Below are 144179 nucleotides of genomic sequence, written 5' to 3' on the forward strand. Positions count from 1 at the left end.
CCCCTCATGTGACACTACTGTATAGGGCCTGGCTGAGACCACATCTGGAGTACTGTGTACAGTTTTAGTCTCCTTATTTGGAAAAGGATATGATTGCGTTACAAGCAGTGTTGAGAAGGTTCACTGGACTCATTCCTGGGATAAAAGGCTTATCTTGAAGAAAGGTTGAACAGGATAGGCTTATACCCATTGGAGTTTAGGAGAATGGGAGGTGATCTTATTGAAATGTATAAGGCCCAGAGGTGGCTTGATAAGGTGAATACCAGGAGGACTTTTTCACTTGTGGGAGAAACGAGAACAAGAGGACACAATTTAAGAACAAGAAGTCTCCCTTTTAGGACTGAAATGAAGAGAAATATTTTTTCTCGGAGGGTTTTTATCTGTGAAATTCTCTTATACAGAAAGCAGTGGAGGCTGGGTCATTGAATTTATAGCTAGATAGGTTTTTGATAGACAAAGGAGTCAAGGGTTATGGGCAGCAGACAGGAAAGTGGGGTTGGGACCACAACCAAATCAGCCATAATCTTATTGAATGGAGGAGAATGGCCTCCTCCCGCTCCTAAGTCCTATGTTCATAAGAGACAAGGTACTAGCATCATGGATAGAAGATTGGCTGTCTGGCAGGAGGCAGAGAGTGGGGATAAGGCGGTCCTTCTCAGGATGGCGGCCAGTGACTAGTGGAGTTCTGCAGGGGTCAGTGTTGGGACCACAACTTTTCACTTTATACATTAATTATCTAGATGAAGGAACTGAGGGCATCCTGGCTAAGTTTGCAGATGATACAAAGATAGGTGGAGGGACAGGTAGTATTGAGGAGGCAGGGAGGCTGCAGAAGGATTTGGACAGATTAGGAGAATGGGCAAAGAAGTGGCAGATGGAATACAACGTGGGGAAGAGGCTGTGCACTTTGGTAGGAACAATAGAGGCATAGACTATTTTCTAAATGGGGAGAGAATTCAGAAATATGGAGTACAAAGGGACTTGGGAGTCCTAGTCTAGGATTCTCTTAAGGTTAACTTGCAGGTTGAGTCGGTAGTTAAGAAGGCAAATGCAATGTTGGCATTTATTTCGAGAGGACTTGAATATAAAAGCAGGGATGTGCTGCTGAGGCTTTATAAGGCTCTGGTCAGACCACATTTAGAATATTGTGAGCAATTTTGGGCCCCGTATCTCAGGTTCTGGCCCTGGAGAGGGTCCAGAGGAGGTTCACGAGAACGATCCCAGGAATGAAAGGCTTAACATATGAGGAATGTTTGAGGACTCTGGGTCTATACTCGATGGAGTTTAGAAGGATGAGGGGGATCTGATTGAAACTTACAGAACACTGGAAGGCCTGGATAGAGTGGACGTGGGGAACATGTTTCCGTTAGTAGGAGAGACTAGGACCCGAGGGCACAGCCTCAGAGTAAAGGGAAGACCTTTTAGAACAGAGATGAGGAGAAACTTCTTTAGCCAGAGAGTGGTGAATCTATGGAATTCATTGCCACAGAAGGCTGTGGAGGCCAGGTCACTGAGTGTATTTAAGACCGAGATAGATAGGTTTTTGAACGGTAATGGGGATCAAAGGTTATGGGGAGAAGGCGGGAGAATGGGGTTGAGAAACTTATCAGCCATGATTGAATGGCGGAGCAGACTCGATGGGCCAAATGGCCTAATTTCTGCTCCTATGTCTTATGGTCTTATGGTCTAAGCTGTAAGGAGGACACGAAGAAGCTGCAAAGATTAAGTGAGTGGGCAACAAAGTGGCAGATGGAGTGTAATGAGGGGAAGTGTGAGGTTGTTCACTTTGGTTGTAAGAACAGAAAAATAGAATACTTTTTTAAAAAGTGTTTAGATTGTAAATGTTGATGTTCAGAGGGACTTGGGTATACTCATACAAGGAACACAGAAAGTTAGCATGCAGGTAAAACAGTGGGGTAGTGGTAATGTCACTAGAGCAGTAATCCAGAGGCTCGCATTAATGCCACCATGGCAGTGGGTGAAATTTAAAATTCAATTAATAAACCTGGAATATAAAGCTAGTCATGGTAATGGTGACCATGACGATTATCATCGCTAGTTGTAAGAACCCATCTGGTTCACTAATATCCTTGAGGGAAGGAAATTTGCCATCCTTATCTGTTCTGGCCTACAAGTGACTCCCAGACCCATGGCAATGTAGTTTGCTCTTAGCTGCTCTCTGAAATAGTCCAGCAAGCCACTCAGTTCAAGGGCAATTAGGGACGGGCAGCAAATGCTAGCTTTGCCAGTGATGTCCACATCCCATGAATAAAAAGAAGAAAAAAGAGTTCAGCAAGCTATTAGGAAGGCAAATAGCATATTGGCCTTTATTGCAAGTGGATTGGAGTACAAAAATCAGGAAGCCTTGCTATAATTATACTGGGTTTTGGTGAGACCATTTCTGGAGTATTATGTACTGTTTTGATCTCCAGAATTAAGGAAGGATATACTTGCATTGGAGACGGTACCCTGAAGGCTCATTAGTTTGAGAGGTCCTATGATGAGAGGCTGAGCAAATTTGGCCTATATTGTTTGAGTTTAGAAGAATGATCTAATTGAAATGGACAATATTCTGAAGCAACTTGTCAGGGTAGACACTGAGAGGTTCTTTCCCCTAACCGAGGAACCTAGAATATTGGGGCACTGTCGCAGGATAAGAGGCCAATCATTTAGGACTGAAATGAGGAGAAATTTATTCACTCAAAGGGGTAAATTCTGTATCACAGAGGGTTGTAGATGCTGCGTCATTGAATATATTTAAGGCTGAGATAGACAGAATTTTTGTCCTCCAGACAATCAAGGGATATGGGGAGCAGGCAGAGAAGTGATGTTGAGGCAGAAGAGCAGCCACAATTGCATTGAATGGCAGAACAGACTTGAGGAACGATATGGCCTACTCCTGCTCCCATTTCTTTTGTTCTTAGATAAAATTCTTCATCCCTGGAACCATGCTGGTAAAACTCATCTGCACCCTCTTAAGGACTCTCACATCCTTCCTTAAAAGTGGTGACCAGAAATACTGAAAAGTGAATTGTGGATATATTGTTGCTCTCTCTCTTTCATTCTCTCTTCATTCTGCAAAGTTTTCCAAGTTGAGTTACCAATCTCAGCTAGGAAGTCAGTAAGTGAAGAAAGGCTAATGGAGAGAGGGATGGTTAAAAGGAGAGTCTGAGCCAGTTCTTGGTATACTGAATAATTTGAAGCATCAGAAATGGTGACCAGAAACTGCCAATCTGCTCATTTATTTTTTACATGGAAGTGTGTCACGGGGACCTTAATGAGGAGAAAAAAAACTGAAACAAGGAATGATAATTCTAATAATTATCATTCTAATCATTAAAAAATTTTAATTGTTCCAAATGAAATTCAGAAGCTAATGTAATACCAGAGCTTTAAGGTTGGAGAACAGGTTAATCGTACTGTAATAATGCTAAAATATAGGTTATATTTTTTAAGCATCTGGGTGGAAGACTTCCACTGCTATACTAAGTGGAAACAACATCACCTCCAAGTTCCACTGACTTGGAGCTATATCGTTGTTCCTTCACTGTTGCTGGGTCAACATCCTGGAAGGCAGCTCACCACTACCTTCTTAAGAGCAATTAGGGATGGGTAATAAATGATGGCTTTGCCAGCGATGCTCACATCCCATGGACAAATAAAAAAATTAAGTTATATGGAAACAACTAGAACTTCTTGTTTAAAACACAAACATATGTTTTATAAAAAAATAATTATCTAGCAATGATGTTTTGATCATTATTTTCACGCAGTGAAACCGGGAGTTTTTTTAAAAATGGTATTTGCACTGTGAAATTAGGTTTGTTACACAGTGCAATGCAAACCAAACCACACTCTGACATGATTGAATATTAAGGATCCATAATTACAGTAGGATGCCCCACTTAACAAAAACATTTTGAGAGTTGTGAAGGGGCCTAAAGTTCTTGCACTATTTCAGAGGTTACTTGTCTGATTTTGCATGGTGCCTGGCATTAGTGTACAATAATTTAAGGTTTTGGATTTTCCAGAGCTGATATTCCTGGCAGTCGCAACTTGAGACACAAACAAATCAGAAACTTTGCACTTCAGATTCAGTTTTGGCTGATTATTCTTCTCTGAGTTTCTCCAGAGACAGATTTTCAAATACTTATCTCGATGACATGGCAATAATAATAAGTAAGTGGCTTTGGGTGACTAAGGCTCACTTTTCCCAGGATCTCAGATTGACACCATAATAATGTCCTGAGGTTGGCACTGTTACTGTGGATGTGAGTGAAAACTGTCTCTGGTATTTCATGTCAAACAATGAGAATATAGCATTTAATTCCTCTTGGATTTAATGATCTTAAACTTGGTCACAAATAAGTAAAATCCTGCTTTTCAGTATAAGTTTTAATGTTTCTTCATTTGTCCAATTTTATTTTAAAGTTAGACTCATATGGGTCCTTGTACAGTATGTGTTATGTTTCCTTTACAAACAGCAGTACTTTGACTGATCAGACCAGATTAAATGTAACTGATTATGTACAAAATATCACTGAAGCAATAAAGTTATTGAATCATCTTTCATGTGTCTTTTTAAACTTTTATTTCTTTATTTCATTGCAATTGGTAATGCAGTTTCCTCCTGATTTTTGTAGATTTCCAAGATCCCCTTGCATGAAACAACAATAACAATTACTCCCTTTTACATAGCATCATTCACGTAGTAAAATATCCCAACATCCCAGGAGAATAATCAGACAAAAAATTGACATGAGCCAAAGGAGGCAAACGTTTGGTCAAAGACGTAATTTTTAAGGAGTGCCTTAAAGGGGGAGAAAGAGGCACGGAGGTTTAGGGACAGAATTCAGAGTTTAAGTCATAGAAAGCTGAAAGCATGACTGCCAGTGTTGGAAAGAAGGAAACTAGGGATGCATGAGCCCAGAACTGAAGGAATGCAAAGTTTACGGAGGGTTGTAGAACTAGGGATAGTTACAGAGATTAGGAGGGGTGAGAACATGGGGAGCTTTGACCACTAGGATGAGAATGTTAAAATTGAGGCATTGCTAATGGGTGAATGGGACTTCATATGAGTTAAGATACAAGCAGCGGTGATTTGGATGAGCTCATGTTTTTGGAGGTTGAGAGTCTGGCAGGAGAGCATCAGCATAGTCTAGTTTTGAAGTAATTGGCATGGCTGAGGGGTTCAGCAGCTGGTGCTCTGAGGCAGGGTGATATCACAAAAAGCCAATGGATCAAATGTGTTACTTTTTTAGTAGAATTTCTGCAGTATGGCTCTATTATTTTTAACCTTGTTCAAAGTTTATGTTTGCATTATTCCCAGTTTTGGAGACAGACAAACCAAATTTCCCTAGAATATTGTTTAATTTGTTCAGTTTTCCATTTGATGTTCATCTTTGCATAAGTTTGTGAAAAAAACAAAAAAAAAATAATAGTTCCAAAATTGTAAGTTTCAATTAGCAGAAATGCACAAATTCATATGGTGCAATTGATGCACTGCACATTACACTTTGTACATAATGAGTCAAACTATTCCATTCAAATTCAAGCATCCTGCAGGGCTGTTTAGTGAACTAGTTTAATAACTACAGTCTATTTAAGTGGGATAATCCCATTTTGAATCTTGCAAATGGCTTACCGCCAAATCTGTTAGGAGAGATATAGTTTTAATGTTCCTTTGTACTGACACACCTTCAAAGAATTTGGAGTTGCATCTTGGGTGATATTGCATAAAGGCAGCAGTCATTTGTTTAGTAGTTGTTAGGAGTATGAAGCAAGAGGACTTTGTGATAATAGATAGTCAGGTGCCACATTGCAAGAATTGTTTAATTTTGAGGTCTAATACTGGAAACAATATTTCATCGTTTTTGACATTTCAAGGAGAAGATATTACACTTACTGTGTATACTGCCTACTCTGAGGACTGATCATTTACCTGTATAATTTTATAAATTCTAAATAATATCTTACAACTTGAACCTGATGAACTGTTTATGACCCTGTCTACTGAGGATGAGGAGATCATGTACAAGACAACTTGTACATTTCTAAGCCAGATTGCAGTGAGAATGCGGAACTTGCTACCACATGGATTACTTGAGGCGATTAGCATAGATACAATTGAGGGTAGAAGGTAAGCACATGAGGGAGAAAGCGTAGAAAATACGCAGATGCGTTTAGATGAAATAAGGTGAGAGAAAGTGTATGTGGGATGTAAACATAAGCATGGACCTCTGATCCTAATAGCCTGTTTCTGTGCTGTAAAATTCTATGTAATTCTAATACAGTGACAAGGGTTCTCTGTTCAATCCATGGAGCTTCTTATATTTCTCTATACATTGGGCACATAAAGACACTTTCTGTTTGTAAGGAACATGGGGTCTGCTTATGGGAGTGGTCAATGACATGAACCCAAGAAACATTTCTGCTAAAAAATAAAAATAAATTACTGTACTGACTGCATGAAACTATTGAGGATTCAATTGTAATTTGAAACTGCTGAGTAATATTTTATTGCAGTTTCAGACTGTTAAATATGACATGGTTGTAGTATAAAGCTAGACAGTACAATTTAGTTGCAGCTTCAGGCTGTATGGTTAAGATTTGGGCACAATTTTCACCCCCATATGGGGGCAATTTTCCGATAGGCAGCATTGTGAACGCAGGTCACCAATTCAGTTAAGTTAATGACCAATTAAGGCCAATTATCAGACCAAACTGTCAGTCATTCTTAGGGACCTCCGCAGTTTCATCCCCTGGAGGTGGCCTCCCAGCGGCAGATGGAGGGGGGGGAACAAATGCTCCAGGCAGGTTTTGAGGCTCTCCCGCGAGAAGACCCCTCCACCATGGTGGACCAGCAGCTGTGGCCATTTTTTATTTTAAAAGTTGCTAAGAGGGGAGTGAGATGGAGGTGCCCTCTCTTACCTGAAATGGCAAGTTACATCTCCTTACAAACTAGAGAACCCCCATTTGACACCTGTTCCCAAACCAAAACCCCAAATCATGCCCTTGGTTGCAGTGAGAGGCTTATCTACAGCAAATAAATCCTGATTTCAGTGCTTGATGCTGTGAATTGACCATTTCCTCCCAAGAATTCTGCTTTCCTCCTGGTGGTGATTAATGTTTTGTAAATTAGGGTAAACTTTCATTGTATCTCAAATGCATTAAAGTTGTTGATTCCCTTGATCTTTCAATGCAGCTCTGTGGCACTGTTTCATATTACTGTAACTGGTGTTGAAGCCTACCATTTCTGTGTTTGAATTCATTACGTTACGGAGTAATTACAATTTTTGTGTGGTTGTTTTGAATGAGCAGTTTATATATGGTGACTGGAACACAGAGATTGCACTTGTCAAGGATTCTGGCAATACATTCTCACCAATTGTACTTGAGGGATTTTGCCCTGAACATTGAATGACTGGGCGAGATAAACAGACCCTCACTGTATGGAAACTGACCTTTCAGCTTCTCCACAGTAATAAGTAGCACATAATTGTCCTTCATATCCTTTGGAAGAAGTGTATAATTGCCTGTAGTAATTTTACCATATGCCCATGAGAAATAGACTGCTTTTACAGCATATCTCACCCCTGACCCTGGTACCCAAACTCACTATTGGGTAAGTTCATTTCCCTTTCATGAACAGAGCAGTACCATTCGGACCCATAAAGGGTAGTATGAGCTTAAAGGTGAAGAAACTGAGTTTGCTGTGCCAATTGCATTTGATAAAGATCGATAAATAGGTAGGGATGGTCAGTTTCCCGCATTGATTTATTTCCTAAATTTATCAGCAACTCAGAGTAAGTGATTCTTTTTGTGAATTCTGCAATTAACATCTGAAAATGCAATGTTCTTGCCCTCTACTGTTCACATTTTAACAGAACTCCAAACATTTGAGTTGTGGTCAGCTGTCCTCTGGCTGAATTTGGGGCCCATTGGGGAACAGTGTAAGACTGAGGTGTAAGGTTATATTATGTGCAACATGGTGAACCTTCTAGTTACTGTACAACAAAAGTAATGTTTTAACTGTTGCATTTTCCACCTTAAAATATGATATTCCAACATTTGTACACAGAAATGTAGCACTACAATAAGATTGTAATAAAATTTCACTGTCCTTGCATTCAATTTACAGGACAGAAACAGGCCAAATAGCACAACTGATCTGTGCAGGGTTTATGCTCTGCGCATGCCTCCTATACCCTACTTCATCCTTTCAACAGAGAAGATGGAACTAGATACCCAGGTCGCCTGACATCAGTCATTGGGAAAATGTTGGAATCTATTATTAAGGATGCGTTTAGAAAGCCATAGGGCGGAATCGCCCGGTCCCGTTGGTGGTGGGCATCATGGCAGGTGGGGGGGGAAGAATTCGGCGTGAGGGGCAGAAATCGGTTTCATACCAGCGTGAAATCACAGCGGGATCATCGGATGGTATCCGCCATGGTGGAACGCAAATCCCACTGGAGGCCGGTGTGAACACGATTTACATCCTGGTAACACACCTGGATGCGTGTGAAGTGCAGAAGTCGGGACTTAACGTTAGGGCCTTGCTCAGAACACGGACATCTGAAGAGAAGATGATGCTGGAGCCTGACAGCTACCGGACCCTGGAGGAACACGTGCATCGCGTGCTGGGTGGATCCCTGTGCCCATGGTTCCGCCGGAAAGAAGCAGTCGCAAGGTGGGAGGTCTCCCATGATGCTTCAGGCCTGCTTCAGAACATAACGGTCTTGACCATGGGCTGCTACAGATGATCGGCAAAGTGGGGGAGAGGGGTGAGAGGAAGGCCTGAGTGTGAGCGAGAGAGGAACGAGTATTAGTGAGGGATGTGAGTTTGGGGGGGGGGGACGAAGACGTCGGGGGGTGTGAAGTTGGGAGGGAGAAGGAGGATGTAACGGGGGAAAATGCTGCAAGTGGGGTGGTAGGTGTAAGGGAGGGAATTTGGAGGGGGAAAGGTTTCCAGGAGGAGGGATGGAGCTTGGAGAGGGTGAGGTGTCCGGGGGGAGGAGGGAGTTCGGAGGGTGGAAGCTGTCTGGGGGAAAGGAGGGAGTTCGGAGGGGGGAAGGTGTTTGGGGGGAGGAGGGAGTAAGGGTGGAAGAGGGAGTAAGGCAGGGGTGTGCAATGACCATGTGAACGTGTAGGGGAGAGGTGTGTGGAGTCAATGACTGTCTCCTATGGAGTGAACTGAGGGTGAGCGTGGTAGGAGGGAATGGTGAGCGTGAGGGGGGCAGAGGGAGCCGGGAGGGTGAGGGTGCATCAGTGACGGCAGAAGGAGTGGCAAGGGTGGTTGCTGGGGACTCTGAGGCAGACACGGACAGTGGGGGTGGGAAGGAGAAGGTTGGGGAGGTCAATGTGGATGGGGGTGGGATTTTCAGGAACGTGCGTGTTCAGCTGGACATCTTAGAATGACAAGGGTTCGGGTTGGTTGGTGGAGGTGGAAGGTGATGCCGGGGGGTCCACAGTGATGGGGGAAAGGACGAGGGTGACTGGGGGAGGGGAAAGGACAGGGAAACAGATGAAAAACTTAACCACAACCATGTTTGTCAAATTGAAAGTGAGTGGACGGACACAGGTGCTGCATGGGAGTGCGATCAGTGAGTGGGTGGAGATTCGAGTCAGCTCAGATGGACAACCGAAAGAGAACTCCTGCAGGTAGCATTAAAAATACTTGGGACAGTGATCTGAGTGTGATTGATGAAGGCTCCATGTACAAGGGACAGTGCTTGCATGAGGCTCTGAAAGGCCCTTCCTCACACACACTTCTTCCTCCAGAATCACTCATAGACTGACTGAGTTGGGGGGTGGGGGAGGGAGGCAGGGGGAGGACTGGTGAAGCCTGTCAATTAATCTAAGAGACAACGTTACACATTATTCAGTGAAAGTGAATATATTTTCAGATTATAAAGTGACAAAATGTGTTCACCCGCGCAACCATCAGAATTTCTTCACTTTTCTCAGCCTAACACCACTTCTAGGTGCTGCCCTGACATCCACAGCAGGGGCAAGGACAGCCTGTGCAGTGGTTGGCTCTGTTGCCTCTGATGGCTTTGGCGTGGGTCCTCTGGGGAGTTGAGGTCTTGAGGACCCTGGCTTGCTTTGGCTGTCCTCCTGTGGGCCAGCTGCTCCCTCTGCAGTGACAGAGGACGAGGTTGAGGGGGTCACAGGCAAAAGGGGACTCGGAAGGAGTGGACAGCCTCTGAGATTCCTGAGTGGCTGACCCAGGGGTGTCCAGCTGCCGCTCCTCTTCCCTTCAGGTGCCCGACAGCTCCAGCCTGACTCATTGAGAGGATGGAGCACCTGGAGGGGCATCGGGGCTCCCTGTTTCCCACTCACATTGTCACTGCAGGAACTCACCCAAGGCTACTGTGATGGAGTGCGGGTCTGCATGCATCTCCACATCCGCCACCATTCCCATGGAGACCTCCATACAGGCACATGTGGGCACCACTTCATCAGAGAACAGGCAGACGCACTCCTCCAACTCACATGCCAATCTGTTGAGGGCTTCCAACAGCTTTGTGTGATGTTCTCCTGCCTTCTGCTGACTCTCCACGATGAGTAGGATGGCCAAGTCCAGAGGCTCATCATCTGACTCCAATCTTACAGATGCCTCTTCCCCAGCAGACCTCCAAGTGGTGGGAAGCTCAACTGAACCTGCCTCCTCCTGCTGTGGACATGTGTCCGTGCGGCAACCACCAGATTGTGAACCCGAGCCTGCTCTAGATCTAGGTCCCACTACGGTGTGTATCTATGCGCTGGTGGGGGGTGTGGGTAAGCGTTGTGACGGGTCTTCCAGGGTGCTTATTTCCAGCTCTTCAATGGAGGGGGTGTCCTCTTGGCTGGAGGTGATGACATGGGTGGAGCTGAGGGACTGGCTGGCTGGGGCTGTCGATCACTTGGCCGAGCTCCCTGTGAACCAAAGTAGAGATAATTAGTTCATGTCAGCAGTGTCAAAAGCAGGAGAGAGAGCACTCACAGTTGCATTGAGAGAGGGATGATGTGGTGCAGGATCCTCAGGTGGGTGTTTGCCACCGACCTCACCGTCGCCGCAGTCACAGGCCACGTCCTCACCAGTCAGCACGTTGGGACGCTCATCTGAGTGAGGGGCCTAATGTGGCCACTCCGCCCCCGACCTGGGACCTCTCCCTGCTGTTGTGAGCCAGTTTCTCCTGCATGAACACAGATGGAGAGAGTGTGAGCAGGATACATGGCACTGCGTGGAATGTTTGTGTGGTGAGCGGAGCCATGGATGGGATGAGGACACGAGCTCCAGAGGATATGAGTCTGATAGAGATGCTAGGGTGTGTGTGTGAGTGTTAGTGGTGTTGTCCCTTAAGGTGTGAGATCCCTGTGGGTGTATGATGGGTTTGTGAGTGTGTGAGTTGAGAGTGATGAGGTGGTTGACTTACCCTGGTGGAACAGATGAGAACATTCATCCCCTCCCTGCACTGGATGGCTGACAACCTCTGTGCTCCGGTGGTGCTGACCGCCTCTGCCACGGCCTCCCAGGCCAGATTGGTGACTCTGGTGGACCCCCTGCGGCCAGAGCGGGGCATGGTTGAAATCACGGCGGCCTTCCACTGCCTCCAGCAGGCGCCCCAGGGAGGCGTCACTAAATTTGGGGGCAGCCGTCACCTTTGCTTTCGGGGCCATCGGTCACCTGGAGCAGTCCTGGTCTGTAGACAGGAAGTGGGTATGCGCTCTGGTGCGTTTTAAATTTGGCGCCCGGAGCGAGGAAACACAGGTCACGGTGTGGCAGGCAATTCCGAGCCCGCACGCCAGCGTTCTGGCATGTTTCCTGTCGATACATTATTAATGAGGCAGGATGTGCTGGGAAGGGGATGATACAGCATGAAAACACATCATTACAGCCAACGGGCAAAACGTCTTTTTTCACGCCTACTGCACTTAGTTGAAATCTGGGACGATTCAGCCCATAATATGATCAGATAAAGTCAACATAGCTTGACAGAAAGGAAATGATATTCAATAAATTTATTAGAGCTTTTTGAGGATGTAACTAATAGGGTAGATAAAGGGAAGCCAGTGGTTGTCATGTAATGTACAGGAATTTCCAAAAGGCATTTGATAAGGTGCCACACAAAAGGTTAATACGCAAGACAAGTGTTATTGGAATTGGGAGTAATATATTAGCAGATGGAGGATTGGTTAACAGGAAGGAAGCAAACAGTAGAGCTAAATGGGATATGTCAAAATGGCAGTCTATAACTCGTGGAGTGCCAAAAGGATCAGTGTTAGGGCCTCAGCTATTTACAATCTATACTAATGACTTAGATAAAAAGACCGAGGTTAGTGCATCTGAGTTTGCAGATGCTACAAAGTTAGGTGGGAATGTAAGCTGTGAGGAGGACACAGAGACTGTAAGAGACATAGACAAGTCAGATGGGCAAAGATAGCCTAGATGAGGAGTACATTGAATGTCTTCGGGATTGTTTCTTAGAACAACATGTTCTGGAGTCGACCAGAGAGCAGGCTATACTAAACCTGGTATTGTGTAATGAGATGGGAGTACTTAATGATCTCAAAGTGAAGGTACCCCTAGTTAGCAGCGACCACAATATGATTGAACTTTACATTCAGTTTGAGGGAGAGAGGAGTGGGTCCGAGACTATGTTTTTGAACTTAAATAAGGGCAGTTATGAGGGCATGAAAGCCGAGCTGACTAAAGTGAATTTGCAAATTAGGTTAGGGGATAGGTTAATAGAGATGCAGTGACTAATATTTAAGGGAATGTTTCAGAATGCACAGAATAGATACATTCCAACGAGCAAGATAAGGGTCCAGGGGACAGATACACCATCCGTGGTTAACTAGAAAGTTTAGAAATAGTATCAAACTTAAAGAAAAGGCATATACTTGTGCAAAGACAGGTAGTAGGTCAGGCGATTGGACAGAATATAAGGAACAGCAAAGAATGACTAAGTGACTAATAAGGAGGGAAAAATGAGAGTATGAGAGAAAGCTAGCCAGAAATATAAAAACAGATAGAGATTTTATAAATATTTTAAAAAGAAACAAGTTAACAAAGTGAGCCATGGCCCTTTAGAAAGTGAGTCTGGAGAATTGATAATGGAAAACAAGGAGATGGCAGATGAAATGAACAGGTATTTTGCATCAGTTTTCACTATAGAGGAAACAAGCAACATTCCAGGAGCAGCTATTAACCAGGAAGTGGAAGTGGGGGAGGAAGTCAGGAAAATTACAGTCACCCGAGCAGTGGTACGGAGTAGGTTGGTGGAGCTGCAGGTTGACAAGTACCCCAGGTCCTGATGGACTTCATCCTAGGGTCTTAAAAGAAGTGTCTAGTGAGATAATTGATGCATTGGTTTTAATTTTCCAAAATTCCCTAGATTCGGGAAATGTCCCATTAGATTGGAAGATAGTAAATGTAACTCCATTATTCAAAAAGAGAGGGAGACAGAAAGTGGGAAACTACAGGCCAGTTAGCTTAACATCTGTCATAGGGAAAATGTTAGAAACTATTATTAAAGAAGTTATAGCAAGACACTTGGATAAGCTCAAGGTCATCAGACAGAGTCAACATGGTTTTGTGAAAGGAAAATCGTGTTTAACCAATTTATTGGAGTTCTTTGAGGAAGTAACATGTGCTATGGATAAAGGGGAGGAAACCAGTGGATGTACTGTACTTAGATTTCCGGAAGGCATTTGATAAAGTGCCACATCAAAGGCTATTGAAGAAAATAAAAGCTCATGGTATAGGGGATAACATATTGGCATGGATAGAAGATTGGCTGGCTAACAGGAAGCAGAGAGTAGGCACGAAAGGGTCTTTTTCAGGTTGGCAAGATGTACCAAGTAGTGTGTCACAGGGATCAGTGCTAGGAACTCAACCGTTTACAATTCATATAAATTACTTGTTGAAGGGATGGCTGCCAAATTTGCTGATGACACAAAGACAGGTAGGAAAGTAAGTTGTGAAGAGGACATAAATAGGCTACAAAAAGATATAGAGCGGTTAAGTGAGTGGGCAAAGGTCTGGCAAATGGAACATAATGTGGGAAAATGTGAAATTGTCCATTTTGGCAGGAAGAATAAAAGAGAAGCATATTATTTAAATGGTGAGAAATTGCAGAGCTATGAGGTACAGAGGGATCTGGGTGTCCTGGTGCATGAATCACAAAAGGCTAGTATGCAGATACAGCAAGTAATTAGGAAAGCTAATAGAATGTTATCATTTATTGCGAGGGGAATTGAATACAAAAGTAGGGAGGTTATGCTTCAGTTGTACAGGGCACTAGTGGAGTACTGTGTACAGTATTGGTCATCTTATTTAAGGAAGGATGTAAATGCATTGGAAGCAGTTCAGAGAACGTTTACCAGACAAATACCTGGAATAGGTGGGTTGTCTTCTGAGGAAAGGTTGGACAGACCAGGCTTGTATCCAATGGAGTTTAGAAGAGTAAGAGGCAACTTGGTTGAAACATATAAGATTCTTGTACCTTGAGTGTCCTGCCATCCATTCTTAATTAGCACTTTTCTTAGATAATATCACCACCTTCAACACCTCTTTGATCCTTTTGTCTGTGACATCTTTTGATTATCTGCTCCTATCATTGCTTGCTTGTCCCTACAACCACCCCACCCTCAACTTCTCTCCCCCCGCCCCCCCCATCTTAAACCAACTTATATTTCACCCCTCTCCTAACTATACTTCAGTTCTGTTGAAGGGTCATGTGGACTCGAAACGTCGACTCTTTTCTTCTCCACCGATGCTGCCAGACCTGCTGAGTTTTTCCAGGTAATTCTGCTTTTGTTTAAGATTCTGAAGGGTCTTGACAGGGTGGATGTGAAGAAGATGCTTCCTCTTGTGGGAGAATCTAGACCTAGGGGGTCACTGTTTAAAAATAAGAGGTCGTCCATTTAAAACAGAGGTAAGACAAAATTTCTTCACTCAGAGGGTCGTGAGTCTTTGGAACTCTCTTCCTGAAAAGGTGGTGGAAGCAAAGTCTTTGAATATTCTAATGGCAGAGATGGATAGATTCTTGGTAAACAAGGCGGTGATAGGTTATTGGCGGTAGATTTCAGGTTACTATCAGATCAGTCATGATCTTATTAAATGACGGAGCAGGCTTGAGGCTGAATGGCCTACTCCCGGTCTTAGTTCGTATGTTCGTAGACTGATTCCTGGGATAAGAGGCTTGTCCTATGATGAGAGGCTGAGGAAATTGGGCTTTTACTCTCTGGAGTTTAGAAGAATGAGAGGTGATCTCATTTGAAATATACAAGATGCTGAAGGAGCCTGACAGGGTAGACACTGGAACGTTGTTTTCCCCTGGCTGGGGTATCTAGAACATATGGAGAGCCTCAAGATAAAGGGGTCAGTCATTTAGGACTGAGATGAGAAATTTCTTCACTCAGAGAGTTTGTGAACCCCAGAGAGTTGTGGATGCTCTATTGCCGAGCATATTATGGAATGCAATAGATGGCTTTTTGATTTCTCAGGTAATCAAGGGATATGGGAATTGGGCGTGAAAGTGAAGTTGAGACAGAGGATCAGCCATGATTGTATTGAATTGCGGAGCAGGCTGGAGGGGCCATATGGTTTACTCCTGCTCCTATTTCTAATGTTCTTAACCCTGTCAGCATAATGTTTTATTCCATCCTTCCTCATGTACTTAACTAGTTTCTCCTTAACTTTACCTATGCTATTTGCCTTAACTGCTTCATGTAGAAGTGAGTTACATATTTTAATCACTCTTTGGGTAAAGAGTTTCTCCTGAATTTCTTATTGGATTTGCTAATGACTGTTGTAGGGTGTTCGGTACCATCCAGTAGGTCTTAATAAAGTCTTCACAGTGTTAAGTAGGTTAATTGTATGTACTTATTAACTACAAGAACTATGTACATATATACAGTAAAGGGAGAGGTGTCAGCTGTGGCTCAGTTCATAGCACCCTTGCCTTTGAATCAGAGGGTTGTGGGTTCATGTCCCACTCCCGGAAAACCAAGAACTGTGATTGTACTCAAAGAGTTGCAATCTGTGACTGTTGATAACTCGAAAGAGAAAGAGTATACAGTAAAGGGTTCAAGCTGGGAGCTGTCTCCATGCTTGCTTGTACACACAGCTCTGTCCAACACTAGATTAACACCTAGGTGTGGGTCATGTATTCTCTTACATCACTGTGTGGGCAGGACTGTACTCGGTCCCACATTAACCCTATATGAGCCAGACCGTTATGCTACATCTCCCTCCAAGTCTTTATCCAATCTTTTTCAAGTTTTTCTAGTTTACCCCATGTATTTACATCGTTATTACTACCTTATCTTTCCCTTCTACCCTCCAAGATCATAGGTTCAGATGGTCTGGAGGCCTTATAGCCCTTCCATACCTCATTTGCACTAATGTCAGAGGAGTGGTAGACTCTGTCCTTGCAGGTAAACTCTATTGATTTGGAGGTTGTTCTGGGTACCTTTTTATCCTCTTTTCCATTCCTTGGTATTAAATCACTCTTAGTCCACTCAGCAGTTGTGATGATAGCTGGTTGCTGCCCCATCCTATTTCTTGAGAGGTGGTCGAAAGCTGTACTCATCTCCATGTTGTTTTTTTCCTCCATCATGTGGATCTTCACAACGTCCTCTGTGACAGAAGATGGCCTTTCCTGTTATGAAGATGTGGTTTTTTAATAAGCTCACCTTTGTGTTTGGCTGTGTGGTGTGCTGTCAACAATGGACGTCTGCTACTTGATTCCAATATCGTCTGTGGCACTATCATGCTGGCTGGGAGTTGCAGCATTTGCTCTGTGGTTACGGTGTTGACCTCATCAACAGTCATCAGAGCCAGAGGTTGAATCTCTTCTGGTTATTGGTTACTCTCTTGTCCATCCTCCATTGGAGGCATTGTGGTAACCATCTGAGTGGCTGGCTGGCCTGACCAATGAAGGCTTTCTGGCACCTGTAGTGAAAATGGACAAATCTTCTCTGCAAAGAGAGAAGACAGTTCAGGGCTGAAGTCCCAATCAGGATACTCTTTCTTATTGGAGCTCTCGGGAATTTCCAGTTCTATTTAATTTACAATGGTGGTTGTCTTGGCATCTGCTGTTTTGAGGACATTCAGGGCTACACAGGCACCTTTGCTCAAGAGAGAAAAAGACTGGTTACAGATGAAGTACATCAGCTCATATATTTATTTGCCACCGAACCTTAGTGGTTCCAGAATCATGCCTATGACCAGAATTGGAATTTCTCTCGGCCCATAGAGTGGTGTGTCTGTTGCTCGAAGCCAGAGGTCTCTCAGCCATTGTTATTTGTCCGGTAGAACCTTAATACTGGCTCCCGTATCCAATTTAAGGTTTGTGAAATGGCCTTTAACCAAAATGTCCTCATTCCTATCTGAAAATCCAGGATCTTTGACCTCACTCAAGAGGAATGCATGTGTGTCCTCTTGGTGTGCAGCCTCAACCTCATGAATCATATTTAGGACTTGCACAGTTTGCCGAAGTGTTCAATTCTGTTATATTGAAAGCATTGGGCTGATATTTCAGGACATCTCACCTGTTAGGGCGCTTTGCTCCACAGCACTGGCATGGTTGCTCCTCTGATCGGTTAGGGTATTGCTTCTCTTGGCCTGGAGTGTCCCCGTTTCTGTGCTGTTTAACTAACTGGACTGTGGGGTTTCCTTTGTACCACAGTTTACTTTCTCCTCTTAAAATGGACCTGTGCTGCACACGGAGTTCAGACTGCCTAACAATTTGGATAGCTTTCTTGAGGGTTAGATGTTTCTTCGCTTGCAGTATATCTGAGAGTGCATTGTCCATTAGTCCTATAACTATTCTATCCATGATAAGTTCAGATTTTAGGTCTCTGTGTTCGCAGCCTTCAACCATCCTGCACAGGTCATTAATGAATAAGTTGACAGGTTCTCCTGGCTGCTGGACACACATTAATTTTATCCCTTTCGAGGATTTTGTTACTTATTACGTTAAAATAAACATGGAATAATTTTAGTACTTCTTCAAGTTTAGCAGATGATTTGTTGATTCCTTGTCTAGCAATAATATTGTCCGCTATCGGGCCGACTGAATAAAACAGCGTGTTAATTTGTTGAGCTTTTTATCCAGATCCGAAGCAATCCTGTACCTAAGCAATCTTTTTCCCTGAAGTCCCCAATTGTGTGATTGATCTGGGCCTTGGATAATTCCAAATTGATCTGGAAGAGTGGTTAAAAATTTTTAAAATACAGGTTCAGCTTTAAGAAGCTGCTGAAATTCAAGATGGTACCGCGGTTTGTTTGAAGGCAAAGGGTTTACCCGTGTTTACCAGTTTTGGTGGGCTCCCGCCGCAATGGCACTTGTGCTCAGCTTTGAAAATGTTTAAACAGTGGCTGCTTGGATCGACTAGCTGCAGACTTCTCTGTTTCAGCGCTATGCTTTAGGGTCGTGAAAGCATCAAATCCTGACCGTTGCTAGCCTTTAAAGCTGATTCTTTAGTCACGATTCTTCCGAATTATTTGTTTTTTTTTCTTTTCTGAGTGAGCTTGGGCACTGACTTGGGAATCTAGTTTTTCCAATGGAGTTTTTAAATGGCAATTCCTGACCACTAGTTCTGGACTTGCTTTATTCAGCAATTTAAAAATCTGAGCTCACCCCTGATAGGTTCATTGACACGTCACTCTGGGAATTGAAGCTGGACTTCCAGGAGATCCAGTGGAACCCTCTGCTGCAGTGCGGAATTTTAAGTTTCTGCCTTTATCTTCCAAGCCTTTCTTTGGAGCTTTTGCCTGGTGATTTTTCTCTGCGTGTCTGCTTCTCAAGCTTTTCTTCAGGTCAGAACACTTCTTCAAATTTTTCTTTAGTCTTGCAGGATTTTAAGTTTCCTTCTTCATTCTTTGCGAGGATTTGGGTTTTTTCATTCGCTGCCACTGTGTTGTAGAATGTTGGATAGTTTTTGGTAGGACTCAATGAAATCTTTGTAGTTTTAAGTAGGTTAACTATCTGAATTTATTAACTACAAGAATTATGTACATATATATATATGTACAGTAAGGGTTCAAACTAGGAGCTGTCTCTATGCTTGCTTGTACACCCAACTCTTTTTTTTTTGTAAAAATATACTTTATTCATAAAAAATCTTCAATCACATTCAAAACCATTTCAAAAACAACATTACAAGGGTACAATCCAGGTTAAACTTTTACAAAATGTATCACCAGGTGCATCAGTACAAACAATATTACAATCATTTACAGCCTTTCATTTTGATCTGTACAGCCCGAGGGGCTCTAAACAGTTCCCAGTCTCTCGGTGCGCTGTGGTAGAAAGGTCTTAGACAGCGACCCTTCCCCATTGCGCCTTTGCGGCAGCTGCCCCAAGCTTTAGTGCGTCCCTCAGCACGTAGTCCTGGACTTTGGATTGTGCCAGTCCGCAACAATCGGTCGGGGACAACTCTTTGTGCTGGAAGACCAACAAGTTTCGGGCAGACCAAAGCGCCTCTTTCACCGAGTTGATGATCCTCCAGCTGCAGTTGATGTTTGTCTCGGTGTGTGTCCCTGGGAACAGCCCGTAGAGCACAGAGTCCTGTGTCACAGAGCTGCTCGGGATGAACCTCGACAGCAACCACTGCATCTCTCTCCAGACTTTCTTTGCAAAGGCACAATCCACAAGGAGGTGAACAACGGTCTCTTCCCCACCGCAGCCACCTCGAGGGCAACGTGCAGAGGGGGTGAGCTTCCTGGCGTGTAGGAAGGATCTGACGGGGAGGGCCTTTCTCACCACCAGCCAAGCTACGTCTTGGTGCTTGTTGGAAAGTTCTGGCGATGAGGCATTCTGCCAAATGACTTTGACAGTCTGCTCGGGGAACCATCCCACAGGGTCCACCCTCTCCTTATCCCTCAGGGCCTCTAGGACGTTACGTGCTGACCACTGCCTGATGGACTTGTGGTCAAAGGTGTTTTCCTGCATAAATTTTTCCACCAGGGACAGGTGGTACGGCACGGTCCAACTACTTGGAGCGTTCCGCGGCAGCGTGGCCAGACCCATCCTTCGCAACACCGGGGAAAGGTAGAACCTCAGCACGTAGTGACACTTGGTGTTTGCGTACTGAGGGTCTACGCACCGCTTGATGCAGCCACACACAAAGGTGGCCATCAGTATGAGGGCGATGTTGGGCACGTTTTTTCCCCCTTTATCTAGAGGCTTGTACATCGCGTCCCTGCGGACACGATCCATTTTCGACCTCCAGATAAAGCGGAAGATGGCTCGAGTGATCGCCGTCGCGCAGGAGTCTGGAATGGGCCAGACCTGCGCCACGTACAGCAACAGCGAGAGTACCTCACACCTGATGACCAGGTTCTTACCCGCAATGGAGAGGGAGCGTCGCTCCCACATGCCCAGTTTCCTTTTCACCATAGCCACTCGCTCCTTCCAGTTTCTAACGCATGCCCCGGTCCCTCCGAACCATATCCCCAGCACCTTCAGGCCGTCAGCCCTGACAGTGAAGGGGACAAAGGATCGGTCAGCCCAGTTCCCAAAGAACATGGCCTCGCTCTTCCCACGATTTACCTTGGCTCCCGAGGCCAGTTCGAACTGGTCGCAGATGTGCATCAGTCTGCGCACCGACAGCGGATCCGAGCAGAAGACGGCGACGTCATCCATGTACAGGGAGGCTTTTACCTGAGTGCCTCCACTGCCTGGGATCGTCACTCCTCTTATGCCCGGATCCTTCCTGATGGACTCGGCAAAGGGTTCTATGCAGCACACAAAAAGGACAGGCGAGAGAGGGCAGCCCTGCCTGACTCCAGATTTAATCGGAAAGCTATCTGTTTCCCACCCATTGATTGAGACTGCGCTACTGATGTTAGTGTAGAGCAGTTGGATCCAATTTCGAATTCCCTCCCCAAAGCCCATTTTGGAGAGCACATCCCCCATGTAGGTGTGCGATATTCTGTCAAAGGCCTTCTCCTGATCCAAGCTGATGAGGCAGGTATCCACACCCCTGTCCTGTACATAGGCAATCGTATCCCTGAGCAGCGCCAGGCTGTCAGAGATCTTCCTGCCTGGCACAGAGCAGGTCTGGTCAGGGTGAATCACCAATTCCAGAGCGGATTTGACCCGATTGGCGATGACCTTGGACAGAATCTTATAGTCCACATTCAACAGTGAAATGGGTCGCCAATTTCTAATTTCCTCCCTTTCCCCCTTGTGCTTGTAGATGAGGGTGATGATGCCTTTCCTCATGGATTCTGACATGCTGCCGGCCAGGAGCATACTCTCGTACACTTCTAGCAGGTCTGGGCCGATCAAGTCCCACAGAGCCGAATACAACTCCGCCGGCAAGCCGTCGCTTCCGGGGGTTTTACTCTTCTCGAAGGACTCGAGGGCCTTAGTCAGTTCATCAGGAGTTAGCGGTTTGTCCAGGCTCTCCCGCGTACTGTGGTCTAAGACCTCCGTGATAGAGGACAGGAAGGACTGGGAGGCCGTGCTGTCCGTGGGCTTCACGTCATACAGTCCGGCATAAAAGGATTTGCTGATCCTCAGAATGTCGGACCGTGATGACTTTACTGAGCCGTCTTCTTCCTTCAGGCTGCTGATCACAGAGCGCTCTCTGTGTACCTTTTGGAAGAAGAAACGTGAGCACGTCTCATCCTGCTCCACGGAGCGGACTCTGGAACGGAAGATGATCTTGGAGGCCTCCGAGGCAAAGTGCGAGGCTTGCTGGCCCTTCACCTCTTGGAGCTCCTCCTTGACATCGACCCCCATCGACTGCAGCCGGAGCAGATTCTGCATCTTTTTCTGGAGTCGGGACATTTCCCTCTGTTCCTTTCTAGCTTTCTGGGTGCCTTTGAGGATGAAAAACCTCTTGATGCTTCCCTTGATCACTTCCCACCAGTGTGTCAGGGACTCAAAGAGGGGTTTCACGGTTCTCCAACCTTTGTAATCCCTCTTGAGCTCCTCAATGTTCTCTGGGGTCAGCAGTTGCACATTTAGCTTCCATGCCCCCCTGCCCACCCTCAGGTCCTTCTCCAAGTGGCAGTCCGCCAGTAGGAGGCAGTGGTCAGAGAAGAACACCGGCTTGACCTCGGTGGATCTGACTGTGAATGCACGGGACACAAACAGGAAGTCTATCCTGGAACGAATGGACCCGTCTGGCCGCGACCAGGTGTATCTACGCTGCGCTCCGTCCCAACTCTGTCCAACACTAGACTGACCCCTAGGTGTGAGTCACGTGTTCTCTTACATCGGTATGTGGGAAGTACTGTACTCAGTGCCACATTAACCTATATGTGCCAGACCCTTATTACAGTGACTATCTTGTATTTACAGCCCCTAGTTCTGGACTGCCCCGCAAGTGAAGCATCACTTTTTTTTTCCCAATGAATTACAGAATGTTGCATGAGTGGCAGTTATTGTATTAAGAAACAAGCTGATTGAGGGAACAGATGATGTCATAGAGTTATATTACACTCAGTGCAAATTCAATCCAATGAGAAAGCCTCCTATAATGGAAATGCAAAAAACATGGTACCATTCTGATATGTATGGGAGGGTTGAGCTTTCAGCTGCCACTTTTGTGTTTACATGCATCCAAAATCACTTTGCATTATATAAAAATGGCAGTATAACAGCACCTCAGTGTAACCTTCAAGCAGCTGACTATCGTCTGAATATTGGGATTAGATTGTTTTAATTATATTCACTCCTAACCTTCTGTGGTTAATTATTCTATTACATATGTATCATTGTTCATTAACTGGTACTTGCCACTAACAGGATGCTGCCGTTATATAATGTGGTATAAGAATTTCAGTGTCAGTGTGATATGTAAGCCGTACATCCCAAAGACTGGCGGGTCATATCAAACAGCATATCCCAGCCACTGTTCACAATGGGCAGGGTACAGATTGTACCCAACCAGCCCGTGATTGCAAAACTCAAAACACAGTGTCCGACATTAGATGTGATTCCACGATTGGACAACATTTGCTAAATAATCCTCAGTGTGCTAAGAATTACGCTGACAACCAATTTAAGATTGTAAGTCAAGCTCGCAGTGTGGCGTATTTACGTGTACTGGAAGCTACATATATTAATACACAGGGCCCTGTTCTTTCCAGACAGAAAGAACATGTGCACACATTGTGCCTGTTTCAGCTAAACAAAATAAGCTGACTCATTCCTCAGGGCAATGCCTGGACTAATCAGGGTCAAGCTGCTTGGTTTAAATTTCAAGCAATGCTTGGCAGTTAAATGTCAGTCACAATCACTGGTGCATTCTCCATGGCAGTGCCACTTGCCAACCAATCAGCACTCTCCTCACATACAGTATAAATTGTTTTCCCTTTATATTGGTATTCTTGTGAAGTGTCCTGTTGAGTGCAAGACAAAAAGCTTAGACATGTCCCTTTTTTCAGCAATACTCACAAATGTAACAAGAAAAGATATATTTGCCTTATCAGAGGTATATCAAACCTGTGGCCTTTGCGCTTGGGTACACTAATTCCAGGGAACTCAGTCCTATTCAAGCCTAGATTTTCTTCTTTCGTGCTTTGCCCAATTGGAGACATGCAAAAGACTTCTTTTATGTCTCATTGCTGGAAAATCCTAAATCAGAACACCAAAGTTATTAGTTATATCAACTTGAGGCAGAGAATTGCCTACAAGAAGAGATGGTAGAGAGTATTTGTCTTTTCATGCTTAAGGCATCACAACTATATGGGGCAAGCTAGATGGGCAAGTTGGTCTTCCCCTGTTTTTCATCTTCCTATGTTAGGAGTTAACCATACAAATGAATGACAGTGAATTCAGCTCAGGTTTTGAAGATGCCAGTGTGAATTGGTTCTCCAAACCAAAAGCAAACCTGGGAGTGGTTTGCTCTGAGTTCAGTTGGGTTACATAGGAAACACGGCATAGAAACAGGAGATTCAGCCCAACCAAGTTTCTGCTGATATTTATGCACCACTTGAATCTCCTCCCAATTTTCCTCGTCAAAATCTATTATCATAACCCTCTATTCCCTTCTCCCTCTTTTTGTCTGTCTAACTTCCCCTGAAGTGCATCTATATTATTTGCTTCAATCATTCCTTGTGGTAGTGAGTTGCACAATCTCACCATTCTTTGGGTAAAGAGGTTCCTTCAGAACTCCATAATGGATCTCTTGAGCCTGAGTTTTACAGTCGGCGGGTGGGCTCGACAGGAGCGGGCGGGGGCGGCCGCGGAGCCAAACGCCACCTGTGATCAGCTCCTTGATGCCATTTTAGGCGGGTGGGCCAATTAAGGCCCGCCCAGCATAAGACGTGAGCCGTAGCACTCAGCACTACCTGTGCAGGCGGGGGGAGGAGGGAGAGCCAGGGCCAGTGCTCTTTTGTGCATGTGTACGAAAGAGCGCTTCAATCTTCCTGAGGCGCAGGGCTGTCTCAGGGAGATTGAAGCACTTTTGAAATAAATAAGTGATTTGAAAATTTAATTAAATATGTCCCCTCATGTGACTGTGTCACATGAGATGGGACATGTTTTTATATTTCAGAATTTTTTTTTTATTTAAGTGGTAAAAGCTTTAGGTAACCTCACCCCGCTCGTGGATGAGGTTTCCTAAAAAACGTAAAGGCCGCTTGGCCTTTTCGCCTGCCCGCCAACCTTAAGGTTGGATGGGCAGCGTAAACAATTACATTAATTAATTCATTAATGGCCTTAAAGGCCTATCAGTTATTGGTGGGCGCGCAGCTGACTCCGGCGCGCACCCACCAAATGAAACATCGCGAGACAGCGCAATGATGTCGCAATGGCCTCTAACTATGTGCTTCCCCATAAGTGGAAACATTCTCTCTATCCACTCTGTTGCTGTTATGTGAATGCGCATAATGTTACTTGTAAAGATTTCATATTGTTTTTGCTGTATATGACTTCAGACAGATTAAATTGTACTAAAATGTAAATATATTTTGGGTGGAATGCCATCTGTTCACTATAAAATTTAATACTGCAATGATCATCAGTTCCATGAACTTTAAGTCTGGGTTAACCTGAAACTGTTTAAACTATCATTTTATACTTGATGTTTCAAAGAAGATGGAATACAAGATTCCTAATAAACTGTCAAGATTTAAAAACCTACCCAATTTTCACCAGACCACTAAGGGCTCTCGCACACAGGCTCAGATTTTTCTTTTATCACACATTTTGGGTTGGTTTTAGGGTTTATCGGAGCCTAAATTATGTTAGGAAGTCATGCCACCGTATCCCTGAGGCCTGTCGCTACTTCCTGGGTTTTCCACTGGAAGTGAGAATTGGTATTGAGAATACTCAGCTGTACCTGAGCAGTCGTAAGCAAGTCATAGATGAGTGACAGGGTTGAAAAATCGGGTAAGAGGGTAAGGATTGACTGCGTGTTGCTTTTCCACCACCATGACGTTTCGCTAGAGGTGGGGAAGGTGGAGGCCAATTGTGCCACTAATTATGGGCCTCTTCCTGCTGCCACAGGCATTTCATCAGCAGCGCATGGGCCCCCCACTGTGTGGGGAGGCTGCCTGGTGAACCCTTGTGGGTTCAGACGTGGGGGACCCTCCTAATCTCTGTGGCCTAAGGAGGGGCCCCCCCAGCAGCAATTGCTACCCCATGTGGCAACTGCACTACCAACAACCTCCCTCTCAGCCTTACCAATCACCCCTGGACCCCTGGGTGGGGAAGGCAAAGCAGTGGGGGATGGTTCTTTGGACTAGTGGAGCTGGAGTGCCTGGGTGGGGGTGGGGGGGGGGGGTGAGTGGAGCCAGGAGTAGACAGGGGAAGCCATGGCTGCTGAGGTGGGAAGAGACGAGGGTGCTGGAGGAGCAGGACTGTTATCAGACTCCTGTTGACTTAAGGGGATCTGCTCCTGTCTGCCTCTATGGTGCTTACAAGCAGCCCTAAATAAATCAACTGTTACAATCTCAAAGGTCATAACTCCAATTTATTTTTGAACGTTTTCAGTTAATAGCTGAAGGATGACACAACAAGATTTCACGCTTTAAGATTTTTATTGTAACTAAAAACTAAAAGCACTCATGACCAAACACTATCTTTGCAGGCAACTTACTTTAAATGATAAAACAGAATATTCCCCTTTTTCTTTTATCACAACTGAAAACACATTTCCCAGATACTTCACAATGTCCTTTAAGTAGACATTCAATTCTCCCAGAACCAGTTCAAGATGATTCTAACGCCCAAGGGGTTACTCCTGTTCTTTTCCTTTCTCAGCCTGGGAACTTTGAATCTCAGGACTGTCGTTCACAGCGAGGTGTTTTTTACCCCTGGAGATTCTTTCTCTAGCACAGCTAGTCAAATCTTCCAGCCTTGTTTTAACTTCTCATGAATTTGATCTTTTCAATCCAAGCATAAGATCCCACCTGCATTCCTGCTTGGTGAACCATAGTGTCTTACTGCCTACAGCTGCTCTTCCTCTCCCAGAACCTGGCAGGCAATGTTTCAGGGATATCTTAGAAACCCTTCCTCTCAAAGCCCGTCTCCATGGCAACATGAATCACATGGGCCTCGTACCTATGTAGAAATGCTGATTGGCTATCTTGAGCTCTTTTTTATCTTGCAAGAAAATGTACAGTTTAAAGCACAGCTTTTTCTTTATTCTTTCATGGGATGTGGGCATCGCTAGAAAGGCCAACATTTGTTACCCATTCCTAAATTACCCTTGAACTGACTAGCCTATAGGCCATGCCAGAGGGCAGTTAAGAGTCAATCACATTGCTGTGGAGTCTGGAATCACATGTAGGCCATACCAGGTAAGGACATCAGATTTCCTTCCTTAAAGGGACATTCTTGAACCAGATGGGTTTTTATGACAATTGATGATAATTTCATGGTCACCATTACTGACACTAGCTTTAAGTTCCAGATTTATCAATTGAACTTAAATTCCACCTGTTGCTAGAGTGGGATTGGAACTCATGTCCCCAGAGCATTAGCCTGGGCCTCTGGATTATTAGTCTGTGACATTACTACTATACCATCATCTCCCCAACTGTGTCCAACCCAACATTTTCAACACTTTTCTGGGACTTTGGAGACTCAGTCTATTCACTGTTGGCACACAGTCTCCTGCCATTGTCATAAGTGTAAACAGTTTGTGCCTTCTTCCTAGTAAACGGAAATAAAAGGGCAAATGTCACTAGTGGTAATGTCACTGAACTAGAGGCACAGGTTAATGCTCTGGGGGCACAGGTTCAAATCCCACCACAGCAGCTGGTGGAATTTAAATTTAATTAATAAGATCTGGAATTGAAAGCTAGTCTCAGTAATGGTGACTATGAAACCATTGTCAATTGTTGTAAAAACCCAAATGGTTCACTAATGTCCTTTAGGGAAGGGAAACTGCCATCCCTACCTGGCCTGGCCTACATGTGACTCCAGATTTACGGTAATGCAGTTGACCCTTAACTGCCCTCTGAGATGATATAGCAAGTCACTCAGTTCAAGGGCAATTAGGAATGAGCAACAAATGCTGCCCTTGTCAGTGATGTCCCTATCCCATAGAACCATAGAACCATAGAACACTATAGCACAGAAAAACAGGCCATTCAGCCCTTCTAGTCTGTGCCGAAATATTATTCCGCTAGTCCCATTGACCTGCACCCAGTCCATAACCCTCCAGACCTCTCCCATCCATGTATCTATCCAATTTATTCTTAAAACTTAAGAGTGAGCCCGCATATACCACGTCAGATGGCAACTTGTTCCACACTCCCACCACTCTCTGAGTGAAGAAGTTCCCCCTCATGTTCCCCCTAAACCTTTCCCCTTTCACCCTAAAGTCATGTCCTCTCGTGTTTATCTCTCCTAATCTAAGTGGAAAGAGCCCACTCACATTTACTCTGTCTATACTCCTCATAATTTTGTAAACTTCTATCAAATCTCCCCTCATTCTTCCATGCTCCAAGGAATAAAGTCCTAACCTGTTTAATCTTTCCCTGTAACTCAACTCCTGAAGACCCAGCAACATCCTAGTAAATCTTCTCTGCACTCTTTCAATCTTACTGATATCCTTCCTGTAGTTAGGCAACCAGAACTGCACATATTACTCCAAAGTTGGCCTCACCAATGTCTTATACAACCTCACCATAACATCCCAACTCCTATACTCAATGCTTTGATTTATGAAGGCCAGTATGCCAAAAGCTTTCTTTACAACCCTGTCTACCTGTGATGCCACTTTCAGGGAATTATGTATCTGAACTCCTAGATTCCTTTGTTCCTCCGCACTCCTCGGTGCCCTACCATTTACTGTGTATGTCCTACCTTGGTTTTTCCTTCCAAAATGCAACACCTCACACTTTTCTGCATTAAATTCCATCTACCATTTTCTGGCCCATTTTTCCAGTTGGTCCAGATCCCTCTGCAAGCTTTGAAAGCCTTCCTCACTGTCCACAACGCCTCCAATCTTAGTGTCATTGTCATCAGCAAACTTGCTGATCCAATTTACCACATTATCATCCAGATCATTGATATAGAGAACAAACAACAATGGTCCCAGCACAGATCCCTGAGGCACACCACTAGTCACAGGCCTCCAGTCTGAGAGGCAATCATCCACTACCACTCTCTGTCTTCTCCCACACAGCCAATTTCGAATCCAGTTTACAACCTCTCCATGGATACCAAGTGTCTGAACCTTCTGAACTAACCTCCCATGTGGGACCTTGTCAAAGGCCTTACTAAAGTCCATGTAGACAACATCCACAGCCTTTGCTTCATCTACTTTCTTGGTAACCTCCTCGAAAAACTCTACAAGGTTCGTTAAACATGACCTACCATGCACAAAACCATGCTGACTATCCTTAATCAGCCCTTGGCTGTCCAAATAATTGTATATCCGATCTCTCAGAACACCTTCTAATAATTTACCTACTACTGACATCAGGCTCACTGGCCTGTAATTACCTGGTTTACTTTTGGAGCCTTTTTTAAACAACGGAACAACATGAGCTACCCTCCAATCCTCCGGCACCTCACCCGTGGCTAAGGACATTTTAAATATTTCTGCCAGGGCCCCTGCAATTTCTACACTAGTCTCCCTCAAGGTCCGAGGGAATATCATGTCCGGCCCGGGGGATTTATCTACCTTTATTCGCTGTAAGGCAGCAAGCACCTCCTCCTCTTTAATCTCTATATGTTCCATGACATTACTGCTTGTTTCCCTTCCTTCCTTATACACTATGCCAGTTTCCTGAGTAAATACTGATGCAAAAAAAATGTTTAAGATCTCCCCCATCTTGTGAGGCTCCACACATAGACGACCACTCTAATCTTCAAGGGGACCAATTGTGTCCCTTACTATCCTTTTACTCTTAATATACTTGTAGAAACCCTTCGGGTTTACCTTCACATCATCTGCCAAAGCAACCTCATGTCTTCTTTTTGCCTTCCTGATTTCCTTCTTTAGTATTTTCTTACATTTTCTATACTCTACAAGTACCTCATTTGCTCCTTGTTGCCTATACCTGCTATACACCTCTCTCTTCTTCTTAATCAGATCGCCAATATCCCTTGAAAACCAAGGTTCCCTATGCCTGTTAACTTTGCCTTTAATCTTGACAGGAACATGCAAACTCTGCACTCTCAAAATTTCGCCTTTGAATGCCTTCCACTTACTGAACACATCCTTGCCAGAAAACAACTTATCCCCGTCCACTCTTCCTAGATCCTTTCTCATTTCCACAAAATTGGCCTTTCTCCAATTTAGAATCTCAACTTGAGGACCAGACCTATCCTTAACCATAATTAACTTAAAACTAATGACATTGTGGTCACTGGACCCAAAATGTTCGCCTACACATACTTCTGTCACCTGACCTGTCTGGTTCCCTAATAGGAGATCAAGTATTACATCCTCTCTCGTTGGTACCTCTATATATTGATTTAGAAAACTTTCCTGAACACATTTGACAAACTCCAAGCCATCCAGACATGAAAGAATAAATTAAAATGATCTGGGCCCCGTTCAATCTCTAACAATCAAACCACCCAGACTTGCTGTCAGGCAGACTTCAGAAAGGTCACACGACTCCTTTCATTTCACCTTGAAAACACAGTCCCAAAAAGAACAATCTTATAACCCTTATAATTGTAACACAACTGGTGTAACTGCAGGGCAATCAGCCCCAGTTTTCATGCTAACAGGCCGATCAGTGTGAGGCAAACTGCAATTTCCAGATTGAAGTCAATTCCCTGGAAGTTGCGATGCTGTTGCAGCCCTCAGTAGTGGCAAACTTCTCAGCATTCAGCACTATTGGGACCAGAGTCAATAGCCTGGCCATTAAGATCAAACGTTGTGTTGAGGAGATTGTACAAGTTTGTAACTATTTTCAATGGAAAATATATCCTCCTGTCCATGTTAGTTTTAAAAAAAAGGTTTTGAAAATCTCTTGCTTATGCAAAATCTTAAAATGATTTGAATTCCTGATGTGTCCTGCCATAATAATACAGAAAAGATATTGATATAGGTTACTGACAATAGAAACTTGTTAATAGATCTTGTAACTGATATTACTGAGTTGATCCCTGCTGCATTTGAAAATGATTGCTCTCAATCGGAGGAATAATAAATGTTCTACATATGAACCTATGAAACAATGAACAGGAAAAGACCAGTTGCTCCATGAGCCTGCCCCACACAGTTGTGTTGTCTAAAGAATCATGATTCATAACATCCCCCTGCCCCCCAGCAGTCATGCAACCTCCTGACAGAAGCAAACAGAGAAAAAAAAACAGTTCAGGGAAATTTAAACAAATCAATTTTGAAATAACCAGAAAAATGGAATTAGTAATAATAACAAGATTGTAAATAAGAATGGTTTTAAAACTGATTCCGATGCAAGTTGCTCCATAATCATTAATAACCACTTTTTGCTTACAGCGGTGCAGCCAGTTCTTAATCCACTAACGCAACTTACCAGAAATATTTCCTACAGCGCAAAAGCTTACTCTTTTTTTCCTAAAACCTTACCTAGATTAGTGGGGCAATGTTTTGATTTTTATCTGAAGCACCAATGCTTCCAGGATGTCTTTTTCCTCAGCTGAGGATTTGCCATCCCCACCTTTCTCCCCACCATGGTTGACAGAACTCTCAACTGAATCTAGTCCATTTTTCACATTTCTACTGTCATCCTTTCCTCTCCCTCCCAGAATCACAAGAGGATTCCATTTGCCCTCGCCTTCCGCACCAAAACCTCCACAATCAATGGATTGTCCGCCATCATTTCCACTACCTCCAATGTGATACTACAACCAAATGCACCTTCCCCTCCCTGCCCCTTTCAGCACTTTGAAGAGATTGTTCCCTCTGCAACACCTTGGTCTACTCTTCAATCACCCCCATCTTTGTTTGCCAGTACCGGAAATGCAACACCTGCCCTTTAACATCATCCCATCCCACCGTCCAAAGCTGCAAACATTCCTTCCAGGTGAAACAGGAAATTTACTTGAAATTCTTTCAATTGAATATACTTTATTCACTGGTCACAGTACAGTCCCCTCTACATTAGGGAGAGGAAACGCAGACTGTGTGATCGCTTTGCAGAATACTTCCATTCAGTCTGCAATCATGAACCTAGCCTTCCAATTGCCTGTCATTTAATTCTCTACCTCACTCTGACTCTGACTTCAGCCTCCTATTCTGTTCTAATGAAGCTCACGTAAGCTCAATGTACAGCATTTCATCTTTTGATGAAGCCCTTTACAGCCTTCCATACTCAACATTAAGCTCAACAATTTCAGATCATAACCACTGCCTCCATTCTTTCGGACAATAGCTGTTGATAATGATTCTGCTATTGCACTTATTTCTTCTCTGGACACACCTTTTTCTTCTTTACTTGTTCCAATATCACTGTCTTTTGCTTTGCGCATCATGTAATTTAATGTCACCTGTCTTCCTCACTATCACAGACCTTCCTTTAGCTTCTTTCTGTCCCTTCCACCTTTCCCTGCCTTGTAAATGCTTAAATCCGATTACATCTTAAATTTCCCAGCTCTGCCAAAAGGTCATTAACCTGAAGCATAAATGCTGTTTCTCTCTGCACGAATTCTGTCTGACCTGCTGAGCATTTCCAGTATTTTCTGTTTTATTTCAAATTTCTATTACCGATTGTATTTTGCTTTTGTATTAATATTTGCCAACTGTTGGGAACAGCACAGAATTTTAAACAGATTCCTAATACCACACCACAATATTACTTTTTAGAATAGTAATTGTAACCTTTCTTTATATAAGTTAACTTTCTTTATATAATTTATCTTCTGGTGAATATTTCCCTCTCTTAGTTTACATGGTCTTCCTATATCTGCTGCTGAAAGGATGAGTGAGCATCTTCCTCCCAAACAACTACCAATGCCCTCCATAGCCAGACAACTGAAACTACTTGAACTCTCCAAGTTCCTTTTCCTGCCAGTGCTGCAGGGATAAACCACCTTGCCCACTCAGTGTAATTCAGATGGGGGTTTGAATTTAGCAAAAATCGCAGCTAGATTCATTCTCTGCACTGGCGCTACAAAGCTCAGTGTCACCAGCTTATCTCAAATAGTAATAAATCTGAAGCCTCCACTTGCTTGTGCTGGTTTTGTTCAGTGATCTTTAGCACTGTTTCAAAAGCATTGAGTTAGAAAAAGCCCCCCGCCCCATTCAAATTAATCACCATTGCGAGTTTTTGCTAATTGTGCTCATTTGCAGGTCACCAAGGAGGCTCTAAAAATGAAGATTAATTTAGGTGTAAGGATTAATAGGCACATTTTACACAATTTTGAATATATATTGTTTTAAATTTACTAAAGAACTGACTACGTAATATCAATGTAACTAACAAATGGCTCAATATAGCCTTTCAAAGGTATTTTCAGTTCTTTAAAATTGTGAACTAGACAAGCTGATTAAAATGCTTATTTTTTTTTCAACACGGCTGCACCAAACAGCCACTTTCAAATATGTGAAAGAGTACTTTGAAAGTAGAACTTGTGTTTAAAAAATTACATTTTAAAACGCAGCCATTTTCACTGGCTCATGGCAGGTTTTACACTTGATGATTTGCAAATGAATTTTTGCAGAAACCTAAACAAAAATCACTCATCAAAAATAGTGCAGTTTGTGCCCAGATCACTGATTGCATCCAAAGTGGAAATCCTGCACCATAATATTTTTGAGAATGACGGTGAACCTGTTTTAAGAAAATAAGTTTTCTGTGTTAAATGTAAAATTAGAAACCTATATTTCAAAAAAGAATTTGTGTTTGTGTGATGATTTAGAGAAGCAAGATGTGATGGACAAAAATGTAAAACATAATTATAAAATGCTAAATGGAAGATAAAATTGATGAACTATGCCATTCTCAACTATTTTTGTTTTATTTGTTCTCCATATATAAGGAACTGGTGATTAGATTGATGGGCTTGAAAAAGATAGTACTTTATGGATTTGATTATATATAGGTGCCATTTTGTATATTAATATAACATTTAAAATTTTTAGAAGGATAATGTTTCAAATGGCTCTAGCGATGTATCAAATATTTAAAAAGTTTAAACAGATGGTTGCATGTTTATTTAAAAATAATAAGGTCCATATGTTACACCTACTTTCAGATTATTTTGTGTAAGATTTTCCATGTTTAGGAATGGTAGAATTATTACAATGTTAAAGAGTAAAATTTATTAGGAAGAAGTTATAATCTGTGGTTTCATTTTAGGCCTTCAATTATAAGTAGGAAGTTGAAGTAATATACATGATTGGAAGTTGGTGGTCTGACTGATGGGCTATCAATTACCAAATGTTGTGGGTGAGTATAAATTTCTTGTAGAGGGAGCTGAACAAATTCCTCAGAGGAAAGGGTATTTCAAATTCTAGAAAGTAAGTTATGGGATGTGGTGGGACAAATGAGATTCATGAGTTGCAACAATCTCCTAGTGCTTGCTAGATTTACTTGATGGTAGGAAAAGAGTTTCCCCCAGTTTTTCACATATTTGCCTCAAGTTTTTTTCTTTATTTGCATATCAATGGGGATTATATGACTGGAAGACGGCGACATTATGGGATGTGGCAGGCTTGATGGACCAAATGCTTTCTTCCTATCCTTCTTGGGTTTATATCAACTCTTTAGGAAGAGAAGAGTAGGGGAACTTAATATTTTGCCTACTTATTTCCTACTTAGGAAATGATTTAGTCTTTTTTGCTTACAATAAGATTTTGCAGGATTGTCTAAGCTTGTTGACCCTGTGGTGTCTTAGGTGCATACTATGAAATCTCACTGACTACATCTAAAGCTTAAGGGTAGAGTTTTTGCTTTTGGTCCAATCAGGAAATTGCACCCAAAATCTGTCCGCAATTGTACTGGTTAGGTTACAGTTCAAGTTTTCAATACAATAAATCATTTTGTATAATCACAAACATAAATTCTTCCATGAACCAGCACGATCATTCAGTGTAATATATCTTTTCAAACCATTCAAAGGCATTCAATAATGCATTTAAAAGCAGTTACCTTGGCCAGCTTTATTAATACAGCTGAAAATTGATTTATCACAAAAGATAAGCATTTTAATGAGAATGTCAAGCTCTCCACCTGAGTAATCCGATTTAAAATGAATGAAAATGACTTTTTAAAAAACTATACCGAACCATTTACTGCTTTCATTGGTGCACACTATTCAGCTCTTTAATGAAGAAAATATTTTTTGAAATGAAAGACTAAAAATATGTCTAGTAGTGCCTGTGCAATTAAGAACATACCGTGGTTTTGAACATACATTTAAAATTCCCCTATTGTTTCTGTTGGTTCAGCCAATTTACCCCCAGACTGTGCTGACATTACTGGCATAAATGAGCAAAAAACTCTACCTCAGTATGTTCATCCATGTTCCCATTCATTTGTGAATGTTTCGAGATGCTTATACTAGTAATTCTTGGTGCTTTGACTTAAGATTTACTCACCAAGATAACAGTGCTAACAATAGCCATTTCCAAAACCTCCAGGTCCATGAAATTCAAACAGGATTAACTAGCCAGTGATGATTAAATCCCAAGGGAGGTGAAATTTGAAATATAAAAGGAAAAACTTGCAAGGTTAAGGGGGAAAGAGCAGGAGAGTGGGACTAATTGAATAGCACTGAAAAGCAGCACAGACATACTGGGTTGAATTGCCCAGTGCAGGTAGATTCTACAAATTCTAAATACATGTCTAAATAGTTCCCCTTCATAGTTCAGAACTCTTAGGCATACAATGAAAAGATTAACTTCAACCTGTGTGCAGGGCCCATGAGGTGCGTTATGTTGCAGAAAAAGGTAAGTGATTGTAGAAAAGCAGGACACCAGCCTCCATTAACCTAATAATGAGTACCAGGAGTAGGAGTTAGTCCCAGTGGCAGGCATGAATCTTTGTCAAAGGCTTGTGTAGAGTTAAGGATTAACTCATCATAGCTAATGAGCATGTGCGTAAGGAGCTATGTTACAGTGATTTAACTCACTGAGAGAAGATGACTGAGAAGCGTCTTACAGAGCAGCTCCAGCTATGTCTTGGCCTTGTTTAACCTTAGTAAGTAGTTAGTATGTAAATAAATGTGCTTTTGAAAAAGATCATTGCCTCCAGCATTGAGAAAGAAGTTAATGAATCCTAAGATAAACCACAATAACAGATGGTGGCAGCAGTGACTGCACCAACTGAGAAACAGTAGAAAATGGCAGGAAAAGCCTCAAGTGCAGCTTAGCGAGTGAAAGACTTTGAGGCCATCCAACAACCACACCAGAGACAACAAAAATAACCAAGGCAGCCCAGTGACAGGAAAGACAAGCAGCGTGGGAAAAGACGGCCACGAATCAGCGTGAGAAATGGCTACTACTTTGCCCCTGCCAGAATCATTTCAAAACATAGAGGGCCTCAGACAGGCTGAGTAATGGCAAAATAGGCAAAGATGTTTTACCCGGTACCGTAATGCCTCAGATCTTGCAAGTAAAAAGAACAAGTTAGTATTTTGTTATAAGCTGTTGTGAGCATATCAGACAATGTGCTGGCCAGACAGGGGGTGAGCGAAGAGACAGCTTCCTACGAGGATGTCACTGGGTCCTTTCTACTCATATTTCAGTCTTCCTAAAAATATTGTCATTGAGAAGGCAAAACTTAATTGGCACAATCAAACCCAGGGTGAAGGGGTAGGCTCATTCATCAATGAATTGTACCGCCTAGCCGAAAACTAAGAGAATGGAACACTAAAAGATGACCTGATCAGAGATAGAATAGTCCTTGGCGTTTTAGATGAGAATCTCTCTGACTTCTTACAATCTTGGGAAGATTTAAATTTAAGCAAAGCTTAAGACAGGCTGAAGAGTGGTGGCAGAATAAAGCTTTTGTCAGAGATGTGAGTGAAATTTCTCAAGAACAGCCCGATGAAGTTGTTCAATTTGTCGGTTGTAAAACCTAAAGTATAACAAAGCAGTAACCAGGGAAACGCCCTGAAAAGGCGCCAACCGCCATTCTCCAATGTCCTGCTGTGTCTGGAAGAAGGTCCACAGGCTGGAAGAATGCTCTGTCTGAGTTGCACAATGCCATGGCTGTAGCAAGTTAGGCCATTTTAAAGTGGTCTTCCATTCCAGGAAACCTGTGTTTATAAAACAGAATGAGAAATCTGCTAAAGGAACCTCCATTCAAGAAACTCAAGACTTTGACAACCAGGAAATTATCTTCCTAGGTGAAATAAAGGAAAATAAAAACCACCATCGGAGAGCTGACATTGATATAAATGGGCATCTGACTGTATTTGAGCTAGGTACAGGAGCTGGTGTCTCAATGTTATCTGACAGGGTTTCACGGTTAATAAAGTGACGCTCCGTCATCTATTCGACTCCAAGGACCACAGGAGGATATTGCAGATTTTTCACTTCTCTTTGAGGTGAGGCAAGAAGCGAGAACAGAATGCACCAAGAATGATGGTGACCACTCATAAGATGATATTCTAGACCTAAATTTTCTCTTCCAGGAAAGAGTGCAAGAAAATGAAGCCGTTGCAGAGGTAGATGATCTGTTGGAAGAAGAGGCCCTGGACCTCAATACACTCTTTGAATTCACTGCCAATGATCATGAAGTCTTTGTTGTCTCTTTTGAGTAGAATTACCCATTTGTTGAAGAAGGTAATAAACAGGTGGATTTGTCTGCTTATTCCACTGAACCCACCGATGACCTTGCAACAACAACTGCAAGCAGCCAGAAGAAAGCTACCCAGAGAGAATGAGATGCTTAACTCCAAACTGGATCAAAGCAATAGTGAAAGTTCAGAGGTTATTAATTCATACAAATGTAAGCTAGACCCTATACTTGGATCTCATCAGCGAGCCATGGACACACTCAGGCTTTTTCATTAAAGAAGCAGAGGCTCAAACTGCAGAGCTTCTACAGCTGAAGAGTACCTTAGAAAAACAGTTGTGCATCAAATGGAGCTTGAAACTATTGAAAATAAGCATAAATTGGAGACGTCCAACTACCTAAAAGAGGCTGAACTGCAAACCCAGCTTTTAGCAGTCACATAGCACTAGCCAAACCACAGAAAGGGATTTAGACTTTAGAAATGACAAAAGAAAGTGAACATATTGCGGTACGTGAGTGTGAAAATGCTGTATCTCATCTAAGGAATTGGCTACAGCATCAGACAAAAGAGTTGGCTACAGAGCAACTATCTGAAGAAGTACTGACACTTTTTGGGGGTAAAGTCTTTCCTATCACTACTGAGACTCCTGTAGTACAAACGCATGCCACTGATGTTGAACTTTTAAGTAAGTTTGCAGACCAGAGTACTACACAGGAACTTCCTATAGATCCCAGTCCTGAAGCTTATTCCATTGTTGATTATGGTGCAATCCTACCTTCTGCAGCTGACCCTGAGATCTCAGTATCTGCAGTGGAGCAGCCTCACACTGAAGCCAATGTAGAAGTGATATCACTACCTATAGAAAGAGAAATTCCCTCCCTAAGAGGCAAGTCCTCCTTTCCTAGTCTCCAGCATTGTCTTCAGAATGTTTTGCATTCTTCTTTTTGTCAACCAGATTCATTCTTCGCTCAGGTATTGTATGCATCTCTTGTCATTACAGCAATGGTTGAAGATAAACTGTGAAGTGCTTCATTTTGGCACTTTGATGCTTTCATCTTTCCTCAGTGTCTGACACGGAAGAAGATGAGAGAGAGAATTTCAGTCATTGTCTTTCTTTTCAAGGGGTTGTGGTATTTTGAGTCCTGGGGGATTCTCTTTTGAGTCAGTTTTTCTGTGATTGGCCTTCACTGCCTTTACATTCAGGTCATCATAACCTGTCACAGCCCAGGAGCCAACTGTTGTAAGAAGCTGCTATCCCATTCCACCAATGCATTTGTCTTCCAAGGCGATTATAAGGGAACACCTATGTCCTTAACATCCTCCAGGGGAGCCAAGAACACTGTGGGGGATTGACGCCTTTGATGAAATTGACTTGGATTGGGGGAGTTGGGGGAGTAAGAGTTGGAGGGAAACTAAATACTACATGAGGTTCACAGTTTGTGGGAAGAGTGAACTTGGGGGGAGATGCAGAGTAAAAGGTGAACTAATAATAGCTACTGAGCATGTGCATAAGGAGCTATGTCACAGTGATGTTACTCAGAGAAAATGACTGAGAAGCATTTTAGAGAAAAGCTCCAACTACTCTTGCTTTTGGTCTTGTTTAACCTTTGTAACTAATTAGCATGTAAATAAATGTATTTTTGATAAAGACCATTGCCTCCAGCAGGATCTCTTCTAGAGTAAGGAGTGAATAAATCCCAAGATAAAGCCTTGATAACAGCCCTCGCATGAAAGTCTGGATGAAGCAGTTGGTAAACCTGATATTTGGCATTGAACTTCGATATCTAGGATATCATAATACAAGTTGTCCTGCTTTAGTTCCTCCATGTTACTGCAGGCAGATGTCCTATAGCTAATGTGGAAGTTCCGAGGCTTAAAACAAGGCATTAACCATAGGCTGAAAATAAGGACACAGGATTATATCCCTAGGGTTTGGTGATTTCATTGATTGGGTTACTGATAAAGCTTCATACTGGTGAACTGGTGAAAGCGGCGTTCGACAGAGTATGTTTTTTTTTTAATCCATCCTGTCAGAAGATCAGCGGCAATGCACTTTGTGACAGCTTATGGTGTTCACCATATTGATCATGGGCTTATTATTATTTGCTGTCTGTCTAGCAGTCAAATCCACAGTTGCCAGTTTTCTAATGATCAACAGTTGACCACCCTGCTCACGGGACTGTGGTAAGCAGGGTCTTTTGGAATAAAGTGGCTACAAAATGACACACCTGGTTTGGAAATTTGGAGCCAATCAGACCTCTTTGACAGATTTAGCAACCCATTACCTGGGCAGGATAGGTGTGTCGTGCTTCGGAGCTTTATCGATGGTCAAGCAGCCGCTCTGCCTCACCAATGGAACTTAAGAGTTTAGACCTGTCACCGGCAGCTGGGCTTGTTCCTACTTAGCTCCAGAAAATTCTACAGACCAAAAAGTGGTCCAGCTGGACAAGCAGTGAGCAATTTATAGGACTCTGGAAAGCTGCGTGAAGTTTGCTGGTTAAATGTTATCCTGTATCTCTGCACCCATTTGGAAATCCTGTGCCTAAACTCCCTATGGGTGAGTCCCAATAGGGTGGGTGTATGGACACCAGACTGAGCAAGCAAAATCCCCAGAGGTGACTGTACATTATTCTTGCCTAAGATGGTGTACTCTTAAGTATGATGATGGTTTCATTGGTGTCAGACACTACCTGTTCTCCCAATATATAAGCGTAGGTAGAACCGAGTTGCCTGTGACTCCTTGACACTACATCGCCCAAGAGTGCCGTCCGGGCACCCTTAATAATTTCAGTTTTGGGAGTAGAGGGTTTAGAGGTGCAGTGGAACGAGTTAATGGTCTCTTTCTGCTATCCGGTCAATTCGACAAACACTTGAAAATTCCAAGTGGCGGCCAGCGGCGGGGCAAGAGTTCTTGGACCCGGGAAATGATTTAAAGGTTGAAAAAAATAAGGAAATACACTTCTCTGAAAATATTAAAACACAACTTTAATTGTATTTTCTGTTTCACATGTGCAAGTTGTCCCGTTCTGGTTGGTGATTGCAGTTTTACGAAAGGTTTCCTATAATGAGCCGGAGACGTTTATTCTAATTGCGTTTATTTCTGCAGGATTTGCGGTCTGGATCGGTTCCCACTTTGTCGCCACCAGCTCTTCACGCTGTCCACACACCTGGCTGTGCTGTGGGCTGCAGTTTGCCGAGCCCTTTCCCTTTCCACCTGGTGCCTATACTGTCAACTCAGGCCGGTTTTGATATCGTCCTAGAATGATTAAACAAGTCAGGATAGATAGAAACACTGGCCTCCCCAAGATAAGAGCACACATTAATACATGTTACAACAGCCGGCAGCTTTCTTTCCCGGGTCGGGATGCCTTCTTTAACATTGTTCGGTTTCAATTCCGTTTTGGAAATGTCAGATATTTCCCCAGGTTTGAGGGGCGCATTTATTATGGCTGGGAATGCTCGGTTCTCCCCAGATCCAGATTCATTCATTGTTCGCTAGTTAACGCATAGATGAGGATTTGTTCAGCTGAAGTTGTCACTATTTGAGATAGCGGGCCGCTAGGTGCTACAATATTCCATGTGAATCAGTTGGATTGGGGGTGATGAACGGAGATTGTTGGTCTATGTTTGAAAGTTCAGCCCTCCACAGAGAAGGAGTAGGCGGCAGCTTGGGAGAGGAAAAATATCCTTACATAATATTAGAGGCAGACCAATTATTTTGGATGAATGTTAGCAAAATGTGGAATTAATCGGAAGTCGCGTTCTATTCACTGGGGCTAAACGAGACCTGGATAGTTTTGCTTTTGGTCCGATTCGCTTTAGGGTCACGGAGTTAAGAATTCTGAAATCTGGAAGTATAAAATTAGTTTTCAAACCTTCGGGCACTGAGATTTCATAAGAGCGTAAGGGAGAGAGCAGAAATAGCCATTAGACCCATGGAAGCCTATCTCTCTCATATTTTTGTCAGTGTTTCAACCATTTTTCCGAGTCCAGGTTATATCCAGTATTTCACTAGATTTTAGTTTCTGTAGGAGTCCCAAATGTCAACATATTTGTTAAAAAGCTTACCGAAAGTCCAAATAAACGGCAGCATAGCCAGATCTCTGCCCATTTCACCCGAGGTCCTCAGAGGAAGGGGTTTATCCCAATTTACGTTGACGGTTTATTATAGTATCTGCATTTTCAAAATGTAATTTTGACGTTAACTGGGCAGCTGAATCCTATATCACCCACATAACGGAAAGGTTAAGCTGAAGTGAATGAAGCCATGTTTGTGAAAAACAAAAATCTCTTCTGCGGTTGGTGCTTTATAAAAAAATTAGAGGTATAAAAATTTTGGATTGAAATATGTTGACTTTTGCGTATTTAAAGAACGTATAAAAATATCACGTTCTTATTCTATAGCACTGATGATGTTTTCGGGATATCACAAAGCCGCTCACAACCAACGAATTTGTTTCTGAAGTGTGGCACAGATACGTGGCAATTAATTTGCGCATGGTATGAGCTAAATGATTAGTTCAATCTGGTTTAGTGATAGTGTTTGTTGGATGAAGGCTTGTTAGAAGCACGTCCTTCAAATAGTGACTCGTTTAAATGCCTTGTCCCAAAGACTGCACCCCTAATACCGCACTCCCAGAATTAGTCCTGAACGGCAGCGTAGATAATGCACTCACCCCTTGGACTGGGGGCTTGAACCTTTTAACCGTTTGCAAGCTAGAATGCGTCGCCCTGTCTTCTTTTGCTTGTTCCCTTACAAATGGGATTTTCGTTTCCACGTGGTGCCATGTTTTACACACAGCTACGGAGATCATAGCCACCGAAGAAAATAGTAGCTTCTTAATGAATGAGTCATCACGTTTCAAATGGTGGGAGAGATCTGTTCCAGATGAATGGATGACTTTGTCCTGCAAGGAGCATGCCTGCTATCTGAATGGAAGAGCATTCTGATCATAGATTACAGGATGTCTGCATTCCAAAGTTCATTCAATGATCGAATAAGGATAATAACCCTTTATAAATAAAAATCAGCCCTTAAACTATTTTTTTTCTCCTCAGCAAAATAATTAAATCATCTTTCTTTCAGCAGCCGTAAAAAATAACCGGTAACTTTCAGTGTCTGAATTATAATAATACACATCAATTCTGAATGGACTCTGTTCCATATAAAGGAATACCTTGGACTAAACCGACGAACTAACCATTTTTTGGGTGGAGAGCTACTACCTGATTCAGAAGGGGCTGATTTGATTTGAAATGGACGGGGCAGGTACCTGGATTCTGCATTGAATGATTTGGCGGATCTGTGTACAATGGTAATAACCACGTTTTGGATACATTTTGTGAGCCAATGTTAATCATACACATTTTTTTATTCATTCACAGGATGGGCCAGCATTTATTGCCCATCCCTAATTGCCCTTGAGAATGTGGTGGTGAGCTGCCTTCTTGAACCACTGCAGTCCATGTGGTGTAGGTATACGCATAGTGCTGTTAGGAAGGGAGTTCCAGGATTTTGACCCAATGACAGTGAAGGAAAGGAGGTACATTTCGAAGTCAGGATGGTGAGGGACTTGGAGGGGGACTTGCAGGTGGTGGTGTTCCCATCTATCTGCTGCCCTTGTCCTTCTAGATGGTAGTGGTCGTTATGGACATTGAAGTCATGATTTATGGTCTATGTTCTGAATGGGGACACAAGGGAAGTGAGCCTAGATATCAAATAGTTGGCTTGCAGAGTTGTGAATAGAAATGCCTTTGGTTTCTGGGCTGAGCTTTGAAAGGAATAAATTAAACTGCTTTTCAGCCAAGAAATGAGTTAAAGATTGGATTCTGTATGATTCAGGTTATTGGTGATTTAGATTCTGTGTACAGAGTTGACCTAAACTCTTGCAAGTGTTTAGATTCTGGATATTTTACAGGGACTGTCCCACTTCTGGACAGATGAATAATTTTAATTGTTAGTTCAACTCGACTCAGTTGTATTCTAGATAAACGGAAGACCAAGTTTTAGAGCACAATTGTTAGTCTTCTGAGTGGAGCACTGCACCAATGGAAGCCTGTTTAGATACAGTATTAATGGATGGCTGGTTCTTATTTTGAGTTCCTGCTGTAATTCTGTAGGCTGTGGGAGATAGCGTGAGCATGAATGTGTGTGGTTATTTTGGTTCTGCACAGAGGAAATGTTCTTCATGAAAAGGTAGCCCGGCCTCTGTGACAGTGAAAACATGGTTCTCATCTTTATGGACAGCTTGTCAGCATTGTGTGTGAGTGGAGGTATAGGGAAATGTATACGCTGAAGAGGTTCTGTGTGGGGGACTTTAAGAGGTTTACACCTGGGGTTCTGGGTTGAAGGAGTTCCAGATCCTGAAGGGATGTTGGCCGGTCTCTCTCTCTTTATGGTGAAGGGAGATTTGTTAGGTTTCTGGAGGGAGCGCGCACACGGTTCTGAATAGCAGGGTGACCCGGTTCCGGGCAGTTCCAGAGCAGGTGTGGAAACTGGCAGAAAGCCGGCTTCGATCATGTGATTCATCAGTGGAATCTGACACCGAGCAGCGGGAGGTGAGATGGTTCAGGATCGGCAGCTCAGGGATGGAGACAACCAGAGTCACCCACTCCCAGTCTAACACTCCGTCTGCCCCCTCCCCCCATAAACATCCACTTTCTCATTCCATACCACGATGTCCCGGACTGGTGATTATCTCGGGATACGCTGGCACTGAACGGTGGAGTCGGTGGTGGTGATCAGGGTTGTGGTGAACGGCTGTTGTTCAGGTCCCAGATCAGCTCGGTGAGTTTCTGCGATTCCATCAACATATATAACTTACTGAACAGCTACTTTTTACCCTCGCTCTCATTAACCTGTACCGTGTTTGAGTCAATGAATCAAACAACATCGATTCTTCTATTCGGTTTGTGATTTTTTTATTTCAGAACCGGGACATTTGTGATGACTGGGTAAACTAAGGAAGTCCCTTGCGCAAGAATTTGTCACGAAATTAGAATAAAAATTAGAGTTTGTTTAGAGTAGAGTTAAAGTAATTATTATGGAATGCTTCAAGTCACACCTTACATCTTCGTGTTTAGTTATTGCATGCTTCACAAATGACAGAAAACAGCACCAACTTGTTACATTTACCATTTCAATAATTCCCTTAATACTAAGCAGCGCTTTGCCTGGCCGAACTAACCGAGTGCTAATTATGAAATGTGCACTTCAAAGTAGCCAGATGGTTTATAATTTGGAGCTTGTTACAAATTGTCCCGAAAATGTATCAATATCCTTCAAATTAAACTCGGCCAAACGAAATAAACACAAACTAAAGCTGAAACCCAAGCTGTCTGTGCTTGATTACCAGTTTTTTTTTGCTGCAGCGGACAGACACACACATTCTTTACACTTACACACTCAGTATCTCACTCTCAAACACACTTGCATGGTTTATTTAGAAACGGTTTGCATTCGGTGCATTTTTTTTCCTACGGAATCCTGTTTTATGTGCTTGGCAGCTGAAGAAAAGGACAACCATAGTGTCCACTTCTAACCATTGCTGGCCACCTTTGGAAGGGTAAATCAAGCCCTGGGGGCTGTTTTTGAGGGGATGGGGGGCATCACTTAGCTTTCAGGGTGAACCCTTTTTGGGGAAATCCCTTTAACTTATATTTTTGGGTGCCTTCGTCACTGATTTGGTGGGTGTTATTTTTGAGACCGAGTGTTTGGGACTGATGTGTTCCTTCGTGTTCATCATTAAAAGGAAAGGACACTCGTGTTTCGAACAGGACCGAGAGGCTAGCTCCAGGAAGTGGCTGCAGGAGACTTTTGGAAAGGAGTCCAGCAGCATGTTGCAGAGCAGAGGGCGGCGCTTCCACACAAACGCTAAACCCAAAATGAGCATCGAATCAATCCCCTGAGAGCAACCCCAGGAGATTTCTCACCCTTGCCGCTAAGACCAGTCAGGAAATGTCCGATTAGCCGGGGATTTCAACACGGAACACACCATGAGTTGTAAGGGGCGACGAGTTCCACCAGTGCGCAGGAGGAGCGCCTGCGGCCGGCCCAGAGTCCAAGGAGCTCGGTTTGGGACGCGGACAGCGGGCGGTAAGTTTAACAATCCGACCACTATCAATTATTGTTATATGTGTGTATCTCTGTGTGTGTGTGTATACGCGCGCTTGGTCCAAATACTTATGCATTAACAGGCAGAGGTCTGCTTAATGGACAGTCGGGGTTGATCGAATGCATTGCAGAACTGTGAGTCTCATTCTTTCCAAAAGTGTCTATTAATTAATATCAGCACGGATCTAATGGGTGCTCAGGGGATTCCTGGCACTTTATGGTCAGTAGTGGGCGACAAAATGTCTCTGTCACTCAAGTGAAGGTCTGTGAGACTGCGTAACTCAGACAGACCCCCACGTAATGTTATTTCACACATCATTCTTATAACAGCTTGCGTTCAGCTCTCGATGGATGCCACTAGTTTTATAGTAGCTTCAATATGTACCTTTGTATGTATTTTTAATCCTCTGCAATTGACGTTTTAATACATTGTTCCTCTTTTGACTGGGGGCGGGTACCTGAAGGGACAGTGCTACTCTTTTGTTAGGTGAAACAATACCGATGGGGGAAGGTGCCCACTTTGTCAAATGTTAACATGCTTTTGGCCATCTGTCAGAGCGGTTTGTGAGCTGGCAATGTGGTGTAAGCTGGCCAGAGGTACTAATTGGTGGTAATCTGTTCATCTGCTCGCTCCTACATGTGTTCTCTTAAGCAATAAAACTATACTAATGACATCACACCAGCATGTCTTTTTTATCAGGGTCCCTTTGCCTTTGTATCGAATCCAAGGTATAAATGGAAGCTGCTGCCCTGCTAATTGTGTGTTTGGGTTGGCTGTTCTTTTTTTCCCTACGTGTGAAACGCCATTAACTCATGAATACTGCAGGGACGAATGGTGCATGAAAAAGGTTTCTCATGCGTGAAAGAGTGCATGTCGAATTGTGTGGTGGGTGAGATGCTACATTTACAGGTATATTTTACATAGTACTGTAAATCTGAATGTCATTCCTGACCCCTGTGAAGTCAGATACGGGTACACCAGTACACAGGTGTTAAATAAAGAACTTTATATGAGAGTGTAAATAGTAGATCTGAAATAATATATTTCTAGGTAAGCAGAGGAAGTTGGAAGATGAGAATGAGAGCCATTAATTAATGTAAACAGCATAACAGCAAGGTTTATAGGTAATTGTTTTTAAAAGGCCTCAATGTACTGATGTCTGCATCATTTGGAGAGCAGACAGGTGTTTCTTGCCTAAATATAAGCTCTGTCACTTTTCTGTGCAATATAACACTGAACTAAATTTTTAAAAATTGAAACAACAAAGGACAAACTAAAGTATAGGTGGTGGTCAAGGTTCACAAATCTAATACATAAAACTACAATTACACTTTGACAAGAATGTGATTACGCTCAACAAATGACTCATGTGAAATTGATCATTTTATAACCTTTTCTAGTAGAACAATTAATCAGACATTCAGTCCCATGAGTTAAGAACTATCCAGTCTGTCATAAGGTATGACTAAGGCATGACTGCAAAGTTGTTTATACAACACGTGTTGGGTGTACAGATTATGTGGTAACAAAAAATGTAACTCACATTCCATTGTGTCAACAGTGAATTAAACATTTAATTTGAAATGGAACGTGAAAACAGATGTATACTATGAATGCTCATCAAAACACACAAAGGTAGCAACATGGAAAAGGTCATTCATTGTTCTGATTATTGTATAAAGTGTACATACCTTTCACATTTTCCTTATGACGTAACACTCAGCCCATTGCTCTTTATTTCCTCATGAATATATCTACTTTTTTGACATGTTACAGCTAAGCGCCACACTTGATGCCAATCTGTTCTACAATTTAAAAACATTAACGAATTACTTTAAATTTAATGTTTCTATCTTCTGGGACTGTAGGGCAGCGCTTTTGTTGATAACACTTTTTAAAGGTATTCAGTCCTTCCCTGTCAGGTCTCCTTGTGTCATAGATGTTCAGAGATGACAATTTGCAACCTGCCGCTCTTCTGATAGTGTATCGGAGTTTTAACCTATTGTATTGTATGACTAAAGGTTCTCCTGCAGGACATCCTGATTAAGATTGTGAGAAAAACCTTCATAATTCTTTCAATTTCCTCAGCCTTTGGAGACACCATCTGCTTTACCTCACCGTCCCCACACTATATTTTTCCTTCCTGAAGAGACAGTGCAGGTGTTAGTGGTGATCTTTCAGGAATCACTGGAGTCAGGGAGGGTCCCAGAGGACTGGAAAATCGCTAATGTAACCCTCCTGTTTAAGAAGGGAGTGAGGCAAAAGACGGTAAATTACAGGCCGATTAGCCTGACCTTGGTCGTTGGTAAGATTTTAGAGTCCATTATTAAGGATGAGATTTCAGAATACTTGGAAGTGCATGGTAAAATCGGGCAAAGTCAGCATGGTTTCATCTAGGGGCGGACATGCCTGACAAATCTGTTAGAATTCTTTGAGGAGGTAATGAGTAGGTTAGACAAAGGAGAGCCAATGGATGTTATCTACTTGGACTTCCAGAAGGCCTTTGACAAGGTGTCACACAGGAGGCTGCTCAGTAAGATAAGAGCCCATGGTGTTACAGGCAAGGTACTAGCATAGATAGAAGATTGGCTGTCTGGCAGGAGGCAGAGAGTGGGGATAAGGGGGTCCTTCGCAGGATGGCGGCCGGTGACTAGTGGAGTTCCGTTGGGGTCAGTGTTGGGACCACAACTTTTCACTTTATACATTAATGATCTAGATGAAGGAAGTGAGGGCATCCTGGCTAAGTTTGCAGATGATACAAAGATAGGTGGAGGGACAGGTAGTATTGAGGAGGCGGGGAGGCTGCAGAAGGATTTGGACAGGTTAGGAGAATAGGCAAAGAAGTGGCAGATGGAATACAATGTGGGGAAGTGTGAGGTCATGCACTTTGGTAGGAAGAATAGAGGCATAGACTATTTTCTAAATGGGGAGAGAATTCAGAAGTCTGGAGTGCAAAGGGACTTGGGAGTCCTAACTTGCAGGTTGAGTCGGTAGTTAGGAAGGCAAATGCAATGTTGGCATTTATTTCGAGAGGACTAGAATATAAAAGCAGGGATGTGCTGCTGAGGCTTTATAAGGCTCTGGTCAGACCACATTTAGAATATTGTGAGCAATTTTGGGCCCCGTATCTCAGGAAGGATGTGCTCTGGAGAGGGTCCAGAGGAGGTTCACGAGAATGATCCCAGGAATGAAAGGCTTAACATATGAGGAACGTTTGAGGACTCTGGGTCTATACTCGATGGAGTTTAGAAGGATGCGGGGGGATCTGATTGAAACTTACAGAATACTAAAAGGCCTGGATAGAGTGGACCTGGCGAAGATGTTTCCATTAGTAGGAGAGACTAGGACCCAAGGGCACAGCCTCAGAGTAAAGGGAAGACCTTTTAGAACAGAGACGAGGAGAAACTTCTTTAGCCAGAGAGTGGTGAATCTATGGAATTCATTGCCACAGAAGGCTGTGGAGGCCAGGTCATTGAGTGTATTTAAGACTGAGATAGATAGGTTCTTGATTGGTAATGGGGATCAAAGGTTATGGGGAGAAGGCGGGAGAATGGGGTTGAGAAACTTATCAGCCATGATTGAATGGCGGAGCAGACTCGATGGGCCGAATGGCCTAATTTCTGCTCCTATGTCTTATGGTCTCCCTGTTTGCTGTTTTAAAAGAAGTAGCTTATTGCCTGTGTTCTATTTTGGAATTGAGAGATTATTTGTGAGGGGTCCAATTCAAATTTTCACAGCGGAGATCAACAATTGTATTCCTATTGCTCCTGACAGTACCAGTAAATATCAAATATGTGAAGATCCTATCACAGTCAGGCCTGTTCTTTTTAGGGTGCTGGGATAAATGCTGGGATGAACTTTTCTGTTCCTTCACAATTGAGTCACTGTAAAGAACAACATGATTCATAATACTGCTCTGTTGTTTCTGGGCTGTGTTGCCTTGTCCTTAATTACAGCAACAATGGAGCTGCACATATATATTCCATTTGGAAGAGGTAGACTATTATGTCTACCCTTGAGAAACTGTCTTTCTTAACATGTGAGTTGGAGACACAAGACTGATCTTCATTCTAAAATTGTGTCGTATTATGACCCTTAAGCATGTGAAGCAGCTCTGTTGGTTGCTCTGTACAGACTAGCAGTCTTGAACTTGAACCTCATACACTAATCAGGTAGCATCTATTCAGAAAACCTTCTACATTTTACTTCACTGTAGATTGAATAGGATGTTACCAGGGATGAGGGGTTACAACTAATATGATAAATTGGGGCTTTTTCATTAGAACTGAGAAGGTCGAAGGTGTGGGGTTTGGGGCTGGTTGGGTGAAGGAGGGCCTGACAGAAGCTCTCACAAGATCACGAAGTGCTCTGGTAAGATAACTAATGTTATTTCTTGTGGTCAGTGAGGTACAAAGAGAGAAAACGCCCAAGTAAGATGATCACAAAATGAATTAAAAGGAAGCTTACAAAAATATCCTTTACACAGGTTTTTAGAATGTATAATTCCCTAAGAAGAGCTCTTAAGTTCTTGTAAAAGCGAGTTAAATAGTTCCATGAAATAAAGCGCACAGGAAATGGGTGGTGGGGTGATATTCGACTAAAGTGAAAGCATTGGCGCAACTTGATGGTCCGAATGACCTGTCACCGCTATGATATATATCTTGCATCAAACATACATCAATACGCTGCAGATATCATAATACAAAGGGTTACACTTTGCTAATAAAACAAAGTGAAAGAAAACCATCATTTCACTTTGGGTTTATTTGATCTGGTGCCAGAAATTTACTGGCGGCCGCAAACACTCTAATTAACCTCGAGTGTTTAAATGTAGACAATTACCTGCAATACTACCCCGCTAGATGCTGCGGGCGCCAGGCTGATCATAAGCATCACCACAGAGATCCGCTACTCTTCTTAAAAAAAAAATTTTATTCCAGTAAGTCAAAATAGACAAATCGTAATATCTCTAATCCTAAACCAACTCTTAAATCTAAGAATTTCAAACAAAAAAAAAATGACTGGAGAAGTGATAGCATTAGGAACATTTCCTCGATGAGAGTGTAACAGGGAGCAGCTGAACTGTACAGGCTGACAAGGTCCCTGGTTCAGTCTCCGCCTTGTGCTCAATTTGTTCATTTTAACCAGACTGGTGGTATAGAGGCTACAATTGACCCCCAGTGCCCCTGAACCATGTTGGGGGAGAATTGGCCATGGTTCTGCAGCACTATCCAATATTCTCGCTGGAAACGTGCATGTGCATTTTTGCACGAGAAGATCAGGCTCGGCTGTAATTTCGTCTCCTCGTCGTGTCTGAATAGCATTCTGCCGCCCACTGTAAAGGCGAGCGATGTCCACTGCGCTGAGGTCTTGGCTAGGACCGAAGCGAGGGAAGAAAATTGAAGAGATTAGTGAAATTAAAACGGTATTGGTGACCTTGAATGAAGAGTCTCCACAGCAAAAGACCATGCGCATTTACAGAGAGTCTGCGCCATTCGCTAGTTCACAATCAGCCACAAACGTTTAACAGAGACAAGCCATCAACAGACAAATCTACACCTCCGCAGTTCAGTCAAGCGAACCAGCTCACACCTAATCACTAGAATGCTGGAAATTTACAGAAGCATCTCTCCCATCTGGCAGCATTACTTCCATTACAAGCGATGAAGCCCCAGAAGTGCCTTTTTGGGGTGAGAGAACATACAATTTATTATGGCAGAACAATAGAAAAAAAAATGACTCGAATTGATATAGTGCCTTTCACTCCCTTAAGTTGTCCCAAAGTGCTTTTTCCTCAATGAAGTACTTTAGAAATGTAGTCACAACAGTAATGTAGACAGCATAATGTGCGCACAGCAAGGTCTCACAAACAGCAATGTGATAGTGGCCGGATAATTAATGGCCCAGATGTTGTGGTAGTAATAATGATGGTGAGACAGCAAGCATTTTTACTGGTTTACTTCTTTGAAACTAACAACAACTTCTGCAGTCTGCATATGCACAGTTAAACATGGAAATCCAGAAGTTGCTGTCAGGAATTCAATGCTTCTCCGGAGGGGGTGTGCTGTTGAAGTCCCCACAGACTGAAATCAAGCAGAAATCACTGAACTGACGAGAGCTTGCTCTTTCATATTATTAGTTCTGCTGTAAAAACCCTTGAAAAAGTTGCACCTTGTTAAATGATGAGAAACTGGGTTTTTACCAGAGCACTAAGTTCATAATTATTACAGAATAGTCTCACTGTGCCAGAAAAAATGATTGTTATATTCGTGGAATGTCAAATTTCTCTTATGATAAACCTCACATTTTTAAAATATATTTTAAAATTTTCTTTATGATATTTCAACTTCTATCTTAATCCAATGTGTATGCCCCAATCGTTTATTTTGTTCTCATAACATTTTGATTAGAAGTGAAAAATTCAGAGCCTTTTAGTTCCTGATTTTCTGTCTATGAGAAAACTTCAATGTGATTGGCTGCTTATTCTGTTTATTGATATCACTGTTGCTGGATGCTTGGAGATCCCCTTGATTTGGTGTCAGATTCAAACTGATGCTGGGAAAAGGAAAATCCATGCTACAAATCACTAGATCTTTATAGGCAACATTATTCAAGATCAGCAGTGAGTGAGCATTGTTGCTTTGTTGCTGACTGTGAAACCTGAGGCAATCTGTTTTCATGATGTTGATTTGAGGGATACATATTGGCCAGGACACCAGACATAATTCTCTGCACACCCCAGCATCCCCCCCTGCCCCCCCGCCCCCCCCCCCCCCCCCCCCCCCCCCGCCCCCCCCCCCCCCCGCCTCCCCTCCTCCCCCTGCCATCTTTCTCTTCTTCAAAATAGTGCCATAGTGATCTGCTATGCCAGCTGAGAGAGCAGTCAGGGCCTTGGTTTAATGTCACATTGAAAAGAACACATCAACAAATAGGTCCACAATTCCAAATCTCCACCTTGCTTGTTACAGAAGTTGAAATTTTAAGTTTCACCAGTAATAGTTTTAAATAACATATCTTTTCATATAATTTACAATTGCCTTCACAATAATTCTGCTTAACTTTTATTGCCTGTACAGTTAAAGAGGTTGAGACTGAGAGAACCATGAGGGGAAAAGAGAACGGGAATGTTTCAGGGTGTAAGCTGAAGGCTTTATGTTGCACAGAATCTTTTATCTGCCTTGCCTTCTTGCAGTCTGAAATCTGCTCCATTTACATTGTACAGCATCATCATCAACAATCACCAACTGGTATTTATATAAGTGCGTTTAACATTGTAAAGGATCAGATAAACACTTCTCTACATGCAATCTTACGCTCGCGCAGTTGTTAAAAGGTCTGCATCATGACTTTCATTTTTGGCTGTGTTCCATCTAGGCCAGCAATATGAAAAGGTATTGCTGACCTGCATAGATTGGCTGAGCCCTCTGTCTCCCCATGGCAAGAAAATTGATTACTACGGCTGGCTTACATTGACTATAACAACAATTTATCTGGCAGACTGAGTTCTTTACCCTTGCTGGTGCGGAGAATAAAAGCTTCTTGTGGTGGTGCTGCATATGACTACTTGAAAACATAATCTAGGCTCACACTTCAGTGCAGTACTGTGTGAATCTTGCATTGTTGGAGGTGTCGTCTTTTGTGATGAGGCACGAAACCAAGACGCTAAAAGATTGAGGTACTTACTATTCAAGGAAAAGCAGGAGAGTATTCACATCTGCTGGTCAACATTTACCTTAAAGCAATGCCACCAAAACAGATTCATTGGTGATCTGTTTTCTTGCTAATTGTGGGTCCTTGCTGTGTACAAATTGACTGCCATGCTTGCTGACATAACATCAGTGAGTGCATTTCATAAGTAACCCATTGGCTGCAACATGATGTGAAAGGTATTACGTAAATGTGATTTCATTTTTCCTTCTTCCTAGCTGACTAAATTATAGGAGAATGATCTCAGTTGGGGCTGCTACTTGTGTCAGCCCTATTGTGCAAATACAGGATAAAATATTGGGTCAGAATACCCTCAATAATAAAATGTTATAAAACATTGTGCACAGTGGTGACGCTATATTTGGAATATTGATCAGAGATTTCCTTGAAACTGCTCCCACTCTGCTGCTGACATAACATTGCTAGAAATGCGATGGAAACCCTGTTACTGTGCACAAATTAGGTTTTCAGTGCTTTTTCAGTTAAGCTATGGTGGCGGCTGAGGAAATTGGCAACCATTGTGCATAATTTTATGCATCTTATCTTCAAAGGCACACTTATGGGTTGGAAAATCTTTCAAATTCTGAATTAAATGTATTAGCTATCTGTAAAAATGAACTTGTTTTCATTGCAGAAAATATTCTGAGTCTACACTCCATGTCTTTAAATACTAAAAAAAAACATATATGATGAAGATGTAAGTAGGTTATTTGACTAGGACTTTAATCTTGGAGCTAAAGGACACAGTTTAAAATGAGCAAGCCTAAATTGTGAGACTAGAGATTAGAAAAATGCTTTTCACCAATCTCTGGATATCGAGAGCAAATAATAAACAATAGTTGAAGCACACTGATTAGCTGATTTAAAAATGGAGTTAGATCAATCTGGTTGAAAATGTAACTAGAGGTTATAGGGATAGATATGCACTGAGCTGATCATATACTCTGCAGGATACAGTGGTTCCTGTGATACTGGTGGTTGTGTTGTTTAATGGTTGGTTTGTGAAAATGTAAGGATAAAAGAAGTATCTGCAGTTTGAACAAAATGTAGAATAATGCAGATGCTAGAAATCTGAAACAAAAATAGAAAACACTGAAACATTCAGCAGCTCAGACAATGTCTGGAGAGAAAGGACAAGACATTTTGGGTATGGATTCTTCCTGTGAATTGAAAGATATTATAGTGGAACAATATTTAAAATGGGACAGAATCATGGGGAGGGGGAAACACGCACATCTACATGCACAGGCAAAGAAATACCTGTGAGGAGCTTAAGTGGAGAACAATAGATGGTTAAATGGAAAAAGTGATATTATCATAAGTTTTATTTGATTTGAAGAGAAAATTGTTAGAAGTAGCTTGCATAGATTTCAAAAGGAACAATCGTGTTTAACAAACCTCCAGATTTCTTTGAAGATACTGTAACAGGCATTGTCAATGAAGAAAATGCAGTGCACATGGTCTTTGGCAAAGCCTTGGACAAAGTGCCACATGGAAAGGGTTATGGAGCTAGGAGAAGACAGTGAACTGGATTAAAAACAGGGGAGGAGTTAAAGGGTCGTTGTTCCTGAGTAGTGGGATGTGGATAGAGGTATCTTGAAGGGCCCAGGTCTGGGACACTTCTGTCAACTGTGTACATCAGTGATTTGGATATGGGCTTAGAAAAATGGCATTGAAATTTGAACATGATAGAAAAACTGGGGGGGGGGGGTGTAGTTAATTCTTTAGAAAATCAAGGGAAGTTGCAAAGGAATATTGATTAAAATGGCTAAAAAGTGTGAAGTGATGTATTTTATACTCTGGGAGTAAAAATGGTGCTGAGGAAGAGCAGAGGATTTTGGGATAGAGATTCACAAAACATTATAGACAGCACTGCAGATTGATAATGTTGTAAAGGAAAAAAAATCTGAAATGTATTTCATGGGAACAACAGCATTTTCAAGTTCCGCTCCAAGCCACACACCATCCTCACTTGCAACTATATTACTGTCCCTTCATTGTCGCAGGATCAAAATCCTGGAACTCCCTTCCCAACAGCACTGTGGGTATACCTGCACCAGACGGACTACAGCAGTTCAAGAGGGTGGCTCGAACACCACCTTCTCAAGGGCAATTAGGGATGGGCAATAAATTCTGGTGCTCACATACAATAATAGAATTTTTAAAAAATTCTCGGTTTTATATCAAGAGGATAAAATATAAAAGTCCAGAGATATTGCTGAGTCAAAACAAAATCTTAGTAAGAATTCTGTTACCATATTGTCTGCAGTATTGGACTCCAGGCTATAGGAAGTATATTGAAGTTGCAACACAGATTTATTTTTATGCCACCTAGTATGAGGAAATGAAAAGATGAAGAGAGACTTTTATGGACCTGGCCTTTGTACCTCAGACACGCTAATATGCACTATTTTCATCCCCACAAAATTGGGAAGGAGTTGAGTCCCCACTTAACCGCTGCTCACCTGATACTCTGACCTATAATATAAAAATGATTAAAAAAGTGAGAATGAAACTATTCCACTGTGACCCTTGAGTTTGTATTTGACAATGGTTGCTAATCGGCATCTGCCAGGGAATGGCCAGAATCTCACGATGTTATTTACTTTTTAAATCTTAGGATAAGTTGGAATTAGTTTCTTCTACAAAATATACAATGAATTAACATAAGAAACACTATACTTCCTACACAACCAGCATCCGCAGTTTTTTACTTTTATCTTAGAAAAATTAGGTTTGCCTTAATACTGGCACTCTGCTGGATTTTCCGATTGAGAATGTGGCCAAACAATTTGCTCCTTGGCCTGTTCTGTCCCAGTGCTAACAGGCACAAGGTGTACAGGAGCATTTTAAGTTGACTTGTCTTTTGATTTTCTACCTTTTTCCTAATAATAAAATATGTACCTTTAAACACTGCTCTATTAAAAATGTGTCAGTCTGTCAAGCTTCAGGCATCACACTTTGTCGAACATGCAAATTTTTTTATCACACATTCAAAAGGGAGACAACCAACCGTTTCCTGCTGGTTTCATAGAAATTTCCCCAACAACATAAAACATCCTTTAGTCGACCTCAGGATATTCTTATCTACACCAATAGGACTTGTTGTTTTAAATGGGCAGTCTAGTAGGTCTGGGTAACACGTAGCAGAACAGGACAATACATTTTGCACTACACAACATAATGTCCTTTTTTAAACGCATAATAACATTATGCAGTTTAAGTTCACTACTGGAAGTCCTCTGCTTAGTTTCCTGAATGTCCAGTTGTATTGTAGAAAAGTCCAACTCAAAACACTGGATTTTTTTTCACGATAATTAAGCTAGTGACATTTTGCTTTTTTCTACCTTCCTGAAAGTAAACATCCCAGGTGTAGCACATTATTTGAAGAACTTTATTGCAACTTGCAACAGTATTTTGTTGCCAGTACTCTGGCTAATGCGTCCAGGGGTAATCGGTCCACCAGAAAGATGAAATCAGATCTTTCAGCCCATGGAGTTTATGCATGTCTGTGTAGGTCCAGCTACTGGACTGAAATTGATCAGTTTCATTTCTTTTTTTGCATTGATACCAAACCATTATCCATTTTATGTTGTGAATTTATCAATTTCTTTTCTGAATCTTTTAGCTAAGTATGTATTCACTTTACAAAGTGGTAATTTATTTCATAGGTTTTTTACATTTATATATTCGGTCTCCTGATCTATAAAGCCTGCTTTTCTGGTTCAGGGCATTTTCCCTATTCATTAATTTTGATTTTAAAAGTTTCTGAGCTGGACTCCTCCATATATTCGTGAACAAAGCTAGGAATAGAATGGAAAGGGAATCTATGAATAAAATACTTTAGCTTGTTTTAAGAGTTTAGTTTTCCTTGTAATATTTTTATCAATGCTATTAATTATTAATGCATGTTAACCGGAGGAGGATACACATCTAATTCTGCTACAATATGATAAGATCTTCTGTACACGTAAAAAGGATTAATATATTTGAAGTTAAATGACTGGTTTGATTGATTCGGATTCATAAATCCCTGACTAACCACAAGACATGATTACATTAATTAAAGTTATGGTAAAATCCTGGTTGCTCATTGCTGTAAGACTAAATAGCCATGGCTGCACTCTCCCTTGGCTGCTGCTGGGGAAGATCTTCTGTACACTCATAATGTAAACAAATTTGTAAAGGGAGAGTTTACAGTATCCTTCACCTAGCAGCTAAAAGTAATTTTGCCTGTGTGCTAAATGAGGTACTTGGGCAAGGAGAACTTTTCTAAAGCCAGCTATATGTTATTTATCATTGAAGCAACCCCTTCTTGTTAATTAATGCAGTGGCAATCTTGATTTAGTATAATTTCTACATGACATGCTTCGTAAAAACTTGGAAGTGAAAGTTTGCAAATCTGAAAAAGGCAGACCATCCCTTTGAGAAGAAATAAAAATAGCTGGGGGTGTACCCAAACCTGGAATGGGCTCTCTGGATTCAGACGACATTGATAAATCTCTTGATTCCCTGTGATTGATCATGTGATCCGAACTCCTTGTGTGATATAATGCACTATTAGGCATCCACTATTCTCTGCTCAATATGAATGTTTAGGCCTGAAACAAGTTCTCAAAACATTTTTATTTGATTGCAATGTTATAACTGTAGGTCCCTGTTCTTATCCCGGCGTTGATAGTGTCATCTCTCCCTCCCACTGTAGAATTGGCCAGCTGATGCCTCATGGTTCATTAGTGTGGTGTGGGAAAAAGTCTTCCAAGCCATGATCGGAGCAGAGGTAAGAACCTGTAGCTCCCCTTATAAATTTTGAAAATGATGTCCTTCATACAAAAACAGTTCTCAAGGATAAATTGGGGCTTAAATACCTTTGGGACCTGGTTATGAGGGTTTCGGCACTCTACTCGAAGCCTGAGATTTTAGTGAGCATGAATTTGTAGCACAACTGCTCATAACTTGGCAGCAGTAGAGATGAAATTGATAGTCTTGCTTAGACAAACCACAACATTTATTGTGTGGGAAATGGAATACCAGTCTGGCTGTACTAAGAAGCAGTCTTCAGCTGTGATTAAAGTATCTTGTTAGGACAGAGTCCAGGGACTGTTACTTTATGTATGCCTGTGATAAATCTGACCCAAGAGCACTTGATATTGAGGTAGTTCTGAAAATAGGATGCGGATTCAAGATTATTACTGCATTGTAAAGGAGCAATAGCTTTAGATTATAACAAGAAATCTCCAAATATACTTTGTACTTTTGTTTTTTACTCCAAGAGACTCGGATATGAGCAATACAGTATATGAAATTGTTACTATGACAGGCTGGGTGTTGGACAGAGCAGTAACACAAGATTCTTAGACTAACGTCATCCACACCTAACTATAGTTGAGAAAGAAAGGAATGAATGCATGTAAATGATGACACATCTCAAAGCATTTCTCATACAATGAATTACTTTGAAGTGGGCTGACTTTTTTTTATGTAGGTAAACTTGCCAGTCATTTACCACACAACAAATTCCCACAAACACCAATGACATGAATTTATTCTGTTTCTGGTGATTGTTGCTTAGGAGATTAATATTGGCCAATGTTCTGAGGAATTTCCTGCTCTTCTTCAAATAGTACTATGGAATTTCTAATGCCCATATAAACCGTTGAGAGCAGGCAAAAGGGTCCTCTGTTTAATTCTTTATTGAAATAATGGCACTACCTCAGTCTAGCATTTAAGTTTCAGTCCAGATTAAATGCTCAGGTCCCAGAGTGGAGCTTGTACTCTCAGCCTTCTGACATGAAAAGGTCGTCAGATTGACATTTTTCTACATACATGTTGTTCTCTTGTGTTTATATAATGAGGTTATTCATTTAAGTTATGCATCCCGTGGGTTATCCGGTAAGCTTTTTATCCTGAGCTTTGCTGGCTAATACCCATGTTCTTTTCAGGGCAGATTCAAATTTGAGATAAAATGGAGGGAAGGAGTATCTATACCAAAATTGTAATGAATCCAAATAATCTTCACTAATTTACTCTTATTCTTGTGTAAGTGTTGACACTGGGTTGAATGGCAATTTATAAGCTAAGAGGGGAAACTTTCTTTTTTCATGATTTGTTGTGAAATCCGAAATGTTCATTATACTTAGGTTTATGGTTTCACTGGAGTAAAGAGGAAACTTAATCCAAAGTCTGTTGCTGGTCTTTTATGAAGTGTGGTGTATATTAGATTTTTAAAAATAGTTGTGTGTACTCGGGTAAAGCTGGGAAATGTCACTGCTGTGGAATGGAACATTTTCTCTCATTCTCAAAATTCCAGAGTGAGGCACAGCATGGATTTGATGCAACTTGGGGCTCTCCTTTCACTGCTCCAACTAAATCAGGGCAATTTTCTGACTTAGTGCTGCTCGTGAGAAGTCAGGTGCCAATTATTTAATGGTCAGAAAACCATGTGCAATGAATGCCTTAATTTCATCGGATTTTCTTTCCTCATTGCCATCCATCATCGCTGTGATAGTTGCATTTCATTGTCAATCACTAGGTGTCTTTTTCCCTGCACTTTATTGTCATTTCATTTAAGTAATAGTCCCTTCCTGGCTTTTTTTCCTCTCAATATGAAGCACTTTGCCTTTTTCTATCTATAGTTTCATCTGTCAGCTATCTGTCCAATTCCAAGGTGTATTTAAATGCACCTGCAATTTATCCTGTTCAACTTTGGATTCTTCCGCTCTTCAGTAGCTTTGTATCGTCTGGTAATTTAACTATTGTCCTTCCAATTCCTAGTTTCAGATCATTTATGGAGATATTATGTAAAAGAAGCCCCAACACAGATCCTATAGGACCCCACTAGTAAAGTTTTCTGAGACTGATGACAATCCCTGTACCACTGTGTGCCAACCAATTATGTACCAGCTTTTCCAGAGGAACAGGATCAAAGGCCTCACTGAAATCCAAGTACACCAATTTCATTGCCTTATCCAATCAAGCTCCTTTGTCACACCCGCAAAGAAATCCAGTTAATTAGATTGGCAAGAACTCCTTCATGAACCCATATTTACATATGGATGCTCTGTGATCTTATCTTGAGTAAGGGTTTCCATAACTTAACTCACGTGGATGTTAAATTCATTGGTCTGCAGTTTCCTGGGTCACTTTTGATACTACTTCTTATAAATAGGAGTAACATCTGCCTTTCTTTCATCCCTAGGCACCTTGCCAGTTTTCAATGATTTCTGGAAGAATTGTGCCAAGTCCTGCAATTTCCTTCCTCATTTCCTTAGGGATCCTCGGATGCATTTTATTTGACCCCTGAGAGTTATTTACCTTGCATTTGAACAGCTGTCTGGCAACCGATTGTTTTTCCTACTGAGACATGCACTGTGCTTAACCAAACTGCTGTCAGTCTCAGTGCACCCAAGATTTCTCAGACTCTCGTCTTCATATTCAAAAGGTGGAACAACCTTTCCAATGGGTGCACCAATGTTCTTAATAAAAAAGGAAAATCCTGTATATATTTAGCTCCTTTAACAGTTTCAGAGGACAGTCAAGAGTCAACCGTATTGCATTGGGTCTGGAGTGACAAACAGACCAGACCAAGAGAGGATTGCAGCTTTCCTTCCCTAAAGGACATTAGTGAACCCTTTGAGTTTTTACAACAATCTGGTAGTCACCATTACTGATACTAGATTTTTATTCTAGGTCACAAAGGGTTATATAATTGGACTAGTAATCCAGAGGCCTGCTCTCCAGAGATATGAGGTCAAATCCCACCATAACAGCTAAGGAATCTAAATTCAATTAAGTAAATAAAATCTGCAATAAAATGTTAGTGTCAATAATGGTGACCATGAAACCACCAGATTGTCGTAAAAACCCAGCTGGTTCACTCATCTTTAGGGAAAGAAATTTTCTTGCTTGCTGCAGCCTGGCTTATATGTGACTCCTGACCTACAGCAATGCAGTTGACTCTTAAATGCCCTCTGAAATGGTCTAGCAAGCCCACTCGGTTATATACAAGGTGGCTGCTCATTTTCTCAGAGATTTTAGGGCTGGGTAATAAATGCTGGCCTTATCGGCGATGTCCACATGCGTGAGTGAAAAATAAAAAAAAGTCTGCATTCCTGTAAATTTGGATCTACAGTTGAAAGCAAAGGATACATAGCTATAAATTTGATAATATTAGCTCATGAACTCCAAACAATTAAAAAAATTCTTTAGTCTACTATTTTAAACAGAATGGAAAATGAGGAGTAGGCCTGATAGTGAAGGATGACATAAAGACAGTAGTGAGAAAGATCCAGAAGTAGAATCATAGAAATTACAAGAGCCAGAAAACACTGGTACACTGGTAGTAGTAGTTTACAGCAGTCCCTCTCTTCCCCCCCCCATCTCCGCCCACCCCACAGTAGTTGTATAATTAGACAGAGCATTAAGCAAGACATAATTGGAGCTTGTAGCAAAGACAATATAATAATTTTAAGGAGCATTAATCTTCATAGGGACAGGACAAGTGAAATTGGCAAAGATACTACAGGAGTTGACTTTGTAGAATGCCTTCCTGGAACAATGCATACGGGAAATAACATGGAATAAAGCTATTTTAGATTGAGTATTGTGCAATGAGACAGGTTTCATTAGTAATCTTGGAATAGAAGATCCTCTGTGGAAAAGGTGATCATAATGCAATTGAATTCAATATTAAGTTTGAAAATATCTTACTCCAGTACCAAATAAGAATGTTAAACTTGAAGAAATCTAATTACAGAAGGGAAAGCTGGCCAAGGTTAAATTAGGTATATAGAGTAAAAGGTATAGTAATAAATGTTTAAAGAAACAATTCAAAATGTTCAACAAAAATATATTCAATTGAAAAACAAAAACTCAGTGGGAAAGATCCATCCATGGCTTACTAAAGAAGTTAAAGATAGTATTAAATTAAGTGAAAGGGCCTGTAATGTTGCAAAGAATAGGCATAAGCCTGAAGATTGGGAGTATTTTAGTAACCAGCAAAGGGTAAACAAAATGTTGATAAGAAGGGAAAAAAATAGAACATGAGAGTAAACTAGCCAGGAATATAAAACAGATTGTAAAAACTTTTAGAAGTATATAACAAGGAGATTTGTTGAAGTGAAAATTGGTTTCTTAGAGGCAGAGACAGGAGAATTTATTATGGGGAATGAGGGAAAGGCAGGAATGTTGAACAAATGTTTTATGTCTGTCTTCACTATAGAGAATACAGGTTATATACTAAAAATAGAGGATAACCAAAAGGCTAATTTAAAGTGAGGAACTTAAGGTAGATAGTATCAGCAGAGAAAAAAAGTATTGGAGAAACTTAAGGGATTAAAAATTGAAAAAATCCCAAGGAACTTAATGGTCTACAGCCAAGAGTTCTCAAAGAGATAGCTGCAGAGATAGTGGATGCTCTGGTTATAATTTTCCAAAATAATCTAGATTCTAGGGGCAGAATTTTCCCCACGTTGGGGGGGGGGAAATTGATGGGCGGGTGTGAATAGGCGCGCTTCTGATTGGCACCCTCGATCAGAGGCGCGGCGCCATTTTACGTGGGCGGGCCAATTAAGGCCCGCCCAGTGTGACGTTTGCAGGGAAGTGCTATGCGTCCCTGTGCGGGCAGCGGGGGGGGGGGGAATCCCTAAAATTGAGAGTGCGCTCTTTCGCGCATGCGCACGAAAGAGCGCACTCATCTCCCTGAGGCTAAGTGCAGCCTCAGGGAGATCGCCTTTCCTGTCAACAATATTAACAATAGAAAAAAAAAATGCCCTTACATGTCCCCTCATATGACAATGTCACATGAGTTGGGACATGTTCATAATTTCCATAACAACTTTATTAAAATTTTTAAAACCCTGCATGAAACCTCATCCCGCCTGTGAATGAGGTTTCATGTTTTTTCTACTTCTCGCTGGGGCTCCCGGCCTGCTCGCCAACCTTAATTGGATGGGCAGGTCCACTAAGTACTTTAATTGATCTGTCAATGGCCTCAATTGGCCATTGACAAGTCGGCGGGTGTGCAGCTGATTTTGCTGTGCCCCTGCCTTCCTGAAAATTTAAATGGGGCGGGGTGACGTCGGGAATTCCGCGTCATTTTATGCGTCGGTGAGCGGGCCCCGCCCCCGCTCGCCGATGGTAAAATCTTGCCCTAGTCCAAAAGTTAGAAAATGCAAATTGGTTATTCAAGAAAGGAGGGAGAGAGAAAACAGTGAACTAGAGGCCAGTTAGCCTCACATCAATTTTGGGAAAATGCTGGAATCTATTATTAAGGATGTCTTAACAATGTGCTTAGAAAATCATAGTATGATCAGACAAAGTCAACATGGTTTTATGAAATGTTTGACAAATTTATTAGGCTGTTTTGAGGATTATTAGTATGGATAGAGGATCGGTTAATGGACAGAAAACAGAGGGTAGGGATAAATAGGGCATTTTCAAACTGACAGGCTATAACTAGTGCAGTACCACAAGGATCAGTGCTGGGGCCTCAGCTATTTACAATCTACATTTATGACTTGCACAAAGAGACCAAGAGTAATGTGTCTAAGTGTGCAGATGTTACAAAGCTAGGTGGGAATGTAAGTCGTGAGGAGGACAAAAAGAGGCTGCAGAGATATAGACAGATTAAGCGAATGGGCAATAAGGTGGCAAAGGGAATACAATTTGGGGAAGTGTGAGGTTATTGACTTTGATAGTAAGAATATAAAAGCAGAATATTTTTTAAAAGGCATGAAACTTTTAAATGTTGATGTTTAGAGAGAGCCTGTCCACTATCTACAATACAGAAGCAGACAAATGTTAGAATACTCTCAACTTGCCTGGACAAGTGTGGTTCCAACAACACTCAAGAAGCTAGACATCATCCAGTACAAAGCAGCCCACATGATTGGCAGCCCATCCACCACCTTAACATTCACTCCCTCCACCATTGGCACATAATGGTAGCAGTGTGTACCATATACAAGATGCAGCGCAGCAACTTGCCAAGCCTCGTGGACAGAACCTTCCCGATTAAATGGTGGATCATGAATGAGGAGCAGTATGGTTACTCTGTTTAAAGAAGGCATTTGCCCATTTATTTTAAATGAGTTCATGTTCCACTGAAATAAACAGTCAGAAGAATAATATATAGGTGCATTAAATGTTTGTCCACTGATATTGACAACAGTAATTTCTAAATTAAGGTAGTTTCAGCAGAGGGTAGGAGTTTCTTTTTATCAAATTTTGCTTTTTTTTTCAATATAACTCTTGCCTACTTGCATGTTCATTATGATGCCAAGGAACAAAGATCTCTAAGTGTGCCCCTTTCAATTATTTCTCAATCTTTATTAACATCTCCAGGATATTCTCAAAGAAAGTAAATAACTAAGTCCTTTGTTGAATTGATAACTTCCTTTATGAATTTTTGGTTTGCATTCGACAGATAACCCTAAAATTCAGCAAAAGGAATAACTCTCTCTTCTCCTCAGAGTCCATTATTACTTATTTAAAACACCTCTGGACCCATTTCCCTTTGGAATGTCTTTGAAGTTTAAACTTTCCCTCCCTTGTTGGCCTCCCCTGTAAGCCTCTTTTTGTGGATCTAAGCCATAAAGCCAGGCATTTTTCAGGATTACTGCAGCTTTCTGATTCTCTTGGCCACACTTCTAATTGATGGTTAGATGTCAAAATGCTTCCATTTGCAACCAAATATAACTACATTGACTGAATCAAGGTTCTGAAGTGGCCATTCCTGTTAGAAATGACTGCAATGTTGATCCAGTAATAAACTCTTGGCATTGAGATAAAACCAGAAGTGGTGCAGCGCCATGGAATTCAAATGCCATTCTTATTAATTATTCATTTAATTCCTAAATGGTTTTGGAAGAGACTAGTCTGAAGAGTCCTGATACTGTATGTGTGACTCCTGACTCATTCATCCTGACAAAAGAAGTAACTCCACAATGTAGAAGCATGTTTGGATTTTCAACCTCAAGCCCCATCCCTTCCAATCAAATCTATCTGACCACATTGCAAAATTGTTTAACTGTGGACATTAAAGTTTAGACGTAAACTTTCTGTCCTCTGCATTTAATCCTGTTTATACTCCAGCATAGGTTTTAGACAGGACCCATTGCTGTAACATTATTGCAAAACCAATTCCTCCTATATAGAGCACAGCAACTTTTAAGGTTTTAGAAAGATGTTAACATTCACCTGTGTCAATGGATGGCACAGGACAGAAGGATTGTTACTGAACATATTTAACAGTTGCTACTCGGATCAATAACTTGTATTTATACAGAAGCTATTGTTTTATATTGAAATGTGGTGCTAAATTTTACTGCATTCTCTGATAACTAATAGCAAAACTTAGGTTTAAAAATAAAAGGCTCCCGATTGGCAAAGCATAAAGAAGAAAATGTTTGATGTTCACCTTGGCCTGGCAGTGAGTCCAACAGTTGACATTTACACACTGGGGGGAGAAGAAACAAAATCCATTCGACTCACCCCTCAAACCTGAGTGGATTTCAGTGTATCTAGAAACTGCTTTATATTAGAAAGTACTGGCATATTGCCATGGGAAATCAGAAGTGTTTATGAATAAATGGCAACCTCTGTAAATATTTTCACAACTGATATGCAGATGCACATTATCGTACTGGTTTAAATTCTCTATTGACTTATGTATCAACAGAACACAAATACACAAAGACTGAATCAAAGGCCTCATACTTTAAGCTGTGGTTGACCTGTGGATCTGTGGCATGCTTGGAGATGAGATTGCCCAATGCAATGTCACGCTCCAACAGCTTACCTCAGAAACATTGAACAGGCCCTGGTTAAGTTACCAGCTTCTTGCGATGAGTTTTGAAATCTAACATTAAATAATTAATAATGTTAATCTGAAATTTGCAAATGAATACATATAATTGCATTTTAATTCTTTATCTCTGTTCTTTCCTTTCATGAATACTGGAGGCTGTCATAATGCTTAATTCTCAAGTGCAACTGAACTGGCAACAGGTTGATACAGATTTATGAATCTAATCCTTGTTTGGAAGATTGGAAATGGAACTTTAGTTTGAAAACTCCAGCAGTAGTGTTGGAAAAGTTCATACATCAAGGCTTTAGCTGAGTAGAAGAATACATGCACTTGGCAGTAAACTTACAACAAAAACAATTGTGGCAAAATATTATCTTGAAAATTGGATGGATAGTAATGCAGAGAATATGGTGGCAGGGCCTCAGAACAAATCGATTTGTGAAGTCAGGGTGTTTCAGGAGGCCATGATTGAAAGTTGAGGTACAGATCAGAGGTTTCAGACCGAATTTTTGTGTGACTCAGGTTGTCAGCAGCATCTCAACTTTAAATCAATCAGGTTGGTTTTATTGCAATTATCAGGGGAGTTTTTAAATCTGGAAGATTCCTTTTATTACTGACAGTTATTAACCTTTTATTGTTGTAAGAAACGTAGGGCTGAATTTTACCCCCGTCGGGGGGGTTGTGCGGGGACAGGCGGGCGGGAGCGAGCACGAACCCGATCGGCGCCCCCAAAGGGTTCGCGATGCTATTTTACGTGGGCGGGCCAATTAAGGCCTGCCCAGCGTGACGCACGCCCGGAAGCGCTGAGTGCTCCCTGTGCAGGCGGGGAAGGGATTCCCTGAGTTAGGGCCTGCACTCTTTCGCGCATGTGCACAAAAGAGTGCAGAAATCCCCCTGCGGCACAGAGCTGCTTCAGGGAGATCAGTTTAAGGTTTTAAAATTTAAATAAAGGAAAGAAAAACTTTTAAAACATGTTCCCTCATGTGCCAGTGTCACATGAGCTGAGACATGTCAATGAATTTTTAAAATAATTTTTATTGAATTCGAAAACATTTCATGATACCTCATCCCGCCCGTGGATGAGGTTTCATGAAAAATGCGAAGGCCGCCTGGGCTCTTTGCCTGCCCACCAACCTTAAGGTTGGATGGGCAACTCATTTAACTGTTTTAGTTAGTTTCTAACAGGCCTTAATAGGCCTTTGACAGTTCGGCTGTGCACCTGCCGAACTGAACATCTAAATGACGCGCGGTGACATTGGGTCGCCTGCCTAACGTCACCGTGCGTCATTTTATGCATCAGCGAGCGGGCCCTGTCCCCTCTCGCCAACCGCAAAATTCTTCACATAGTTAAGGGAGTTGGCTGGTTTTAGGGCTCTCATCCACTAACTTGCTACAATATAGCAAGGCCAGGTCGAGGGGTATCGTCGCTGGACTAGTAATCCTGAAACCCAGGGTAATGCTCTGGGATCTGGGTTCAAATCCCACCAATAAAAATCTGGAATCAAAAATCTAATGATGACCATGAAACTGTTGTGGATTGTTGTAAAAACCCATCTGGTTCACTGATGTCCTTGAGGGAAGGAACTCCTTATCTGGTCTGCCCTACATGTGACTCCAGACCCAGACCAGTCGGGGTGACTCTTAATTGCCCTCTGAAATGGCCTAGCAAGCTAGTTGTATCAATCTGCTAAAAATTCTAAAAGGAATAGAACCTGACGGACCACCCGGAAGCAACAGCGGCAAACTCAGCCCTGTCGATCCTGCAAAGTCCTCCTTACTAACAGCTGGGTGCTAGTGCCAAAATTGGGAGAGCTGTCCCACAGACTAATCAAACAACTCTAATCAAGCTTGACATAGTCATACTCATGGAAACATACTTTACAGACAATGTTGTTGACAGCACCATCACCATCTCTGAGTATGATCTGTCACACCAGCAGGCCAGACCCAGCAGAGGTGGCGGGCAGTACATGGTATACAGTCAGGAGTGGGAGTCAGCCCTGGGAGTCCTCAACATTGACTCTGGACCCCATGAAGTCTCATGGCATCAGGTCAAACATGGGCAAGGAAACCTCCTGCTGATTTCCATGTACCTCCCTCCTCAGCTGATGAATCATCACTCCTCCATGTTAAGACCACTTGGAGGAAGCACTGAAGGTGGCAAGGGCACAGAATGTATTCTAGGTGGGGGACTTCAATGTCCATCACCAAGAGTGGCTTGGTACCACCACCACTGACTGAGCTGGCCAAGTCCTAAATGAAATAACTACTAGGCTGGGTCTGTGGTGAGGGGACCAACAAGAGGGAAAAACAAACTTGTCCTCATCCTCATCAACCTGCCTGCCACCGATGCATCTGTCCATGACAGTATTGATGGGAGTGACCACCGCACAGTCATTGTAGAGATGAAGTCCCGCCTTCACATTGAGGATACGCTACATTGTGCTGTGCGGCATTACCGCAGAGCTAAATGGGATAGATTCCGAACACATCTAGCAACTCGACTGGGAAACCATGAGGCGCTGTGAGCTATCAGCAGCAGCAGAATTGTACTCAAACACAATCTGTAACCTCATGGCCTGGCATATCTCTCACTCTACCATTACCACCAAGCCAGGGGATCAACCTTGGTTCAATGAAGAGTGCAGGAGGGCATGCCAGGAACAACACCATGCATGCCTTAAAATGAGGAATCAACCTGGTGAAGCTATAACACAGGACTACTTGCATGCCAAACAGTATAAGCAACAAGTGATAGAGCTAGGCAATTCAACAACCAATGGATCAGATCTAAGCTCTGCATTCCTGCCACATCCAGTCGTGAATGGTGATGGACAATTAAACAACTCACTGGAGAAGGAGGCTCCACAAATACCCCCATTCTCAAGGTTGGGGCTGCTGAGCACATCAGTGCAAAAGACAAGGCTACAATCTTCACAAAAAGCAGGACAAATCCAACCCAGCCAATTACCACCCCGTCAGTCTACTCATGATCATCAGTAAAGTGATGGAAGGGGCCATCAACAGTGCTATCAAGCAGCACTTGCTTAGCAACAACCTGTTCATTGACGCTCAGTTTGGGTTCCACCAGGGCCACTCAGCTCCTGACCTCATTACAGCCTTGGTTCAAACATGGACAAAAGAACTAAACTCAAGAGGTGAGGTGAAAGTGGCTGCCCTTGATGTCAAGGCAGTATTTGACCGAGTGTGGCATCAAGGAACCCTAGCAAAACCAGAGTCAATGGGAATCAGGGGGAAATCTCTCCGCTGGTTGGAGTCATATCTAGCACAAAGGAAGATGGTTGTGGTTGTTGGAGGTCAGTTATCTCAGCTCCAGGACATCACTGCAGAGGTTCCTCAGGGTAGTGCCCTAGACCAAACTGTCTTCAGCTGCTTCATCAATGAACTTCCTTCCATCATAAGGTCAGAAATGGGGATGTTTGCGATGTTCAGCACCATTTGCAACTCCTCAGATACTGAAGCAGCCCACTTTCAAAAGCAGCAAAACCTGGATAATATCCAGGCTTGGGTTGACAAGTAGCAAGTAACATTCTTGCCACACAAGTGCCAGGCAATGACTATGTCAAACAAGAGAGCACCTAACCAGCGCCCCTTGAAATTCAATGGCATTACCATCACTGAGTCTCCTACTATCAACATCCTGAGGGTTAAAATTGACCAGAAACTGAACTGGACTAGTCATATAAATACTGTTGCTACATTAGCAGATCAGAGGCTAGGAATCCTGCAGTGGGTAATGCTCCTCTTTACTCCCCAAATCCTGTCCACCATCTACAAGGCACAGGTCAGGAGTGTGATGGAATACTCCCCACTTGCCTGGATGAGTGCATCTCCAACAACACTCAAGAAGTTTGACACCATCCAGGACAAAGCAGCCTGCTTAATTGGCACCTCTTCCACAAACATTCACTCCCTCCACCACCGACAAACAATGGCAGCAGTGTGTACCATCTACAGAATGAATTACAGAAACTCACCATGGCTCATTAGGCAGCACTTTCCAAACCCACAACCACTACCATCTAAAAGGACAAGGGCAGCAGACACATGTGAATGCCACTATCTTGAAGTTCCCCTCCAAGCCACTCACCATCCTGACTTGGAAATATATCACCGTTCCTTCACTGTCGCTGGGTCAAAATCCTGGAACTCCCTCCCTAACAGCACTGTGGGTGTACCTACACCACATGCACTGCAGTGGTTCAAGAAGGCAGCTCACCACACCTTCTCAAGGGCAATTAGTGATGGGCAATAAATGCTGGCCTAGCCAGCAACATCCACATCCCATGAATGAATAAGAAAAGGTATAGATTTGGAGGATTGATTTCAATCTGTATGAATTACTAGTCTTAGTTGACATCTGGTGGTTTCACCAAAGGGAATCTATGGCAATTGGATCAGCAGGTTTACTATTATGCTCCTTCCAACACAAATAGTAACTAAAGCATTGTGGCTCCCTGAAGCCTGAGAGGATAAATGCTTCATGAGTCATACATGCCAGCAGTTTCCTGATTTTAATTGAGATAGTGTGGAGACACTGCAATTGGTTTCAGTGTTCTCGAACAATAGAATGAAAAGGAGGCAAAAATTATTTGATAACCTCTTTTGGAAAGTATGTGATGTCACATAACCATGGTCACGTGAAAAGTGCCACTTTGGACAAGGGATGAGTGGGCTGTCAATTTATAGAGGCGTAGAGTCAATTAAGCACAGAAGGACGCTGTTTAGCTCATTTACCTATGCTGGCTCCTCATGGAGCAATCCTGTCAAGCTCATTTCCCTGCTCGGTCCTTGTAGCCCTGCAAGTTTATTTCCTTCAAACGCTCATCAGTATCCTTTTGAAATCATTGATTGTCTCTGCTTTCATCAGCCTCATGAGCAGCGACTTCCAGGTACATCAAACAATATGCCAGCCTTAGACCCACTTTCAGGAGAGACAAGGAGAAAGGGGGGTGGGCCATTGAGATGTAACCTTTTGGATACAGAATGGGACAGAAGAGAAGTTACAGGTTGACAGTAGTGTTATGCTACCATGAGGAGATACATGAAGTACTCGCACTACTTGCGTGACTGCCCAGTGAAAAGATCCATGGTATTGCTGTTGAACTGTATAGGTAACCTTTCAGTCGTAGCAATATTTCAAACCAGAGGGTGTTCTATTTTACAGGACAGTTATTTCTGAACATGCATCAGCCTCCCTTAATTGGATAAACTTCTTTATGTTCTTAGTCTCATGTTCATTATAATGTGGAAGGAAAGTGTCATCTTTCATCTCAAATGCTACGTGGCAGTGCAGTGCAGAGTCACAGGTGGTGGAGAAAGGTCACCAAAATAAAATGTAAAATACAAGGTATTTATGATGAGAAATGGTTAAATCATAGTCAGCTCTAACCGTTTGACTGCTTGCTTAATGATTGGCAGTGTGCCTTCTTTTGCTGTGGCCCCTTATGCAGTGAAAATATTTCATATACTGTATCGCACAAATAGTTCCGACAATATACTAACCTTCTTTATACAGCAAATATGAGTGTACAAGCTCTTAAATAATATACTGTTCTGGTAAAATTAATGACAAAACATCATAGTCACCATCATTATCCACTATTTAAGTATAATTATACTTAACTAGTGGATAATGCTGGTAACTATGATTAACTCTAGGGGCAGAATTTTCCATTCGGTGTGCGGGCACGCGCTCGACACGCCAGAATGTTAAATGATGCGCGATGACATCATGCGATGTTTCGTTTAGCAGGTGCGCGTCCACCGATAATTGATAGGCCTATTGAGGCCATTAACCAGGTAATTAACCTGAATTTTATGATGCCCGTCCAACCTTACGGTTGGCGGGCAGACAAAAAGGCCAAGTGGCCTTTACATTTTTCAGGAAACCTCATCCATGAGTGGGATTTGGTTTCCTAAAGCTTTTACAAAATAAATGAAAACTTTCTCTGAAAGATAAAAGCATGTCCCATCTCATGGGCAGAATTTTTCCGTCGGCGAGCTGGGGGCGGGGCCCGCTCACCGACACGAAAACGACGTGGGAAGACGTTGAGGGGAACCCCCGACATCATCCTGCCCCATTTAAATATTCAGGAAGGCGGGCGGACAGGGAAATCAGCTGTGCATCCGCCGACCTGTCAATAGCCAATTGAGGCCATTGACAGGGTAGTTAAACCAATTAAAGGCCCTGCCCGTCCAACCTTAAGGTTGGTGGGCAGGCCAGGAGCCCCAGTGGGCTTCTGAAAAAACATGAAACCTCATCCACCAGTGGGATGAGGTTTCATGTCTGTTTTTAAAAAGTTTAATAAAGTTTTTGTGATATTTATTAACATGTCCCATCTTGTGTGACATTGTCACATGAGGAGGGCATGTTAATAATTTTTTTATTTTTCTATTTTTAAAGTTTCAAACACTGTCAGCGCTCTCCCTGAGGCAGCACTTAGTCTCAGGGAGATGTGTGCTCTTTTGCATGCATGCGCGAAAGAGCGCGCTCTGACAGTTGGGGAATCCATCCCCCTCTCCGCCTGCACAGGAGGCGCATAGCGCTTCCCATCGGGCGGGCCTTAATTGGCCAGCCCACTTAAAATGGCTCCATGTCTTAGGGAGATGGAAGCGCTCTTTCGCGCACATGTTCAAAAGAGCACTGGACCCGACTCTCCCCCCTCTCCCCCATCCGCACAGGTAGTGTTCTGCTATCACTCGCGATCCACGCTGGGCGGGCCTTAATTGGCCCACCCGCATGAAATCGCGGTGCAGAGCTGATTGCGGGAGGTGGTCGGCTCCGTGAACTCCCCTGCCCGCTGCTGCCGAGCCCGCCCGATGAATGGAAAATCCTGGCCTAGGTTAAAAGACACCTGATACACGCATTGGCCAGGATTTTCCATTCGTTGGGTGGGCTTGGCGGGAGCGGGCAGGGGGAGGAGGCGCTCGGATCCACACTGCGATTTCACATGGATGGGCCAATTAAGGCCCGTCCAGCATGGATCGCAAGCGATAGTGGAGCGCTACCTGTGCGGACGGTGGGGGAGGAGGGAGAGTCGGGCCCAGTGTTCTTTTGCGTGCATGTGCGGGAAAGAGCGCTTCCATGTCCCTGAGACATGGAGCTGCCTCAGGGAGATTGAAGTGCTTTTAAAAAAAATAAATAAATACATTAAAAATTTAATGAAACATGTCCCCTCATGTGACTGTGTCATGTTTTTATTTTTCAGAGAAAGTTTTCATTTAATTTGTAAAAGCTTTAGGAAACCAAATCCCGCTCGTGGATGAGGTTTCACGAAAAATGTAAAGGCTGCTTGGCCTTTTTGTCTGCCTGCCAATCATAAGGTTGGACAGGCATAATAAAATACCGGTTAATTACCTGGTTCATAGCCTTAATAGGCCTATCAATTGTCGGTGGGCGCGCAGCCGACTCTGGTGTGCGCCCGCCGAACGAAACATCGCACATTATTTAATATTCCGGTGTGTCGGGCGCGCGCCCACACGCCGAATGGAAAATTCTGCCCATTGGAATTCTATGCTTGGACCAGAAGAATGGTGTAAATCACTTCCAGTTCACTACTTATCCCAACAAAATTTTGGATTACAAAATTCTGACCCAAGCGCACAGTTTTTTCTAATTATGTCAACTCCTTGTACATAAATTATCACCCAAATTTACAACCTAATTCCAACTGGAGACTACGGCAAGTTTTAGAAATATAATTAAAATTCTGTTGCATGTTAATTGATTCTTTGCTTGATGCTGTTTTGGTTAAATTAGTAAATCAATTATTCAATCCGAGCAGAAGATTTCTTAATGCAGCAGTACCTTACTATTAGGACAAGTCAGTGTTACTTTTTAAAACTGCTAAATGACAATCTAGGGGCCTTATACTGTTCCAGTGTACTGCGACACTGAGTGGATTATTTCTTATCCTTAATCATATTATGAGGGCTGCACTGAACAAGGAAATTTGAAGGAATGGTTATGTTAATGTACATCTCCTAGTGACTGGAGGCTGACCAGATTTGACAAAGCTCAAGAAAGAGGTTATCTTTTCTGGCCCCTTACCTAGGGAGGATCTGAGGTGTGAAGGCATAAGTAAATTGTGAAAGGCCATTTAGTCCATCAACCCGACTAATTCTGTGGGCCATGTGCAACCTTGGGCCCAAATATTCTCCTAAATAATGGTTTTGCCTATTTGATCTCTGAACAATCAATCAAAACTGCAGATATATAATGGCACAACTGCATTATTCAACTGATCTATTTACCCTCCAGAATGTAATTCTACATTGTTACAGCAAGACAAGATCTATTTAGATCTGTAAAGTATTTAACCATTTTAGTCTATTACTATTCATTTTAAGAATGAACCTATTTCCTAATATTCATCTTGTTTTTAATCTCTAGTCTCATGAGACAGCTGCATGAAAGTAATATTTTTGTCCTGAGGAATTTCCTTATTTCAGGCATTTTCAAACTGACTTGAGTTAAAGTATAAGCAATATTTCATTACCAAAATTCAAGTTGGAGGACCATGGAAGGGATGTCTGTGTCAAAGCTGCAGTAGACTTTGAACATTAGTCCTGGGTATTTTAGATAGTATAAAACAGAAAATGTTGGAAATACTCAGCAGATCAGGTATCATCCATGGAGAAAGAGAGTTATGATTTCAGGTTCCTTCCTATGGTACCTAACTGTGCTAGCTAGTCCCTTTCTCCTCCTCTGATTCCACCGCCCATGGCCCCAAACACCGCTCCTAGGTGATGCAGCAATTTTCTTGTATTTTCAATTTAGTACTTTATTCACTACTCATGATGCATTCTCCTCCACATTCGGGAGGCCAAATGAAGATTAAATGATCACTTTGGTGAAAACCTCCATTGTGCCTGTAAGTGTGACTTTGAACTTCCAAAATAAAAACAGAAAAGGCTGGAAAAACTCAGCAGGTCTGGCAGCATCTATGGAGAGAGAAAAAGAGTAACATTTCGAGCTCTGAAGAAGAGTCACACGGCCAGAACATTAACTGTTTCTCTCTCCACGGAGGCTGCCAGACCTGCTGCATTTTTCCAGCATTTTCCGCTTTTACTTCAGATTTTCCAGCATCTTCAGCATTTTGCTTTCATATTACCCTGAACTCCTGGTTGCCTGTCTTTTTAATTCTCTGTCCCACTCCCACTCCCATCTAAGCCTCCTACACTGTCCCAATAGAGCTCATCAGAGCTTGAGGAACAGCACCCCACCAGTTGATTAGGCACTTTACAGACTTCTGGACTTAACATTGGTTTTAATAACTTCATTGCACCTATACTTTCAGACAGTAGTCACAGCCCTTCCTCTTCAGTCATTCCTCTCCTCCCCCTTTTCCTGAAAACTGTTGCCTTTTCATTTTCATGTTCTAATGAAATGTCACCAACCTGAAATGTTCACTCTCTGCACTGACCTTGTCAGACTTGTTGAGTCTTCCAGCATGTTCCGTTTTCATTCAACAGTATTTTTCTTTTGTTTGGGTATTTTACATGTTAGCTTTAGTTCATATTAATCTGCTATAGAAACAAACCATTTGCAACGTTAATTCTTGCAGATTGACAGATTGCGGAATAGAAGCATTTCAGTTCTGTCATGCTGAATTATTGAAGAAAAGATTTGAAAGTACAGTATATGATAATGCACAGGCACTAATAAGATGTTAATGCTTAAGATTACCCTCTAACCTCAAATGAAGTCTCAGCTTTAGGTCAGTGATAGCAGCCTTCTGTTTTAGAAGGACTTGAGCACGTAATCTTAGCTGACGTTTCGGTGCAGTTACTGAGGGAACCCTGCACCGTTGGAGGTGCCATTTTTAGATGAGAATTAAAACCGAGGTCCACCTGCCCTCTCAGGTGGTCATGGAGATTCTATGGCATTTTTTTGAAGAATAAAGGCTAACACATCTAACGCAAGCAACATCAATAAATGCTTAATTGGTCATTTATCTCACTGCTGTTTGTGGGACATTGCTATACACAGGTCCAGTGTTTCCCTCACATTTCAAAAATTACTTAATTGGCTGGGATGGACTTTGGTGAAAGGTGCTGTATAGATGTAGCTTCTTTCCTCCTTTCTTCTATGTGAGAACTGACTTCAAAATAATAGCTGTGCTATAAAATAATTCTCACTTTATAAATAACAATACAGGGTGCTCATATGTACAGGTTTGATGGAGATCTGAATTCCATAGAAACATTGGAAATTTGCATTAGCTACATTCATTAGGCAGCATATTATGGGGGTGGGGGTGGTTTGTGGGACACGATCAGATCACCTCACCCCCACCCCCCTCACTCCAACCCGCAGCCCTGGAAGCAAAGTCAGCGTATAGCTGTGAGCGGGTTAAATTGGTTCAGTGTGGGACTTACGCCCCTCACTGGGGAGGAAGTCCCACCCTCGGGAGCTGGCAGCCAATCGGATTGGCTGGCAGCTCCAGCAGTCCCAGCACCGCCATGAGCACATTAGTAGGCACTGCTGGGACCTCAAGCAGGCCCAAGAAGAAGGCCCATGGATCCTGGAGCAAGGTAAGCCCAGGGTTTTGGGCAGGGAACATTTGAAAAGTTTTGGGAGGGGGTCGGGGGTGGAAGTCAGTGTGATGGGTTTTACAGAGCAGGCAGGTAGGAAGAAAGGCGAGTACTATCTTAAGAGGAGATAGTACCCCCTTCCTTCCCGCCCTTTTCATAAGTTTTTTTAAAAAATGGCCTGCCCATGCCAATCATATTTTGGGGGTGAGCTCGGTGGTGGATGGGAAGATGGTTTTGTTGGCACCTGCCCTATTTTACATGTCACCCCCCACTGAAAACACGCCCCTTGCAGGCGCGCATAAATTCCAGCCCAATATCATGTTGTGAAGATTTAAAATAATACTACTTTATTCACTTACCATACTTTCAAAAAATACACTCTGAATTGGGTGCTTGGACCTCTGTGAACTGATTCTATCTTTTTGTTTTTAAGTGTTCCACTCCACATGTCACTGAGTCTTGCTACCACTTGAACTTATTCTTGAACTTATAAATAAACCTGACTAAAAGCAAATCACTGCGGATGCTGGAAACCTGAGATAAAAACAGAAAGTAGTGGAAGCACTCAGCAGGACGGGCAGCATCTGTGGAGAGAGAGAGAGAAATAGAGTTAACGCTTTGAGTGGAATATGACTCTTCAGAACAGAAGCATCTCCCTGCAGATGCTGTCAGACCTTCTGAGTGTTTCCAGAAATTTCTGTTTTTACTTTATATTAAATAAATCTGACTATTAATTTAAGCGTGCAAACATTCTGATGGGATGGCATGGCATATTCTGTCTTTCAAAGGATGAAGGAGAACAAGGTAGGTATCTCATTATCTTTGTGCCGCTATATATGGCAATTGTAGGAGGGCAATTGTTAATTTTTGCTACTCCCTGTACGGAACTGACGAGGGTACAGGTTTCAGATCAGAGCAGATTCAGCCTTTAATGGAAAACACTGTTTCAGACAGCAGAACCATTCAAAGAAGACTAAAACTGTAATGGCAGTTTTACGTTAAATAGTCTGCTTACTACATCATCTGTGTCTCTCTGATTTTTAATGATCTGAGTCAGGTTGTTTCTCAATCAATCACGTTTGAACTGAAATTAAGTTCAGCTTGATGTGGTCTCTCCTCGTAAGTTAAATTTGTAAACTGTGTAATTATTGTTTTCATGTTTCTTGGGAATGTGGAGAAGAGTAGGGGAGAAAATGATAAAACTTGTCAAAAAAAAAGAGTGCCTGTATCACGGGTCACCATGACACGTGTGTTTAGCAATTGTTAGATATATTTGGAAGAATCTTCTGGCAAAGAATCCCAAGTTTATGCCCCTATCATTATTAATGCAGCAATTTGCGGTGAGCAGGCGAAATGCTGTGAATTGGGGATTGCCACAAGTTGCTAGATGATTTTGTGCCCTCTGCCATTATAGCCTTGTGAAAACAGCAGCTTGCCCTCAACTTCTCCGCGAGTTTCAAGGAATTGCTCCATATGCACATGAATTACCAGTTAACTTCACCGCAGAAAGTTAAAACTGGCACCTAACAACATAACTACCTTCTACATTGATGGATTTGTGTTCTTGCAATGCCAGCCAACCTCTCCAGCCCAGAAAGGCAGCACTCAAAACTATGGACTCTCATTCCTACAGGCACTAAATTATTGTTAAGAGATTTGTAAATTTTAGATTTTTCTTACCATCTCTTTTTATCCCTCTCTCTCAATCCCAACTCTCTTTCCTTCACAATATTTCTTTTTCTGTACCTAATTTGGCTGTAATTCGTGTTATTTCCTTTTCCTGTTGTTCCTCTGTTTCCTTTGCAATTCTTAAATTTTGGTTAAGGAGATGGACTGCTTGGTCCCATCGTTCACCAAGGTCCCAGAAGCCCTCGCCATGCCATTAACACTTGCACATCCAGCCCCAAAACTATCAAGTAAGGAAACCAGTTCAACTAATGGGTCATGCCACGAGATGTCCCCACATCACCAAATCCTGGACGATTATTTAAGTTGCTTTGCACAGACCACAGGTGACCCAATGTGAGTTTGGTCTTAATTATATTTGGCAAACATGGCATGCCTGGTAGTTCACATGCTCGGTACTTAGGTGAGAGGTTACTGAGTTTAATATTTAAAAACTGTGGTAGAGACTGCAGGTACAAATGTCAAAAGAGACTGATAATTTAAACTTTGGGTTGCCAATTTTGCCACTCCACAGCTATAGAATTTGAATGCTAACACTAAATTAATTGCTTTCTCTTTATCAAAAGCAGTATTAGGGCATAGTGAAATTCCAATAGCAGGAATCTTTTTTTTTGACTGGCAGAAATTGCAGATGACACTGGACCCTTCAAGCCACTCCATGTGAAGAAATGGTCTAGAGATTGCAATCAAAATGAGCTAACAAAAGAACCAGTGTCTCATAATGGCAATTCGTTGATGTCATATGCTATTGCACATTACAACAGGCCAACAACTAATTGCTGTATCCTAGTTTGTTCCACTCAACATTATTTTGAGCCCACTTTTATTAATGTCAGCTGATACAATAGTTAACAAATGGGCAGGAGTTGTTAAGATATACCCATTATGAAGCCATAATTTGTGGGATTGAGTGACTTGGTCAATCTTTTTGGAATATTACTCTATTCAGAATTGAACTCCAACATAGAATGGTTGCTAAAATGCCTCTCACTGGTTGAAATCAATGTGGTAGAATGTGGCATGCATTAGTCACAGCCATAGAGGTCCTGGTGGGTTTCAGATACAAAGATAAGCAAAACATTAAGTAATGGGCCAAAGGCTATATCTAGAACAGTCTTCTGCTGAACCTCAAAAGGATTCCACAAAACTAAATAATAGAACAGGCTAGAAAAGACAGGGGACCCAAGTCAGACCCAGACTAGGGAAATGATTCATAAGTTTCTTGTTAAATGGTGACTGAGTCATTTGACACAATGTAGACAATGCGGACGTCCCAAAGTGCTTCCAGTCAATGAAGTACTTTTTAAGTGTAGTCATTGTTGTCATGTAGGAAATGCACACAGCAACCTCCCATAACAGCAATGTGATAATGACTGGATAACCTATTTTATCTTAACAATTATTCAGAACTAAACTGTGATTTCTGCTCATACATACCTTAAAGATGAATGGTGTAGGAACTAGAAAATTCACACTTGAGATGCTTACCTGTAGTTGAGGTTAAGCCATATTATTGATGAACAATAAAGGGAACTTTATTCTATATCTGGATTATATCTAATTTAGTGGTATTTGATTGTGAAACAAGATGTCCAAAATAGAAAGATGTCCCATTCCTGAGAACTGACATCCTTCATTTCACGAGCAAAAAATCCCCTTAAATAGTGTTGTTTGAAAAGTCTTTGGGCCACAGAATGCCTACAAAAATAATGGCCTGAGTTTCACTTACATAGTGTACAGCAGGACCCTGAAGGCAGCCTCAGGGTAGTGTTACTGTGTCTTGTTTATTCCTGCTGGAGACAGTGCCCTAAGTGACAGACATGATTGTATTATAGTCCAATCATTTCAACAATGAAAGGAACTAAACCTCTTGTAACTTTTTTTATTTATGTGCAAAACAGAACAAAGCTAATAGTTACAATTTAAACAAATGTGTAAGGCTTGACAGGTCTGTACCAGTGAGTTAGGAGTTCATTCTTGGGCCAGAAATGAACTCCCCCTGCCTATTTTTTCTTGTGTTTATACCATGGTAGATGTCGTCTAGATATCAAATAAAATTGCCCTCAGTGCATCAAAAAGTAGAAAGAAAAAGTTGAATAGACAGTCTTTCACAATCTTAAGTTGTGCTAAAGCACTCCACAATCAGTTAATTATTTTTTAAGTGTAGTAACTGTACACAACTTTAACTTAGGAAATACAGCAACCAATTTTCACATAGCAAGATCCCATAAACAGTAATGCCGAAGATCTTCTGGGTCATTGGAAACTGGACGTAACCCCCAAGATGCACTATGGGACTCTTCAGAAGTCTCGACACACTGACTCCATGGGAATTGCCTGGGATGTTTGAACTTCTGATGGGAAACTTCCCTGGCACTGTCCGAGAAGGTCTCCAATTACAGTTGGAGACTTCGGTTGGTTCCATCTTAACTTACCTGGATAGTTACCCAGGAAATGTTAGACAGAAAAATCCTAGTCTCACTCCTGGGTAACTATACATTGGCCCTTCAATCGCTCACACTGACCTCCATGACCACCCCCCCACCCTTCACCCCTAACCCGACTGCACCACCAGACCCTCCCCAATCTGACCTGACCTCACCATCTGACTCCCTCCCTTCAGACCCGACCCGACCTGACCCAACCGTAGACCCCTACCTCCCTACTCACCAGCCACCCTACCCACCTGCCTCTTTGCCACCCTACCCCCTTACCTTCTTGCCTCACCCAATCGCTTATTCATTGATACACGAGCACACTGAAAAGCTATTTAAGTGTCCTGGCTGTTCAGTGTGTTAGTGAACACTTATCATCATATGGCAGCTAGTGCCATAAAAAGAGGACATGGCTTGTCTTCTCCTGACGATCCAGTGCTACCAGGAAGCAGTTCACTTTCAGGTATGCTCCGCAGTTCTGGAGAAGCCGGGATTGGAAGTCCCAACCAGAAATGCGGATCTCCGGCATGGTGCAAAAAAATAGGAGCGGTGTGGCAATCCGACAATGATTGCCAGTCCTCGGAAGATTTGAGCCAACCTGTTTTAGTCATGCTGGTTGAGGGATAAATATTGGCCAGAGCATTGAAGAGAACTCCCAAGTTCTTCTTTGTCATGGGACCTTTAAAGTCCATCTGAGAGGACAGAGGTTATTCAAAAGAAAAAGGGTATCTCCAACAGAGCACCAGTCCTTCAGTATTGTAGTACTGTCAGCTGGATTGTGTGCTCAAATCTCTGGGGTGGGACTTAAAACATCAGCTACAAGAAAGTACTTCAGTGCAATTTTTCAGTTCCCACAGCAGCCATATTTAAGACCTGACTGTATCGATTTCCAAAGATTGTTGGATAATGACCACTTCATGCAACTTTTTCCATAAGACATTTCTAACTTAATCACCTCAATTGTTAAAAAAATAAGAACTTATGCATTTTGAGCAATGGCATATTTAAAAAAAAATTCAAAGAGATTTGGATCAATTAAACAGGCTAATGAGTGACAAGTAAAATTTAAAATAAATAAATGCCAGATTATGGGTTTCTGGAATAGAATAAAGAGGAAAAGGATGACTGCCAGCCCAGATAGAAAAAATGTATATAGCACTTCTTAAATCTTCAGGACATCCTAAAGTGTTTCACATAATTAACTACTTTTTAAATATAAGCATTGCTGCTGTTTGGCAAATACACCAACTAATTTGTGCATATGCCTCAAAAAGCAAATGACCAGTTTACTTTTTTGATGGTGTTGGTTAAGGAAAAGATGTTGACCAGGTTATAGTTATAAGGAAGGAATCTTAGAATTGGAATTTATTTTGGGAGGATCTGTTACTGGACTGCTGCTGTGTGGTTTAGATTAATTCACTAGGTGCAGCACTGGTGGAAGCTTGGAAGTAGGAGTTATGCCATGTTCATGGGATAAGAAAGTTGAGTACATTCTAGATACTATAATAACTTATTGTGTTTAAAAATTCCCCTCATCATGCCTTTGGTTTTTTTTGCCAATTACCTTAAATTAGCATCCCCTGGTTAATTACTTTTCTGCCACTGGAAACATTTCTCCTTATTTCCCCTGCTTAAACCTGGCATGATTCTGAATACTTCTATTAAAGCACCCCTTAACTTGTTCTGCTCTAAAGGTAAAAAACACAGCTTCTCTTGTGTCTTCACGTAACGGAAGTCTTTTGTCTCAGGTACAATTCTGGTAAATTTTCTGTGCACCCTATCTAAGGTTTTGACATGCTTCCTAAATTGTGGTGTCCTGGATTGTCTACAATACTCCAAATGAGGCCTAACCAGTGGTTTTTAAAGCTGTAGCATAATTACTTTTGCACTCCATGTTTCTGTTTATAAAGCCAAGAATCCTGTATGCTACATTGGTGTTTTGAGTAATGTTATCGGGAGTAAACATCATTCTTCCATTAAATGGCTGCTTACATTGTGTGCATGGAGCATTCTGTTATGTAATGATTGCTGTACATCATGCATGAAACATTCATTTTCAAATGCCTGAAAAAAATGAATAATAGAGGAGGAGGTGTAGAGGAATTGGATAGGGTAAAAATAAATGAAGAGGAGGTACTTAAAGGTTGGCAGTGCTCCAAGCAGAAGTCACCAGGTTTGGATGGGATGCATCCTAGTTTGCTGAGGGAAGACAGGTTGAAGCTAGCAAAGGCTTTGACCACAACTTTCCAATCCCCTTTAGACATAGAGTAATGCCATGGAATTGAAGGATTGTAAATGTTATGCCTCAGTTCAGAAGAAGTGAGGCGGGATAAAGCCGGTATCTACAGACCAGTCACTCAAATGTCTGTCGTGAAGGAACTGTTAATGGTACTTGTAAAAAAATGGCTTACTATGGGCTGGATTTTGTGGTCAGTAATGAACAAATGCTGCCAGCTGTTTGTTACACATATCCTTGCCCAAATACTTCTTGTGAGATTTTGCACTGGAAGTTCATGTCAGCTAACTATCCAAAAAGCAGTGAGTCCTCTCCATGGCATCTGGAACCCATGTGGGGAGCGCAGGCAACACTGTATTTTCTTAACCAATCAGACTGAGCAATCATTTATACAGAATATGAACTATAAAGTGTAAGTTAGAATAATGAATACAATGGCAAATCATATACAAAAAGTGAGATATAGCGAGGGAAAGAAAGATTGGATTAAGGGAGGAAAAAATAATTTAATCTTTTGTTTTTTACATCACCAACAGTTAAAATCTGAAGGAATGAAACTCCATACTGTTTATAAAGTTAATTTTCAGTGTCAGGAAGGTTGTAGGAAATTAAGGCTTATCTCACTGATAAAATTTTACTTATACTTGAATGGTCAAGCCCTAACATTTTCTCGTGAGCTAGTGCGTATATACTGCATAAGCACAACACCTATGCGCCATGTATTTCAATGCTGAGCTTTTCAACGAGATAACATAATTATGCTGCTTTATTAGGAGCTGGATGATGACCTCCTGATTTCTGCATTTAACTGCGCATGTGCGGGTGCCTGAAGTTGCTGTCTGATTTACACGTTAATACTGTAAGCCCTGTTTAGCACCACAATTATTTCCATCATGAAATACACCCAATTATGTTATGATATACTGGGGAAGTACAATGTCCTCCATCATGCTGTGAAACCACCAAAAAGTATTTAGTGCAGCAATATTTGTGAATGATGAATAATCAAAACCTATTGAGTACACATCATGGCCTAGGTCCATTTATTTGGCAGGTGTTTACCATCTGCCAGGTTCTGGAGGAAGCAAAAGTGATTCTGAAAAAGTGTTTGGAGTTTTGGAATAAAAAAGACTGTTTTCAAAGTATTAACAGAAATAGCCATGCCAGGTATGCTTTCAGGGTCTAAACAGTCAGACAGTTAAATCCTAACAAATGACAGAATGTTATACTTGAATCAGGATTTCCAAATACTGCAAATGAAAATCCCATTTTTTAAATTTTTCTACTGCAGCACATTTAATCATTCATGCATGAATTCTGTTTAAACAAAACCAGTAGAAATCATCAAACAAACGAGTATTTTTCATAAAAAGAGGCTGGTGTCTCTAAAATGTGTGGCAGCCCACGCAGCCATGGACTGAATAAATTTAGGAACGGAAAAAGGTTAATTGAGGAACATGTTGTTCTTGCATAAGGATTTAATTGGGAAATGTTATTCTTGGATCATAAAACTTGTAAAATAAGAGTGAATTAAAATGATTTGGTCCATAAAAGTTGAAGAGCCATTTACTGAAAGGATTCTAAGAAAAGTCCCAATATGCATTCCAAAGTAACTATTGTATCCCACACATTTGAAACTTCAAATATGCTCAGAAGTATAGAACTGTATTCTTATTAGGCTAACCCACATGCACAAACAGGATAATTACTAACAATTAAAATACAATCAGAAGAGAGAGACTGTTAAAGTGGACTATGCTCCACTTCCCTCCGAGATTGAAAAAAGTGTTTAAAAATCTGCAGTGGCTCACATCAGGTTAAAACAATGTGTGGTGTCTGATTTGGCCCATTTAATTCTGAAGCACAGTGGACATATTCTTTGCTTCACTGACCCTCTATCCAGCTCTACCTGTCCCACTGCCCCCCCGCCCCACCTTAAACCAGTTTATATTTCACCTCTTTTCTATTTTTCCTTAGTTCTGTTGAAGAGTCATACGGACTCGAAACGTTAACTGTGCTCCTCTCAGCAGATGCTGTCTGACCTGCTGAGTTTTTCCAGGTATTTTTGTTTTTATTCTTTGCTTCAGCGGCTTTAAAAACACCAATCTGGCCCTCAACAAACATGACTTACCAGTCAGAATGTTAGAATTTAATGATGTGGAAGTTCAGAAAAGCAACCTTGGAGAAATTCAAACTTCCAAGCCAAAGCTAGTGCACATTAAGTAGAATATTGGTGGAAACAGGTGAATTTTATATTCTGGTATCCTCCCAATGCCAGCAATGTGCCAAGGGTGCATTTATCGTTCTGTAGTGTATCTTTTGTAGTGTTATAGACTGTTGTTTATGATCTTTAGCTGTACAAGAAGTAGGGATATATTACAGGCCAGGAACGTGCAGTCCTGGTGCAGAGACCCAACCACTGGCAGCAAATGTTGGTAAATCACAGTACGATTACTCTTGGTCGATGTAAGGAGCATGCATGTGTCAAATGTACAACATTTATATATAAAAGTGGCGAAGTTGGATAGCACCAGCCCGCCACCATGATGATGGTGCAAGGTAGGATTGCTGAGGTCGAAAGGTGGCCCGAGGTCTGATTGAAATTGGGCCTGGCATGGGCCATCATTTCAATTAGACCGGCAAGTCATGGGCGCCTGCTGCATGTTCCCAGGCAGCTCACTAGAGAAACTGAATTTTGGGCCAGTACATCTACAGAAGAGGCTGTCAGGTAGGTCCTGAGAAAGAGGGTGGAGGAGAGGATCATAGGATCATGCAAGGTGGGTGGGGGGGCAATTGGATAGGAGGAAAAATTATTGGCAAGTGGCTGAGTGAGGGCTGGCAATGTTTTTGGAATTGCTGTGGATTTGGGAGTATGCCTGCACCTCCCCTCTCCCTATGTGTCTGTGTAAAAAAAAAATTGAAACATCTTATTGATGGATTTCCTGTTAGGCTACAATTCAGACAGCTGAATCATATGCCCAGGGCAGTTTAATTTCAGGAAGAGATCCTGAAACCAGAGGCTTAATACATGTTTCAGGCACAGGCCCTGGCACCTATAATTCAGCCTTTACCAATATGATGGGCAGTGCATTTCTGGCACAGAACACTGCCTGCCATTTTGGATGCCAAGATACTTGTTTTACAGCTGTTAAACAAGCACAGCATCAACAAATTTCTTGGCCAAAAGTTGTCTTGACCCTTATAGGAGGAATTGATTTTATACAGAGTTACTTTAGGAATATAGGAACAGGAGTAGGACATTCAGCCCTTCATACCTGTTCTGTCAATTAATTAGATCATGGCTGATCTGTTTCTTAACTTCATTTACCTGTCTTCACTCCATATCCCTTGTTACTCCTATCTAACAAAAGCTTTACTGACTGCATCCTGGAAAATTTAAATTGGCCCAGCATCTGTAGCCTTTAGGGGAGAAGGTTTCAGATTTCCACTATCCTTTATGTGGGCAAAGTCCTTTCTGAATACTGTCCTACACAATGTAGCTCTGATTTTAAAATTGTTACCCCTTGTTCCGAATTTCTCCATCACAGGAAATAATTTCTCCCGTATTAACCCTGTCAAGTCCTTTTATAATTTTAAGTGCCTCAATTAGATCACCCCTCAATCTTTATCCTACTCTCTGTCCCCAACCTCCCAACCAATTGCCAACCAATATTGTCGGGTCACCTTCCATTCCACATCTCAGAGGCTTGAGGTCGAGGAACCTGAATGACTGTCTGCCACCTGGGGCCCAACCTTATCAGTTCTGAAAAGTAAGAAGATTTCTATTTGTATTTGTGATGTGCTTTCTCCGAAAGCTGATCTTGCTGACAAATTAATGCCCCTTCAACTTTTTTGGAAATAATGTTGAGTATTTTGTAAACTTTAAGTGAATATAAAAAGTAACTGAAATTCATAGCTTTTTTCTAGATAATACTATGTGGTTTGAATTGTGTTTTATCCATTCAGCTTTTTTTAATCATGTATGCAATCATTTAGAACTGTGTAAAACGTAAGTGATAAACTGTTGCTTGCTCAATTGATATTATATTTTTCTCCTTGCCAGTTCCTTCCACCCAAATGTTCAGCAGTTGAAAGGACCAATGGGCAGCAGGTCACAGAGATCACAAAAAATTGGAATAAAAGTGACCATGTGCATTTACAAATTGCAACTGGAGTTTAAGGAGATAATCAAAATTAACTATTCTAACTGTCCTTGACAGGGATTAATTCCAACACAAGACTTACAGATTTTGTACTCAAGTCATTGAATCATAGTTAAGTTAACCTAAGAGGCTTGGACTAATAATGTAGACAACATGAGTTCCAATCTCATGATGACAGTATGAGAATTTGAATTCAGTTTTTAAAATGTTCCAGTAAAATGCTAGCATCAGTACAAGTGACCATGAAGTTGTCAGACTGTTATACAAACCCAACTTGGTTATTCATGCCCTTTGGAAAGGAAACCTACAGACTTTACCCAGTTTGGCCGATCTGCAACTCGAGCCCCACACTAATGTGGCCGACTCTTAACTAGTCTCTGAAGTGACCGAGCAAACCATTCAGTTCAAGAGGGCAGCCCACCACCATATTTTCAGGGAAATTAGGGCTGGGGCAATAAATGCTGGTCTTGCCAACAATACCCATGTCCTGACAATGAATTTAATAGCAAAACTTGGTTGCAACCGCATGAATTGTGTTTCAGCAGTTTAAAGGTTTGGAGTATACTTGCTTGCCTGTAGAACAAGTTCAGTGCTGTTAGCTGGCCCTCACAGCATAATGGTTCCTGAAATCATTTTTGGTGCTTATCCAATGCATTAATACTTTAAAAAAATAATAATATTGAGTGGTAAAGTTGCTCACAATACACAAATCTATTTTTATGAAAGAAGGTGGAATGTTAAATGGGCTATGTCAAATTATAATTCCATCTCCTTGAGTTACAAAGGGCCTGGGAGTTTTGGCCAATTGTTATTTAAGTGCTGTCCCAATATGGAGCACAGATTGTTTGTGATTCATAGCCTAGAAGTTACTATTTGCAGTGCGAATGTACAAATGTGCAACAAATTAATTTGACAGTCCATTGCCCACTATTTTAACTCACATTAGCCCAAGGCTGACATTAAAATAATGCATAGAGTAATGTCGTAAGAATGTATTTATTGTTCATACACCACTGGGTTAAAAATTCTGGTGTGCATGCCAAGGAGAGGTTTTTCCTCACTACTGCAAACAGTAATTTTCAGGCTTGTGTGCTGAACCAATAACCACAGTTGTAAGAGTTATGCCCGCTAGAATGAATGAAGAATAAGCATATGCCTGAGATATATTCCTCTTGGAAACTTTTATTTAGTTAACCCTGACAACATTGTAAATTATGGACTTTTTATCACACTATTCTTCACCCTTATGAGAGCTAGTATTTTAAAGTTACATCATTTTTGCACCAAATTCTGTGAATACTTATACATGTTTAGAAAACTACAAAACGCGCCCAATAGTCGAAAGATAAAAACTGTCTGAGAATCTACTTTAAAAAAGGGAATTACATTGGCGGAGTGCAATTATTTTTTTATTAAGTAGAGTTTTGGCACACTTAGCAAACCAGAAGATAGACTCTTTCCCAAATATGTACATAACTGTGTTTACGTAATTCCATGTGGTGACTGTGATGCATCTACATAGGAGAGTCAAAGAAGGAATTCCACAAAAAGTTATATCAACATAGTGTCGGAATTAAAGAAGATACCACAGGTTCCTAACTGTTAAAGTGCAGACTCACATAAAAAGAGACGTAAGGAAGAGGGGAAGGATATGATCTGCAGAAGCCTGACCAGGACCCACATCAAAAACAGTAACAGCAGACTGTAATCCTGAGGGAAACTGCACAAAAGAGCTCTCATTACCTAACTTACATTACATATACAATAAAACGGGGTGCCCAGCCGAAATGCTAATAGAAGGCTCGAGAATTAAATGTCAATGTAAAACCAGCGGTTCCTTGAAACTGACCAGAAGGCTCAAGTTAACTTGAGTCAGTCAGCTGAAACAGCCTGCAAGAATGTTCACACAGTACTGAAGGTCGTAGCGTGGAAACCCATGTTTTCATTGAGTTTTTTTGAAGTGCATTGGGAAAGTGAATGACTATACTCATGCGGCAGTTGTAAGATTCTGAGTGCTAAGCAAGCTGAAGTGCTTTATTTGCTGATTTCCTGGAAAATCAGTTATGGAGGCCCAAAGCCTACAATGCACTCAAGGTGCTCAGTGCCTCAATGCAGTCTGCAAAGAGCAAAGGGAACTGGGAGAACAAGGTTTGTACTAGGTCGATTAGGCCCCTAATTTGAATGCAAATGGGGTGGCGATTGATTTTTTTTAAAAAAAAAGATAATCTGCCCATTGCCTCACTGATATACCCTCGTAGTGCCTGTACTACTTGATAGACCAATGTGCCCTGTGCCCCCCCCTCCATCCATGCCCAGTGACCATCCCACTCCCCATCTCCTCCCCCCCCCCCCCCACCTTTACACCAGGAGAGTGGGCGATGTATATCTGATATGCCGACACCTGACATTGTAGCATTAAAGCTCTCAATGTGCTGTGAGAAAGGCTTTATTTGACAAAGCTTATCAATTTGAATGCCAACAGATGTAGCACCTATACAGTGCTGACTAAATAAAGATGTGTGGCTAACAGAACTAGATCTTGCTGCTGGATAAATCTCCCATTCTGCATAATGAAGCCCGAAAAAGAAAGCGGAAAGAAAGACTTGCATTTATGTAGTGCCTTTCATGATCACCAGATTTCTCAAAGCACTTAATAGCCAGTGAAGTAATTTTAAAGTGTTGTCACTTCTGGAAGAAACTTGGCAGCCAATTTGCGCACAGCAAACTCCCACAAACAGTAATGGGACAATAACAAGATAATGTGTTAGTTTGTGATGTTGATTTAGGGATAAATATTGCCCAGGACTCCCCTACTCTGCTTTGAAATAGTGCCATGGGTTCTTTTACATCCACCCACACAGGGCCTCAGTTTAACATTTCATTTGAAAGACTGCACCCCTGACAGTGCAGCACACCCTCAGTACTGCACTGGAATGTCACTCTTGATTTTTATGCTCCAGCCTGGAGTGGGACTTGAACCTTGTGACTCAGAGGCTAGAATGCGACCAACTGAGCCACAGCAGACACACTGGGCAGAATTTAATCCAGGTGACCGGGGTCTCGCCTGCCACTGGCATGAGCCCTGCATTGCCTCTGTTGGGTAAGGCCCAATGTATTAAGTGTCGGTCAGGCACTTAAGTGGCCAGTGATGGGTCTCCCCCGGGATCAAAGACCCCTGGAGGGAAAATCCTGCGCCCCCCCCACCCCCCCGAGAGTTGCCAGCCAATCATAGACTAGGAATTTCTCATTACCGTTGGTGGCACGGGGCAGTGGTGATAGCTCCCGGCAGTGCACCTACCAGAAGCCCAGGATCAGCAAGGGACCCTGAGGGTAGTGAGGATGGTTGCTGGCTATGGTGACTCCCAGCGGGCCCTCACCCTTCCTGATGCTCGGTCCCTCAATCAGGCTTTCAGGGTTTTGCTTTTCAGGCACCCCATGTGGCAACTTCCCCACCTGCCACTGGTTAAATATAAGTGGTAGCAGGAGGAGGCATTAATCGACCACTTAGGGGACCTCAATTGGCTTTGGGGCAGGAGGCTGTCTACGCGCCTTCCCCCTCCAGACATGATTGGGGCAGAGGCAGGAAGGTTCCCCACCCCACACCTTCTGGTCCGATTAAATGCCCCCCCACCTTCAAACTTGCCTCAGGGGAGGGCATGAAATTCTGCCCATCCTGTGCACGTGTACAAACGCTCCTCAATCGGTAGATTTTAGTTTAGAGGATCTGCTCTCCACTGACGTTTAAGTTTAAAAAAAAGTCATTGATTTTTCTCTGCCACCCCCTTTTATGCAGCTGAAGCTGCATTCTTTGCAAGAGGGAGACCCTCTTCCTCAAAAAGAGCCACTTTACTTAACCCCACCTCTTACTGTGGGACCTCATTAATGAACGAGGCAGCTTTGCCCAACTTGTCTTGACACCCATATTTTCTGACAGTCATGGTCACCCCTGACATATTAAATAGTGTCTCCCCGTAAAGGAGAGCATCAAGCTTTAGCTGTTGTTGGCAGGCCAGGCATTGTGACGAACAACCTGTCAGGATGTAGGTCTGTTACCCTGAAACCATTTTCCATGTGCATGGAGTCTAGACTAAATGAAAGACAGTCTTGAAATTCAGTGCAGCCTGATCCTGCACCTCGTGGAAAATTCAATGGAAAATCCTGGGCTGAGTGCTTGCAATAGTTGGACAAGCACTAATGGTGGGTGAGGACTTGTAAAAAAAAATGTCACCCCGTAACTTAGTGCCATTTGATAGATGTATTTGTAACATGCTCACACTGCCTTCCCTGCCCCCCCCACCCCCCTCCCACCATCCCACTAAAATTTCAGAGTAAGACACTCTCATTGTTCTCCCATTGACTTCCTCAATTCTACACTGACTATCTGTAGACACTGAGGAGAATAACATAATGCCAGACCAGAACTTGCTGCTTAGAGTTTCAGAAGTATGATGCAGGTGATTATTTCCCCTCTGTTTTACCCCATGGGAAAGTCATTGGTCTCTGAATAGTACTTCTTCTACAGTGATGTGGCTGAGGTTTGCATCTATTTATAGCCCACTATTCTGCCTTGTGTATATTGGAGCTCTCAGTGGATTGTTGACTATTTTTCTGTATTTGTCTCTCTGATGTTCACCCCTTTGAGTAGAAGAACATGTAAGTTTCTTCTTGACTGCTGCGAATGTCACTTTTGATTCACTGACAGGAAGCGTACTTCTTTAGTTCAGGACTATTTCTGGTGACCACACCCCTTCCTCAAGCTGTAGCCGGCCTTGCAGTCTGGTGTTTTGTGGGACTAGGCTGGCTACTGCAGAACTGGATTCGAGCTGCATTCAGTCAAAACTGTATTCTTAGACAGTTGGATCAAGGTCTGCACTGTAGAACTGCATTGCTCTTAAATGAGTCCAGATTCTGTATAGTAAAATTATTAGCCTCGAACTAGGCAGGTAGAATTGTTGATTCTGAGCAGAATTAAGATGAATATCATATAATTGTATTGGCTGTGAGGTATATCAAGCATTAGAGTTATACTCGCATTCTACTGTGTACATTCACTTGAAGAAAGTGTTCGGCTTTAACTTTCTACACCGTGGATTCTGTGTGCACTCCATTAGGCCAGACTGAATATGAGAAAGGTGTTTTCACTTGGAATCAGTCCATGCTGGATGAAGACTGCGTTATGTTGACCTTAAATTGTATACATTGTGGATGGTAAAGTATGTCAAACCTGGATATGAGTGCAAAGTAAGAGAGGACTGTCATAGTGAAGTATGTTGGAGTTCCAACGTGATGGGATGGGAGGTGGGATGGGGGCCTGTAAAATGGTGAGGGAAGGCAAGGGGTGGAGTGCCTGTGGTCTTCCTGCCACCATGCCATCTTGCCAGGGACAGAGCAGGTGGTGGAGACCCTCCTGCCCAGTAGGGTTGCCAATTCTGGCTGGACATATTCTGGGAGACGTTAGTGGAAGTCACATCATGGAACCTGGCAGCATAGTGCGAGCGGGTTTTAGGTTTGAGTCGGCCACTAACAGAGATACATAAATACAAATCTTGCCCCACCTCCTCTTACTGCTGTCAATGCACAATGACTCAGGGGGAGAGAGAAACTGGTAACATCAGCAACAAAGGAACCTCAATCTCATCTGAGCTACTTATCCTCTGTATCCAGCCACTGCTCTCACCCTGTACCTCGACTTCCGGCGTTTCACTTTCCAAGTGAAGTCACTGCACCCACCCCTCCAGTCCCTCACAGCCGGTCGCAGTGTCCTCTGGGAGTTATTGTCTGTTTGTCGCCCAGTTCCCCCGTCCGCTCCACGCAGAGATAGAGAAGCCACGTTTCCCAGCTGGTGTGACTGCGACTTTCCTTCCTGGCTTTGGGTGGGTGGATGGGGGGCACTGGGGTGTGATGATACTTGTGGAGCAAACTGGCCCAACTCAAAATCCTGGAACTCCCTCCCTAACAGCACTGTGGATGTACCTACACCACATGGACTGCAGCGGTTCAAGAAGGCAGCTCACCACCACCTTCTCAAGGGCAACTAGGGATGGGCAATAAGTGCTGGCCCAGCCAACAAAGCCCACATCCCGTGAATGAATTAAAAAAAAACTCAATGGCCTTCACGTAAAATATTGTTTTAAAATCTACAGGAAGGTTTTCTTTGGCATCAGGAGATTGAAGCTGACTCCAGGAGACTCCTGGCCATTCCAGGAGGGTTGGCAACCCTAATTCCCAGATGTCAATTGAGCCACTTAAGGGGCCAATTAAGGGCCTCTTCCCGCTGTCACTGACCTTTTACCAGTGGCAGTGGGGTTGGGGGGGTACCTCTCTGCCAGGTAGAAAGATCACCAGGTAAACCTTGACAGCCTTCCTGTGGGCTCAGGGAGGGCGGTGCCCTCCTATTTGGGCACTCTTTATCCCGCAGAGGGGCTCCCCACATCAATGGCCACTACCACAGCAACGTAGCATCTGCCCTCACCAATCCCTTCCCACCAGCTGTCTATGACCAGCCTGACTGACTGGCCCTGGTGACCCTAAACTCCAGTTTCCTTGCTGGGAGGCTGATGACCTTCTATGGTGTCCTAATTTTCCAGACACAGCCCTAGCAGCGGCCACTGCTCCCAATGGTTGAGCTGCCGGCCCTTCATTAGACCTGCAACCTTTTGGGGCAGCACTGACAGTAGCCACTGATGAGATGCGGCTCTGGGCCCACAGACCACTGAAGTGGGATTGCCCCCAACCCCCCTGCCCCCACCCACCCCTTCCCAACCCCCACCCCCGGTTTCAGGCCTATCAGCAGGATCCCATTGCAAGATGAAAGTCCAGTCCAATGTTTCATTATTCTACCCTTTCCCTGACTATATTCTTCTCCCTTCTTTTGTGATGCCAAGTTTCTAATTGACAATTTTCCCACAGATGGTGTACAATAAAAACAAAGATTTGCATTCATGTAGTCCCTTTCACAGCCTCAGGAAGCCCCAAGCGCTTTACAACCAAGAAAGTACTTTGTAATCACTGTGGTAATGTACTCATCCTAGAATGCATCAGTTTTAAAAGCAATGGAAGATATTGCAATTAATTCTCCCTCTCTCCCTCTCTTTCTCTCTCTCCATTTCTCAAAGCTACAGGAACCACTATTCATATTGAAATTGGGCATTTTTTTTTCCTTCATGAATGCTTTAACTGATTTTAATTTAGCTATGTTTTGGTAACACTTTATTCTATTGCTCTGATTCTGAGAGGCCTCACTTGGGATGAGTGCAAGTCATGAAACTGATAGGCAGGGTAGTGCTCTTGATTTCCAACTCTGCACATTTTGTGGTTAAAAAAAATGCCTTGGTTCTGGAGGATGCACTGAAGGCCATTACATGCCTCTATATATTGACGTGTTGGTCCTTCACTGCATCTTATGGCTTTTCACTGCCTCTTTGTGGTTGTGCATTTTAAATGAACTCAGTAATATGTGGAGGTCATCCTGTTGATGGACTCTAATGTGTCTTTCAGCTAAACTGTCAACAATGAACATAACTAGATGCTGGATTTTCAGTTGTGAAAAGCATCACATTGCACCAAAAATGTAAGCATTGTTAAAATAGCAAGCAGTGTCCATCACAGCTGACAGAAGCCTGCGCCTCAATCAAAGCTCACTACCCCATTATTGCTGAATATTACAGCAACTGTGGTAACCACAAGAAGCAGCTCTTTCAGGCATCTCAGAAAAAACCTGGATAAAGGAATCTCACATGCTCATTTTCCATCACCCTCCAGCTCAAAATTCCTTGCACTGTATCATGCTGGAAGTACGAGCTTAAAACAGGGCATCTGGGACCTTAGTGAACAGTACTCAAGCCATTGTTTGTTTTGAATCTTCAGACACATGAATTTTCCCTTTGGGGAATAGTGGTGGAAGGATTAGCAGGCTGGTTATCAACCTGTTAATTGACACAATTGACACAACATGACACAAACACTTTTTCCATGGCCAACGAGTCCTGGAGTGGGATTTGAACCCAGAGCTTCTGGCTTAGAGGCAAGGGCACTACCTACTGAGCCACAAGATTTACTCCTCAAATAACACAAATCTCAAGGTTTGAAAATGAAATAGGAATGATTGAAAAGGAGGGTGAATCATTGTTAAATCAGGTACAGAAAAAGAAATAGAGAGGGCAAGAAAAATTGGATTGAGAGTGAGAGATAAGAGACAGAAGAGAAGAAACTATTTTTAAAATGTTTAAAATGTCTAACTACAATTGACCTCATGCAGCAATGAGTCTTAACTGTTTAAATTGTTGTCTTTCTGGGCTGGGGAGATTGTTATTGCTATGCCAATCAATCGTCATGTAGTTATAAGGGTACTTACGCTATTGATTATGAGTCCTAACTTTCTGTTGTGAGTTTAATGGACAACTAATTGTGCAAATCCAACAAATTCTTTAAAATGACAGAGCAGCTGAGGGAGAGATGTTGTTTTATGTGTAAGTTCACTAGCAAGCTCTGAAGATACGCAGCTTAGCATTTTCTCTTCACCTCTTCGGGGAGAATTTTACGGGGGCAGGCCAATTAAGGCCCGCCCAGCGTGACGTGCGCGTGAAAGAGCGCGGAAATCTCCCGGAGGCATGGAGCTGCCTCAGGGAGTTTATATTCAATTTGAAACATCAAAATAAAAGAAGTCAAAAATCATTTATGCATGTCCCCCTCATGTGACAGTGTCACATGAGCTGGGACATGTTTATCAAATGTTTAAAAAATATTTATTAACTTAATAAACCCTTCATGAAAGCTCATCCCGCCCGTGGATGAGGTTTCATGAAAAATGCGAAGGCCGCCTGGGCTCTTCACCTGCCCGCCAACCTTAAGGTTGGATGGACAGCCCTGTCAATTTGGTTAATTGGCTTATTAATGGCCTTAACAGGCCTTTGACAGTTTGGCGGGTGCGCAGCTGACTCCGGTGCGCGCCCGCCGAATGAAAGATCGGAATGACGCGGGGTGACGTCGGCGTGTGGGGCCCACCCCCGCATGCTGAACAGAAAATTCTGGCTGGCTGATTTATGCATTAATAATGGTGCATGTTGTTAACACACTGTTAATTTTCCAACAAGATTTGGCCCAATGTGAAAGAGCAGTGAAAACACTACTTTCGTTTATATCGCTGTATCCTTCATGTAAACCTGGAGTTAATACACTTGTCTTATTTTTATTGCTCTTTACCTCTTTTTTACTTTTTTTCCACTCTGTATATTTTCGCTCTTTATTTTCTGTCTTCACAGCTGCCACTGTGGCTATTTACTTTCACTATCTCTTTTGCTAGACAGCAAATCTGCCTGACAATGTGGAAAATTGCCCAAATGTGTCCTAACTACAAAAAAGAGGACAAATCTGATTTGGCCAATTACAGTCCCATCAGCCTCCTCTAGATCATCTGCAAAGTAATGGAAGTTGTCATCGACAGTGCTATCAAGTGGCATTTACGCAGTGATAACCTGCTCACTGATGCTCAGTTTAGGTTCACCAGGCTGACTCTACTCTTGATCTCATTACAGCTTTGGTCCAAACATGGATAAAAGAGCTGAACCCAAGAGGGGAGGTGAGAGTGACTGTCCTTGACATCAAGGCAGATTTGATTGTGGCAAAATTTAAGTCAATGGGAATCTGGGGCAGTGGGGGAGCTGTCCACTGGTTGGAGTCATACCTAGCACAAAGGATGATGGTTGTGGTTGGATGTCAATCATCTCAGTCCCGGGACGTTACTGCAGGAGTTCCTCAGGGTAGTGTCCTAGGCCCAAACATCTTCAGCTGCTTCATCAATGTCCTACCTTCTATAATAAAGTCAGAAGTGGGGATGTTTGCTGATGATTATGCAATGTTCAGCACCATCTTTGACACCTCAGACACTTAAGCTGTCTGTGTCCATCTGCAGCAAGACTTGGGCAACATTCAGGCTTGGGCTGATAAGTGGCAATTAACACTTGTGCTACACGAGTGCCAGGCAATGACCATCTCCAACAAGAAAAATATAACCACCTCCTCTTGACATTTAATGGCATTACCATTCTTGAATCCCCCGTTATTAACATCCTGCGGATTACCATTGACCAGAAATGGTCAACTGGAACAGCCATATAAATACTGTGGCTACAAGAGCAGGTCAGAGACTGGGAATGCTGAAACGAGTAACTCACCACCTGATTATCCAAAGCCTGTCCATCATCTACAAGACTCAAGTTAGGAGTGTGATGGAATAATCTCCATTTGCCTGAATGGGCACAGCTCCAACAACACTCAAACTTAACACTATCCAGGACAAAACAGTCCAAAGCACTCCATCCACCACCTTCAACATTCATTCCCTCCACCACCAAAATACAGTGGCGGCAGTGTGTACCTTACAAGATGCATTGCAGCTACTCACCAAGGCTCCTTGGACAGCACCCATCAAACCCACAACCTCTCCCATGACAACGATGAGGGCAGCAGATGCATGGGAATACCATGACCTGCAAGTTCCCCTCCAAATCACACACCACCCTGACTCGCAACTTTATCACTGTTCTTTCACTGTCATTGGATCAAAATTCTGAAACTCCCTAACAGCACTCTGGGCGTACCTGCATCAGTTGGACTGCAGCAGTTCAAGAAGATGGCTCACCACCACTTTCTCAAAGGCAATTAGGGATGGGCAACAAACACTGGGCTAGCCAGCGATGACCACATTCCACAAAAGAATATAAAAAAAGCGAAAGATCACCAAACAGTGGTAGTGGGATTCCTTTATTAAATCAGGGCTTCTAGCCAGAAGCCAGATAAAGCAAACAAAACAGCAAAACCAGGCGTTACCAGAATAGTGCAAGCGGGAGATTGTAAACCCTCAATCAGGAGGACCTAATGTTGCAATCTCTTGACTGAGACTCTTGCTAAACATGGGAAAGTTGGTAGGTCTGACTCAGTTGTGGAATGGAATTTAGGATTGTCAGCGAACTTGTGAATAGTGAAGTTACTCTGTAGCTCTGGGTTCTTCAGCTACATTCCAGCTTTTGAGGCTTCATATTTTGGCGTGTGATTCACCAAGAGTCAAGTTTCAAACAAGTTCAGTTTCAGCGTTTTTGCAAAAATGTTTTTGGAGCAAAGGTTGAGCTCCTTAAATTGTGATTGATGTTTATAAGTGAGCCTGATGGCTGATGGCTCTAGCTTCCTAACTTTGTCATTGTCAGTGTCAGGAGCTAAGGTGGAGAGTGGAATCTAGATATTGTTGTGAAGTTAGATTTCCCTTGAAAAATTGTGAATAAATATTATGAAACTGACTGTGTTTCAAGTTTGATATTTAATCTGTAACAGATTATAATAAAATTTGTGATGATTGTGTAATTCAGATATGTGCTGGCTAGTTATCTAAAAGTCATGCCCCACCTGCTGGAATAAAGGATTAATTCACTTTCATAGAAGCATCGCGCACCATGACATCATTTTTTATGAAATATGAAAAATATAAGTGGCCTGGTTTCATTTAAATAAATGTTATAATCCAAGGACCTGGCTTTGTAACATCACACTGCAAATATTAGAGGGTTTTTTTCCATTTGGGAAATAAAATATTAAACATTTTCAACCATGACACAGAACAGTAATTTACTGAATTTACTTAATTTAATTCACTGCCTCTGGAACAGAACTGAACTATATACCACATCATTAAGTTCACTTTTTTTAAAGAACTTTCCTTACCTACTTTACCAAATGGATTTTTACTACATGGTATAAACAAACTTTATTGTTAAGAACCTTGTATTTATTGTCTGTGAATTAATTGGGCCACCTCTTACAAAGATAACAATCGGATCCACCCAATTTCCATAAATTAAAGCACACATGATATCTGTTTTGTATTGCTCATTCAGAGATCCAGTGCAGACGCTATGGGCAGAATGGCCTCCTTCTGCACTGTAACAATTCTGTGATTTCAAGGAGCTGATCTCACAGTTCAGAACATATGGCATTCACTGCAATGCCACAAGCCAACCTGCAATCAACATACCAATAAAATTCCCAAAAAAGATTAAAATTTGCATCTAACTTTAATTTTACTTTAATAATCACCTCTAATTTACTTACCCATGATGTTGCATAAGTGATTTCTCAACTCACTTATTACCTGCCCAGTCACTTGGAATCCCTGTGCTGGTTCCCTGCCAGTACGTTGTGCTCTTGTACAGATCTCTACAACACATTCACACATCATTCATTAATGTGACTGAATGAAGGAGACTGTAATTTCCCTGTTTTGTCACATTTCAGGTGCAATTTATCTGCCCTTTAAATGTGACATTAACTCAAGGTCCTACCTCCCTGTTTCGACTGTGATAGAAGATCACATGACAGGATTCAAAGAAGAGTATTCTTCTGGTGGCCTGACAAACATTCCTCCCTCACTCGACATCACTGGAAATGCATATAGCTGATCAGTCATCTCATTGCTGCTTGTTGGTCCTTACTACATGCAAAATGACTGCTGGCTTTGCCTACATAATGGCAGTATCTGCACTGAAAAAATAATAAATTGGTTCTAATCTTGAGAAATGTGATAAGATGCCATATGGTTGCAATCTTTCTTTTTTATTCTTGGCTATTTGAACAGAATGCTAAAGGCCAGTGATAGGTTAAGCAAATGCCTCATTCAGCCGGACCAATATCAACCACCTCCTTTCCCAGTGAATGGTAACTAGCCACATGATGATGGTAAAAGAATGACAGTTAAGGCGAAACATTTTGGGGCATAAACTCATGGGGCAGCTACTTGACACAAGAAACAGTTTGGTTACCTTACTTTAGAAGTTTCCTTCAGATCTGCCGTCTTCTTGTGTGTTTAGGACTAGCTTTTTTTCAGATATTGGTGACAACATTCACAGTCAGCTATGTTCTGTTAAGTTTGCTGCCCCACCATTTCTTTGGAAGGTGCCTTTCGGTGCCAAAGAGATCAGCTTACTTCCCCTCACATACTGTAGAATAAACTTTGATGCAGGATGAGTGAATCTTGTGGTGTGTGTCTTAAGAATTTTGCGAGGAAGAATGCATCATTTACATTGCTGCTGAAGCTTTTCAAATGAGTCTTTGTTGTTGACCTCAAAATGTGCAAATCATGCAATCAGCAGCCATCTGTGTGGCTGGTAGATCATTCTGTGTAGACAAAATGTTAATCACAAACATTATCAAAATACAGCCATACTGAATGTATTTACAGAGAACACTTCTATTTATAGAGTTTACCTTGATTTATTAGTACTTAGTTCTCCGGCTATGTGATGACAAGCTATGGCATTGTCTAAATACCTCTTATGGAACTATCCTGAGTTCGTTAGCAATAGCAAAAAAAAGAAAAAAAAATCCTCAATACCTGGAGCATAGCATGCTATTTTCTGAATTTGTGTTCCCAGCAGCAAACCTCCTTGTCAGGAGTACAAATTATTATTACTGTGTGTTCCTTTTTGCGCCTTGTTTTGCTCCGTCTTTCTGACCTGAACCTTGTTGGGATATGGTTCTACAGATGCTGACAGCCCTTCAGTACACCACCCAAGTGTCTATTTTTCATGGACAAGGTCAGGCAGTTAAAAGCAAGACTCGTCAGGCCCTGCGTTGATGTCAGGACCTCAGAAACAGCTGGCACATACAGCTATCAGAATCGCTGGACAGACTCATGATATGTGCTGACTGTCACAAGACGCTGGTGACAATGAAGGACCTCATCACTTTTACGATCCATCTGTCCTGACCAATATTTAACCCTCAAACAACATCATAAAAACAGATTATCTGGTCCCTATCTTATTGCTGTCTGTGGGATTTCACTGTGTGCATAATGGCTTCTATGTTTCCTACATCGCAACAGTGACTACACTTCAGAAGCACCAGATGTACCCGTGTAAAGTTCATGTTATGTAAAATTCAACCCATGACTTTTGGCTTAAAATTTCCTAATTTTCACATATCTCATGTAAAAGTTGACTTTAGTTTTTCAGGAATCAATCCCATCAGTTGCCCGGCTCCCATCTGCTCCCTGTTCCCCTGGGACCCCTTTACACTCACCGGAAAAAGGTGGCGGGGAGGAAATGCTGTCCAGGAAAGCCCTGGTGGTGACCTGCCTGTCCGCTGGGACCCGCTTGAACTGATGCTCCGCTAATATCGCAATTGTGGACAGTCCAAATCTCAGCACTTTCAGGGGAGGCACAGCTGCGACCAAACAATTTGCTGCACCAGGGCTCCGAACGAAACAGCGCAACCGGTTTGACTTCGACAGACTGGATCTCGCCAGGATACACCCATCCGTGTCATAAGCCGGGGGCTGTTGGCCAATCAGTGGACTCATTTAGATAGCCAATCCATGTACAGGATGCTGCGTGGACCCAAATCAAACACGCACATAAACCTCAAAAATATTACTCATGTAAAAGTTGACTTTTTGCCTAAAAAAATTTGACTTTACTTGGGTATGTGTGGTACTTCATTGGATATGATTTGGGATGCCCCAAGATTGTGAAAGGCGCTATATAAATGCTAGTTTATTCCCCCCCCCCCAAAAAAACCACCTCCCCTCGCTCTCGGTCCCTCTCTCAGAAGGTGAGGGTCAGTGGATAGCAACAGTGATGGCTGCTGATAATTTCTCTTTAGTCTGTAGGAGAAAATGTAAAGAGTCAGGAGTGGTAAACCTGCCGGATTTTCCTGCTCCTTAGCTGATCAGGGCTGAGCTCAGCTAAGTCACCAGAGTTCCTAACAAATCCAGGATCCTCTCGTCTATATAGTTAGTGTCACATTAGGTGGCGCCTTTCCCTCAAGGCCACACATTGTGTGTCATAGCATATTTTAATTTTATTTCTAATCAAGCGTGACTTGTTTGATTACTGTCGTGTGAAGTGCCTTGGGATGTTTTACGACGTTCAAGGTGCCGAGTAAATTTAAGTTGCTGTTGTTTTATTCTGGTTGGCAGTACCAGAAAAGAATCCAGTCTTTTCTTATTTAAAGTTCGTTTTTCCCTTTGATCATCTTGAGTTTTTTTCAGCACCAGTCAAGTATCCAGTGGAATTATAAATTATTGAATAATAATGTTCAGTGTTCAAACTTAATTTTCAGTAAAAAAAAAAGATAAACTTGCTTTAATGTCTGCGTTACCTTTACGTCAGTGGAAAGTCAACAGTACTCATAAAGCTGCATTTAAATATAACTAATTATTCTCTGTTTAAGCTACTGCATGCTTAGAGAGCATAAGTAGCAAATTGGATTATAGGTCAAGAACTGGAATCATGGTAACAAAAATTGACAGACTGAAGTAAAGTAATGGGAGTGGAGAAACACATCCCCAGTGGGTATGGAGTGGGGGCAGGGTTGCGGGGGTGGGGTAGCAGGGGTGTGGAGAAATGTCAATATTAAAGGCAGGTAATATAGTCAGATAGTTGAGAGAAAAGGTGAGCAAAATAGAATAGGTGAGCAAAAAAAGTGTGAAAGAGGGCACGAGTTGTCTGTTCAAGGGCACAACATTAAATGGAACTGCAGTAATTGTGGGAATGAATTGCAGTTTGCAAAACGTTAATATATTTTCTAACTGTGCGACCTTTCATGCCTCTTGGTCTCTCTCTTCTCCTCTCTCCACTCCTGAAGGTTCATGATTCGTGCCATTAACAGTTAACTGTCTCACCCACTAAATTTCAATTCTCCATGTGTGACCCCTAGACTGTGAATATTGGCAGGCTATTTAACCATGGTGGTTATGGAAGATGAGCTAGTCCCTGCCCTTAACCGACGTTCATATGTGCAATTTTAACATGAGTGAATGGGTAGTGTTCACTGCCATTGCCGTTGTAGTGTGATAAATACAGGCTGAAATTCCATTGGGCAAACCACTTCCCTAAGTATAAAATCTTAGTGGTTTAAATTACTTAATGTTAGCTTCAATTCCAAAGTATTCTTCATCCTGGCTTTAAATACAAGTAAGCATCTGATTGAAGCATAAACACTTGCACAGTGATTTCTATAACAGTTTCATTTTACCTCTCTTGTACAACTTGTTTTTCTTCAGTGTTTGCTTTTGGTATTGTTGAGGTTTCATTGCTGAATGAACGGTTTAATGGGCTTTGAGTCAACCATCTGCAAAATTGCCTGTTTTTCTTCAGTTTACAGAGCCTCCTAATCCCTGCATAATCCTAATCCAAGCATAATGTTTCTTTCTACACTGCAAAGATCCAACACTAGTTCGAATGATATATTAAAGAAGTGATCAAAATCAGTTGCTCCCCTTTTAATATGTAACAGTATTTGATATAGCAATTGTTACCTGGCTAGACTGGATTATTTTAGGACCGGGTCCATGTTGTGTTTTAAGTGTTAAACATTTAAGGAAGAGGCTGGCAGCATTGCTCAGTGATTTGATAACTAGTGCGAGCTATAGATTAGGGGCACTGCTGCTGTTACACGAACCTTTGCCTGAACCCATTTAAATGATCATCTGTCTGCTCCAGTTTAATAACCTTTGCTTTGTTTATAAGTGATGTAAAACCTTGTTTTAGTTACTTGTCATCGTATGATCCAACACCTCATCTATCTTTACTAGAGATGAGTGTTCATAAAGTAATAAACCAGGCTCATCGGTTATTCACGGTATGAACAAATGCACGATTTATTGCTTCTACAGATCTCACTCATCTTGGAACTCTTTATAGGCATGGCATATAAAACATCTTTTTTTTCAAGTTAAATTTTATTCTTTTCAGACAGGTGCAAGCAAGTGTGCGGAGGTGTCAATCTGATAGATTCAGGAGGCCTGGCTGATTTATCCTTAAAACCCCTGAGAAGATGGAAGGTAAGAACTGATCTAGAAAAAGAATTTTTAAAAATCCCAACTCTTTAAGGCTAACAATTTGTAATAATGTGCTGTGGAATCCTGAATGTTGCAAATCTCTATACTGCCCACCTTTCCCCTCCCTTGGAGATCAGTGATTCACAAACTATTGTATTTCAAGTAGCTGCTGTAGACTTTAAACTATCAGCCTTGGGCACTTTTGCGCACGAACCAGCTTTCTGCCTTAACTACTGTGCAGTGAGCAATTGGTTACCTGGTACTTTCAGGCAGACTGTGAATCTCTTCTGATGAAATTGCTTAATGCAGCGAATATGTCAATATGATAATACAGCGTAAATCTACTGTAAAATTCCAAAGGATTCTGTTTGTTGCTGATAGTTTGCTTTGAAGGGAAGGTCGGCTGGGTTTCTTTGATGCAGTTCCAATCCTTCTTGAATTTGGCCTTTAGAAGTAAGCCTCACTTTGTGTCAAAGTTCTGAAAACTGTCATATGAGAGCAAAGGAGAAATGTTTCTTTCTGATTTCATCTTTGAAATGTTATTTGTTATGGCTCTTGTCTTGAAGGCTACTTGCTGGACCCTGGCCATCTTTCTGTCCCTGATTGTCAGTACAATTGCTTCATCCCAAGAGGAGAACTGGTTTCCAGTAAATAATCCACAATCTAGTGAGATACTAGCACAGGAGAAGAAAGTTTCCTTCAATAGGACTTCAATGGAGAGACAAGGACCTTTGGAGGGTCGAGTATCCCCGGAGAGTAAGACTGATGAGAGCAGGGAATTGCCAACACAATCTGTCTGGGGTGCTGCCTATTGTAAGTATAGTATATTGATCATAAAACAGTAATGAAGATAGGAATTAATATTCGAATCAATGCAAGTAGCTTTAAGAAAACTTTAATTTATTTAACCTTCTCTGAAGAGAAAATATTTGCAGGATTAAGGGTGCTCCATGATGGTCTTTCTATTTTGGATTCTTGGTGCGGTACTTGATTGCAGACATACCCTGGTATCTGCTTAACAGTTGTTATTAGTACTACATCTAAACAGGTTACAGAGTAGACAGTAGTCGGCGCTTCTGACATGACTTCCTTCTTCCTTAACTAAGGTTTCCCACCCACTATGGTTGACCTGGCCCTCAACCGTTTCTGACCCATCTCCCACACCTCTGCCCTCACACCTTCTGCTCCCTCCCAGAACCATGATAGGGTCTCCCTTGTCCTCACTTTTCACACACCAGCCTCTGCATTCAAAGGATCATCCTCCGCCATTTCCGCTAACTCCAGCATGATGCCACCACCAAACACATCTTCCTTCACCCCTCCGGCAGCATTCCTTAGGAACCGTTCCCTCCGGGACACCCTGGTCCACTCCTCCATCACCCCCAACACCTCAACCCCCTCCCACGGCACCTTCCCGTGCAATCGCAGAAGGTGCAACACCTGCCCCTTTACCTCCTCCCTTCTCACCATCCAAGGGCCCAAACACTCCTTTCAAGTGAAGCAGCACTTCACTTGCACTTCCCTCAATTTGGCCTACTGCATTCACTGCTCCCAGTGCGGCCTCCTCTACACTGGAGAGACCAAACGCAGACTGGGTGACCGCTTTGTGGAACACCTTGGGTCTGTCCACAAGTATGACCCAGATCTTCCTGTCGCTTGCCATTTCAACACACCATCCTGCTCTCATGCCCACATGTCTGTCCTTGACCTGCTGCAATGTTCCAGGGAAGTTCAACGCAAACTGGAGGAACAGCATCTCATCTTCCGATTAGGCGCTTTACAGCCTTCCGGACTTAACATTGAGTTCAACAACTTCAGACCATGAACTCTCTCCTCCGTCCTCATCCTTTTTTTAATCATCCTTTTTTCAATATTCATTTTTATTTTTTTATTTTTATTTTTTCCACATACTTTTATTGTTATATTTTATTTTTTTATTTATTTTCATTTTTATTCATTGTTTTATCCCCACCTTTTATTCTATTTTCGATCTTTTTTCCCACCGCCGTCCCCTCCCCCCACCCACCCCCACAAGGGCCATCTGCCACTTGCTCATGTTGTTCTTTCCAGAGTGCTTACCCTTGTCCGGCTATTATCACATTCTGCTTTCTATTCTTAATGTCACCGTCAGCACCTCCTTTAGCCCGTACTACCACCATTAACACCCCTTTGACCTTTTGTTTATGACATCTTTGGCAATCTCCTTTGCCTCCACCTATCGCTGGCCTTCTATCCAGCTTCACTTGCTCCACTGCCCCCGCCCTTAACAGTATAAATTTCATCACATTTTTACTTCTCTTTAGCTCTGAAGAAGAATTATATGGACTCAAAACATTAACTCTGTCTTTCTTTCCACAAATGCTGTCAGAACTGCTGAGTTTTTCCAGCATTTTTTGTTTTTATTACAGAGTAAGCATGTTGTTCCAATACATGATGCTCCAACCTCTCTCTCAAACATATGACTGACTGATGTACATCATCATTTACTTCGTACATTAGCATATCCCATCTGTTAACCCTTTATACTATAACGGGAAAAAGGCAGAGGAGTGGGACTAGTTGAGTAGCTCATACAGAGAGCTGAAACAAACATGATATGCTGAATGGCCTCCTTCTGTTCTGTAACCATTCTATGATTGTTATGATGATTTTAGAGCCTCTTTCATTACATAGCATTTCCTAAAAGAGAAGGCAATCAACTTGGAGCCAGACTATCATCAGGACAGCTCTGTAATTACCTGCTGGAAGGTGCACAACAATTGATTTGACTTCTGGCTAACTTTCCTTTATGTGTAGAAAGCTTTTTTCCTTCACTGGTCATAGCCTTTCCCTCCTCCAGATAGTTTGGCTTGAATTGGGAACGAAGCATCTGAAGAATCATGAGCACGAACATTCATTAGCCATGGTGGTGTATCAAGTACCTCCAGGCAAGGGCCAAAATAATTCTTTTCAAGGGCTCTTTTTAAGATTTTCTTAAGGGCTACTTTTTGATTTTCGGGGCTACTTTTTGATTTTGTGGGGCTCCTTTTTTTTCTCATCAACTACTTTATAAGGTGCTGCAGTGTTGTAATAACATTACGTTCTGTATTTATGTTGAAGTTTTTTCAGGGTTCCATTCTCTAGATAGACAAGAGAGCGCAAATAACAAACGGAAAGACTCTATACTAAATAGTAGCTCATCCAATCTCATGACAAGGATTAACCAGATCAAAATTATATGCTAACCATGTATTAATGCTGGATTTAAAAACTTGTTTTGCAGAGTAACGCCTTTATTTCTCAACACAAGCTTGTGCAATAATTGCTCAAAGCAGAACAATGAAAACGTGAGGAAAGTGGGTATCAGCATTTTTGATTGAAATGGAAGTTTCCATTATAACCAAAAGTAGCAAATACCTATCCATAGAGACTATATATGTGACTAAATCTTTTACTCCTCATAAAAAATTCAAGTTGTTCACAATAACTGTGCAAACTGTTTCAAAGGGCAGGATCTTCCCACCTTTGGGGGGGGGGTGGTGTGGGAGCGGGCATGAGTGGGCGGGTTCCCGATTGGCACCCCTGTTTGGGGGCGCGCTGCCATTTTACGTGGGCGGGCCAACTAAGGCCTGCCCAGCGTGACGTCCGCCAGGAAGTGCTATGCGCTCCCTGTGCAGGCAGTGGGTGGGGGGGGATTCCCTGATCCTGGAGTGCACTCTTTCGCGCATGCGCACGGAAGAGCGCACAGATCCCCCTGATGCAAAGTACTGCCTCAGGCAGATCGGCTCAGGTTTGAAAGGTTGATTAAAGATGAGGAAAAAAAAATACTGACATTTCCACTCATGTGCCACTGTCACATGAGCTGGGACATGTCAATTTTTTTTTATTTAGACATTTCAGAAAAATTCTAATAACCTCATTTACCTCGCCCGTGGATGAGGTTTCATGTTTTCTCAGAAGCCCGCCTGGGCTCCCGGCCTGCCCGCCAACCTTAAGGTTGGATGGACAGGTCCATTGATTACCTCAATTACTTTATTAACGGCCTTAAGTGGCCGTTGACACGTTGGCGGGCACACACCCTACTTGGCTCCGCGCCCACCGACCTGAAAATGTAAACGACGTGGGGTGACGTCGGGACGCCCATCCGACGACGTCACCCTGTGTTATTTTACGCGTTGGCGAGTGGGCCCCCCCCCCCTCCCACTCGCCAACCGGAAGATGCAGCCCAAAAAAGAAAATAAACACGACTTGCTGATTTTTTTTGTCTATCAATCACTTTCTCAGTAACAATCATTACATCTCAACTTCCACTGAACACATTTTCCGCTTGCTGACATGGAAAATGACACGTGGTGACGTTGGGTGGGTGTCCTGATGTCACCGTGCGTCATTTAGATTTTCAGTTCTGCTGCGCGCCCGCCGAACTGTCAAATACCTATTAAGGTATGTTAACAACTAATTAAAATAGTTAAATGAGCTGCCCATCCAACCTTAAGGTTGAGGGGGCAGGCGAAATGCCCAGGCGGCCTTTGCATTTTTCATAAAACCTCATCCACGGGCGGCGTGAGGTTTCACGAAGGGTTTAAAAATTCATTAAAAATTATTTTAAAAATTCATTGACATGTCCCAGCTCATGTGACATTGTCACGTGAGGGGACATGTTTTAAAAGTTTTTAATTACTTTATTCAGATGTTTAAGTGTTAAACAAATCTCCTTGAGGCACCTCTGTGCCTCAGGGAGATTTTTGCACTCTTTCGCGCACGTGTGCGAAAGAGTGCAGGCTCAGACTCAGGGAATTCCCCCCCGCCCGCACAGGGAACGCTCAGTGCTTCCGAGCGAATGTCATGCTGGATGGGCCCTAATTGGCCCGCCCACATAAAATGGTGGCGCGGACCTGATCGGGGGCGCCGATCGGGTTTGCGCTCGCTCCTGCACAACCCTTCACAGCCCCCCCAATGGGGGTAAAATTCAGCCCCGTGCCTTTTTTAGAATCATGTTTTCCCTTTGTTTACCTTCTGTTACCACCAAGACTGTTGACCAATGCATTTGTATAAAATCAGCAAAGTGACCTCAGCATTTCAATATTTCAGCTTTTCATGCAGTTAGTATTTGTAATACAGGATGAAGTCCAATCTGACAACAGAGCGTGATCTTGCTCAATTATGTGCATCATGCTTCAGTAAAAAGAGGAAAGGTGCCACCACCCGTGAGCTAATATGACTTGCCCTACCATCTGAAAAGTCTCTGTTCATCACCCTAAATACAATTCCCAATTTACAACCATAAACTAAGATCAGATTTACTTCAAATTCCAACTACTTGATGCAATGAAACAGCAATCAGACAGCATAAGCCGTTTAGGTAAGTTAGTAAATGAATCTGCATTGTTGATCATTTCTCTTCTCATTTTATATTGTCTCGCCAGTCCCCACCCACCAGCACCATCATACAAAACTAAATTGTGATGGATCTTCTCTCCGCTGGCTGCTGCCCTGGTTCTCGGTACACGTGGCTTCTCAGGGCCTGCTCCTGCTTTTGTTTCGGGGTTTCCGGCTGCCTCTGTCTTTTCTTTCTGGGTTTTTCCTCCTAGGTCTCATCCTGGTCCCGGAGGATGTGGAAAGTTCCAATTGAATGGGTGGTCATCTCGGATATTTGCTCCCGCTCCTCCAATGACAGATTCCCTATCGCTTGCCTTTGCTGCTCCTCCAATCATAGCTTCTGTCTCTGGAGGAGCAGCAAAAGCAGGAGGAAGGGAGCCTGTCGATACAGGAGCTGGAGCAGCAGCATGGGAGGAAGAGAGAGAGAGAACCTGTGATTGAAGGCGCAACTTCTCACAGATTCTGTCTCCCACGGCTTGCTTGCACTGTTGCTTCCTAATATGCCTTCTAGTCTTGTGCTCATTTTCTAAGTTAAATAACTTCAACCTTATCTAATCCGTTTATTATTTATTATTTTACTTTTTATTTATTTTCAAACACTATATTGTGTTATTCACCCATCCTTCTTTTCTCCAGTCCAATGACGTTTAGTCATATTTTTGCATAATTTGGTTCTGTGGGGCCCGGAAACAAACTGGTCAGTCTTGGTCCACAATTTATCCTAAAACAATGCCGACTGTTCACAATTTTACCCATTGTCTCAGGTTGTTCAGTTATGGCATCCTATAATATAGCCAGAGCCATTAGTCCCCTTTTTCCCTTTCTCTTTAGCTATTCTATTTTACGCATGGTTTCCCAATCAATTACCCAAAGACTCTCGAGGAGATTGACAGTCCTGTCTGGGAATTGCTGCACTAATGGAGCATAGGCTACATTTTGAGATTGGGCAAAAACACTTTGCAATTATGTTGTAAAAGATGTTTGTTCAGCATCTACTTTGTTCTACATCTAAACTGAGTGCTAAATATAATAGGGACTGCAAATAGCAGAAAAAAACATACAAATTGCCACCATCAACCATTTTTTTAAAAGATCTGAAAGGTAACTTGAAATTTGTAAGAGAAGAAATAAGACTGATTTTGAGTTTCTGTGGTGATTATGGAAGGTGGAGGGTATAGCAGACTGTGTGTGTAACAGGCAACCCACCCACCACACATTAAAATCGTGTGGTGAAGTGGGAAATGAAGTAACAGTGAGGATACAGATAATTGAGGAAGCCACTGGTCATAAAATGGGTAATCATATCAACAAGTTTGAAACGGCATCTGCATAGTTTAAGTGAGTTCTACCTTTCGGATATTTTAAGCCTTTCCAAGCGTCTGGCTTCCATTCACACTTGCACATTATTCTCTGTTGCAAGTTCTATAAATGGAGGAGTGTTGGCTAATGCAGTCGATGACTCAATTACATTTTACTGACAGCCTCAGAGTCAGAAGTCTCAACACAGGAACTCTTATACCTCGCACCAGCACTGTGCTAAATTCAGAGAGAGTGCCATCCTTTGGCTGCTTCTGCATGCCTCAGAGCACAGGGCAGCATTTACAGGGACCCAAAGCAAGTTGAACATCTTCCCTCTTAGACATGGAACATCCAGTCTGAGGATGAGAGAAGAGAGCCCCTTATATAAAAAAAAAACACACAAAATTAGCACAAGAGAATATTTAGAATGTTTTCAGGCGATCATAACCTGGTAGCTAGCGAAGCAACACTTGAGTTTCTGGTTAAAACAGATAATTTGTGATTATTCCAAAAATTACAGTTTTTTTTCTGTGGTGATACCATCACTTGCACTGGCAATCATAAGATCTGAGCCTATTACTGCACAAGAATCCAACACAAGTCTATTTTAAATAAAAGCATGCTCAGAACTGAGGGAAGGCCATTGACCTGAAACATTGGGCCGGATTTTTGCTACCAAGGCGGGTAGCCCGAGTTGGGTAAGTTCCAGACTCGGCAGGCCCGCCTCAGTATAAAATGCCACTTTTGTGTGCTATTTTCACTCCGAGGTGGTGGGGGCAGGTTAGAGTGGGGTCTGCTGCCCCCAGAAGCAGATTAGAGGTGGCCACAAGGCTGGTTAAAAGGCCCACCTCAGTCCTTTGGTACTTCTTCCCAGTTGTTTGGTTACATTTTAGGCCCTCTAGCCCTCACCCCTCATGCTGCATCACCTCCCACCCCACTCCCCATGCTACCGTCAAGCCTGAGAGCCCGGACTCTTATAAAAGGAGTTTGCTAACACAGATGCAGAGAACTGTTGACTTTGCTTGATTGACATCTCTATGAGGTTATAATGTTATTTTTTTCTGTGATTTTTTTGCCAATGTTTCAATGTTTGCTTGCACAAGATTAAGAGGCGTCAAACGTTAAAGCTTCTGTTATTGATGCTTTAATGGTCTGTTTGATACTTCTAAAGGGTTTTAGGAATGCCAGTTTTGTTTTTCAAAATATTTTTAATGGGCGTTTTTTTGTCTAAGCAGTTTTACACATAGCATTGTTACTATAGGGTTCATTGGTTCTGTACATAGTGTATATTGGGGGAATGGACATGGAAGGACTGAATTGGCATGGGGTCTATAAGGGACCATGGGGTAGGTGGGGTCCATGAGTTGGCATGGTGGGGGTAAGAGGGGCATGGGTAAGATCTTTTGAAGTTACCTTTCAAAATGTCCAAAATCGAGACTATGGTTCTCGACTCCTCTGAGATCCATGAACCACGAGTCATAGAGAAGCTGGCCCGACTCCACAAACATTGTGGGGGTCTAGGAGATGCCTACCACCACAATGGAGTTGGTCAAGTTGGGAGTGCAGAGTGTGGGCTTGCTACTTGCACCCTAATCCTGTGCCAGTGAAAATTAGGGTGCTGGGAATTCTAGAATCTGGCCCTGCCTACCATTTTTAAATAGCTCTGGAGACCTTCCGACTCTGCAAAAATCCGGCCCTTGCTTCTCTGTTTCTTCCTCCACAAATGCTACCTAACCTGCTGAGTATTTCCAGCATTTTCTGTTTGTATTTCTGATTTTCAGCATCTGCAGTATTTAATTTTTGTACAATTCCATGTTAGTCATTGTTGTAGAGTTTGCTGCAAAGCACCTAAACAAGCTCAACAATGTAATGTATATCTATACTGTAATTTCAAATGAAGAGAAGCCAAAGTTCTGTACTAATTTAATATTCTGCCTTCTGCAGATGAGACTGTAACTTCAGACAGACCTGGAGAACTTGCAGAGGATCTGCGAAGCCGCTATGAGCGATCTCCAGGGACTTCACATGAAGGCGCTAAACCATCAAGCGGCTTGCGTCGAAATAGGCAGAGAGGATCCAGGAAATTGAAAAGGGGCAATCAAGGATGCCATATCAATAACCTGAGGGTCAAAGTTGGAGACCTGGGACTTGGGTATAAATCAGATGAGATTGTACTTTTCAAATATTGCAGCGGAAACTGTCCACGTTCCCGGTCAAACTATGACCTAACATTATCCAAACTGCTCAAAAAAAATGGAATCCTTTCTGGTGGTAATGCGAAGGTGATCAGTCATCCATGCTGCAGACCAAGCAAATATGAAGATGTAACCTTTCTGGATGTGCAAAACCAGTGGCAAAGAGTCAAAAGGCTCTCCGCAGCTGAATGCATGTGTATGGGATGATGGACTACATCACCAGGGACTATACATTTACTTTGAGGAACAATGTACCAGACAAGGTACCAAGGCTGTACAACGCTCTCTTTTGGAGATAACAAGCTGGTGCCTACGTTTGAGCATTAAGAGGGGTGGGGACATGAGGGTGGGGGGTGGGGCCTGCATTTCAATTTGATTGAGTCAAAGGGGTAACTGATTTGAATCAGTTGAACCATGAACCAGACTTAGTTCTGGTCTGTGCTGCTCCTTTGTTGAAAGTTGCAAATCAACCAAAAGGAATCTGTTATTGAATCTGTTTTCTGGTCTAAAGATAAACAGTGACTTCAGGCTTTCAACAGTTCAGGAGTGCATGACATCCCTCAGGTGAAAATACTGCCGCGAGTTCTCCATGTTAGGCTGACAGGAATGCACCTGGTTTTGTTCTTTTCAGAGGAATACAATCAGTTTTATATTGCCTGGACTTATGACCAAAAAAAAAACTTCCTGTGAAGTGTTTTTGTTGGAAGAATGACGTGGAGCTCTTCAAAAATAAACATATCATGTATAGCTTTCCAAAAGGAATATGCAAAAAGTCACACTGAAGATACATGGAGCTGGTAAAGAATTCTTCAAAAGAAATGATGTGGAATTATCCTCAAGGAAAGCATATTTTTATAACAAATATCTTATAGTCAAAAACATTTGCTTCCTCAACAAGGATTCACAAAGTAATCCTGAAAAATGGAGTCAAGGAAGAAGCATTCAATTTTATTTGCAAAGAACAAAATGACTTCAGCTAAATAAATACTCAACATTTACTTTAATGAAATGCATTGAGTGTTAAAAATGGAGAAAGCATGATTACCTCTATGAAACTGTGCTGAACTCTCAAAAGGAAGATTCTACAGGTCTCTCAAAGTTTTCACTGAGGTGGCGTGGTGGTGATGTCTCTGGGCTAGTTATCCAGAGACCCAGGCTAATGCTCTGGGGATATGGGTTCAAATCCCACCATGGCAGCTGGTGGAATTTGAATTCAGTGAATCAATCTAGAATATAAAGCTAGTCTCAGTAACGGTGACCATGAAACTATCATCTATTGTCATAAAAACCCATCTGGTTCTTTAGGGAAGGAAATCTGCCATCCTTACCTGGCCTACATGTGGACTCCAGACCCACAGCAATGTGGTTGACTCTTAACTGCCCTCTGCTATGGCCTAGCAAGCCACTCAGTTCAAGGGCAATTAGGAATGGATAACAAATGTTAGCTTTGCCAGCAATGCCCACATCCCATGAAAGAATACAGAAAAAAACACATGAAATTGTAAAGTAAAACATAAGGAGTTCACAGTAAGGAATGTATGGCATTATCTCAGAGGAACAGAGAATGTTCCAGAATAGTGGTTCCCTCCTTCCCAACTCCAATCTTCACCTTGTAGTTTGGATCTAGTCCTTGTGTACTCATCCATAGCCAGTAATATTCCTTGTAACAAGAGTGGAAGTATATGCATGTGTGCATATGTATTTATACAACATACCACATTTACCAAAGCTCCCTGGTTATTTAGTTTCTTTGCTCCTGTCCCATTTATTTAAGAGGTTGGAGACCTGGTTAATTTTCAAAAGTATCCAAAGATCTTACTGTGCAGGTGCAACACCAGGATTGTCCTTGATTCAAGAGTAGAGTATGGTTCGTTCAGGCTCACTTCTATACAGGGATCATTAGGAGGGATGCATATGGCACTGAGCTCTGTAACATTGCATCTCATGCATTGTATGGAGAGATGCACCTTAATGCAGTTCATTCATTCATTTACTATAATGTCTGCTTGACATTATATTAACAGTATAGCTGCCTTTCATTGCAATGGTGATGTACCTTGACAAAGATAACAATGGCAAACATATTACGAGGCATGTGATGCACATACCAAATAACTGACAACAAATATTGGTTTTGGTCAGGGTCGTTTCCCTCCAAGTTATATTGTGTGTGTATATGGAAACTTCAATCATTTTTAATTGGAAGAGAGAAAAGTACAGCTATAGTCTGCCTCTGCATCAAATTAAAATATCTGGTAAAATATTTAAGAACGTATTGTTGTAAAATGTTATTACACTGACTAGTGTTCTGGTACTATGTAACGGATTACTGAAGGACTTAAATCTGCCATCTGCCCTCTTTCTTCAGACACTGCAGGTAACAATGTACTTGTGATTTTTCAAATAATAACCCTTTTGTCAGATTCCTTATGACAATTTGTCAAATTTGCTTTCAAGTAAGATTGGAGAAAGCTAGCTTATATGAAAAGGGAAAAGATTCATATACGTTGGCATTTAAAGCAATTTTATTAATGGCTAATACTTATTATCTGCTAAAGAAGGCTGCTAAGGGCTTCAAGTGTACATTTAGTTTACAGTAGAGCTTCTAACGTAGTATAATTCTTGCTTCATTCACCATATGAGCTGCAGTGGTTGATATCCATGCAGGAACAGAGCCAGTATGTTTATGGACAACCAGAATGCTGTGATACTATAACAAGCAAAGGCATTATTCCGCTATACTCTACACCTATACTGCTCATCCTGAATTTTTTTCGTAAGATCCTTGGTCTATCCACGCCACATCACTTTCCTCTGGTCTTCTCCAGAGTCACAACCAATGGCCTATTTTCAACTCCCACAGTTTGGCTGATATCTGCTAGCCACAATATTCAAGGGCATTTTAACCCTACAGCCTTCCTTTGTCTTATTTTATTGGACGTGCTGAAAATTCAGCATATTTGGGTGGGACAGGTAGCTAAAGGAATTATAAACTTACTCACAATTGATCAGTGTTGAGCTTAAAAAAAAGTCCAAGAAGTTTCACAATTATGTCTTACTTTATTTATTGGTTCGGTCACATTACTCCCTATCTTCTTGTTCTCTGTTCTTTTGCCCTTGGATTACACGCCTTCCCTTGACCTATGTTGTAGTCACACACTCTCACTATAATTCTATTTAAAGTTACATCTCTTGCAAAACACCAGCAGGTTACAATGTGACCCTTGAAACTAGCAGTTAATGTGATTGCTCTAACGTCGCTGTTATAAACCATGACAGTACGGTGAAATTCAAGCAGCTGTTATACAATACCCTGCTGTTGTGGATGACCAATCTTACTGTATTCTACAAGAAGCTATACAGTACATTAACAAATGGGTTTGGGCTGATTCTTTTTCTCATTGTGTTAATACAGATGGCGTTTTAGTTGACCGCTTCTAGAGAGACAGTGTGCTGTTAGTTTCCTGGAGCTTTACTTTATGATCAGAACTCTAACTCAAAGGCCACAGGTTTGAATGGCTCACATCCAAGAAAGTTGCTTTTCAAAAAGAGCAAAGTCTCTCTATAACAACGGCAGCATATTTTAAATTGGCAGCATTTGTTCAACATGCACAAGACAAACTATAAAGTGGCTGTTACACTTAGCTTTTTCACCTATAGGCCTGAAATACAGTACAATCTCCTCCTTTATTTACTAGTGCGGTGGCCTCTATGAAATGAATCAGTCTGAGCCAAGTTCCCAATGGATATCATGCACATCACCCAACTGCTCTACTTTCTTATTCTTTAAAATACCTTACTTTCGCAGGATGGCTAATGTGGAAAATTAATCATTCCCCCTAGGATTGAGCTAAAGTAGGGACAAATAATTGGCAGGAGCCTATTAGTAGTTCTAAAGAGCATCAGACCTGTATTCAATGTGCTAATACTAACATTGGGATCAAACAGGAAAAATTTTCATTTTTTATTAATTACATTCATTTGGGTAGATTTGCTGCTCATCAAGGAAAACATTGCCAGGACAGTTTCCATCCAAGAATTTCATACTTGCTGAAATCATGTGAGAGTCAGATTGTACTCTCTTATTTTCATCCACTTACCAGTCTTCAGTGCCTTTTTCTCTCCAGCAGGCATCACTACTGTTTGTCAATAGGAAAAGTCCTTTGATTCCAACTTGTGAAGCTTTCCCTTATTGGATTCATTTTTCACTTACTGAAAACAAACCTTTGGCAAGGCAGTGTGCAATCCAGACCTAAAAATGAACACAATCGCTTCACATCTAGCACTGAAAATTGAAATAGCCAGTCAGATGGTTTGTCTATTTCAAGAACCCTAGCTGAGATGATTACACATTACCTGTTGTAAGGGAATAAGTCTCTAGGAAGATTTCTCCTTTTTCTATTTGTAACAAAATCATAAATACATTTAGGGAGAGCTGGCATGTTACTTGGAGCTTAGGGTCTATGTAACTGACAATGGTGCAACATATTTCAAATTGGCAGCATTTGTTCAACATCCACAAGGCTGACCCCAAAAGTGGCTATTATATTTAGCTTTTTCACCTTTAGGCCTGGAATATAGGCCTGGAATACAGTACAATCTCCTCCTTTATTTACTAGTTTGGTGGCACAACAAAATGAGTCAGTCTGAACCTAGTTTCCAGTGGGTAGTACACACATTACCCAACTGCCCTAATTTCTCATAATTTAAGAACCTTACTTTTGGAGGGTGGCTGATGTGGGAAATAAATCTTTCCCCCTAGGGTTGAGCTGAAGTAAGGACAAATAATTGGCAGGAGTGTATTAGGACACAGTTGCCAATGGTGGAATGATTACAATTGATAGTATGGAGCTTTTGCTACCTTACATTATTAACTTGCAAATTGCCTTCACTGCTGTTTAAGCATCACCTAAGGTGCAGGTTACCTGGTCAGAGAAAAATGGAATCTGTTTTCAGGTGAAGCTTTTAATGCAGTCTGAGAATAGGAAAATAAATACTTGCATATTTATGTCATGTCTAATGTCTCTTGGAAACATTTCAGTGTGTCACATGTAATTAATTATTTGCAGAGTGCAGTGTAGGCATATGTGAAACATTCCACAAATGTCAATCAGGTAACAATGCTCCTGGCAGAGAATATGAAGTTCTTGGAGCTGCACCAGTGATTTTTTTACCCTCTGAAAACAAAATGGATCGCTCTGAATTTATGCTAGTAAAACTGCAATTAAAGAATGAGGGAGAACAGAACTAAAGCAGACAACCTTACTTTCCCCCGGTACTATACTAGTATTTGTTTATTTGATGAGAGCACAATATAAATGTCCTCCCCCTTAAAAAAAATACTTTGTAGGAAGGATATCCCTGAGTGAGATACAAATGTCATGTTCAGTCTGCGGGAACCTCTGTAGTAAACTGTGGCTCAGTATTAAGCATTATCTTAACAATATCAGTTGAGAAAATAAATGTTGCAAAGCAGGCTACTCAGAGAAACTTCAATGACAAAGTCCTTCAGTAATTCTTGGCCTTAAGCATTTCTGCTTTTTAAAGAACTCTTAATGCAGCTATAGTAGAGACAGGAATTTTTATTCATTTAAAAATTAAAATCTTGTGTAGCTTGAGTGGATCAAAGGAAAAATTCAAAGGTCCAGAGACTGGCACACGTAACTCTGTAATCTGACCGTGCAATAAGGCAGCTTGATCAATGCTTTCAGTTTACAGATATGACATTGAAGAGGGAATCTCTGATCTCAAAATGAGTGTTGGATTCTAGTTCACTTGGCCGTTATAGGAGTGAAGCAAATTAGAAGAAATTTGATTTCCAATACATATTAGGGGTGATACTTAACATCGCGGTTGCACAAAATGGGGGCTGTGGAAAGGCTGTTTGTTATATACCCCTGACCAAACTTCCTTTTTCATTAAAGCCACTGGAATGGTAAATCCGGCAGGGAGTGTATAACATGGGGCCAATTTGCTATTGTATGTCTTGCGCTGCTGCTGAAATTGAATTTCACTCCCTATGGTTTCAATACGAACATCTGTTTATCCCATGAGTATGATTTGTACCACTGTTGAATGACATGACATTACCAAAGGGAATTCTTATTTACTAATCTGTTTGAAAAATGTGACTGTATTTATTTTTGTTTATGCATTTGATTTCTGCCCCCCTTCCCCCTCCTTATTGTGACCAGACAACTGTTTCGATGCCTCTACCAATAATAGTAACTGTGTAAGAAGGAGTACAAAAGGAGATTGGGTGTCTCAGTTTCAGATGTATCTCTCTCTCACACTCACACACACTTTTCTGTGAGAAACACCTTACCTCTGCTTGACGCCTTTCCCTGGTGGAAAAATTGGGACTTTGAACTCCATACATGGCTGGGGGATGGGGGTGAGAACCTTATCCGACCACACCAATCCACCCTACCATCAGACAGTCACAAAACCCATTCAATAGCCACCCCTGCTACCCACAGTACGTGGAATATTGCACCATTGATGGAGGAGATAACATGATGCTAAAGACTGATAACATGCTTGAGTTTGCACATTAGTGTATTTAAAGGCTCAGCAGGGCAAAACAGTCTTTTAGCATATTTCTGCCTCAGTGCAGTTCCCTATGCCTGATTTTGGTCTTTGGTCATGGGGACAAGATGTGGGCAGGTGAAACCGGTTAAATGTAGAATCCAACGCTGTAACTCTGAGATCATCTCTAAATTGCGAAGACTTTCAAATAACTATCAGCTCACACTCAACAGAAGAGGATTTTTTGTTTTTAAAAAGTTCCATTGAAGTGAATGGTTTATGAAAAACATTAAGGCAAAAGGCCACCAACCAATTTGCTCACATGAACACATGGTTCTAACAGATGTTTTGACCGCAAGCCAGCCATGTTGGATGCTATGCATCTCTATGCATTAAAGAAACTTATTAGGCAAAGTATTTATTATAGTTAAGTTATTTATTTATTTTTTATCAACCTCATCCTTTACAGATATAAGATCCTATTTATTTGAAGTGAAATGTGGGGCCATGTCTCTGACAGCTTTTTTTATATTGTAATTTAATCTCAACCATGCAGAATGTCAACACAAAACCTCTGTAAAACAAAAAGCTTTTCCAATGCAGTATTTTAAGATATTTTAAATAAATTTTGTGATACTATGCATAGACTTTGTTTGTTCTCATTATTTCTGTCAAGTGAGCTGAAGTTGAATAGTTCAGATCCAATTCATCGTATTAATAGGAAAACCTCAGGAGACTTTGGGAAAGTCCTTGGGTTTGAACAATCAGGAGCCTTGGATTGAATCCAATTCATGCTGATGGTATATAGGTCTTTTTCTGCCTGCTGTAAGTGTTCTAAGAATAATAACTCTGGGAGTCTTATCTTAATTTTCAGTGGCTGTAAGCCTGATAATTTGGAATAATTTTTCAACCTCAATGAGGCCAAGAATGTTTGTGTAGACAATAGCAGTACAGTAATTATGTCAGTGAAGTTAGCTTTAAGACACATTGGCCTGGATCTTCACTCCCAAGGACCTCTTTAAGAGGACCCCCAATGTCTTTCAAAGGGACGGCATGCTTGATTATTATTTAATAATAATAGTACACAGAGTTGGGACATTTCACGGCTCCTCGACCTGACCCGGCTAAAAGAGGCCCGGAAGTTGAGATTTTCGGACTGCGGGGGTGGGCTGGGTTAGAAGTTTGGCCCACCATCCTCGGAACAAATGTAGAGGCTGCCAGGTGTGGAGGCAGGCTGGCCGGAGGCCTTCCTCTGTGAACCAGCACTGTGTGAAAGATTGAAATAAAAATCCTCCAGCACTCACCCCTCACACCCCCACACACTTCCTATGCCCCATCCATACCAATTCAGGCCATATCATGCTCCACCAACCCCCATGGACCCCGATACCCTATGCCGTCCAATGCATCTGTACCCACTCATGACCCTCATATCCCCTATGTCACCCCATGTCCTTCCACTCACCCCCTCCACAACCCCCAAGCTAACCCATGCTACTCACTCATCTTCATGACCCTTTATAGACCCTATGCCAACTTAGTGCCAACCTATGCCCTCCAGTCACCATCCTTTGCCCTTACCCCCTCCATGCCAACTCACCTAGCATCCACCATGGGAAAACCTCAGGAGACGTGCTGACATAAAATAATGTCTATTGATGATGTCGCTATTAAAAAACATTCTGATTGATTAAAAAAATTCCATACATTTGAATTTCCTTTAACTAATCTCTTATGAAAACATTCATTTCCATCTAAAAACACCTGAAGCACCCTGGATCAAACTGTTCACTTAACAGGCACCCCACTGTGATAATGTTAAGTTGTAAAATCAGTCATGCAGTACAAATCCTGTATGATAACCCTCAGGTTTATGTCAACAGAGAGAGTGAAATAAATTAGAAATGCCACACTTTAAAACATTTTTTAAAGCCCAACACCTTGACAGCTTTGACAGTTCCAATGGGTTTTGAATGTTCTTTGACCGCATGACAGTTCTTTGACAGCTTTGATAATTCCATTAAGTTTATGCACTTTTAAGCACATTCATATCCACTTTTAACAATGCAAAAGGGTACCTTACCTCTCCCAAAGAGTACCTTATCTCCAGCAAAGGGCACCTGACCTCTCCCAAAGGGCACCAAATCTAAAGGGGGTAACTTACCTCTGAAAAAGGGTACCATGACTATCCAAATGAATCCACAAGGTTCAGGCCTGCTCTCACCAGGTCTAATCTGCACACTAGGCTGTAAGGCACCTACCTCACCAAAATCACACGAGTTGAAGCAGTTGATGATTTCTATGGGCAGCTGCCACCAGGAACCACGGTGTGCAATTTAGAATCCGCCCCCTTTTTCTGCTACTGATTAACTCTAGATGGCTGTAAAATTAAGTTTATCATAAAGATGAAAAAGTTATTTGTGATTGTTATTCTCAGTCATGATTTGGACTCATTTACAAATAATACAGGAATGTGCAGAAATGGAAAAGACTGTTGCAATTTATCTAGTTGGTTTGAGGTTTTATTAGTTCTTTGAAGCATAAAAATCTTCATTCTGTCAACAATGATGGTGGGCAGGTGGCCTATTTCAGGCTATCAATATTTCGTGGAACCTGGCGTCTTTCCCCACCCCTTTATGAGAGAACTTGGGTGTCAGTGCAAGTGTTGTTCTGAGCAATGTTTCAGTTTACAACGTAGCCTGTGCTTTACACCATTGTGCTTATAGGGACACATTCTCCTGATTAAAACCCCTACCAACAAAGTTAATCAAAATGTAACACCAAACAAAAATAAACTTCAGGTGAGCTCTAGCTGGCAGTGCTGTACTGGGACTTTGGAGCCTCTCAGCCTCCGCTGTTAACACACAGACTGTTGCCATCATCTCCAAGCATAAATGTCTTACAACTTCCTGCCAGTAAAACTATCTAAGCCTTTCTTTGATCTCTAACAATCAAAACACCCAGGTTTACTGTCAGGCACACTTCAGAACTGGTCACATGATCCCCTTCATTTTATCTTAAATTTTAAGACACCGTCCCATTACAGCCTTATAAACCTCATAATTGTAACAACTGGGCAATGACTGGTAGGCCTATTGAGCCATACTGATATTTTTCTTAATTATTTTTGATGGTACAAATTCATGCAGTGATATCAATTTGTGTAGTATTTCCTTTGTGTTTTGAAGCAATTCATACTTAAAGCTATTTTATACCTGTACTCTAATTGTAGCACTGTGGATACCTCTCTGGTTCCATGCTATCTACTGATTCAAGAAAAGAATTGGAAGGCAATGCAAGACAAGTAGGCACATGAGATGCTGCTGCCCTTACATTAACACTTCTGCAGACCGGTCCTGTTCTCTCAACACTCAAATGGCCAGTGTTTCAGGGGAGGACAAGGAAAATGTTTCAAAGACACTCTGAAACTCCCACTGAGATGTGGCAAGCATTGACATTAATGACTGGGAGGAGCTTGCAACCAATCACTCAAAACCATTCACTTTCATCCTTGTCTATCAAGCTGTCTCATGCTTAATGATGAGGCAGAGCGGTGGCAAAGAAGGAAAGAAAAAGGTAGCAAATTCTGCGCTCTGGATCTCAGTACCTTATGGGATGTCCTGCCCCATATCCCCAAAGATCAGTGGGTTGAGAATTGTCCTGTTCAGTCACGTGGAGACCCATGGCAGAAAAGCACGAGCCCTCGAATCGAGGGACAACTGGCTGTGTATAGAGCAAGGCAATCATGCCTGTCTATGTCCAAGGAGGTCTGCTTGTGGATACCAATTCACACAGGGAGACTTGGCCAGACTCCTGAAGCTAGATCTTGAAATTTCCTTGAAAAACAGAGGTCCCACAAAATTTAAAGGGCAAAAGTGCAAGCACATTTGTATGGCCCTGGCTGAGCATTTGGAAAAGAGGTGAACAGTTGTCCAATTAATGATACCTCTATAATGGTGAATTAAACTTACAGTGAAATGCTGTTCACACCCATTGTAAGGCAACGTGTAAGCACACTTACCGTGGCAACCTTTCCGAGACGAGCAAGTTTTTTCCTCATCTGTTCTCAGGCACAAGAGAAGTTGAATTCTCTTTTTTTTCAGCCAGTAACCTAGCTGCTCTGGCATGTCTCTTAATTAAAGGATAAACAGGAAATTTCTTCTGTGGGAAAACTCTTGCATTAGGACTCCTAAGGCTGTGGGCTGAATTCTCAGGCTGAGGATGGGAAATGGAAGTTGAGACTGTTTCCGAGCCCCAAACCCACTCTTGGGGAAGCAGATTTGAGTCGTGATTTTCACTTGGTTGACATGGAGGTGGGTTTGGTGGTCAATTTGCAGAGCAGGGCAGGAACAGGGCAGAAAAAGGGTCTAATGAAACGTGGGCTCGATTTAAACTTATCATGGCAACTCTTACTGTGGCTGCCATTCCCCTACTGCAGGAGAAGAACAAAGGCTGTCACTGAGCTTTGGACCGCATCCTGATATCCCATAATGTCTCAGGAGAGCCAGAAGCCTGGGACCCAGAACAGGGGAGCCCCTTATGCTTCTGACAATGATCTTAAAGTAATGCTAGAGGCCGAAGGGGAGAGGAGGGAGGTCCTTTTTCCCAGGCAATGGCAGGAGACCACTGATGCAGACAAAGCAGGCCTGGATTGAAATACCAGCCACTGTCAATGGTAGACGTATCGTTAGGCGGACTAACATGGCGCTATTATGCAAGAGGTTTTGCGAGAGGGGAGAGGGAGCTGTGGTGGAGGGAGGATGGACACAGCTCTGCTCAACTGGACACAGATGCAGGACCACAGGATCACAAGAAGAAAGGCTGTACCTGTACCAACACCAAGTGTGTGCTAGCATGTCAGATTCCCTGAAGCAGTGCAGGGTAAGTGGCTGAAAATGGAGGTATCTGTCCAGCTCATGTGCGTCGCAAAAGTGAGGAAAGATGTTAGCTCCGACAGTGTGGAATCTGTATGGGTAGAACTAAGGGGCAAAAAATATTAGTGGGGGTTGTTTATAGATACCCAAACTGTAGTGATGACGTTGGGAATGGCATTAAACAGGAAGTTAGTGATGCATGCAATAAAGTAACATCTGTAATTATGGGTGACTTTAATCTGCATATAGATTGGGCAAATCAAATTAAGAACAACACCACAGAGGAGGAATTCCTGGAGTGTAAACAGGATGGTTTTCTGGACCAATACATTGAGGAACCAACTAGGGAACAGGCCATCCTAGACTGGGTATTGTGTAATGAGAAAGGAATGATTGGCAATCTAATATAAAAGCGAAAAACTGCGGATGCTGGAAATCCAAAACAAAAACAAAAATACCTGGAAAAACTCAGCAGGTCTGGCAGCATCTGCAGAGAGGGACACAGTTAACATTTCGAGTCCGAATGACCCTTCAACAGAACTAAGTAAAAATAGAAGAGAGGTGAAATATAAGCTGGTTTAAGGGGAGGGTGGGACAAGTAGAGCTGGATAGATGGCCAGTGATAGGTGGAGATAACCAAAAGATGTCACAGACAAAAGGGCAAAGAGGTGTTGAAGGTGGTGATAATATCTAAAGAATGTGCTAATTAAGGGTAGAAAGCAGGACAAACGAGGTACAGATAGCCCTAGTGGGGGTGTGGTGGGGTGAAGGAATCAAAAAAGGCTAAAAGGTAGAGATAAAACAATGGATGGAAATACATTTAAAAATAATGGAAGTAGGTGGGAAAAGAAAAATCTATATAAATTATTGGAAAAAAAAGTGGGGGGGGGGGGCGGAAATCGGAAAGGGGGTGGGGATGGAGGAGAGAGATCATGATCTAAAATTGTTGAACTCATTATTCAGTCCGGAAGGCTGTAAAGTGCCTAGTCGGAAGATGAGGTGCTGTTCCTCCAGTTTGCGTTGAGCTTCACTGGAACAATGCAGCAGGCCAAGGACGGACATGTGGACATGATCTTCCTTCCACAGCTTCCAACATGATAGTCTCCCAACCTCAGTCGGCCCGCTTCTACCTCCTACCCAAAATCCACAAACAGGACTGTCCCGGCAGATCGATCGTGTCAGCCTGTTCCTGCCCCACGGAACTCATTTCTTGCTATCTTGACTCCCTTCTCTCTCTCCTTGTCTGGTCCCTTCCCACCTACATCCGTGATTCCTCTGACACCCTGCATCATATCAACAATTTCCAGTTCCCTGGCCCCAACCGCATCCTCTTCACCATGGACGTCCAATCCCTCTACACCTCCATCCCCCACCAGGATGGTCTGATGGCTCTCCGCTTCTTCCTCGAACAGAGGCCTGAACAATCCCCGTCCACCACTACTCTCCTCCGTCTGGCTGAACCTGTTCTCACACTGAAAAATTTCTCCTTAAACTCCTCTCACTTCCTCCAAATAAAAGGTGTGGCTATGGGTACCCACATGGGCCCCAGCTATGCCTGTCTCTTTATGGGGTATGTGGAACATTCCTTGTTCCAGTCCTACTCCGGCCCACTCCCACAACTCTTTCTCTGGTACATCGATGATTACTTCGGTGCTGCTTCATGCTCTCGTCTGGACCTGGAAAAATTTATTAATTTTGCTTCCAATTTCCACCCCTCCATCATTTTCACATGGTCCATCTCTGACACTTCCCTTCCCTTCCTTGACCTCTCTGTCTCAATTTCTGGTGATAGACTGCCCACCAATATCCATTACAAGCCTACTGATTCCCACAGCTACCTCGACTACAGCTCCTCACACCCCGCTTCCTGTAAGGACTCCATCCCATTCTCTCAGTTCCTTCGCCTCCGTCGCATCTGTTCTGATGATGCCACTTTCAAAAACAGTTCCTCTGACGTGTCTTCCTTCTTCCTTAACCAAGGTTTTCCACCCACGGTGGTTGACAGGGCCCTCAACAGTGTCCGGCCCATCTCCCGTGCATCCGCCCTCACACCTTCCTCTCCCTCCCAGAAACATGATAGGGTCCCCCTTGTCCTCACTTATTACCCCACCAGCCTCCGCATTCAAAGGATCATCCTCTGCCATTTCCGCCAACTCCAGCATGATGCCACCACCAAACATATCTTCCCTTCACCCCCCTGGCGGCATTCCGCAGAGATCGTTCCCTCCGGGACACCCTGGTCCACTCCTCCATCACCTCAACCTCCTCCCACAGCACCTTCCCATGCAACCGCAGAAGGTGCAACACCTGCCCCTTTACTTCCCCTCTCCTCACCGTCCAAGTGCCCAAACAGTCCTTTCACGTTAAGCAGCATTTCACTTGCACTTCCCTCAATTTAGTCTACTGCATTCGTTGCTCTCAATGCGGTTTCCTCTACATTGGAGAGACCAAACGCAGACTGGGTGACCGCTTTGCAGAACACCTTCGGTCTGTCCGCAAGCATTACCCAGACCTCTCTGTCGCTGACCATTTCAACACTCCACCCAGCTCTCATGCCCACATGTCCGTCCTTGGCCTGCTGCATTGTTCCAGTGAAGTTCAACACAAACTGGAGGAACAGCACCTCATCTTCCGACTAGGCACTTTACAGCCTTCCGGACTGAATATTGAGTTCAACAATTTTAGATCATGAACTCTCTCCTCCATCCCCACCCCCTTTCCGATTTCCGCCCCCCTCTTTTTTTTCCAATAATTTATATAGATTTTTCTTTTCCCACCTCTATCCATTATTTTTAACTGTATTTCCATCCATTGTTTTATCTCTACCTTTTAGCCTTTTTTGATTCCTTCACCCCACCCCAGGGCTATCTGTACCCTGCTTGTCCTGCTTTCTACCCTTAATTAGCACATTCTTTAGATAATATCACCACCTTCAACACCTCTTTGCCCTTTTGTCTGTGACATATTTTGGTTATCTCCACCTATCACTGGCCATCTATCCAGCTCTACTTGTCCCACCCTCCCCTTAACCCAGCTTATATTTCACCTCTCTTCTATTTTTACTTAGTTCTGTTGAAGGGTCATTCGGACTCGAAACGTTAACTGTGTCCCTCTCCGCAGATGCTGCCAGACCTGCTGAGTTTTTCCAGGTATTTTTGTTTTTGTTTATGATTGGCAATCTAGTTGTGCGAAGCCCCTTGGGGATGAGCATAATATGATAGAATTCTTCATCAAGATGAAGAGTGACTCTGAGTCTAGGTTGACTCTGAGACTAGGGTCCTGAATCTTAATAAAGGAAATTACGATGCTATGAGGCGTGAGTTGGTTATGATGGGTTGGGAAACGTTACTTAAAGGGATGATGGTGGATAGGCGATGGCAAACATTCAAAGAGCACATGGGTGAACTGCATCAATTGTTTATTCCTGTCTGGCGCAAAAGTAAAACAGGAAAGGTGGCCAAATCATGGCTTACAAGGGAAATTAAAGATAGTATTAGATCCAAGGAAGAGGCATACAAATTGACCAGATAAAACTACAAACCTGAGGATTGGGAGCAGTTTAGAATTCAACAAAGGAGGACCAAGGGATTGATTACGAAGGAGCAAATAGAGTACGAGAGTAAGCTTGCGGGGAACATAACAATGGACTGTAGAAGCTTCTATAGGTATATGAAGAGAAAAAGATTGGTGAAGACAAATGTAGACCCCTCACAGTCAGAAACAGGGGAATTTATAATGGGGAAAAAAGAAATGGCTGACCAACTAAATACATACTTTGGTTCTGTCTTCACAAAGAAGGACACAAATAACATACCAGAAATGTTGGGGAACACAGGGTTTATTGAGAGGGAGGAACTGAAATAAATCAGTATTAGTAGGGAAATGGTGTTGGGGAAATTGATGGGATTGAAGGCCGATAAATCCCCGGGGCCTGATAATCTACATCCCAGAGTACTTAAGGAAGTGGCCCTTGCAATAGTGGATGTATTGGTGGTCATCTTCCGAGATTCTATAGACTCTGGAACAGTTCCTACAGGTTGGAGGGTAGCTAATGTAAACCCACTATTTAAAAAGGGAGGTAGGGAGAAAACAGAATTATAGACCAGTCAGCCTGACGTCAGTAGTGGGGAAAATTCTAGAGTCCATTATAAAAGATTTAATAGCTGAGCACTTGGAAAACAGTGGCAGAAGCAGAGAGAGTCAGCATGGATTTACGAAAGGGAAATCATGCTTGACAAATCTTCTGGAATTTTTCAAGGATGTAACTAGTAGAGATGATGAGGGGGAGCCATTGTATATGGTTTATTTGGACTTTCAGGAGGCTTTTGACAAAGTCTCACATAAGAGATTAGCGTGTAAAATTAAAGCGCATGGGATTAGGGGTAGTGTATTGAGATGGATAGAAAACTGGTTAGCAGACAGGAAACAAAGAATAGGAATAAACGGGTCTTTTACTGAAAGGCAGGCAATGACTAGTGGGGTACCGCAGGGATCAGTGCTGGGACCCCAGCTATTCACAATATATATTAGTGATTTAGATGAGGGATCTAAATGCAATATCTCCAAATTTGCAGATGACATAAAGCTGGGTGGGAGGATGAGCTGTGAGGAGGATGCAGAGATGCTTCAGTGTGATTTGGACAAGCTGAGTGAGTGGGCAAATGCATGGCAGATGCAGTATAATGTGGATAAATCTGAGGTTCTCCACTTTGGTGGCAAAAACAGGGAGGCAGATTATTATCTGAATGGCTATAAATTGAGAGAGGGGAATGTGCAACGAGACCTGGGTGTCCTTGTACACCAGTCGCTGAAGGTAAGCATGCAGGTTCAGCAGGCAGTAAAGAAGGCAAATGGTATGTTGGCCTTCATAGCGAGAGGATTTGAGTACAGGAGCAGGGATGTCTTGCTGCAATTATACAGGGCCTTGGTGAGACCACACCTGGAATATTGTGTGCAGTTTTGGTCTGAGGAAAGATGTTCTTGCCATAGAGGGAGTGTAGCGAGAGTTTACCAGACTGATTCCTGGGATTGCAGGACTGACATTTGAGGAGAGATTGAGTCGGTTAGGATTATATTCGCTGGAGCGCAGAAGAACGAGGGAGGATTTCATGGAAACCTATAAAATTCTAACAGGACTAGACAAGGTAGATGCAGGAAGGATGTTCCTGATGGTGGGGGAATCCAGAACCAGGGGTCACAGTCTGAGGTTATGGGGTAGACCATTTAGGACTGATATGAGGAGAAATCTTTTCACCCAGAGAGTGGTAAGCCTGTGGAATTTGCTACCACACAAAGTAGTTGAGGCCAAAACATTGTACATTTTCAAGAAGGAGTTAGATATAGCTTTTGGGGTGAAAGGGATCTAAGGATATGGGGAGAAAGCAGGAGCAGGCTATTGAGTTGGAATATCAGCCATGATCATAATGAATGGTGGAGCAGGCTCAAAGGGCTGAATGGCCTACTCCTGCTCCTATTTTCTATGTTTCTATGCAATGGCTCAGGGCTTTGAGTGCATGAGCTTCGCCATTGAGACAGTGGCCAACCTCATAGAGAGCCATGCGGGCAGCACTTGGTGCTTGTAGAAACTGCACTCTGACTCACTGGACCAGCCTGAATCTTATCAGTGGCATTGATGGTGCAGTGATGCCAGGAGGGGATGCCAGTTGTGCCCCAGCTGGTGCATCCCTCCTGCCATACTTCAACTGTTAACATAAATGGTTCAAAGGTGTAAGAGTCATGTGTGATCTACGTAGATAGAGATACTATTTTAAAATAGTTGTGCAATTCCGAATCAAGGATTTGGACAGATTTCTTCCACTGAATACTTATCCTTGTGTTTCTCTTTTTCTGGGTTTGCATCATCTCACAAGACTATCAGGTGAACTTGTGACAGCTAATCCCAAGATAAACTAAATCTTTGCAAACTCCAAAAATCATTATCTGCTTTTCAAAGCATTACCTTGCTGGGAGTGAGAGCGGAGCTGAGGAGTGGTCCTGCAGGAGACAGTCGGGAGCTGAGGAGCACCTATAAATACAAACTGGAGATTGCAGAGCGGCCTACCTTGCTGGGAGTTGGAGTGGAGCGAACCTGCGGAAGAAAGTTGGGAGCTGAGGAGTGCCTATAAATACAGTCCGGGGATTCGAGTGAGGAGCGGAGCTGAAGATCGCGCTGTTTCACTGTTTCAGTTACTGTGAGGCTGCAGTCCGGGAAAAAGAGAAAAAAAGCAACTGCGGCACCACAGGAAGCTAGTAAATTGATTGGCCGGTAAGTGCTCAGTCTAAGGGACAGTGTGTGAGACACCAGCTTAGGACAGGCGAGTTCAGGTAGATCTATAAATAAAAAGAACTAAAACTTAAAAATAATAAACCAAAATTTGAAAACTTTAAAATTAATTTAAAACAATAAAGATAAAAAAGCAATAAAAATGAAGTAATTTAAACAAACATCTAAAGCACACATCTTTGTAGTTAAGAAGTATATAACCGTTAGTTGTCAGTAGTACTGACATTCAATAAACACGGTAAATTGTAGCTTACGTAGGGAGAAAGTAATTAAAGTAAAGTAACTAAATAACAGAAGTTAGAATGGCGGGACAGGTGTTATGTTGCAGCTGTGAGATGTGGGAGCTTTTGGAAGCCAAGGTGATCCATGACAAACACGTTTGCAGGAAGTGTAAGCAGCTTGAGGAATTCTGGATCAGGATTATTGATCTGGAAGCCGAAATGCAGACACTGAGCAACGTAAGGGAGGGGGAGAAATACCTGGATACTTTGTTCAAGAAGACAGTCACACCTCTTAGAAGAGGGTCATCTGTTTTGGTCAGCAGTGAGGGACAAGAGGATGTGACTGTCAGTGAGGCAGGTAATGGGGCCGAGCAGACAATAGTGGAGGAGCCTCAGACTTTGCAATTGTCAAACAGGTTTGAGGTGCTCACAACCTGTGTGAATGAAAGCGAAGTCTGCGAGGTGGATGAGCTGGCTGGCCATGGCACTGTGGTACAGGAAGCCATTAAAGTGGGGGGAGCAAAAAGGAATGTAGTGGTAGTAGTAGATAGTATAATGAGGGGGATTGACACTGTTCTCTGCAGCAAAGAGCAAGAGTCTAGACGGCTATGTTGCCTGCCCGCTGCCAGAGTTTGGGTCATCTGCTCAGGGCTGGAGAGGAACTTGCAGTGGGAGGGGGAGGATCCAGTTGTCGTGGTCCATGTAGGGGCCAATGACATAGGTAGAGCTAGGAAAGAGGTTCTGTAAAGTCAGTATGAGGAGCTAGACATCAAATGAAGAAGCAGAACCTCAAAGGTAATAATCCCTGGATTATTACCTGAGCCATCTGCAAATTGGCATAGGGCAAATAAGATTAGAGAGATGAATGCGTGGTTCAAAGACTGATGTGGGGGAAATGGGTTCCGGTTTGTGGGGCACTGGCATCAGTACTGGGGAAAGTGGGGGCTGTACTGTTGGGACGGTTTACACCTGAACTGTGCTGGGACGAGTGTCCTCGCAAATCGCATAACTAGGGAAGTAGAGAGGGCTTTAAACTGAATAAGAGGGATGAGGGATCAAGCTTGGGTAGAGGTAGCAATTCAAGGGGTAGAGTCAAGGCAAGAGTGCAAAATAGTAATATGAGAAAGAGGGTCAGAGAATGGCAGGAAGGGACTGAGAGAAAAAAATCTAAGAAATACATCAACGGTCAAGACTAGATGTTGCAAAGGTAACAAAAAGACAAAATTGAAGGCTCTCTATCTGAATGCGTGTGGCATTCATAACAAGGTAAATGAATTGATGGCCCACATTGAAGTAAATAAATATGATCTGATAGCAATTATGGAGACGTGGCTGCAGGACGACAATGATTGGGTCCTTAATATTGAGGGGTACATGACATTCAAAAAGAATAGCAAGCTAGGTAAAGGTGGAGGAGTAGCACAAAGAAGGCTTTGATGCAATAGTTAGAGGTGACCTTGGTTCAGGAAATCAGGATGTAGAATTGGTTTGGGTGGGGATGAGGAATAGAAGGGGAAAAAAGTCATTAGTGGGAGTGGTCTACAGGCCCCCTAACAGTAACCACATGTTCCAGAGAGCAGGTTATATTAGACTTGCTATTTTGTAACGTTACAGGATTAATTAATGACCTCAGAGTAAAGGCATCCCTAGGTAGCAATGACCACAATATGATTGAATTTTACATCCAGTTTGAAGGGGTGAAGTGTGGGCCTAAGACTAGCATCTTAAACTTAAATAAGGGCAATTATATGGGGATGAAAGCTGAGCTAGCTATGGTGAACTGGGATACTAGGCTAGGGGATAGATCAATAGAGAAGCAGTGACAGACATTTAAGGGGATATTTCAGAGTATTCAGAATAAGCACATTCCTATTATAAAGAAAAATTTTAAGGGGAGGACCCACCATCTGTGGTTAACTAAAGAAGTTAAGGAAAGCATTAAACTTAAGGAAAAAGGCATACAACTCCGCAAAGATGAGTAGCAGATGATTGGACAGAATATAAAGAACGGTAGAGAATGACTAGAAGGTTAATCAGGAGAAAGAAATTAGCGTACGAGGGGAAGCCAGCTAGAAATGTAAAAATGGATAGCAAGAGTTTCTACAGGTATTTAAAAAGGAAAAGAGTAAGTAAAGTGAATGTTGGTCATCTAGAGAGTGAGAGTGGGGAATTAATAATAGTTAATAAGGAAATGGCGGAAGAAATGAACAAATATTTTGCTTCTGTGTTCACTCTAAAGGATACAAAAAACATTGAAGCTGCAAATCAGGAGGTGAAAGGGAGAGAGGGACTTGGTGAAATTGAAATCACTAGGGAAACAGTACAGAGCAAATTGATGGAGCTGCAGGCTGGCAAGTCTCTGGGTCCCAATGGATTACATCCTAGGGTCTTAAAAGAGGTGGCTAATGAGGTGGTCGATGCGCTGGTGTTAATTTTCCAAAATTCGCTAGATTCTGGAAAGGTTCTGTCAGACTGGAAAGTAGCAGATATAACCCTTCTATTCAAGAAGGAAGGGAGGTAGAAAACAGGAAACTAGAGGCCAGTTAGCTTGAAGTCTGTCATGGGCAAGTTATTAGAATCAATCATTAAGGAGGTTATAGCTGGGCACTGACGAGCTGAAGGAATAGGGAAGAGTCAGCATGATTTTGTGAAAGGAAAATCATGTTTAACCAATTTATTAGAGTTTTTTGAAGGAGTAACATGCACAGTTATAAAGGGGAGTCTGTAGATGTACTGCACTTGGATTTCCAGAAGGAATTTGATAAGGTGCCATATCAAAGGTTATTACGGAAAATAAAAGTGCGCAGTGTAGGGGGTAACATATTAGCATGGATAAGAGATTGGCTGGCAGAAAGCAGAGAGTATGCATAACTGGATCTTTTTCTGATTGGCAGGGTGTGACGAGTTGAGTCCCACAGGGGCCTGTACTGGGGCATCAGCTTTTTACGATTTACATCAATGATTTAGATGAGGGGAGTGAAGACATGGTAGCTAAATTTGCACAAAGATAGGTAGGAAAGTGTGTTGTGGAGAAGACATGAGGAGGTTGCAGATGGATATAGATAGGTTGAGGGAGTGGGAAAAGATCTTGCAAATGGAGCTTAATGTGGGAAAATGTGAAGTTGTTCACTTTGGTCAGAAGAACAATAAGTAGAGTCTTCTTTAAATGGAGAACGGCTGGGTAATTCTGAGGTGCAGAGGGATCTAGTTGTTCTAGTACATGAGTCATAAAAAGTTAGTATGCAGGTACAGCAAGTAATTAAGAAGACTAATGGAATGCTATCCTTTATTACAAAAGGGATTGAACATAAAAGTAAGGATATTATGCTTCAGTTCTACATTGGTCAGATCACACCTCGAATACTGTGTGCAGTTTTGGTCTCCTTATTTAAGGAAGGATGTCAATACATTGGAGGCAGTTCAAAGAAGGTTTACTAGATTGATACCTGAATGAGTGGGTTGTCTTATGAGGAAAGGTTGGACAAACTGGGCTTGTTTCCACTGGAGTTTAGATGAGTGAGGGGTGATTTGATTGAAGAATACGAGAACCTGAACAGCCTTGACAAGGTGGATGTCAGAAGGATGTTTCCTCTTGTGGGGAGTCCAGAACTAGGGGCCACTGTTTTAAAATTAGGGGTTGCCATTTTAGGACGGAGATGAGGAGAATTTTTTTCTCTCAGAGGGTTGTGCGACTTTGGAACTCTCTGCCTCAGAAGGTGGTAGAGGCGGGGTCATTAAATATTTTTAAGGCAGAGGTAGATAGATTCTTGCTAGGCAGGGGAATCATGGGTTATTGGGGTTAGAAAGCAATCTGGAACTTGGAACACAAGAAAATCAGCCATGATCTTGTTGAATGGCAGAGCAGGCTTGAGGGTCTAAGTGATCTACTCCTGTTCCTATTTCTTATGTTCTTTTGTTCTTAAAAGCTATTTCTTAAATTTTATTGCCTAAATTATGTTATTTCCCACTTTTTACATGATTAGTCCATTGGGTGCTAAATGGTGCCCTTTATGGTATTTTACTCTCTATCCCAAATTCAGAGGACAATGAGCCATCCTGATTGCAAATTTAACTCAGCACTGCTCTTAAATCAAGCACTGTAAATGCACAAGACTTGTCTGCTCCTTGGTGAAAAAGTTGCACTGCGCCTCCTTTCTAACACTGGGCAGAATTTTTAGCTTAGTGAGCGGGTGTGTGCCCGACCTGCTCGAGCGTAAAATACTGCATCTTGACACCGGTCAAACGTTCTGACGTCATCATGCACACGTGTGATATTTCGGTCAGCGGGTGCGCGTGAAAGTCAGAAGCACGCCCGCCGACAATTAGGAGGGCAATTAAGTCCATTAAAGTTCCAATTGTCCCAACTTTTCATGGTCCATCCAATCTTACGGCTGGCAGACGGACGAATCAGCCAAGCAGACTTTGCATTTTTGATGAAACCCTATCCAAGGGCGGGATGAGTTTTCCATTACTAAATTTAAAAAAAATGTATGGGCAGAATTTTCATCATTTATATGTTCGGGTACTGATTCTGATGCATGGGCTTTTTTTTCTCCCAGATTTTAAAATCTTTCTTTATTGCTTTTAAATTCTTCAGATCCCTGAGGCAGCTCTCTGCCTTCAGGGAGCTTTCGTTCCACGCTCCCCCGCACCCGCGCTTATGTCAGCACCCGTCCTTCTTCCGCCCCCACCCCAGCAGTGCTGAGCCTTTCAGCGCGCGTTTCACACTGGCTGGCTGTTAATTGGCCAGCCAATGTAAAATCGCGGTCGACGGTCCGTTCCCCAACCGATCCCAGACCTGCCGACTGCGCCTGCAGCCGAACTGAAAATTCTGCTCACTATGTTAGAAGTTGGGAACTGCGCTATTCATTTTAAAATGCATCATCATTCATGGTTCTCTGCTTCGCATCAACACCTACCAACTCCTTATTTGATCTGGTTTATACTGGAGCAGCAAAGTTAAATAATATTTCAGGCACAGAAGATCTCATGTTAACGAGTAACTGTATTTGCATTGGCAGCATGAACAGAGATGTCTATAAATTCCTTCCAGATTTAAAAAATAATAACATTCAGACTGAAGTGCGTTTACAGCCTGTCGGGCAATCTGCATGGGCGGGTGGGTCCAGGGAGGGGTGGCAAATGGGGATGGAGGGGGTTGCAACATGCCAAACATTCCAGAAGAGAACTTCAGATGGCTTGAGATGACCTGACCGAGATTGCGGTAGAATTTATAACGCACTCCCAACAAAATAAGATTTAATTAATTGAATTTAACTTGCCATGGTAGGGTTAGTTTTGAGTAGTTAAAGTGCTGTAAAATCCTATGCCGCTTTTAAGACCATCATTGCCAACATTGCCTGTCACGGTTTTTCTCCAGAAGCAGAGGTGGTTCTTCGATCATAACTGGGTGAGGGGAATTACAGTAAAGTTCAATGATTTGACTTCTTCACTGTGGCAGTGGAACTGTGGCTTTTGGAGTGCTGTTATCTGACCTCTCAGTATAAAACAAGGTCAGCTGATTAATATAATTCTGTAGAGCGGCTGTTCACACTTCTGATGATGTGTTGGGAGAATTCAGGGTTCCAGGTTCAGGATATCCGGCGCTAGGAGATCTTAAAGGGCCAATCACCCTCAAACTCATCTGACTATTGAAACAGGAGAAACAGCATCCATACGGAGCTGACTTTTCAGGTCCCATCAGGAGCGAGAACGGAAGCAGACGGGGCCTGAAAACGCCAGCACTGGCTGGCATGCTGGTTTCCCAACATTGTTCCTGACGGTAGCCAGTTTCATCAGGGTGGGGAGAGGGTGAAATCACGATCCTGTCCAATCCCTGATTAAGACCAGTAGAGGTGGTTGACGAGGCCATTAGCGGAGGGAGTTGAGAATTTCACGGGGACACTCAGGCTGAACACGCTGTCTGGGGCCGTCTAGGTGAAGGGAGGCAGGTGCCCAGTGGGAACCAGTCATGGCCGCCCTAGGGAATTATCTCTGACCCATAAAAGGGTGAACTGTGCAGATGGGGACCCGGCTATTGGGAAACAGGTGCTGTTTGGTGCAGCACGGGCAGAGAGTGGGCCTTAAGAGTCCAAGCAGTCTAGGGGTTCGTCGCCCTCCTGACATCATGGGGCCAGAAGTGCGGGGTGGGCGGCAAGGCTGCTAAGGACAGTTAGGGGTCCACCTGAGCACAGGGGAGTTTTCAGCTATCAATGGAGCCACGGCTCTCAGATTTTGTGCCCAGTGGCAATGAGGAGCAACACCCTCTGCGGGATGGGCGGAATCCCAGGTGCCAGGAGGGCAGGGAGAGGAATGAATTGCAGGAGGGACACCGAGGGTCTACCCTCAGCATAGGATCTAATGCCAAAGAAGGAGCTGACTTGACGTGACCGAGGACCAATGCGACTCTTCAGACAACTGGTCACAGGCATCTGTGCTGTCATTGTCAATGGCCTTGTTCCTCACAGCACTGCTCACCATGCCCTGACAACAGCCATCAAAATCTTTGTGGCTTTCAACTCCTTAGCTTCTGGTTCTTTCAAAGGTGCAGCTGCAGACCTCGGTGGCATCTTGCAAACTGTTGCACAGGACTGCATCTCACAGGTCACGGATGCTCTCTTTGCCAGGACTGAACAGTACATTCAGTTCACGACAGCTGCTGCCTCATAGGAGAGAGAGAGAGCAATGGATTTTGCCTCCATTGCTGAACTTTTTCAGGTACAGGGCATCATCGATTGCACCCATATGCCCATCAAGGCATCGAGTAACTGGCCTTTTAGATTCATCACATTATAACATTCAAGGCTATGGGCCAAGCACTGGTAAATGGGATTAGTTCGGTAGGTCAGGTTTTTCTCACGTATCGGTGCAGACTCGATGGACCGAAGGGCCTCTTCTGCACTGTGTGATTCTGTGATTAACAGAAGGGCTTCCACTCCCTCAACATTCAACTGGTCTGCAACAGGAATTCCCTCCATGTGTGCACTCATTTTCCTGGCAGTTGCCATGACTCCTTCATCCTCCAGCAGTCCAGGGTATCACAGTTCTTCATTCTACTCTCCAAACTACGTGGATGGATTCTAGAGAACAAGGGGTATCCCTTGAAAATGTGGCTACTCACCTCTTTATGGAACAGCAAGACAGAGGTACAGGGGCACTACAGCTGAAGCCATTTGCTCATTGGGACCACCATTGAGTAGGCCATCTGGCATCTGAAAATCCTGATGCCTGGACCAGCTGAATGGCCTCCTCCAATCCCCTCCTGCTAGGGTCTCAGTCATTGTGGTGGTCTTTTAAACTCCCCATAACATAGCTGTCCAGAGATGTGCAGAGTTTGAGGATCGTGAGACCCTGGAAGGAGTCAGTTCATTGGAGGCAGAGGAGGGACAGGAGGTAGGAGATGAGAAGGAAGAAGAGGCAAGGGGTGAAGATGCAGAACACTGAGGTGCTCTGACTGCACAGAGAGGTAGGCACCCAATGTGGGGGCATGAATGTTTCATCAGGATGCCCTGAATGTCAGAGGTCATCTTATTAAGGAACACTTCAACTGAGCCCTTCTGACCCAGGATGAAGGGCATTGTATTTAAGGCACTCTGTATAACATGGCCACTGAACACTCAGCCTGAATATATAAACTCCTACTGCTGATGAAGGAAGCACATTGCCCCAAGGCTTCACCATCACCATTGAGGAACCCTTCATCTCCTTTACCACCGCACAAACCTCTTCTTGTCCTACCATCAATAAAAGGAGTCTCAAAAGTGTGGCTTAAAGTGTAATTATTAACATTACTGTGAACGTTGTACTTTACAAGACGGTTATGTTTTTAAATGCAGCTTTAACTCAAAGTAAAATAGAAAATTCCAGATAAGCACCTCAGCTCCGAGGCATGCCCAGGTGACCTGGTTGCTCTGGGAAGAGAAACTCAAACAGAAACCATGGGAGGAATCGTCCTAAATTTGCACTAAGTGTGGTAATGGGCATGAGATGAGACGTTTTACCTGCCGGCCGCAATGGCGGATTTTCATGGATTTCCCATCTTATTAATTATGCAGTCACAGGAAACATGCTGTCTTGCTGGTGGGCGACCTCTGAATTGCACGCCTCCCTGTTACCTCACTGTTTCCTCACTCCGGGTACCATATTAAACTGCAGCCGCACACACAGTTCTCAATACTCCACAGCCCAGGACTGCTCCAGTGAAGACATGGCCCTGAAAGCCAAAAAGAGTTCAGTGACCCATTACTGGAATGCCTTGTGGAGGCCCGCTGCACCCCTGCTCTCACCTCAGGAGGCCCAGCAACCTCACTACTCCGGCTTGGGAGGTAGTGGCAGAAGTGGTCAGTGCCAACACTACATAGAAGAGGTTGGCCATCCAGTGCAGAAAGAGAATCAATGATCTCATCCATGCCGCCAGGGTAAGGTGACCATTTCATCACTCTAAACTCTCACATTCACAAGGCCATCGCACATTCACTGGCATCTCACTCACTGCCAACTCAAGGGACATCACCACTCACTCTCTCACACACACCTACACATCTCCATCTGGCCTCATGTCCTCTGGAGCCTCCTCAGCCCTCACCACCTTGAAGCCACTTGCACAGATCAACATGTCCCTCCCACACACACTGGGATACCTCCTTCCCCTGTACAGCATTCACCCTGCAGCCTCTTCCCTTGCCTGAGGCCACTTCTCCCCCTAGCCTTGCAGACATTGAAAAGCCACCCCCGCCTTATAGATGATCTGGTAGATAGAGACCTGTCTGTGAGCCCTCCTAAAGGTGATGTGGTGTTGCCTGTGAAGCCTGGCGCTAATGACTGTGAGTGCTGCCCGAAGCAAGGTAGGCAAACAAGCTTCAAAGTCCTGAGTGAAGAACAGCTCGCCAGGTGCACATCACTTATGTACAGTTGTGAAGCATGTTGGTGTGGCTACCAATGTGCCTGGATGGTCCATCGTGGGGGAGATGATTCTGGCTAGCAGGGCTTATAATGAGATACCAAATGATTGAAATAAGGTTCCTGACGTGCGGTGGTGGGAAATGTGGCCCACCATTGACGGGTGGAGTGGACGATCGCAAACTGGTTTCATGACGGCGTAAAACCTATTTTTGGCCTTCTCACCATATTGTCCGCTGACGCCCGCCATGATGCCTGCTGCCAACAGGAGTGGAAAATTCTGGCCCATTGAAGTGAGGTTGGCAAGTTTAACACCTTCTCAAGTATCTCACAGAAAAAGGACAGCTGATGTTTTGAGAGGTAGTGACAAAGGAGCCTCTACTGTGGGAGTAGGGTGAACTGCGTTTTTATTAACAACAAGCAGGATGCTTGTGAGAGTTCATTCTCTGTTTGGAAGAAACGGAACTGAACAAATGGGGCTCTTCAAGCTTTAGGGAATGGAGAGTCATCAAATTGTGCCTTGCTGGTAATAATCGGATCCAGAAAATTCAGGCTGAGTGAAATGATTGTCAAAGGACACTGGAAATTTCAACCTGGCATGGTGGGAAGGAGTTGAACCTCCACTGGAGAGCTAGGAGTTGTTGTGGGACTGTTCCTGTAATGCTTCATATCTGTCAGAAGCACAGTGCACAGTGAAAGGGTATCGTAAGACATATCTCAGTTGTGCTAGTTAATGCGGACGTACTTTTCTTTAGTTCAATGTATTAGTTGCCTGTTAATTAACTTTTGATCTATGTTGATTTTAGTTTGGTTGTTCCAATAAAAGTCATAAAAAGTGAAACCTTGTGCTTTGGGTATTTTTGTCGGTCACTGGGGGAAATTCATCTCTTTTTAAATGGTCATTGGTTTCTATGGTGATCATAACCACATATTTCTCAAAAATGAAAACAGTGCACAGATACAGTAATAAGATGCCTCAGTGACCCAATCAGTGCTCTGTGAAATGCAATGGTCTTTGCACTCAGCCACTTCTACATGGTGCTCCCCTTGTGGCCTTGGAGGAGGCGGAGGCAGCCTACTCGCTTGTCTTGGTTAGTGGCTAAGATGCATGTGGTGGTCACCCTCATGGCTGCGCCCATGGGGGAGACCCCCAGAGGCTGTTTCACCTAAACCATCACACGGGCAGTCAGGCCCAGCATCCAATTCATGATCTCCTAATATGGCCAACCTGACCTCAGGGGCCGGCAGCTCTGAAGCTTCAGTAGGCACACCGGCAGATGAGGGTATGTTGGAGATCAAGAGAGAAGCAGGCAGGCCCCTTCAATCAAAGGGGAACCATTGAGGCTTTGGAGGCTGCTTGTCCTCCCTTGATCCCTTCTTTGAAGCCTCCAGCTTCCAGCTTTAATGAACCCAACCTCTGGAGCTGGCGCAGGGAGGTTGCCTCCATGAAGCTGGTGGCCTCTATATGCAGCGGGGGACTGTCCTGTCACCAGCGTTTTGTGGTAAAACCGAGAAATCGCCCCTAACAGGGCGCAGAATTCTTTATATTTGCTGCCCACCTGCCTGCCTCTCTACCTCCAAACTTACCGTCAGGGGGCCAGTAAAATCCAGTTCCAAGTATTTTTGAGTGGATCTTGCACTGTTTCAAAAGCACCTTGTCATTTTCGGATTGTTTCACAAAGAACCTGTCATTCTTGAACAGTTAAAGACAGCGCAAAGTATTTTCCCTTTCCTTGACCATTGAACATATCAGTGTTTTATGTCTTTGTGCATTAATCTGATTCAGTTTGTTCTTACACAGCATTTTTGAATTGTTCAAGCCTTTCTTATCCATCATGGCCATTCCGTTGGTTAATCAAACCACCAAACAAATTTTACTTCATGTGGGAAGAAACCATTCCACTGCATTTTTGAATCTCTCCCCTTAGCTTCTTATACGCTGTGGAAGAGAAATTCCATGGGACTGAATCTTACCTATGTTGGACGGGCTGGGCGAGAGTGGGTGGGGGCGGGCGCGGAGCCAATCGCTGCCCGTGATTGGCTGCACACCGCCATTTTACGCGGGCGGGCTAAGTAAGGCCCGCCCAGCGTAGCACGTGTTCCGTAGCGCTAAGCGCTACCTGTGCGGGCAGGAGAGTCGGGGCCTGCACTCTTTTGCGCATGCGCACAAAAGAGCGCAGCAATTTCCCTGAGGCACGGAGCTGCGTCAGGGAGATTAAGACCATAAGATCATAAGACAAAGGAGCAGAAATTAGGCCATTTGGCCCATCGAGTCTGCTCCGCCATTCAATCATGGCTGATAAGTTTCTCAACCCCATTCTCCTGCCTTCTCCCTGTAACCTTTGATCCCCTTACCAATCAAGAACCTATCTATCTCGATCTTAAACACACTCAATGACCTGGCCTCCACAGCCTTCTGTGGCAATGAATTCCATAGATTCACCACTCTCTGGCTAAAGGGGTTTCTCCTCATCTCTGTTCTAAAAGGTCTTCCCTTTACTCTGAAGCTGTGCCCTCGGGTCCTAGTCTCTCCTACTAATGGAAACATCTTCCCCATGTCCACTCTATCCAGGCCTTTCAGTATTCTGTAAGTTTCAATCAGATCCCCCCCTCATCCTTCTAAACTCCATCGAGTATAGACCCAGAGTCCTCAAACGTTCCTCATATGTTAAGCCTTTCATTTCTGGGATCATTCTCGTGAACCTCCTCTGGACCCTCTCCAGGGCCAGCACATCGTTCCTGAGATATGGGGCCCAAAATTGCTCACAATATTCTAAATGTGGTCTGACCAGAGCATTATAAAGCCTCAGCAGCACATCCCTGCTTTTATATTCTAGTCCTCTCGAAATAAATGCCAACACTGCATTTGCCTTCCTAACTACCGACTCCACCTGCAAGTTAACCTTAAGAGAATCCTGGACTAGGACTCCCAAGTCCCTTTGCACTCCAGATTTCTGAATTCTCTCCCCATTTAGAAAATAGTCTATGCCTCTATTCTTCCTACCAAAATGCCAAAGTGCAAAGTACATAAAAGCTTTTCAATAATGAATTTAAAAATTATTTAAACATGCTCCCTCATGTGACAGTGTCACATGAACTGGGACATGTTCGCGAAGTCATGAAAATTTATTTATTCATTTCATACAAGCTTCAGGAAACCTGAAGCCTGTGGGTGAGGTTTTCTCAAAAAATATGAAGGCCGCTTGGGCTCTTTGCCTGCCTGTCAACCTTAAGGCTGGACGGGCAGCATTGTTAATGACTTTAATTGCTTTTTTAATGGCCTTGATGGGCCGCTGATAGTTCGGCAGGTGCGTAGCCACCTCCGTCGTGTGCCTGCTGAACGAAATATTGAACTGATGCGTGATGACATGGGGATGCACGCCCGATGTCATAGCGCATCATTTTACGTGTTGGCGTGTCGGGCCCACCCCATACGCTGATGGCAATATTCTGCCTGTGGTGTTGTTGTATGGTTAGAAGAACATGGGGCAGAATTTGTGGTTGCTGCTTTCGCCTGGCAGTGACCCCGACCCAAATCCCAGGGCTAACGGCTCACGTAAATAAGTAATAGGGGTCGGTGCTGCAACAAGGCTGCAGGCAGCTGAAACTGCTGATCTGAGATGGGTAGAAAGTGGTTGGATCGGCCTGAAGATGAATGTGAGCTGTTTTGTATTAAGATTTTCAATTTATTTTCAATGCAGTTGGGGCTAGTGAGTGGCAAACGTCAAACGCTCCGGAATTACTTATTATTGGATGATTCTGAGTTGGGTGCTTCGGTGGTGAGAGGAATGAAACCTGTACTTGATTGCAGCAGACGTGGATCCTGCTGGGCCAATCGATGGCAGGCATCTGACAGGATTCCTAGGACAGCTTGGGCATGTTCCCACCAGATGTGCCCCCAAACTACTGGCAGTGGGGGTAAAGGATGCACCAGGCAGGTGGAGTGCCAGCCTTCCATTCCAGCAGCTCAGAGGTTGCCATTTTTTTCTGTGCATGGGACAGAAACCCAATAAGTTTAGGCTCTGTTTCTCACACGTCCTCGTTGGAAACACCCCAGAGTTTTACCAGTTCTGGGCTTTTGTCTTTTCCAAACATCTCTTCTTCTGGCAAAATGCATTCACTAATTTCCACAGTTTCCAGACATTCTTTTCAAAGCAGATAGGAAGGATAGCCACTGTTACAAGTGATGCATTAGAGCTTCTACTGGAAAATGGATTCAGATCAAAGAGACCATATTATGGCACTTTCCCAAGCATTTACTAGATTCCAGCTACATCATTGCACCTTACCTTTCCCACCCCTGCTTATCAAACTGCATTAAATCTCCTTTCTCCATCTATGCAATGATTCAATGCTCCCTCAGCTGGCACTTATTTACATTACACAGATCTTACATCATTTGTTTTTTTGCCTGTCTGTGCTGTTGGTGAATGGGGGCATCAGAGGCCATGATCCTCAATTGCTAGAGGACTATGAACACTCGATGGACTAACAGGTGTTCTCTTGCCTCACATTCTCACGTGTTCAAATAATTCGTAACTGTACACGACAATGAGGGACACAATCTGAGATTGATACATTTAAACAGTAAAAATTTTTATTTCTCTGACCTGCACATTCTCCACAGCCCCAAACTGAGCTCTGTTGCTCTGGCTGGAGAAGGTTGCATTGTGCTGAGTGTCCATGTGGAGATTGTACTGCCTATGTTTTCATTTGCCTGAAGGAGAAATGCATGTTGTAAGTGCCCTGCTGCTGCTCACAAGGGAGGGAGTGTCTGGTTAGAAAGTGGAAAACCCTTTTTTCAGATGTGTGATTATTTTTAAGCAAAGAAATTCTTGATAAGGTGCAAACTCATAAGGCCTCTTTCATGTATAAGTATGTTGTGTTTCCAATTC

General features: G+C 42.7%; 1 protein-coding gene across 1 annotated transcript; it reads left to right on the plus strand.

The window, feature by feature from the left end:
- Nucleotides 1-43703: 43703 nt before the first annotated feature.
- On the plus strand, nucleotides 43704-112687 carry artn (artemin). Its single transcript, XM_078561820.1, has 5 exons — nucleotides 43704-43878; nucleotides 44843-45186; nucleotides 103543-103631; nucleotides 104195-104441; nucleotides 112230-112687. Exons 2-5 carry the CDS (start codon nucleotides 45087-45089, stop codon nucleotides 112685-112687), a joined length of 894 nt encoding a protein of 297 aa, XP_078417946.1. The 5' UTR covers nucleotides 43704-43878; nucleotides 44843-45086.
- Nucleotides 112688-144179: the final 31492 nt, after the last annotated feature.

Source organism: Cetorhinus maximus, chromosome 17, assembly GCF_964194155.1.
Source record: "Cetorhinus maximus chromosome 17, sCetMax3.hap1.1, whole genome shotgun sequence".
NCBI lineage: Eukaryota > Metazoa > Chordata > Chondrichthyes > Lamniformes > Cetorhinidae > Cetorhinus > Cetorhinus maximus.

Excerpts from the sequence above, each read along its gene's own strand:
- artn (XM_078561820.1), top strand. The coding sequence starts at position 45,087 with ATGAGTTGTAAGGGGCGACGAGTTCCACCAGTGCGCAGGAGGAGCGCC. Across the intron at positions 45,187-103,542 it reads TGGGACGCGGACAGCGGGCG|ACAGGTGCAAGCAAGTGTGC; the intron begins GTAAGTTTAACA and ends TATTCTTTTCAG. Across the intron at positions 104,442-112,229 it reads TGTCTGGGGTGCTGCCTATT|ATGAGACTGTAACTTCAGAC; the intron begins GTAAGTATAGTA and ends TGCCTTCTGCAG.